The 142,932-nt window shown below is 39.7% G+C and overlaps 5 protein-coding genes across 9 annotated transcripts; 3 read left to right on the top strand and 2 right to left on the bottom strand.

Annotated features, from left to right (window-relative positions):
• Nucleotides 1-3,768: 3,768 nt before the first annotated feature.
• Nucleotides 3,769-23,475, bottom strand: LGI2 (leucine rich repeat LGI family member 2). Its single transcript, XM_059845067.1, has 8 exons — nucleotides 23,288-23,475; nucleotides 23,132-23,203; nucleotides 20,227-20,298; nucleotides 16,999-17,070; nucleotides 16,358-16,429; nucleotides 15,138-15,307; nucleotides 10,303-10,467; nucleotides 3,769-7,782 (listed from the first exon to the last, which is right to left on the bottom strand). Exons 1-8 carry the CDS (start codon nucleotides 23,473-23,475, stop codon nucleotides 6,965-6,967), a joined length of 1,629 nt encoding a protein of 542 aa, XP_059701050.1. The 3' UTR covers nucleotides 3,769-6,964.
• A 19,417-nt stretch (nucleotides 23,476-42,892) lies between these two features.
• On the bottom strand, nucleotides 42,893-70,977 carry SEPSECS (Sep (O-phosphoserine) tRNA:Sec (selenocysteine) tRNA synthase). 2 transcript variants are annotated; one of them, XM_059845066.1, is made up of 12 exons: nucleotides 70,790-70,977; nucleotides 69,274-69,428; nucleotides 66,900-67,018; nucleotides 66,653-66,811; nucleotides 65,962-66,115; nucleotides 62,385-62,487; nucleotides 60,086-60,215; nucleotides 59,871-59,962; nucleotides 52,759-52,852; nucleotides 52,058-52,148; nucleotides 44,460-44,584; nucleotides 42,893-43,016 (listed from the first exon to the last, which is right to left on the bottom strand). In XM_059845066.1, exons 1-11 carry the CDS (start codon nucleotides 70,901-70,903, stop codon nucleotides 44,509-44,511), a joined length of 1,287 nt encoding a protein of 428 aa, XP_059701049.1. In that variant the 5' UTR covers nucleotides 70,904-70,977; the 3' UTR covers nucleotides 42,893-43,016; nucleotides 44,460-44,508. The 2 variants fall into 2 exon arrangements, with proteins under 2 accessions (XP_059701049.1, XP_059701047.1); XM_059845064.1 differs by lacking the exons at nucleotides 42,893-43,016; nucleotides 44,460-44,584 and adding an exon at nucleotides 50,411-50,918 and having other exon boundaries at nucleotides 70,790-70,973.
• Nucleotides 70,978-74,086: 3,109 nt separating this feature from the next.
• On the top strand, nucleotides 74,087-95,355 carry PI4K2B (phosphatidylinositol 4-kinase type 2 beta). The gene is made up of 10 exons (XM_059845063.1): nucleotides 74,087-74,392; nucleotides 78,414-78,571; nucleotides 83,697-83,897; nucleotides 84,392-84,523; nucleotides 85,847-86,000; nucleotides 87,488-87,555; nucleotides 88,054-88,150; nucleotides 90,155-90,288; nucleotides 91,366-91,425; nucleotides 93,922-95,355. Exons 1-10 carry the CDS (start codon nucleotides 74,104-74,106, stop codon nucleotides 94,093-94,095), a joined length of 1,467 nt encoding a protein of 488 aa, XP_059701046.1. The 5' UTR covers nucleotides 74,087-74,103; the 3' UTR covers nucleotides 94,096-95,355.
• Nucleotides 95,356-95,634: 279 nt separating this feature from the next.
• On the top strand, nucleotides 95,635-105,151 carry ZCCHC4 (zinc finger CCHC-type containing 4). 2 transcript variants are annotated; one of them, XM_059845062.1, is made up of 13 exons: nucleotides 95,635-95,723; nucleotides 95,910-96,028; nucleotides 96,628-96,710; nucleotides 97,433-97,708; nucleotides 98,203-98,283; nucleotides 98,601-98,673; nucleotides 99,157-99,307; nucleotides 99,811-99,911; nucleotides 101,064-101,185; nucleotides 101,764-101,839; nucleotides 102,345-102,396; nucleotides 103,086-103,230; nucleotides 104,916-105,151. In XM_059845062.1, exons 1-13 carry the CDS (start codon nucleotides 95,639-95,641, stop codon nucleotides 105,040-105,042), a joined length of 1,491 nt encoding a protein of 496 aa, XP_059701045.1. In that variant the 5' UTR covers nucleotides 95,635-95,638; the 3' UTR covers nucleotides 105,043-105,151. The 2 variants fall into 2 exon arrangements, with proteins under 2 accessions (XP_059701045.1, XP_059701044.1); XM_059845061.1 differs by having other exon boundaries at nucleotides 99,796-99,911.
• A 651-nt stretch (nucleotides 105,152-105,802) lies between these two features.
• ANAPC4 (anaphase promoting complex subunit 4) lies at nucleotides 105,803-123,177 on the top strand. Of its 3 annotated transcripts, XM_059845058.1 has the most exons (28): nucleotides 105,803-105,968; nucleotides 106,569-106,674; nucleotides 107,549-107,681; nucleotides 108,893-108,967; nucleotides 109,095-109,121; nucleotides 109,225-109,269; nucleotides 110,750-110,834; nucleotides 111,194-111,304; nucleotides 111,935-112,018; nucleotides 112,275-112,361; nucleotides 113,066-113,130; nucleotides 113,236-113,278; nucleotides 113,378-113,454; nucleotides 113,890-113,990; nucleotides 114,078-114,129; nucleotides 114,433-114,488; nucleotides 115,649-115,695; nucleotides 116,623-116,679; nucleotides 116,842-116,898; nucleotides 117,445-117,538; nucleotides 118,213-118,310; nucleotides 118,835-118,896; nucleotides 118,988-119,026; nucleotides 119,113-119,214; nucleotides 119,845-119,922; nucleotides 120,639-120,809; nucleotides 121,968-122,091; nucleotides 122,454-123,177. In XM_059845058.1, the coding sequence occupies exons 1-28, from the start codon at nucleotides 105,861-105,863 to the stop codon at nucleotides 122,667-122,669; spliced, it is 2,400 nt and encodes a 799-aa protein (XP_059701041.1). In that variant the 5' UTR covers nucleotides 105,803-105,860; the 3' UTR covers nucleotides 122,670-123,177. The 3 variants fall into 3 exon arrangements, with proteins under 3 accessions (XP_059701041.1, XP_059701042.1, XP_059701043.1); XM_059845059.1 differs by lacking the exons at nucleotides 105,803-105,968; nucleotides 106,569-106,674 and adding an exon at nucleotides 106,686-106,804; XM_059845060.1 differs by lacking the exons at nucleotides 105,803-105,968; nucleotides 106,569-106,674 and adding an exon at nucleotides 106,748-106,766.
• Nucleotides 123,178-142,932: the final 19,755 nt, after the last annotated feature.

The raw sequence follows: 142,932 nt of genomic DNA, 5'->3' as shown, positions 1-142,932 counted from the left end.
GGAACCAGGAGAATATGGGGGTCCAAGGAGACCCCTGGGCTTCAGAGTTTGCAAACAAATAGTAGGCCATTAACCAGGGTTGCTGATTTAACTTCTGTTTCCTCTGCCTATTTCTAGCTTGCTCTCAGAAGCATCCCAAGTAAACCTACACCATCCTGTCCTCATTGTTTTCTGTAAAACTCTGGAAAAAACTTTTTTCCATACAGGCAAGACCAAAAAGAAAGGAACAGAAGAGAGATATTAATCCACATGCAGCTCTCTCCATCTACGTGCCAGCCCAGGCTCCATCCACACTGACCCTGCCAGCTTTAGGGGTGGTGAGTACTTTCTTGACCTCTTGGCCTTTCATTCATGGGACTAAAATGAAGAATTAACTGTCAGGGCACACCTGCAACTGGAGGATGAGTCAGCCCCAAGGGGCTGCTGAGTCAGAAGAACTGAAACATCCACTGAAGTTGGAAAATGAGCATTCTTGTACAATCCAGTGCTAATGTCCAAGCAGGAAATAGAAATGCACTTTGGAATAGAAGTCAACAATTACCAATGAATAAAAATGGGAGGAATGCTACCAGAAGCCCTTCATTCTGGTGATGTCATGGTTCCCAAATGCCCTTCAGAAATGCAAATTGCCTACAATGTAATAAAAAGGGCATTTTCTAGAGTGTGCAGAGCTTGCATAGTTTAATTAAGCATAAACTAGGGTGACTCTTGAAAGGAAAATGATGTGGATTGCATTCTCTGGGTGACCTTGGAAAGGCATTTATAACTTTCTCTACACGGCAATTAAGTAAACTCACACTTCATATGCTATCACTTCCATCCTTTCCTTTATTTAGAAAGATATTTTTTATTCTCTCAGATTCCCTGATCTCACATTGATTTATCTTTGTGCTTAGAAAATGTGATTTGTTTCCCTCAAGGTAACCAAACATTTGTCTACAGCCTCACCATCTCTAGTTTTCTAATCTCTATTTCAATATTACTTATATTAAACTTCTGGCACCTCCTTTCCTTGCTTTCCACCAAATTCAACCTAGTCTACTTCACTGACATGGCAAAAGTGGAATGAGAAGATGCCTATAGAAATTTCTCATCCAGTCTTTCCAAGACCAACCTAGTGGCCTTCCCTGATGGAGTGACTGTGTCAATGCACAAAGGAAGATCCACGGATGCCATCTATCTGGCATTCTGTACAGGCTTTGACATGATTCCCCACTACAACCTTCTCTCTAAACTGGAGGGAGAAAGATTTGATGAGAAGACTGTTTGGTGGATGAAAAACTGGTTGCATGATCACATCCAGAGGGTTGTGGACAGTGGGTCGATGTCTGGATGGAGATCAGTGAGAAGTGGTGTCCCTCAGGAGTCTATACTGGGACAAGTACAGTTTCATCTTCATTAATGACATAGGCAAAGCAATCGAGTACACCCTCTGCAGATTTGCCAACCCCAAGCTGAGTGGTGCAGTTGAAGGACAGAATGTTATGCAGAGGGACCTGGACAAGCTCAAGATGCAGACTAAAGGAAACCCCATGAGGTTCAAGACCAAGTGCAAGGTGCTGTACCTGGTTCATGGCAACCCTCAGAATCAATACAGTCTGGGGGATGAAGGGATTGAGACCAGCCCTACAGAGAAGGACGTGGGGTCACTGGAGGTTGAAAAACTGGACATGAGCCAATAGTGTGTGCTTGAAGCCTAGAAAGCAAACTACATCCTGGGCTGCCCAAAGTAATGTGGCCAGCAGGCTGAGCGAGGGGATTCTCCACCTCCACTCTGCTCTGGTGAGACCCTACCAGCTATGTGCTTCCCAGCATGGGAAGGACATGGACCTATTGGAGCATATCCAAAGGGAGAAGGACATTGACCTATTGGAGCAAATCCAAAGGAGGGCTACAAAATGGTCAGAGGACTGGAGCATGTCTCCTATGAGGACAATGAGAGTCGATGTTGCTGGAGAAGAGAAGGCTCTGGGGAAACCTCATGGTGTCCTTTCAGTACTTAAAGGAGGCCTATAAGAAAGATGGGGACAGTTTTTGGTAGGGCCTGGGTAACCGTCTTAAACTGAAAGAGCATAAATTCAGAGTAGATGGAACAAATTTTTTAAGATAAGGGTGGTGTGACCCTGGAACAGGTTGCCCAGAGATGTGATGCATGCCCTATCCTTGGAAACACTCAAGGTCAGGCTGGACAGGGCTCTGAGCAACTTGCTGTAGTTGAAGATGTCCCTGCTAATGATGGGCATGTTGGACTCCTCATCACACAATTCTGGGGCAAGAATAGCAATGGCTTCTGGGGGAATAGGTACTGTGGCATAGATTAGGTTTTTGTGGTTGCTGTTTGAACTTCTTTCACAGTATCAGTCTCTTATTTTGTGGGGGATCTAACATCATGTGGCCATCTGGTTTTGTCAATTCCAAGGTCAGTTTTGAAGTCCATTTGATCATCAAGCCTGCAGTTTCTCATAAAGGAGGCTGACTATATGGGGAATGCAAGAGTTATCTAGTGCCTGGCTTGCTAGGAAGTAAAAAAAGAAACACAACCAGTGGTATAACAGCTCAGCTCCATTACAACTGAGATAGGGAGTGAAAAAGAAATCTCAGTAATTCCTGGCTGTGAGCAGTGCTGCCAAGAGGGAGCAGTGGTAGCAGCTCATCTCTGTGGGCCAAGAGAGAGTGGGACTGAAGGGATGAAAGGGACTCTTATAGCTGTTCTTGCACATCTGCCTTTAGCTTGACCTTTCAGAAACACTCTGCTCTGTCTTCCCCTAGAAATTTGTAGAGGAGTGACCATCCTGCATTGCTCTTTAGGAATGCTTTTCTCTTGGTATCTTGCTATGACTTTCAAGGAGTAATAGATACTTTCCAAGGAAGATCTGAAGAATGTGGTAATGGGTGGAAAAAAAAATGTTCACCTAGCAAGGGCAAAGAAGGCAGGGGAAGGTAGACAGGAAAACAGTGCTGATTTGCAACTGATGTTTGAGCTATGATGGAGTTTCAGTGAACCACACCACAAGGGCTGCTGACTCATAAAAAGGTGGAATACCCAAAAGGAAAGCAATGATCCCAGCAATTGCATCCCATTATGGTATGTCAGACATGTCTTTGATTGCACAAGGCTATAATTAGTTACAGAGAGTTGTGCTGTTTCTAAAGAACAAAGAGGAAACAAAAGAATTACCCTCTGTCTTAGTGACTAGCAGGGTCAATGGACAACACTCAAGGATTGCTTTAAATAAAGTGTATTCACTGCTGATAGATTTACGATTTTTTCAATTTCAGAGTAAATGTCAATGATTCAGTAAAATTTAACAAACCTTAAGATTTTGTTTTGCCCAGAGCAAATATCTGAAAGTCTTGGAAGTAATTTTAGGGCTTGGTTCCTATTTACTCAGCATGTAAAAAATTCACTTAAGTATCTGAAGTTTTTTTTTTAATTATTTTGAAAATCAAGGTCTCTTTACTTTGTAGTAAGAAAGAACAGCTCATGAACGAAACTCGCTGCAGTAGCTGCGTTACTTACTTGCTAACACTAGATGGGGTGTAAGGAAAGAGTGAAGGGGAAAATCAGGGAACAGCAAAACCTTGGAAGTCCCAACTATCTCAGGCACAGAAGAAAGATTTAACTAATCTGAGCATGGCTTTCTCCACCTTGTCAAAAGCCAAACCCGATCATAAATAGAGAGGGACCCATTTGCCCACCCTGTCCATTCCTCTGGCAGTGTGGATCCTCGCAACGTGGGTATTTTAACATGTGTGACACACCAATACTAGTCACATTAACTACATTTTATTCATATATTGAAAGAGTACATACACATGTCAGTATCATAGATTGCATCAGCTCCTCTTTACTAAAAAAAGCTCCATGTATATACAACCTTAAAATGTTCCTGCTGTAGCTAGTGCATATTAAATCAATGTTTATATAAACTAATGAACTTTACATAGATTTATGTATTTTAGAATACATTAAAAATTATCAGTGGCATGTTCTGTTATCCTTTTTCACTGTCCTGATGGTCTAACATTTTGATGAATTATGGATATGCATATTTTATTTACTATTCAAAACAATTTCTATTACAGAAATATAGGCAATGAAGACAAGCCCATGGTTGCATTTGGAAAGGCAGAAAGGATTTTCAATGATTAGCAATTTCTGTTTTTATGCCTGCATCCTGCAGCTTTTCCATGGGAGTAGGAAGAGCAGAACAAGGCTCTTTTTGAGGTCTCGTCTTTGTTTATTCCTGTGAAAAGTACCATAACCTTTTCTTAATTCAACTGGTGCTTTTTGTCCTCCCTCTTAGCAGCGTTGGTGTCCTGTGCAGGAGCTCAGCAGAACAGGCAGGCCAGTGTTTGGCTCCAGGCTCTTCCTGAGGCTGGGAGGATGCTGAGCTGGGCTTTCTGACCAACCAACACAGCTACTCAAAAGAAGCAGCAGCCTGCCTGCAGAATTAATTTCCCTCACTCTCTTCTTCTGGTCCCATGTGAATGAGCTAGACTCCTGTGGATCACTTTATCCTCTTTATTAAGCCTTTCTCTGCAGATACCATTTTAATTTAATCCAATTTGATAGCCAAGTCTCAAAATCCCCTTGGCTCTTGAAACAGTACAATCTCCTGGTATTCAATACACAGACCTTTTTCCAGCATCCTCTTGCTTCCCTTCAAGGATCCAATTTCTCTAAACTAGCTTTTCACTCTGACTGATGCCCCTTCCTGAGTGACTAGAACTCACAGTTGAGCCCTAAAAAGGAAGTGCTGGTGCACTGAGAAATGCCACCCTCATCAGAATATCTAACTCTAGCAAAACTTGCATGCTTGACAGAAAAGCAATACAAAATGCTTTACCACAACATTGCTTGCCAGCCATATCCACTTTAAAAAGTAAACTGGTAACATAGTGAAGTTGCATTCACTGGCAGACATGAGTATCTTTGTTTTGTCAGATTTGTTAGCTGAATCCTAGGAGAGGTATTGCTAAACCCTATTGCAAAGTGCTGGTTTGCATCTACTGGACTTGATTGAACCCCTGGGACTGACACCACACTGAGATTCAGAGGGCAGCACTCAGTATCTCAGAGGGTGGGATGGGCCAGTGTAGCTAAAAACAAAACCAGGCTAAACAACTCTGTAGGAAAAAAAACCCCTAACACATAATTGAAAATCAGGATGAGTTATGTCTCTGACAGGCCAGTAATACCTTCATTTCATAGCAGAGAGGCAAAAGTTGGAAGACTGTGACATGCCAGGTCACTGGTAGGTTATGACTCCTCATGGGAGTTCTTATACATAATCTTCTTCTGCAGCACACTTCACACGCTGGATATTGCAAAGACTATGAGAACATCTCTGTTTGTGATCATAGGCCATGTTTCACATGTCCAGAGGAAAAATGTCAAACTCACTCAGCAGAAGGATGGTGAGATAGGCCTAGGTATGATGGACTAAAGGACAGTTTGCTTTGCTCCTCCTGCTTTATGCAAAACCTCCCTATTATCCAAGGTAGCAGTGCAACAGCAAGACATGATAAAAAAACCTAGTAGACTAAGTGGTATGGAAACTTAAAGAAATGTTTTGTGTAAGTGAACAAAAGAGAGCTCTGATACACAATTTTGTTGGGTACGGCGGGCAAAGACCCATTCCCAGGAAACAGTCCCTTGCTGTTATCTTGAGAGAGGCTCTGTGTGCCAGGACTGCCCTATTTAGGATAACTGAATGGCTTGGTCTGTAACTACCCAGAACACCAATGAAGCACAGTCTGTCCACATGCTCCTCTTTAACCTTCCATGGACTGGCAACCTGGCAACAGCCTGGACTCACCCAGTGGAAATCCTTCTTGGAGGCAGGATCAGCTCTAGTCTGAAATGGCTGCAACAGCTTGGTTTCAGATGACTGGGTGATACTGAAGTCACAGTTAGACTTTAGCCAGAAGGAGCATTTCCCAAATACAGCTTTGATGTCCTAAACCTGAATTTATTGCTAATGAGCTGTGCTGTGGGGGAAACACTTGACAATAAATCATCTAATTGAGTACAGAGTGGCTACAACATGGAGTGCATCAATGTCAATATGTGTTTCAGGCAAAGCTTAAGCCCTGCCTTCTGGAATGAGAGTGCACAACAGAATAACATGTTAAACACCCAGAATCTACTGGGTATCATCAGGAAAAGTATGAATTGGGGCAAACTGGAATGGATACCTGGAATAGCTATTAAAACAGAGAGTGGGTGCTACTTGTAGTTGATTTGTTCATGGCATTATGCAGGCCTCTGGTAGTTTCTGTCTGTATTAACTTGTTAAGATTTCACAGCCCTGAAGAGACACACTCTTCCTAGCTACCCATTTACTGTGGGCTGGGCTACTTGTTATGCACAATTTATTGCTGAAAAAAGTGAATAATGGTAGAAAAACGGCAACAGATTTTGACTCTCCCTTCAGTCTGCAATGAATTATAATGATGTCTTGGATTTACTGTGAACCAGAAAGAAAGATTTTGAAGAGAGAGCTCAGTGTATTCTGGAATGTTCCTGTTTGCTTTTACAATTCATCTGCAACCACGAAGAACAAGCTCTAGTATTAAAACTTACACTACTAAAATGTTACTTTAGGAGTCAAGATAATTTTTATGCTTTGTATGGCTCAGCCTTCATTTTCTTTATGAGATGCTCAACTCAAGGGAGTTTTCTAGATTAAATTTACATCATTTTCTTAGATGTCAACATTAATTCTAATGCACTGCACTCCTCTTTGAATGACTGCAGATTGCAAAGTGTCTTTGAAAACGGATAAAATGGACATGTCATGCAATAACCAAGTAAATGCAGTCCCTGATTAATATGCGAGTTTGAAAAGTTCATAAAATGTCATCATACTCCATAGGTGCACCCTGTTTTTGGAAAGGTCTCTTTTTGTTTTGCTTTTGTATAAATGTCATTCTACATAAATTTCACTCTAGCAGCTTTTCATAAACTCAAGTCAATGATGATATGTTCAAATATTTGAGTGTTTCCTTTAAAACTAGAGGCAAAGAAAAAATCTCTTCGATCTGTTGACACAGCTGTGAAAGACCGTGGTGCTTGCACATAGATTTCTTTAAATAATCTGAATATCTTCTTTTCACCATCCCACTGGTAAATCTGGGAGAAGGTGTAGTCACTTCCCAAGGCTAGGTAATAATTGTTCTTGAAGGAGAAAGGCTGCAGGGTCATGGCTCCTCGGGACGGAAGAGCCTGTATCTCCACAAACTGTTTGCTATTCCATTTCATAACTCTGGAGTCACCAATGAATCTCGTGAGTGTGATGTAAAGGTCATCTTGTATCCTGAAACTCTTCACAGCCAAGACATCTTCCATGTTGGGGATTTCACCGTGTGGGACAAACTTTTTGGAGGCTTTGTTCCACTGGAGTATAATGGGCACCTGGGAACGGCTGGAGAGGATTAAATGTGATTTCCCGTCTATATCGAGAAATTCAGCATCAGTGTCCCTGAACCACTCGTGAAGAGACTGATACGAATAAAATCCTTTGTTATTCCACTTATACACTGTTGACAAACCTGCTTTAGAGCTATCTGCTATGACAAAAAACATTTCGCTGTCTATCTCAAAAAGCTCTATATCATTTGGCTTGGAAATGCGAGATACTTCAATATCCTGGAATTTGACAAACTTCGTCCAGCTTTCATCAAACTTGTAAATGTGTGAGCCACCAAAGAGCTGTGCCACCACCACAAAGACTTGGTCACCAACAAGAATGGCTTTACATCCCACTATAGACTGACCTATTGCCCAAAGAAAGAAAACAGAACAACACATGTATTAGCTCAGCACAAACCATGCTTTACACCACAGACATTATTACCAAATCACCCCTCTGCTTTTTTTAAACCTGCACCATCTCATAATTTTGTCTTCTGCTACATGCCATCAGAGAATCTTTTCATGCTTTTTGCTTCCCAGTAACTGGAGAGATGACTTATCCCACCCTGCAATGTGTGCAAGTATGATGCACCATAAAATGCTGATTCCTTTTTCTGCAAAATACTTTTTATTTCTCTGTTTGTTCTAACATATGGTCCCTAGTATCCAGAACAATTATTTAAGCTAAATTTTATTATTTGAAAATGACAAGAGTTTTTACCTTGCCATTCATCAGATATCTGAAATTCTCTTATTCTTATCTTTCTATCTTAACTAGAAGAATGAAATATAGTATATTTTTCTTGCTCCAGAAGGGTTAGAGTCAGCTCTTTGCTACTGTACATAGAAATATTGATGCACCTTGTGGATATATCACCTGACAACAGGATGAAAAAGATAAATCTAACTCTGTTGTTTGTGTTAGGTATTCTTGAGATTTTGTTAAACTAGAAATATTTAGCAATATTGCAGTTGCCAGATAGATCAGATGGTCTGAATGAGAATGTCAAGTTACATTAAACAAGAACCACCTCGAAAAAGTAACAGTGAGACTATTAGGATAGTTGTTTTTGGAAGCAGAGAGGAATTCACAGAGGATTTCCTCTGTGAAGCACACAGTTTAAGTAGAACTATAGCTGCACAAGCTCCCCAATGCATCCTTGGTCAGTCACTACAGGAGATTTACCCTGGCTCCTGTGCTGGTCCCCTACCTGTGGCTTTCAGAGCTGGCCTGGGATGATCTGCCACCCTCGCAGTGTGGGAGAGCTGGGAGTACCTTCACCTCAAGAACAGCAAGGGATCTGCAGCACAGGCATGAATGGTCAAGCTGATCATCCAGGCTCCTTCTGATCTAACTCACTCAAAACACAAATTCTAGAAGAGCTTTCACCTGTCTCCTTCTGCAGAGGACAGCAATGCTTTTCTCTTCATGTTCACTGTAAAGGCAACCTTGACAACTAGCTCAGCTCCGTAAGCCCATGTTGTAAAGAGCTAAATTTAGATAACCAAATGCCAAGCATATGGTAAGTAGTGAAATTCTCTGTGGAGCTGGCTCCAGAGCTCTACAAAACACTCTTCAGGCTCTGCAGGAGGCTCTTTATGTGCCTGTGTCCCCTGGCAAAAATCAGGCTCATGTACATTTCAGAGTCCAGAGCTCAAGCTCAGACCTTGCAGGAGCAAGCTCTGGGTGTGAGCTAGGACACAAGTCCCTTGCAGAAGTGTCTCCAAATCATTCAGAGGAAGGTGAAATACACCTGGAAGTGTTTATCTAGTGTTTGCTATTTTTGCAAATGAGTCAAACTCTCGATTTCATTTCCAGAGTTTTCCTAGGGCTCAGCTAGCTCTCTCTGTGCTGTTGACTTCTCAGTTTACATCCCATGTACATATTTTACCCTAATCTACCAAAACACAACGAAACCTAAAAAAGCAACATTTTTCATTTCCAAAATTTCCTGACAGAGGGGTCGCTTTTTGTAAGATTTTGTTGGTGACACACAGAGCTGATCTGAGGAGGTAAGTGCTTGCTGCCTTTGTAAAATTCCACACCAGAGGAGGACACAGCATACTCTATGTCTCCCAAAATATAAGGTAAAAAATAATCAATCACACACAACAAGGACAGGAGGGAAAGATGCTCCTTTGATAATTTAGCTCCTGAGTATTCAAAACCTCTGGCTTTGGAGTATCTGGGAAATCAGGCAGCAGATAACAGCTTTGAAGACTCTGCTGTTGTGGTGTGACTGAGCACCACAAGTGTTGGTTAAGGACAGAACAGTTGTTGGAAAATCAGCATTAGAATGTTACCTGGCATCCACACAGGCTTTTTGTTTGATCAGTAATCTGGCCAAGATGTTAATTGAGCATATTTGTAAATGGAAAGTAAATGCTGAAGCTTTACAGCGCATCTCTTTAGGTAACATTCCCAGTTTAAATATTTCTGTCATTTTCAGCTGTCTTCCTGGTCAGCTCACCCTACAAGCATGCTTCAGACCTGTTTCCTCCTACATGCAATAGATTCTTTTTATATTTTGTTTTGCAGGCACTTTAGCAAGATCAAGTGCTCCTTCAGCTTCTGCTTTAACTTGCTGTGTGACTGAGGCAGTGAATGCTGAGCTGAGCCATGGTATGACATTCGTGGCAAGTGTTTGTGTCTACAGAAAAATTTACAAGACTGGACAAAAAAAGCCTAGTTTGTGTGCCACAGTAAGGTTAAATGTGCATCTATTAAGAAGATGCATTACTCCATGGAGTCACTCATGTCCAAACATCACTCACTTCAATCAGCCAAATTCAACAGAGATTCAGGACAAAACCCAATAAACGGATCCCATCTACAAATCTTATCCAGTTCATCAGTGAGTGGAATCCCAGTGTTCATATACCTGTGATATTGTCGTAACTCCTGAAATTCATTTCAATGTGATCCCACTCCAGCACCATGCAGTTCTCCATGCTGGGCTGTGCAATAGCTACAAACACATCATTCTTTGAGTTGAATGTATCCACTGAAACAGACTGGTAGGGCAAAATCTGGTGGACAACAAAATCTAGAAACATACATTTACAACAGTTAGTATATATCCTTGCTGGAAACACAGAGTAAGTGGTCACTGATTAGAATAATGTACTCTGAAAAATTAGTGAAATACTCTGGATTTTGTATAACACTATCATGGAAGTATCAGTACTCATGCTAGGCACACACCAACAGGGAAAGTGTCTCCTGCTTTAGGTATCATGAACTGTCCTCTGAAAAAGTATTTGTCAAGGAGATCAAATAAGTAAATAGTGAAATAATTCAGATTTTCCAGCCAGGCTGGCTACTGTCAGTGAAATAGAGAAGTCTCTTTCCCCACAGCTGGAAGTTGCTTTCCTGTCAAGTGAAATGGCCTTGCTAGAATCACATTCAAGCTGAGAGACAGCAACTACCAGCTGAAGTCCAATAACTTCTTAAGTCATGCAAATTTAATCACTAGCAATTTGTGTTATGCTAAACCAGGCAGAAAGTGAAATGATATCTGAAGTTTGCCTGGGGATAACCCCATTTTGCCTAGACCATAGACAAAATGGTGTAATCAAAAACTCAGTTAACATAATGTTTTATGGGGCATTATAATGTAGTTTAGGCATAAAATACAACCAACCTGAAAATTACTATCCAGTGGAAAACTTACACTAGACAGTAAGACTGAGAAATTGGAGCAACCTGTAAAGATTAGGAGTGTAACTCCAGAATTAAAGACTTTTTTTCTCAAAAATTAAGTGCCTTTGTAGGCTTAAATTGAAAATTCACCCTGGGGTACATCAGCAGTCACCACAGAGCGAGTCTGGGGCAAAGTGAGGAGACTTGGGTCTCCTCAATTTGACATTTGACCAGAGAGCTGTGCAAGATCTCTATTATCATGGGAAAAAAAATGGTGTAGCAGAGGTGACAAAGCACTCAGGTCTAAAATGTGGTCGGAGGCTTGCACTGGAGTAATGTATGGATATAGATAAGTAGAAAAGGAAAGGCATCTTCCCTATGATGGCATTTCTGTGCAGAACCACACACTGCTCAGTTTTTAGCTCCATTTGCTACACGCCTTCACCATGCACTCCTATGCTGGAAGGGCCTGAGCATCCAGGGATTTTGGTGAAATGGTAATTAAGTCCTCACTCGAGTCCCTTATTTTGGTGCATTATGAAATAATTGCTTCTGAATGAAGAACCCTCTGTTTCTGCATGCTTGAAAGCCTTGCCCTTGAGAAGTTACGCTTGTGGAGAATAAAGATAGATGACTACCATTAAACAAACAGAGCAGATTCCACAGCTGTGAAAGAAATGACAGTCTTCATTCTTCGAGAGACTATTATAAATAGAGCTTGGGCTTGGTTCATAAATGCTGGTAGGCAAACAAGAAAGTTATCTTCATTCTCACTGGGAAACTAAAAGGGCTGGGGAAAACGAACACTGAAGTATGCAAAAAGTAAAAGTAACTGACCAGTTATAAAAGGATGGAGCAGGAGCAGATACAGTCACACAAAATAAAAATATTTTTTAAATCCTGAGGAAACAAAAAAACCAGAAAACTAATCCTGAAACAACAGCTCTTGAAATCTGAACAGTTGTGAAACCCTTTGGGGGAATCTGTGAATTGGAACAAACCAGTCTGTATGTGAAAATGGGTAGGGAAATCATTTGTAATCAGTAAAAAGCAATAAACGGTGGTTTTAGCAGCAGCTGGGAATACCAGACTGTAATTTAGAAGAGGGTTATACAGTGAAAGTTGCTGCCACATCAGGGTTGCAAAAAATTCTAATACAGTAAATACAGGACTGGGGGAGGAGCCCTTTTCCAGTCTCTTTCTCTTTTAAACTGGATGGGAGAGGGCAGAGGACACAGCCCCTGCGTTCCCCCTGTGCTGCTGGCTGCATGAGCTGTCCCTCTCTGCCTCCCACCCAATACACAGCTTTGCTCTCCCTGTCTCAACACACGTGTTTTTCATGCTGTTTTCTGCTGGCTACGAGTGGGGGTGTCCCCCTGTCCTCCAGTCACTTATTCCACCTCTGCTCCCACTGTGGTTGAACTGGCATCACAGTGTCACGGGTGAGGGGCCCAGCACTTTTATTGGGATGATTTTCCTTCTGGCAGGCTTTGCTCAGGCTGATGCCAGCCCACAGGAGCACTGATGCCAGCACAGAAGAGGAGGAGAGTGCAGGGAACATTACAGGACACTAAGGAAAAATGTTCAGTGATGGTCTGTTTGGGCAGCTGCTCCAAAACTGTGTCCTGCCGTTCAGTCCCACTCTCCTCACATCCCTTCTTCTCTGCAGTGGACACTTCTGCTCCAGGTGAGGGTACCCAGGACCTGGGTGTGCCAGCAGAGAGTGTTAACCATCCTTTCCCTTCTCCCAGCACAGGAGCAAGCATGGAGCAGTACCTATTAATTTGCAAACTACCTCCCTTCCAGACAGTAGGGAAAGAGAAGATGACATCCAGAAGACAATCCCAGCTAGGTAAAGAAAGGGGAAAACAAGCTCCCAAAGCTCAGTGAGATGATCCCTGCCAGCAGGTCGGGGCAAAGCAGGTCTCAGGCATGAACATGGCCTGTTTCCAGTGTTTCCAGTGGCTGTGGGAGCCCAAGGCCTGTTTCCAGTCTCCTGAAAGTGAGTTACATGTTCCCCTGTGGTGCTCACAGCCACAGGACAGCCCCCTCACGCACAGTTGAGGAAGAAAGACAAGAAATGAAGTGAAATGGCTTAACCTGCTTTCATGATGCAAGCACTGAGAAATGGAAAAGACAAAAAGAGTCACAAAAAGAGTTAAAATGCAGGCCACAAAAAGAGTTAAAATGCAGGTCACCAATACTGTCAATCACTTTCTCTGTGAAGAAGCAACAGGACCATTTTGTTCTTCGCCTTTTTATTTTAAATTTGGCAGCACCTCTTTCCATCTCTCCTGTTACCATTGTAGCAGTTCAGCTGATGCAATGAGCTGACTGGGCCAACAAGACACACATTTTACCAAGCTTTGTTACTCCATCCTGCATCCAGTCATGCTCGACACAGAGTACTGGAGACCAGAAATGATGGAAAGTCTGATCCCAGCTGGTAAAGGAGGGAAATACTGTACTAAAGACTAACATGAATGAAAGAGTTTTGCAGAGCCCTGCTCACCACTGACTGGGAAAGGAGAATACACCTACAGTCTGTATTCTAAGCCTGTGACTAATCTATCCTCAAGGAAGGAATATGGGCATATTTACACTCCCTTTGGATCTGGGGGAAGCAATAGCAGAGGAGAAAACAGCAGCGGCCTGACACCACAGACCACCAAGGTCAGACAGAACAGAGTATGACAGCTACATGCTGTGCTGTGGGAGCTTCTCTGAGGGCATTTGAGCAAATACTCAGCTGGGAAATCCTTTCCCCATAGAATGCCTTCAGTTCCCAAAAACTCTGCAGCACGTGGAGTTAGATTTATGCTTGGGGTAATTTCACTTATCAGACAAAGGGACAATGGAGCAACTTTTTTTCAACTGCAGCAACTTTACAGTGTCCAGGTACAAAAAAGTGACAGAGGGCTGGTAGGTCAGGATAGGTTTGAGGACTGGGTAAGGCTTTCTCTTATGCACTGTTAGTGCTACACAATGGCTTAAACCAGGTTGCAATGAAATACAGCCTGCTTTTACTTTGCATTGCTGTGTCTCTGTGATTTGGCAGACGTAGGAATGTAACCTTGGTGCTGTTCTAAACTTCATTGCTCTCCTGTGTTTGACATCCTTTTATGCAGCAGGTTATTGCACTTTACCTCTACTGCTCTTCTGACATAATTTTGAATTCTGAGTTCATTCTCGTTTCCTTCACATATTGCCATCAAAGCACCTTTCATACCTTTTCCTGAAATTTCATTTTACATTCCTAGTAATCACCTTTTCTCTTGTCTTTTAATAATAATGACTGACTTGATGACAGATGAGAACTTGCACACCTTTGATATTACTGTCTAGAAAAAAGTCAGAGCGCTGACATCCTATTCCAAGAAGATGAAAAACAATACCTGCGGCTGATATTTTCAGTTATATGATGTGACTACATTTAAAGATCGGTAACTGCAGCAGTTTTGGCATAAAATATAAGCATAACCACATGCAAGTTTCTCTTTGCTCCCTTCAGCATGCTTTACATTACCTTAAAAAATAAAAAATCAAGATCCTAGGCAAGACAGTACTCAGAATATTATTGGACTTTTCTCTTCAACTGAATGGAGTTCCATGAAGAACTTCTGGCACTATTGCCACTGTATTTAATGCTAATAAATAATGATTTATCAAATCAAGATAACAGCTATAGCCACATTTTTGAAGTTATTTTCATTGCTTTCTGTGAAATACAGAGATTTTGGGAAGCTCATCTGCCATAACTACATGGCTTTATTCCAGATAATAGAAAGCATTCTGTGATGAAAATTAAGCCATAAATTGAGTCATAATCAAGTCTTTTGGAACATGAATAGGCAGAGCTCTTCTCTTATTATCACTTAATCCAAATAAAAACTCAGTACGTACTTTGGCATCTAAATGTAATTTTCCCATTTTGTACTTGTTCTAGTACTTGGAAGTGCTTTGTATGTAACCCTTTCCTCCCCCCAGGTCATGCTCATAGAAGCGAAAGGGTATCATCTAAACTTCTGATATTTAACCATTTGTAGTGTGCTTAGAAATATACATTCTGAATACCTGTAGTGGTGCATTCATAATCAAAACTTGTCACATCATTTAACTTCTTATCCTGATATTCTGCTGGACCAATACACAGGACATCAGAAACAGTGGAATTTGTCATCTTTAACCACAAAAACAACCACTTGGCTTTGCAGTCACACTCAAATTTATTTCCCCTTAAATCTCTAAAAAAACACACAGAAATAAACATATTTGAAAAGGTTGATAGCAATATGAGTACTACAGAACTGTCTTAACCTTGACATGCTGAATTTCAAAATATCTGAGTATCCTTGAATTGGTCTGAACTGAAAACAGGGAAGTATCTTAAGTTCTATCTGGACTCCTTTATCATGAGGAGTCTCTCACAGGGTTTTTTGAAAAACTGTTGCATTCTATGGTCATATATAATCATAGTAAAGGAGCACTGTGAGATTCATGTGTAAAGTTACTTTTTTGGTAAGCTTTCATAGGATGAGGACTGTAATGTAATACATCCTGACATTCAGGTTGTCTGCTGCAGGCCTCCTTTGCACCATTTACCACTGACAGAGAGAATTCCCATTCCTTCACTGAACTCTTCCAGTGCTGCTGGTTGACAGAGCAGCCTTGCAGACGTAAAATACAGATGGAAGACTTGTATTTTTTGAGTCGCTGCTGAGATAGAGTCAATTTAGCTTCTTCCTGCTCATGTATGTGCAATTTCAGCACTGTACTTGTTCTTTGATCCTTTGGCAATTTCTGTGGCTTATGATTTTACTTTGCTGTTTGAAAGAGCCAGGCCAAAAATAGGGGAATCCTAGTTACACAGGGAAATGCTTACAGAATGTCAGCAAGGTGCTACAACTGCACAGAAACAAAGAAAAGAAGCTTTTTTTTTTTAACTAATCCCTTGTACTAAAATAATCTCAGGGAATATGCAACAATAATAGAGAAATATGTTCAGAGAAACTGTCATTTTAAAATTCATTGTCTCCCTTTCTCTAAAACACAATTTATAAGACATCAGAAAGAAGTACAATAACACAAGCTACATACAGCATCACAAGAAGCAACAGTGATTTAAGAAATAGCAGTTACTTTAGAAGAGTCTATCAAGCAAACAATTATACAATGAAAAACAGCTAGAACAAAAAAAAAAATTTTTTTTTTCTGTTTAGATACCAGATACACACCCAGAACCTAAAACTGAGAGCAAGAGTGACAGAAGCAGTAGAAAGATTCTCATTACTTACAGTTCAATTAAAGAATCTAAATCGCTGAAGACATCCCTTGGCAAAGCTTTGAGATGGTTATTTGCCAACGAACTAGAAAAGAAAATTAGAGCTTAGTATCATTGCTATCTCTTACCTTGCAATTCTTACCAAGTCTGAGCTCACTTACAGGTTGTTAATTATCTGGTACTGTCCAGCCACTGGCACTGTTAGAAGTTACCAGGAACAGGCATTAATTATTCTCATTCGAGAATGGAGATTGCTTGAAGTTCACATGAAAGTAAAATATTTAAAGCTTTTTTTTTTTTTGCCCAGATGCAAATGTAACCCACAGAGCAATCACTGAGCACACTGGAAAGAAGCAGGAATGTTAATCAAGAGCAGGCAGTGTGGTGGTGCTGGTGGTACCAGTGCAGCACTGGGGGTACCGGGGGCATCCCAGACCCAGCTGTGCCTGCTCACAGGCAGCCCGACATGTGGCAGTGCTGCCCAGGCAAGAATTGCTCTAAGGCTCGTTCTTAATTTATGGAAAGCATGTTGTTGACAGCAGGAGGAAGCTGACACAGAGGGAAGAGAAGCTTTCTGTGTAGCAGGAAAACCAGTGGTCTCCCAGGAGAGTTTTCCCAAGTAGAAATTACTCTGTTGAGTGTTAAATAACTTACAGGTGAGTCAGGTCACGAAGGCCACGAAATGCATTTCTTGAAATGGTTTCAATTTTGTTTCCTTCAATAAATCTAAGGCCAAAAAAAAAAGTATTTTAGAATACTTTAAGTAATATTATTATTAGCATCACCGTGCTTTAAGCTGTGGTTGCCAGATGCAGCATATTTCTGGGCAGCTCCTTCAGACTGAAAGGTGGGAAGTCTCAGTGGAGCTGCTCATGCTCGCTTTTCCCCTTTCCTTGGGCAGACTGCAAGGAACAATGCAAGTACCTGGCATCACAAGGGATGGCACATGACACAAATGCCCAGCAGAAATGGAATAAAGTGAACAATGCAAAAAAAAAAATTCTTCTCTTGGTAATCCGCACAGGATATGTTGTGTGAGGCAAGAGACCTGTGTAGGAGAGCCTCTTGAGGCAGACTTTAGAGGCTAAAGTCCTACCTTCCCCTCTGACAAATCAGCAGCATTTTCAAACCAGCAGGCAGCACAGAGGTGCCAGGGCTGCCCAGGCTGCAGACCTGCTCTGATGGGTCCTGCTCCCGTGGCTGGACACTCACACAGTGCCACCTCCATGCCCACACAGCCCTGACTTCAACTGCACACGTCTGACACCCACACAAACTGCAAGACCACTGCCTTGGCTCAGTTCTGGCTGCCACAGTTCAGCTCTGTCCAGCTGGGACATCTCCTGTGCAGGCTGCCAGCTGCACACTAGTCACAGCCCTGTGCACTGGGGGAATAATGTCAGGCACATATCGATTCCAGCAGCACACTGCTCCTCCTGACTGCACGTCAGCATTTCAAGAAAGAGCTGATATTTGAGCATCTTGACCCCTGAGCACTTGAGGACACATCCCCAAATACACCATGATCCCTGCAAAGTGATTGCAGCCAGGTGGCCATCAAGATATTGCATGGTACAGCTATACCTGCATGAAGACAACAGTATGCTGACTTTATGAAAGGCTTATGAGATGAAAGTGCCTCCCTTATTCCTAAGCTCTGTTTGCCCTGCAGAGAAATTAGAGGAAAAATGCTATGATACAAGGTCTCTTCTCAAGAAAGCGATAATGGGAACTCAGGCGATGACAAGTGCTCTTGGTTCTGCAGTTTAGGTGTAGGACATATCCTTCATGAAGTGACCGGGACCCTGACTGCAGGCAAAGGGTGCAGATGAGAAAGTGTTGTGTCTACATGGGAGATGTCAGAGGCAGGTCAGCCTTTCAGAGCCCTGTGGAGGAGCCACAAATTCAATCCACAAGAGCAGAGAGCCACCCTGCCTCCAGACACCCTCACTGGCAGCTGGCACCCCTGCACAGCACCAGCTCAGTGGTCCATGCAAATAAACAAGGCTACACTGCCACAAGCTGGGAGTCAGGAATTTGCCAGATTCTTGAATCACCAAGCCTGGTCTCCAAGAGATGCTGCTCTGGGAATTCCAGTCTGCTCACAAGCAAAGCTCCCATCTTTATCAGACCTGCCTTACCCAGACTGTACACAGAGTCAGTTTAAGGGTGCACTGAATGCCATTATGAGTGCTGCAAGAGCAGCAGGACACAGCTGGAGATCTGTTATCTATATATAGGTACCAGCTGTGGGTGCTTCCCAGCTGCTCTTTGGCCAGAGGCTTTGGCTTTGTACACACAGACTTGTCATTCCTGTTTGTCAGCCAGCTTTCCTTCTTCTCTACAAAGTCTGGTCCCTGGTAACTAAGAGACATGAGTTATGGAAGCTTTACTGGTTTTCTGGCTGCATGGCCAAAGAAACAAATCACAGAGAAAGGGCACTCACAGCCAGTTCCCAAAAGGTGGAGGGGTGATTTGCTGGGAAGAGGAAAAGCTCTATGGAATTGGCAGAAAAGGCAACCACAACCATTAACTGAGACCACTTGTTCAGCTGCTGAAAGAATTTGAAACTGTAAGGCTTTACCAGTCTTCATCATGCTCCCTGGCTTGCAGCTGGTGGTCAGGGACAGAGATTTGCCCTTTGACCCTCTGAGGAGGGCAGGGTGTTTCATTCAGACAGGGATCTGGTTGCAGTGACCAGTACAACTACCACCATGTATGCTAGGCTGCTGGGACAAGCCCATCAGCACTTGAAAGCAGGCTGCTAATGGTACAACAGAAAATGGTTTTCTTCCTTTTTAAAAACTACTGCAAATAATTTTTTTCGCTGTAGACACAAGGAAAAGAGAATGCTTAGATAACTTGCTATCTCTGAAAAATCCAGATGTAGCTGAATCATGGATTTTAGCATATACCATTTACCATTAGCTGCAAATTCCATTGTTGGCTACTCCACATGTACCAGACTATTAACCCTGAATATACCCCTTCAAGATTTTAGCAAGAGTCAGTTTTATGAGCATTGGTCTTTCTGTAAAAATGACAAATGTTTTCCACAGCTACATTTCAACTGGGAAAGGTGGGTGGAATGATGATTTTTTTTTATAGTTTCAAACACACCAGCTCATACTGAGTAACACAGAGAAATGCTGTCCTTGTCCTTTGGAGTGTGAAGGGAGGACAGCCTTGTACCAGGGCTAAAACTTTTTTTTTTTAAATAAAAAAGGTTGAACTAAAAATTAAAAAAAAAAAAAAGGACCAGAAAAAGAAAGGAATGTAAAAATCACCTGAGTGATATAAACAAAAGGAGAGTTAAATAATTTAAAATAATATTATAAATAATTACAATAATTTATATTATATGAAATGCATGTTTCTATATTTATGTATTTATAATTAATTACATAAAGATAAATTCTATGGACATTAAATAGGGCATCAGAAAAAAGGCAAAGTAGGAGACAAAAGCTGGGAGAAGAGAAGCAGAATCAGGGTTGTTCAGGGCAGTACACCAATATTCTGCAATTCCTGCTCAGGCTGCCCATACATCAGAACAGGCTCCACCTCTTGCCTGAGATTCAAATCCCCTTAACAGGGGTGGCACTGTTCTGGAAAGCCCAGGCAAGCTCTTGCTAAGCAACGCCTTTTTGGTGTGCTGTAATTGCACAGAGCTACCTTGTATTCAAGGCATCTTTTAAAAATGCACTGTAACATCTGAAAAATCGTCAGCCACCATAAGGAATACGTGCACAGGAGTGGAACATAAATCCTTCAGCTCCCCCGCTCTTGGGAATAACAGTAAAGACCAAGAATCTGCAGCAGGAGTCTTGGCAACTCATCAAAACATCTTTATTTATAAAGGACATAAAATACCAAACTTACAGGTATTCTAGATGGAAGAGACCAGCAAAGGCATCATCTCGTATAACAGTGAAGGAGTTGGAGTTCAGCAAGCTGAAAATGGAGAGCAGGCATTAGGAAAGCACATTAAAACTTGACACACTGGATTATGCCTGTTGTGTTTATTGCCCATGACCAAACTAATCTTACTGACCTGAGCTCATATCACCCCACCAATGCAGCACACATAAAATACTGTGGAATGGTCTATTGAAAAAAAATTAAAGGCATTACATGATGGTAGTTAATGTCCACTACTCCCCAGGAAAAATGTGCCATTGACCTTGGCTAAATGTAACCTGGTCCTCGACTCAATGGTCCACTGAGCAGAACAAGCCATCATTGGATGGCAGGTCTGCTGAGTGTGGCCCCATCCTCTCACCACCCCTCCAGCCCCACTGACAACCTTTAAGAGTCCATCTGAGCACCAATCCTCAGCTCCCAAGCACCAGCTCTCATTTATGCAGTCTCACTGGGCCAGAGCTCACTCATTCCACGCTCCCAGGGGGATGGATGCTCCAAGCCTGACCTGCAGGCAGGGTACAGCCTGCAGTGTGGGAGACAGCAGCCAGTTTGTCAGCTGGAAACACAGACATGTCCAAACCACCGAGACACAGAATCCAGCTGCAGTGCTGCCTCCTCCAGGCGCTGCCTTGCCCTGCTCCTGTGTGAACTTCAGGGACAAAACATGTCAGAGCTGCACCAGCGAGGCTGTCACCTGAGCCAGCACAAGAGAGCCAGGGAGAAGGAGGTGATGGAGGCTTTTCCAGCAGAGTTCATTCCTTGCTGTATTAAAGCACAACAGCAGACAATCCCCAAACCTTGATGTTGAAAGGCAGAGAGGGCAATCTCCTTTCAAGAAAACAGCAAAACTTCTACTTTGGTCTAAAATATTAACACTACTCAGATGAAATAATTTTTGGAAAATCTCAGAATTTTCCCTATGAATGAATATGTCTGAACTAATTGCTTTATTAGAGCAACTGATTAATCTTCCTTTTGTATGGTTTTAGGCATTTTACTAAAATTAATTTAGAAGACTAATGAACATGAAATGCAAACTTTCCCTGTGATCCCTAGATATTATGGTAATACTAGACAAATGCTCTTTAAATTATCCCAAAGAAATCTGACAAAGATGAAGACTACCATCAAAAATAAATCCTTGCATTACTATTTTACCATGATTACTGCCACAGAAAACATTGTCCTGAGGTGCCCATGTGCTCAATTATGCGTGCAGCTCTTTGTTATTTAATAGTTTTTTTCTCATGTTTTAAGGAAAAAGTTACAAATTACACTAAAAAACAGAATGTGTTAGTGCCCAAGGTGGTGATGATGGTGACCACCTCTTGCTCCCACATCTGACTTACCATATAAAGTGACATGAGCAACTTCTGCCTTCCTCAACAACACCTCTGCCACATCCCAACATCTCCAGAAAATCTACTGCAGCTAAGGAAAAGGGACAAGCTTCATCTGCTCTTCCTCCCTCTTCCTAGTAGCACCATCCAAACCAAGCCAGATTCCCCCCAGCTCTAATTTTCCACCCACAGTTTCTCACCCATGGATTTCTCCCTTTCCTTCCCAGCTGGCTCAGGTCACTGTTTGCCACCATTTATTGGTGGGCAAGGTCCTCGTGCCCTCTGCTGGGGGCTCAGTGCTGATGCCCAGCTCCCACAGAAACTTGGTTTTGGGAACAGTTTCACACTGAAGAAGGTGAAGGCTTCCACCCCTTGCTTTGCCCACTTCCCCGAAGCATTTTGCATGGAGTGCTGCTCCTCCCAGGCCTTTGAGTCAAAGGAGATGGGGAGCCAAGGAGAGGAGCCTCACCATCAGCTACCAGACACCTTTAGAGACTACCTCTCGCTACGACCAGTTTTAACATCTAGGTATGTGGCAAGCACTCAGCCTGGGTTTCTGGCAGGCTTTGGATCTTTCTGCTGAGTTTTTCTTTGCAGTGTATCTTTGGGGGGGGGTGGTCAGTCAGTCCTTATGGGGTGGAGGTGTGGAGGGCCTGCCCGGTGTCAGGCATTCCGGACAGGCTGCACTGGGCTAGGCAGGACGCAGGCTGCTGCTCAGCCTTGCTGCAGACTGCCAGAAAACGGAGAATCCAGGCTCCCCAGGGAGCTGTACCGCAATCTCTGTATCTTCCCTGCTGCCTCCCTGGACAGCTAAATTAAGCAAGTTTGCTCAAGCTCCTGGAGCAGGAAGCACGCACCTAACTGCAAGATGGGCACGACCAAGCAGCTTGCCGGGGGTCAGGAAGGAGGGATGGCTGCTAAGCGCTGGGAGGTAGAGCGCTGTCTCCTGGGGCAGAGGAGCGCTGGGCCAGAAGGCACCTGAGGGGCCGCCCTCCCAAGTGGCACGCTGAAGCAGAGTTGGGCTGCAGAAAACAGCAGCACTTCACACGCAGAGGATTCCCTCTGAAGTGTGTCCTGGCAGCCTCTGCTCCCCCCTTTGTGCCCACTATGTCACAAAGCCAGTGCAGGGCTCCTGGGTACAAAGTGAGCAGGAGTCAGAGCCACCACAATGTAACTCTGGGGGACGAAACTCAGCCTTAAACTTACTAAAGCTGAAGTTAAAAAAAAAAAAAAAAAAAAAGGAACTTAGGGCATTATAAAACATCTTTCCCCTCCTTTAGTAACTAAATACCCATCTTATGAAGTGGTTTCTGAGCAGAAAATGCATCCCTGAGCAAAATGTTATGAAACAGCAGCTACGCTGGGGGACTGTGCAAGCTGTCTTCTGCTGTTTTCTCCCGTTCTACAAGAGAAAGGGAACTCTATTCAGGAGAAACGGAGAAGCTCTCCGCTTAAAGGGACTCTATTTAGGAGGAAGGGGTGAAGTGCTACTTGGCCGTGCTCCTTCCCAGTGCCATACTTACAGCAGCTGCAGGGAGGGCAGGTGGGAAAACATCCTGTCCTTGACTTCGGAGAAGGTCCCGTTGACCAGGCTCCTGGAAAAAGAGATGCCACCCATCAGGCGGGACCGCCCCGCAGCCCTCCGCCGCCCTCCCGCCCGTCCCGGGCCCCGCACTCACAGGGAGCCCAGGCCAGCGGGCAGGCTGCGCGGCGCCCCCGCCGCCCCCACGCACAGCGCCGACTCCCGCCAGCAGCTGCAGGGCGGCCCGCAGCGCGGCGGGCGGCGCGGGGCGGCGGGCGGCGGCAGCGCCAGCAGGGCGGCGGCGGCGGCGCAGAGAGCGGGCAGGAGCCGCAGCGGGACCCCCATCCCTCCCGGCACGGCCGCTGCCCGCCGGCCGCTCCCGCCGCCCGCCGCGCCCTGACATCAGCGCGGCGCCGCCTCCGCTGCGGCGCCGGGACGCGGAGGGGGGGTCCCGGCGGGCGGGGCGAGGCGAGGCGCGGCCGGAGCACCTCGCCCTCCACCTCCCCGCGGGACAAGGGCCGAAAGCCCCGCGGGAGGCGGAGGGCTTGGGTGGCCCCGCTGGTAGCTCCAGAGTGATGCTACCCCAGGAAAAAATCGGGGGGAGCGCTGAGGCGCTGGAGCGTGTCCAGAGAAGGACAACGAAGCTGCTGAAGGGTTTGGAGCACAAGTCCTACGAGGAGAGGCTGAGGGAGCTGGGGGTGTTTTGCCCGGAAGAAAAAGGAGGCTCGGGGTGGCATTTATTGCTCTTTGCAATTAACGGACAGGAGATTGTAGTGGGATGGATGTAGTCTCTTCCCCCAGGTAATAAGTGATAAGACAAGAGAAAACGGCCTCGAGTTGCACCAGAGAAGGTTTAGTTTGGTATTAGGCAAAGTTTCTTCACTGAAAGGGTGTTCCGGCATTGTAAGAAGCTGTCTGGGGAAGCGGTGGAATCACCTTCCCTGGATGTATTCAAGAAATCACAGAATCATGGAATGGTGTGGGTTGGAAGAGATCTTAAACACCCTCTAGTGCCAAAACCCCTACCATGGACAGCTTTCCCCTGACTAGGTTTCTCAGAGGCCTTCCCAACCTGACCTTAGACACTTCCAGGGATGGGGCACCCAGAACTTCTCTGGGCAACCTAATGTGTAGGTGTGGTGCTTAAGGACATGGTTTAGTGGTGGCCCTGGCAGTACGGGGTTAGTGATTGTACTCGATGATCTTAGAAGTCTCGTCTAACCCTAATGATTCTGTGGTTCTAAGAACAGCTTGAGGCGTCTAGGTCGTGAAAGAAGCAAACGGATGATGACAGCACACAACTCCAGTTGCTTTCCAGTAGTATGTGTGTGTTAAGTATGCATTAATTGAATCACGTTGTGTCTAAAGGCTTGAAAGATTTCAAAACTGCATGTAAAGCCACATTTGTGGGGCCCCAATTTGAATGAGACACATCATGCACATCAATAAAATAATTACTCTTGTAACTTTGTTACAAGTTACTTGTCTTGTAAATCAAATAATTACTTTTTGTAACTCTTATAACCGTCACTATGTTTTGTGTCCAAGCCTCTCTCCTTGGTTTGCATGGGCCAGGTGCAAAATTCCTGTGTCCATTTCCACTGCTGTAGCTTGTGCCTGCTGCTCCTCCCCACTGCCCACATAGTCCAGCAGAGCCTCCTGTTAGGTGCTTGAAGACAGCAGTGAGACTCCTCTTCTTTGTGCTGGGCAGACCCAGGTCTCCATCTCCACCCACACACAATCCCTGCAGCAGGCAAAAATTCAGAAAGCGTGAGCAACACCTGAGCTAGCAATTTAATTAATTTATCATCTGATTAGGCAGAAACAAGAAGAGAAATTGTTTGAGGTCAGTGTTAGTCCAAGTTTTCTTTGCCTCGTTTAATCTTTTCAGTGATTTTAATGATTTGTGTAATACATCTCTTTGCAGAAGCTGTTATGCACCACATCTGCATTTTAATTCTACAGCCACAATAATCTAAGGATGTTTATTTCATTGGCAAGCAGACAGAAATTGTTGTGAACCGTTAAAGCTGCTGGATTTCCTGTCATTCTTTCAGCTGGGCCGCTGGTGCTTTGTCCTGATGTCATTGGAAGTGCCAGAAAAAAGAATAATAAAAATTATAAGAATGCAATCAGAAATCAAAAGGTGTTTTACTGTCTCTCACAGCGTCCTTCTGGACAAAATACCCTGCATGCAGCTAGAAAAGTCCATAATAGACTGGGAGAGCAGCTGCCTGAGAGGTTAGGCTTGAAGGGTTACAGTAGATGGGCTAACATCAGACTGTCAGCCAGTCACCTGTGGGGGTCCATAGGGCTCCATTCTAGGGCCAGAGCTCTGCAAGGCTTTTATAAATTATCTGAACACAGGAAATGAATGTACATTAAATAAGTTTGATAATGATACTGAGCTAGGAGGAGCTGTGGTCTCCCCCCAGGGTGAAGAGGCCCCGCAGAGAGATGTGGGTAACACTAGAGGGCTGGGCACTCACCAAGCACATGAAATTTGACAAGAGCAAGTGACAGATTCTTTACCTGGGACAGGTGATCCTGCTTACACATACAAATCAGAGGATGAGAGCCTGGAGAACAGCCTGTGGGAGCAGATCTGAGGATCCAGGTCAGTGAAAAGTTGGATATGAGCCAGCAGTGCTCTGGCAGCCAGGAGGACCAGCCCTGTCCTGGGGGGCATCAGGCACAGCATGGCCAGCTGGGCAAGGGAGGGGATTGTCCTGCTCTGCTCTGGGCCTCACCTCGAGTGCTGGGGGCAGTTCTGGGCACCACAGTGTAAGAAAGGATATAAAACTGTGAGGCTGTGTCCAGAAGAGGGCAACCAGGATGGTGAAAGATCTTGCGGGCAAGACTTAATGAGGAGTGGCTGTGGTTGCTGGGTTTGTTTGGCTTGCAGAAAAGAAGGCTGAGGGGTGACCTGAGTGGGGCAACAACTTCCTCCAGGTGTCAGCAAGGGGGCAGATGCTGAACTCTCTGAGGTCATCAGTGACAGGACACAAGGAAATGGAAGGAAACTGCATCAAGGGAAGTTCAGGATGTCATTAGAAAAAGGGTGTTAACTGAGAGGCTGGTCAATCTCTTCTCCCAAGGAAGTGGTCGTGCCTCCAAGCCTGACAGAGTTCAAGAAACATGGATCTGGATGCCACTTAGTTGTATGGTTTTGGTTTAGGTAATCCTATGAGAAACAGGGAGTTGGACTTGGTGATCTTATTGATTCCTTCCAACTTGAGTTATTCCATAATTCCATGAAAAAGACACAACAATTACTTCCCAAAACAGCAACAAAGTAATGATGCTCCCATGAACCAGATCAGACATTTGTCCATGAGGTGTGACTGCTGTGGCCATCCAGGGATGCCACTTTAGTAAGCCTTTGATACATTCACCCTTTCCAAGTGCCACTCAGTTTCTGTCTGGAAACACTGACAGAAGCAGGCTTTGGGTTCAGTATTGCTACAGGGTTTTAAATGTCTACCAATGCCACATTGGTATGTAAAGCACTTTTTCTAAAAGACACAAAGCTAAGACCCCAATTCCACGACTCAGTTCTTCAACTTTCATTCATGCTAAGCTATTTCCTGTAGATATCTAAAAATCCCAGGACACTTCAAAAAGAAAACTATTTACCTGCTAGCACTGCCCACAAATAATTTTGCAGACAGGATGTCTTCTGATTTAACTGATTTAAATGCAATTTATTCAGTGATCCTCTCTATCTCCCCATGGAAGAGGAAGAAGAATTTTCTCCTGCTGTCCCCATCTGGGGTGTTCTGTGCAGCCTCATCTGCAGCATCCCTGATGCCCCAGTGAGGGGCTGCCAGGCACAGACCACCCTTGCTGGTGGTCTTGGAAGTGTCAGGGAGTTCCTCGTGAGTTAGAGGAGGATGAGGTGAAATGAGAGGCAGGTGCAGCAGGGCCAGGGTACTGCAAAAGAAGGCACCACTGTGAAGAGAGTGGGCTTTATCACAGACTGAGGAGAGAGCCTGGAGCACCAGCAGGACACAGCAGATGGTCCTGTCCTGCTGAAATTAGAAATGAGCAATTGTTTTGGAAAATTCACATGACAGAAAACAGGTATTTGAGGGGGTTAAAACTACAAATATGCCTATAGATAAGCACATATAAATTTCCTTTAAAGAATCTTAAAAAAATTTCTTTGTTTAAAAAGTGATGCTTATTTTATCCATGCAGAAGTATAAAAATGCAGTAGTATAAAAATGAACTCTTCTCTCTTTATTGAGAAGAAAATAGAAAATTGAATTTGATGTTGAAGTAGAACATCAAAGAATGAGAAATAATACTGAAATGTGCATTTTGTTGCTTTCCTTCAAATGCTAGCTCACAGACACAGGTGATTTTAATGTAGACTTGCAGGAGCATCCATTTAAGTCATGCCACAAATAAATGCAGTTGGCTGCATATGAAAGATTGTGCTATTCAATACCCATAGATAAAATGGCATTTCAGATGGGCAAAGAAGAGCTCAGACAGCATGTCAGCAGGCGCGATATGAAAACTGAACAGACAGAAGAGGTGCAAAGGCTGTGCCATGCCTTTAGAAGAGTCACTGTAACCAAGAGTGCTGGGGAACATGGGGATCCCCTGGGACCCAGCATGAACCCCAGTGCAGACCTGCACAATGGTGCATGGGGTCTTCTAACTGGATGCTGAGTGGAAAGTTCTCTGATTCCCAGGTGAGTATAACTGAGACATCTCAACACTTTGATGTATGACATTATCACTGTCATTTCTTCTAGCACAGCAGCTCTTTTTCTTTTCCAAAATTTTGGATATTTATCTTGAATTGCAAAGAGAAAATAAATCAGAAGAGCATTTAGGAGCACATAGATATTAAAATAAATATTTTGATGTGAAAGTTGTCAGCTTTGTTTCTTCAAGTTCAGGAAGGCATTTCTCACATGTTCTCATTTTCAGTTTTCAATGCCTTTTTTATAAACCCCAGCTTTATTGAGTAAGTATTAACATAGAGGCTTTGACTGTATTTTTTTCTGTAACTTGACAGAAGTGGACAGTTATAGATAGAAGGCTGCTGATCAGGTCACCCCATAGGAAATGAGAGCATGGAAGGAAAAACACATCAACATTTTGACTAAAAAAATTTAATTTCTAGTGTAGTTTGAAAATAAAAATTACTTTTGTTGGATCACAACACACCACCTTTCCAAAGTAAGAAATTAGGGAAAAAAATTGTGGATGAGAGTCAAGTATGTCAGTGGAAGTGTTCCCACTATGAGGACCCTTAATTGCTTGTGACCCTGCTGTGGAGAAGGTATGGAAAAATTAATGCTCTGAGCAATATTCACCTTGCTGAGTCTTTTCCTTTCTTTCTTCACTCATGGTTGATGTGACCTTTTTGGACTCCAACTGCTAGAGGAGATGTATTGCAACATGCAGAGCACGTTATTATTACCTTGAATTTTCTCCAGCTCTCAGACCAAATGTTTAGTCTGCTTGGTCAGGATTAAATGTCCTTTGCTCTTGACTTCTGAAGATTTCTGGTCCAGATTGCACACCTGGTATGTTACTGCAGTTTTCCTTTAAAGAAACACAGGAGCAATTTACTTTGTTGAAATGTAGGGCTACAGGATAGGCTTTTATGAAAACCATTTTAAAAAATATTCTCAGAAAAAAAAGAAAATACAGGTTGCCAAGTTCTATTTTCAGAGAGCTAGTGTGTTCTCTGCACTGGCACTGTGCTCCCCAACCCCAGTCTCTTACACCAGTAGCATGCTGCAGGCCCTGTATGGTGGAGGTGGTTATTCACATTACACCAGAAAAAGAAGACCTGCTTACATGTGCTGCCCTTGTTTTCATGCTTTTTAAAAGGTCCCTAAGCAGTGGCTCCAAACCCCTAGATCAGGAAAGGAATTGCTGTGGAAAGAGGAGCAGGCAGAACAAGTTGGGGTGCCCCAGAGATTTTCACACATAGCCTCACCTACAGCCCTACCCTGTAATGAGAGTTTTTGAGATGAGGTATTATGAATATATTAGCCCCATAGGAAGGAAAGGAATAAAAACCTAATAAGGGTAACAGCCCACACATCTCCCTTTTTCCTTCACTTGTGAATCCCTGAGAGACCAAGGGAGTCACAAATTGTTTCTTGAAGAGCAAAATTAATGAAGCCTGCACGAAGGCTGTGTAGCCACATTCCCATGCACCTTCCCTCCCAACACCCTCACCCACTCGGGATCTGCTTTTCCTTATGCCAGTTTCAGTGACCTCTTGCAGTGCTTGCCCTCCTGCCAGCTGTGCCCCCTCCCTGTGCCTGTCAGGTGGGCAAGAAATTGGAAGCAGCTCTGGCTGGCAGTGCTCAGGTGCTGCCAAGTGCTGGTACTGCAAAGGCTGGGCAGAAGGAGAGGCAGCTGGATGCTCCTTGCCTGCCCCTCATCCCTTCTTCCCACTGGCTCCCAGGGTGGGAGCTCAGGGTATCTGTGCCCTCCACCCTTCTCTCCAAACTGGTTTAAACTCAGTGAGTCCAAAGTTACCAAAGGGTCCTGACAAGCAGGCACAAATGCAAACAGAGGCAGTAAGAGAAGTCTCATTTCTTTAGGACGTGAGGCAAAAGAAAAACCCCATAGAAAGGATGACAATTGTATGAGAAAAAATTTAGTTCTTTGTGGGACAGCTGCATTTCACTGTTTTGCTACATGAAATTTGACATGAAATTTGACCACTTATCTTCCCAGAAAATCAACAAGGGGTTTTAATTGTTGTCTTTCCACTTTAAACTAAAGAAGAAAATATTTCTAATTTACACTTGTAAATGAAAGAAAAATGCATCCTTTATATTTTTCATGGACAGAAAGACTATGGCATTGGCTACAGAAAAAGTGGTCCACTTCTGGGTGAATTATGTCCTTTGAATTCAGTGAAAAAGAGTTCCTGTATTTTTTTCCATGCTTGGACAAAGCTCAGATAATCTGCAGCTCCTCAAAAACATAGGCCCATGAAAATAAATCCTCAGATACCTCATAATTTCAGATAACCCACAGAGACAGGGAGGCCATGGAAGAAGGAAAGCAGGCTTTGTGGGAATCATGGCAAAGGACTATTAAACAAGGGCTGGATTTTGCCTTGTATATATCTGTTTATGGACAAATTGTACAGTCAGATAATAAATTCTATCAATTGCCATTAGATCAGCTGCAGTTCCTTGACCATTTCACCCCAATTCCACTTATTGATTTCATGTGCACTGAACTACTTCCAACCTTGCCACTCAAACCAGGATTGCTGGGTACAGCACCCTTACAGAATAGACAGTCATTGCATTTTGGAAGAGGACAAACCCTCTGCAGTCCCAATTTCCCTGGATATGACCCCATATTGGCTCCTCTTCATTTGAGATGAACCTTCAGATAATATCCATCAAATAACAGCTAACCTCTGTGCTACAGGGGGAAGTATAATTTCCACTAATTATGTTCTGTTTTTAATGATGTTACATTAAGTTAGAGTAGTTTAGAATATTTTATATTTATAAAATAAATTTCTATTTTACTACAACATACAACCTAATCCAGTGCACTGAAAAGCCTATACCAATGTACCAGAGCAAAGAATGCAGGTTTAAACCCCCAGGTATTAAGTAGATAATAGCAGATCTTTAACTGATATGCAGATCTTTAACTTCCAATAATCATAACATCATTGCCCACCTTGGCAAACTACGTCACTGACTACAGTTTAAGCAAAAATTGCCAAGTGCATCTCTATTACATTTGTCAATCAGTTCAACAAGACTCATTTAAATTGCTTTGAGACACTAAAAGCACTCCTATATAACAAGATCTGGCATATTCATATGTGTATTTTAGCAATGAAAGATGTGGCATGCTCATGGGAAGTGCTGAGGACCTCAGTGCTCACACTGCCCTTCCCCTCCCAAGGCAACACAAAGTCCTTGCTCAAGCTTGTGAGTGACAAAATGATGAGACTGACCTGGATGATAACTTCAGGTGTGTAATTCTGAGCGCACTTTTCTATCCCTCCTCTGCCCACGGCTGATTGCCCAACTTGGAGAAAGCTTCCTGATGCTTCCCAAAGTCTTGTGAAAACTATTCATGTTTTTCACCCAAATGTTCTTGACAAAATTTGAATCTTTCCCCTTGGTTCTAGGAGGAGGTCCCCTCCCCAGCGAAGCAAACCCATCATCTTGGTTCACCCCACTGCCAAACTGCATCAGAAGTGCAGAGGGTGGGAGGAGACCAGCAGAGGATGAGGACTCAGTCCTCATTCCTCAGTCAGGAATCTCAAGAGAACTTGGACCATAGGTGTCCATGGCACTTGGTGGGCTACATCCAGGGTTGCTTACTCTGTTGGCTGCTGCCAATAGAGATCACCCTCTGTTACCTTTGAGAGGTCTCGGGGAGAATGAGAGGTCCCTAATCTTTCTCCACACATTCAATCTGAAACAAGAGAGGTTCAGATTGAATGTGTGGAGAAAGATTTTCCCCACAAGGACAATCAGAAAGTGGTGCAGCTGCCCTGAGAGGCTGTGCAGTCTCCATCCTCAGGGGTTTCAAGAAACAGCTGTATCAAGCCTTGAGAAACCTGCTCTAACCTCAGAGCTGGCCCTGCTCTGAGCCAAGGTTGGACCAGTGATCTCCTGAGGATCCTTTCAATGTGGATCATCCTGTGACCACAGGAGTCTGTGGTAATGGAGCCGTGTTTATAGACTCCACAAACAAGGATCCTGGTTGTAGGTATCACTGAGAGTAAGAGATGCACTTTTGAGGTTTTTTGCTTCCCCTAAATTTAAATTGTTATTAAAAATGAAGGATTATTTCAGCATGTTTTTTTTTTTTGCATCACCCAGATATATTCATGTGTATGCACGTCCATATATATAGAAACAGAGATCGTCTGTGCATTTTCCTCTGTGTATTTATCCACTAAATGCATGTTTTATAATCCTCAGTGTTTTGCAAGGCTACAGGGTAATCTGCTTCATTCAGTAGTTACTCTTGCTCAGGAAATGCACAACAGCCACAAATGCTCCACAGCTTGGTTGCTGGGTAAACTGTAGCTCATTTGTATTCAGCACACTGTGTAAAAGTGATAAGAAGCCAAATACTCCTAGGAAACAGCACAAATGAAATACAGCACGCAGGAGGCAAAGTATTTATAGAAACAAAATATCAGCATTTTCCACACATTTACACAAAGCAATTTCAGTCTTTTCATAGGAAAAAAGAACATCTCTGGCACTCATTTACTCATTTCCCTGCAGTCATATATTTCGGCCAAAAAGCACTGACTACATGGAAAACCTTCAGGTCATAGCAAATTAAAGATCAATGACAACCTAAAATAGATGCTGTCATATTTTCACTCCTAACATGTCTTTGCAATAAGAGCATTGTTTTAGCAAGTAAATAACGTGACATTTCTGCTTGAATGGGATTTTCACATTGGGGGTTAACCCTGTCCGCAGATCCCCAGCCTGTTGTGAGAGAAGGAATTTTATCTGTGTTTAACTCCTTGGGACCTCCGGATTGATTCACTGAAGCCCATTAAGTGCAAGACAGAGGCTGCACATCTCCCTTTGTGTGCACTTCTCAGCCACAGGCTGTGTTTGGGGCGGGGAAGCCTGGCTGTGTCCAGCTGTGGTGCCCACTGCAGCCCTTGAGACAAGCCCCCTGTGCCACCAGGGCAGAAAGGATTCAGGTGTGCTCAAGGGAAGCGAGGGAAGGGCTCTCCCCACTCCTGGCTGGCTCCACTGGCAGAGGGAGTAGCAGGTCAGGCCAGGCCCCCACTGTCCCCCAGTGCCTGGTGTTGTGCCACAATCCCCTCAAGCCCCTGAGCACAGCACCCGTGCCACTGCCTCTGGCACCCAGCTGACAGAGTCACTTGTCCTCTGTCTTTGAGTGAATAGGTAGGAAGAGAGAACTGCTTTTAAAGTGCAATTGATTATTCAGTCTACCAGTGATGTTTTGAGACTGATTGTTATGTGCCATCAGCCCTCCTGTCTCTTATACAGCCCTATGAGTACCATTAAGCCTATGCAATAGTTCTTATGGACTGGAGCAAAACCACAGTTGTTTAGTAATTCCACAATAAAGTGATAGAATAGGTAACCTTTCTTTGCATTAAGCTTAGAGAATAAACACCTGTGCAACTAATTTCAAGTTGGCTAACGTGTGAGTGAAGGTTGGGAGACATCACTAGTTGTGCCTTCTCCCAAGATCCCTTGGCTTTAATGATTTCCTATTTGTGGATTTTGGGGGTAGGGCTTTGGAAATTCATGGAAAATATATGAAAAAATTCACATCTGAAGCGTGAATTTAGCTTTTATTGACATTTTATTATTGGAATTTTCATTAGGAAAATTGAGAAACAGGAAAAACCAGAGTAAATGCTGAAACTGTCTAGTACAAAGCAAAGAAATAAAACAGTGGAAAAAAGCATCTGAACTTGGAAACAGAAGAAAGACCTAAAAATGTCTTTTTGTTGCCATAGCGTACAGCTGAGTCAAAAATGTTTTAGACAGAAATTGTCTTATCTATTAGCAGAAAATACACTAAATGTAATGGTACTGAGTAATCATTTGCACGTCTCTATTTTAGCCTCTGTTCTCTTCAATCTTTACCAACATTGAATAAGCAACTAAACACGTAGTCTTCAGTCCAGCCCAGTGATTTATAAAGAGAAAAACAAGGCTTGGACAGCAGTGGAGGCTGTGCAGCAGGAGCCACAAGGTGTTGTTGTGTTCATAGTTCAACAAAGTATTTTCTTGAATTTATACCTACAATGTCTCACAATGTCTGCAGTTAAAACAAAGACATTTACAAAATGTATTTCTGCAGAACAGGTTTTGTGCTCTACACCAGCCTGCAAAACTCCAAATCTGTTCCTACCTGGAAGAGGATTGACAATATGTACCAGTTCTAGACAAGCCTGAAAAATGGAATAAACTGGGGTAAAAAAGGATGCAGTCACGAAATGTATCAAAAGCTGATCCTGAAGCAGCTGCAAAGCAGCAAATCTAAAACTCTTCCTGGCTAAAAATGTGGAGGATTTGCAAGTTATTTGGCTTAGGAGAAATTGGTGGTATGGTGTTTCTAACAGAATTTCTGAGCGCTGTTCCTTTGGGCACTGGAGGGATTAAGAAAACAAAGATAGTTTCTGGGCTTCTAACAAGCCTTTTCTAGGCAGCCTATTTCCCAAACTGCCTTTCTGGTCTTGGGATCATACTTACTTTGGGTAGGTCTGCTCAGTTCTGTGTTTTACTCTTCCCTTACACCTACAGTCGAGGATCAGAAAAGTTTCTCTGCACAGACCATTCTGTTCCTTCAGTGAATATGTCATACATTGTGTCAGGTGCTGATACTAAGTGAAAGATGTTTGTTTCACCAATTTCTGTAAAACAGCTAGGTTTGTATGAAACCTACCAGAGACAATGATGAATATTCATGCTCAGGATATTTGTTCCACCCTTCAAGATGCTTACTGATTTACTGGCATCTTTAAAATTAATGTGTTGGCTCATTATGTTTTGGATCGTGTGGCTGAACCGATCTGGTTTCCCCAGAGCTGTAACAAGGATGTCAATGTTTCTCAGTGTGCACCCAAACAATATCTCTTTTCCTCATATCAGATTTCTATTTCCCATGCCAGGATCCTTTTTATTTTTCAATACTCATAAATCATACTCATGCAACAAAACAAATTCTTTTATTGTGGAATCTCTTACAGGGTCAGCAAGATCTTATCTAGAGCAATGCACACATGTTAGAAGCTGAAGTTTAGAAGCCTTACTTTTCAATTAAACTCAAAAAGACAGGCTGGGAAAGTAAGGTTATACCTCTCTGTACAGGCTGTAGGTGCAGAGCACTGAAACTTCAGTAATGTATCAGATGGACCTTGGAGGGCACAAGACATTTCCTTCACACAGGCAGAAGGATGGATCAGTAACAACAACTAACTCAGGGTAGGCTGGAGGGAAAAAAGGAAACCTGACTTAGAGATGCAAGAATGATGATAGAGGCATCCCTTCTTGTGCCTTGTCTGAAGCCAGGCTGCATAGCTTGGGAATTTGGGCATCATCTACAGAATATGGTTTTCAATAGTGAGATGGCTGCCTGTCAAATAACTTCATTGTTGCCCAGCTCTGGTGAGTCCTGAGGTCAAAATGTGCCCATGTCCAAAAGTGCCCAAAACTAAGGGTTCCAGATCAGGCATGCTTAAATTCAAAGGTGATGCAGAAATGGGGTGTTTGTTTGCCTCTGCCCCCATGGAAGCCTTGAGCCACTCTATTTCCTAAAGCATAACAAGGGATCAAGACCTTCAAGAAATGCAGTTCTGGACACTATTTTTAAAACACTGTGATAACCACCACGTTCCTCTCTCACACAGTGCTTTTCTGATCATCATTCAATGAGGAAATGACAAATCCATTCTCAGTATTTCCCCAAAAGATTCTCTAAGCCTTGGGGAAACAGTCTTACCCTGAGGCTTAGAGTTTCCTCCTCCCTGGAAGGAGGAAAGATGCACTTCATCCTTCCAGGCGTGACAAACAGAAAGGAAAAAAAAATCCCCTCAACATTCATTAAGCTGAGCAGAAGGAAAACATAGCTTGAGAACATTTGGCCCCATAACTCAGGAGGTGAAGAGCAGAGTTCCAAGGATGCCACTGCTCTCCAAGTGCACGGCACAGGTTCCCCAGCTGAGGCCCAGCCAGGCACCTCCAAGTGAAGCACTCCAGCCCTTTGGACATGTCAGAGGGCTCAGAGTATCTATACCTTTAAGGTCAGAAGGACTTCTGGCAGCTACCTTATATATACTCTAGGGGCTACAGATGACATTCAAAATGGTCAGAGAGCACAGGATTGCACAAAAGGCTTGGGGGTGATGGTTGATGAAAATCTTAACGTGAGCCAGCAATGTGCACTTGCAGGCCAGAAGTCCAAGAATCGTGGGCTGTATCAGAAGGAGAGTGGCAGCAGGTCAGAGGAAGTGATTCTCCCCCTCCATTCGGCCCTTGTGAGACCCCACCTGAAGAACTGTGTACAGTTCTGGTGCTGCCAACCTAATGAGAACATGGAACTGCTGGAGCAAGCCCAGAGGAACATGGAGTTGGTAAGAGGACTGGAGCACCTCCCCTGTGACAACAGGCTGTGAAGGTTTGGGCTGTTCATCTTGGAAAAGACTGTGTGGAGACCTCCTAACAACCTTCCAGTATCTGAATGGACCTGCAGGGAAGCCAGAGAGGGACTTTTCATCAGGAGCTGTAGTGAAAGGACAGGGTGTAATGGGCACAAACTGAAAGAGGGGAAGTTTAGGTTAGATACTAGGAAGATATTCTTTACTGTGAGGGTGGTGAGACACTGGAACAGGTTGCCCAGGGAGGTTGTGGATGTCCCAACCCTGTCAGTGTACAAGGCCAGGTTGGATAAGACCTAGAGCCACTTGGTGTAGTGGGAGATATCCCTGCCCCTTGCAGAGGGGGCTTGGGACTAGAAGATCTTTAAGGCCCATTCTAACCCCTTAACATTCCATGATTCTAAAATGCTATGATCTGAAATACTCATTTCTTTTTTTTTTCCCTGGCAATTAGAAATCAAGCCTCTGGGGATGCAGTCTCTTACCAGAAGTGTTCTGGCCTAGATATACCCTCTAAGAGTCAAGAGGGAGCCAAGGGACATGGACAGACCATACTGTACTGCAGGGGTGCTGGAAGTGGCAGCTTTCCTCCTCTTACAGGGTATGCCCTGCTCCAGCCCCAGGCTGGCAGAAGCACCCCAGTCAGCATTTGCTTAGAGTTAAATCTATTGCTTTTTATAGGCAGCACTGGAAAAAAAGGTCTTACCAAAGCTGTTACAAATGCAAACAAGCACCCTGAATATCACAGCTGTGAGAGGAGGTCATAGCTGTGGTCATGTTGGTCTCTGATGTGGAGGCTTGGCTCGTGTGGTCCCACTGGACCTGCTGTCAGTGGCACTTTCTGGCTCCTGGTTGGGACTCAGGAAAACACAAAGTGCATGCTGGCAGCTGGATAGTGATGAACCTTGCTCTCCCCATCAGTGCAAATCTGATGTCATGGCTTCCATCAGGAGAATCATCACTGGAAAACTGCAAGTGGGAGTTACAGGATATTGCCCTGAACCCGTCACTGAAAGCAGAACACACCTATCAGTTTGAATTCTGCATCAACGAGCAAAAGGAATATCCTTGCTTAAGATAAAAGACTGGTGTCACCAGGTCTGCTCTACACCATTTGACAGATTTTGCTTTATGTTTATATGACCTTTTCCTTTCTTTAAGTTTTTGCTTCTGCATTCAAAAGCAGAATTTTGTACAAGTTCTAGTAAAGATGACTTTGAGTGAAAATGATTCATTTGTTTAGGAGTGCTGTTAAGACCCATTTTCAGAAAGAATGGAAAAATACAGTCATGATAAAAAGAACTTTGAATGAGGACAAAGGTAAGCTCTTTGGGAGTGCAGCCAAAGCTCTGGCTGTGGGAATCACGTTCCCAGAAGTTCCCACTTGACAGCTGGCTGCAAAAGACTGGAGCATGGGGAAAAACCAAAGACTAGTGTGCAAGAGCAAGTAAAGGTCAGAGCAGCAAAGAAGGAATATGAAAATATGAGATCATTCTTTTGAGAATTGTGTATTTATCAACAAAAGGCTTTGAGAAAGATCTGTCAGGAAGATGAGCATGCAGGAGAATTTGCTTGAGACAAACCGAAGAGTCTTGCAGTGACTTTGGAAAGAGTAGCACCACCTATTGGTGACCATTTGGGGTGGCAAAATGCTGGCATATTCCCAATTACACTTAAGCAGACATAGGAGAAAAGCTGCTGCTACTATGACGTCTGTTTTTATATTGGCACCTGAAATATTTATACAGATGGGAATTTTAGTTGCTCTTCTTGTGGCATAGTTGATGTCAATCTCAATAATGCCCTAAGTACTCGAAAGATACATAGGTTTGAGCTTAACAAGACATGATTTGGCCAGCATTATATCTGACCTATTTTAAATTAAAATAAGAGAAAATCCATGGAAAAACTTTTCCCCTGTGTCTCACACTTATCAGTATTTAAAAATACAAGCAAAACTCTCCATATGCACTAACAAGCATCAGAGTGGAAAAGACTACAAGACAAATATCTGTAATAAAGAACTTGGTGCTTTCTCTCTAAAGTGTCTAATCAATCAAAATGTATTTTGCTCTGCATATTTGCCTATTATATTTGCTGACTTGTGTGAGTAAAGCTTATAAATATTGACAGTCTTGTGCTTTTTGGGAAAGAAGGTTTCAAGTAAGGAGCCATCCATCATAGCATCAGCGCTCTTAGGAGCTGTTTAGAAATAAACCAGGACTTCTTGGGTTGTTCTAGGGGCCCTCAGCTCTCATTTATCATTGCTATAGGAATGGCTACTGGATGGTTACCCTCAGTAAAGGAGTTTTATATCCCAGCACATGTAGCTTGGATATGGTGCAATTAATTTGTCTATTCCCTGCACCCATCTTCCTTTATTTACTTTTTTTGGTGTTTGAGTTTGTTGTTTTGGTGCTTTTTTTTCTTTTATGGCTAGCCTGTTAAAAACCTCCACTCACAGGAAGCAGGCTTGTGTGCAGTTCACACAGGTTAAACACTAATGGGAAGGGCTCATGTGGAGAGAGTTGATTAAGGTCTGTCAGGAGCTGCAGTTGATGCCCAGGTTGATGCCAAGTACCAGCAAGAGCCTCAGCTTTCCCTGAAGTTCATTTGCTGTTTGTCAGCAGCTGGTAGGATCAGGGCACGTTCCTGCAAGCTCTATTAACGTGTAATTGGATATGTTCAATGGTGCTCCCAAAGAGCACTGTTTCATCTCTTGCCTTAGCTATCTTTCCCTCATTTAACAGCTGGTTAAATGACAGCTCCAGGCAAGAGGGAGCAGTTCAGCTGGGGCCTGCCTGAGCCTGGCCCAGGATCAGCCACCAGAGATCAGAGATCAGCCACCAGTGATAGGCGACCCACCCGTGCTGCTGCCCTGGCACCCACGAGGGCTGGCCTGAGACACAGAGCCCGGGTCTCTGCCCACTGCAGCTGCAGGTTCCTCTGGAGGAAAAACAGCTTAATTTCTTTCTGTTTGACATTTCTGAATGCAGTGGTTCATTCCATCAACTGCTTTATTATATAGCTACAATACGGTTATGTATAAAGCGATCATATAATATAAACTAATATAGCTAAATTATTATCTGGGTTTTGGAAAAACTTGGAAAGGTGCCTATATACTTATATATGCATCTTGGAAAATGTGAAATCTCAGGGGAAATTTTGTGCAGTATGGATGAATTGTGGCTTAGATGACCAAGATTTATGGCACCTATATATTAATGATTCAAACTACTCTCTTAGTGGGATTTTAAAATAAAATATGTCTTAGAAATGACCGGTTTGGATAATGTTTGCCTTAGTTGAGACTTAGCAGTAAAATTGAAAGCCGACCGCAGCAATGATCTAACTTTGGACAAAAATTATAAACTCTTTGTAGAACAACCCAAATCTCTGCATATAGATGGAGCATATGATTCCTCTGTTCTGCACTCTGTGTGTTAAAAATAAAAGATCTATCCTGAGACAGAACCAGAAAGAGAATGAATGTTTCAAACTAACTGGTAGCACTGAAATTTTTCCTGACAAAATCTTATTTTAGACACCTTGTTTTCAGAAAAGCTACAAGTAACAGCTTACAAAAGGATAACATTTTATAATGTTGGTCAGTTATTTGCTTAATTTTCAGCAACTTGTATTAACTTTTCCTAAAACCAAAAATTTCAAAGGTAAGATTGATTGCATGCAAGACACTATGTAACTATAATTGCTGAGATATTATTTTTAATTATTTGAAGTATCTGTTAATTGTCCTGAAAACTGACTTTTTTTTCTGGCAGTGCACGTTCAATAAACTGAGAGCAGCAGAAATGGTGATGGCTCTTTTCACTGCTCCTCTATCCCTCTGGTAGGAAATCAGAGATCTTTTCTAAGCTCCTTTCACCTTAGGCTATTTGAAATTATTGAAGGAGCTACCTAGTCAAACCCAGTAGCTTGCAACTTGGGAGCTGCTGATTTTATACCCTTATATTGCCATAATGTGGCATTCAGTCTTGTGGATCCTATACCAAACATTATTGTATTTATCCTTGTTTAAGTAGGAAACAGTTTAAAGTGGAAGATTTGAAGCAATCTGCATGTGAAAGAGAGAGGGGCAAGGAGAGGGATAGTGTGTGGCCTGAGCTACCCAGGCTTTGACCTGCTGCTTTGGGCTTCTGAGACAGAGCCAAAGGGCACAACCAGCACAGCTACATGAAAGGCAATTGGCCTTCTGAGGAGATCCTGCTGTCTTGTCCTTGCTACCTGTAAAATGGGAAAGATCCTTATTCAGCTCCATCTCACAGACTGATGGAAAAATCCATCCTTTCCATTTCAGGCTTTGGAGACCTCAGGCAAAAATAAAAGATACATGCAAGTGTTGTACAACCAAAATGATAAAATAAAGAATGAAGCTGAATTTTTAAATGAAAACATGTATGGGTTTTTTTTGTACATGTAGAGGCTTCTCTGAGATCAGCTCTCCCCTTTTTGTGCCACTGTGAGTTTCTGTTGGTCTTTTTGGAAGGACTTGAACCAAGTCCCTCATGACATATGTGGTCTTAGTCTGGACCAGTGACATGATCAGCCTTCTGAGTCATCCCTGTGCTTTCATGACACAGGGCTTGCACTGCTGCCTCTTACTGAGACTCACAGATTCCTAAATACAAACACCTGTTACTGTAGAGTGAGGCAGAAAAACAGGAGCAATTACAATCCCTGCCACATAGGACACACCATCAGGACATACTTGAGCATGGGGCCATGCAGCAAGACCCTAAACACAGGATTTCTGCCAAGGAAATCTGTTTCTCTCCAGCCAGCACAGGGGTGAGGAAGAAAGAAAGGAGCTACAGCACTGCCCTGTACATGAAAATAATATCAGCCCTGCAGTGCAGGAACAACAAAACTGGGGCAAACAGTGGGAAGGGGAAAGTTGAAGGCACCTTACAATTTAATAAACTCATGCCTGATTAATAAAGGAGCAAAAGCAAATGCAAGGCCTGCCTACACAAAGGACTAGGGAAAAGCCTAAAGTAAGGCTAATCCCTTCACAAGCCCCTAGAGCTCTTCTACAGCTCACTGAGTTAAAGACCCATTTAAACCTTATCCAAACAATCGCAACCAGCACTTTATGGACATCAGCTGCATCCATGGCACTGACATTAGCCCTGGAGGCAGCACCACCTGCTTGTCCTCCTCTGGCAGACCCCACCTTGATTGAAGGTGGAACACAGCAGAAGGTGGGATGGAATCACAGAAATTCAAAGCAGCAACATGCAAAAAAACAAATTTTTAAGGTAAAAAGCAGAACAACACACAGCCACTACAAAAAAAAAAAAAAAAAAGAAAGGCAGGGGGTGACAGCAGCAGTCTGGTAAACTGAAAAAGGAGGAGGAATCACAGAATTCCAGAATGGGTAAGATTGGAAAGGATCACAGTGAGTCATTTGGTCCAAACTCCCTGCTCAAGCAGGGCCATCCTAGAGCACATGGCACAGGATTGCGTCCAGATGGTTCTTGAGTGTCTCCATGGAAGGAGTCTCCGCAACTTCTTTGGGCAGCCTGTTCCAGCACCTGGTCACTTACACAATAAAGAAGTTCTTCCTCATATTGATGAGCTTCCCTCTCAGTCATCTCATCTTAAGGTTGAACAGGCCCAGCTCCCTCAGCCTTTCCCTGTAACAGAGGTGTTCCCATCCTTTAATTATCCTTATAGCCCTCTGTTGGACCTGTTCCAGGAGCTCCATGTCTCTCTTGTACTGAGAGCCCAGAACTGAACACAGAACTCCAGATGCACCTCGGCAGGGCTGAGTAGAGGGGCAGGATCACCTCCCTCAGCCTGCTGTCACCGCTCTCCCTAAGGCACCCCAGGGTACCACTGGCCCTCCTGGCCACAAGGACACTGCTGGCTCACGGACACTCGGTGTCCCCCAGGTCCTTCTTTGCAGAGCTGCTTTCCAGCAGTTCAGCCCCAAGCATGTGCTGGTCCCTTGGGATTTTGTTCCCCAGATGCAGGATCCTGCATTTGCCTTTGTGGAATTTCAAATGGTCCCTTCCTGCCCATCTCTCCAACCTGCCCAGGTCCTTCTGAAGGGAGTGTGCAGGTCCTTCTGATTCCTTCTGATTGCTGTGCAGAGCACTCAGAGGGATCAGCCCAAAGCTTCTACCCACTTTGTGTCATCCACAAACTTGCTGAGAAGGCATTTGGACCTTTATCCAAGTCACTGGTGAATAAATTAAACAGTACTGAGCCAAGTATTGAACCTTGGGGGACACCACTTGTGACAGGCCTCCAACTAGAGCCCATGCCACTGATTATGACCCTCAGGGATCTGCTGTTCAGCCAGTTCTCAATCCATCAGGAAGGAGGAACTGTTAGAAGAGTGAGAAGATTTATCATTTAAAAAACCCTCTGATCTTCCCCATGTGTTTATTTTGAGAACATGTTCATTGTGCACGTGCAGCTTATCTCTATAGCTCAGAGAAGAGAATAGATCAGCTCTCTGCTGTCACCTCCACTGACAGACAGCTGTTGCTGTGGCAGAGTGACAGCTGAAAAGCCGCGTCGTTGATTCCAACACCGTCTTGCTCGATTGCAGCTAACGAGAGGCTTGTGTTCACTCTGCCTTTATTGAAGTGATTTCTTCTAATTGTCTATTTAACACATTAAAAAATACCGGGAGATACAGGTCAGTGCTCCAGTAAGCTGATGTTCGGGCAACGCTTCCCAGGTACAAATGAAGATTTGCTTATGCTCCACACAAAGGCTGAAGAGAAAAAAATTAATGATCTTATCAGGTAAAGCAGGTGTTGTGGTCACACCACCAAGGTCACTAGCATTAACAAAACACTTTGAAAACAGAGCTGTGGCTGTTCCCAGCAAGGTGCTAGAGTGTTGTAGAGATAATGTACTCAGCCTCGAGGGGAAAAAATATGATGCGCTAACACTCGCTAACAGCTGTTAATGGCAGAGAATTGTGGACAGGAGAAGGATGTTTGACCTACCAGCCCTTTGGAGGAAAATGTAAACAACTGGCTCCATTCCCCACTGTCTTGCCCCTACTATGGCCTTCTATGCTTATGCCAAGTAAATGCAGCATACATGCAAAATGCTCTCACAGCGAAAGAGCTGAGCTTTGCCACCGCTTGCATGGATGTAAAAATCTACAAAAACTGCAAGGAAGAGGAAAACTGGGGCGTGCAAATGCAGGGAGAGGGGTTTATGCAAGAACAAAGCAAATAGAGAGACGCAGAAATGCAGATACATAGCAACTAAATGAAAGGGGCATCTTTTAACTCTGCTAAGTGGTGCCCTAGGAGTCCGGAGCACTGCTGCTACCTTCCATGATAAAAATACATTGTTACTGCCTCTGCTTCCTGAGCCCCCGGCAGGGCCATCCCGTCTAGGAAAAACACCACTCCCTTCCACATCAGCACACCGGACACCCCAAGGGCAGCTGCACACTTCGCTTCTGCCTAGCTGACACTGCAGGAGGGCCACCGCAGCCCTGCCTCACCTGGCAGAGCAATGGCAGGTCAGGATGAGGAGCACAAGTTGTGCCATCATCCCAGCTCAAACACCCTCGCGCGTTCTGCTCCACCCCACTAGCAAATTCACACGTGCCTTACAGCCTTGCTTGAGGCAGCAGCAGTGTTCCACTTGCCATAACTTTAGTGATAAGGGTGTAGAAGCAATGAAGAAGCATTTATACTGCCCATTGCAGTGCAAAGAGAGATGGAAAGCTATTTACTTGTAAACGAGCATATGGGTCCAGAAGTCACGGGGTGAAGCCAGCACAAGACACTGAAGAGCCCACAAAGACCTCCACTTTCTCAGTGACACAGCACCTCCCTTCAAGAGGCTCTGGATTAATGAGGCTGAAATTCCTAAGCATGTCTCCAGAGATGGAAAATGAACTCTGGAGCCCAATGAAAACATGCACTGCTAGGTCAACATGAGGTGCATCTTTTCTGAAACTTGAAGTGCTATCCTTTCACAGATTTAGGCACAGATTTAACATTCAGCAGAAATTTTTAGAAACCAAACCAAAGAGAAAACCAGAGCGTGACAGTTTGTGCCATCTGTATGGGATATGAGCATGAGTTTTAATGACACTAGTTAAAACATTATTAAAAAAAATTAGATTCAAATCCATTTACTGATTATAAACCCTCTAACAAAAAAAAGCTAGTGGCATGTGCACTTGCACCTGCTGCTGTTGTGTGCTCCAGCTGACTTCTTGCATAGGAGGTTCTGCATCAGTGGGGATGGCAATTCACTGGTAGGCATTTTTCCTCCCTTCCCATCTTTTTCTGCTGCACTAGTAAAGAGAGTCTAAAAAAAAACACACCCAAAATCACTCAGTGGGGTGAGGGCCGAACAGAGTACTGGAAATGCATACTATTAGAGAGTAGGCTACCACTGTGATGAAATGAGAGCTACGTTTTGACAGTATTCTCTGGTGCTTGCACTGTGCAGGAGGTCAAGACTTTACTATGCATACTCCGATCCTCCTGGAGACTCAACGCCTCCTCAACTGCATAGCAAGCATTTCAGGCTATTTCTATTTTTATGAACTTTCTAGACACTTTCCTCATCTTCCATTTAAAAATGTGTCTTTACTGTATCCGAAGCCTCTCCACCCACTAAGCTTTTTGCAATTCCTCTACCACTATTGAAATAGATGCTGTATAGAATCAGAAGCCACAAGAAAACAATGAGAGTAGTAAGCAAATTTGTATTTAATAAAGAATTTACACAGTATGTTGCAATTTTTCAAAAGACATTTCTATAGAAAATAACAGACTTATTATTTTCCCTCAACAGCTACATTTCTCAATTTGACATACTGTAGACCAAACTAAGCTCTTTTCTCTTCTGCAGTTCCTCAGACTCCAGGAAGTTGCAGGTTTAACTCCTCAACAGTAGCTGTGTCTGCAAACTAGTTCTACTTCACATGTGCTTGGCAGCCCAATACCAAAGCAAAGCAGGAATGCTTTCCCCTACTGGGCACCAAATTCTCCTGCAGCCGGAGCTCGGGGCTGCACCTGTGACCTGCCAGCTGCAGTGCTGCAGCAGTGCACCTTGCCCCAGCACCTAGAGGTAGCTCAGAAATAGTTCAGGTAAAGCAACAAGAATGGCTGCAAACATTCTTTACATGAATTCCCATAGCAATATGAGCTTTATACGCCGCAAGAGCCAAACACATATAACCAACATAGAAAGCTTCAAAAATGTTGGAGACTGTGGAGGAATAGAATGTAAGAAAATAAAGATAGTGCAGAAGGGAGTCTCACACCTGAGGAGTTGAAGCTGTACTAATCAGCAAAAATTAAGAACAAGCCTACCCTTAACAGGCCACAGCTGTCCAATAAGAAGAGCGCTACAAAAGAGTGGGTTAGCTAGTTGAGAAGAGAGTTGGAGGCTGTGAAGGAGTCAGTGCTGTGAGGAGCTGCCCATGAGAAATCACCAAGAAGGTATGGAACTATTGTAATAAGATGATAACAGGAGACCTTGCTCCTTTTTCCTGTACTTTGGCCATGTGCTCCTCTGGTACACTTCATTCACAAGAAATTTACCTCAGAGTTTTTGGAGAACACAGATCAGGAGTAATGCTATGTGTTCATCCTGAATTCCCAGGTGGTGTGCTCCTACTTTGGGTGCCCAGAAAAAGATCAATAACACACACACAGACCCCTCTGCTGCTGTTGTTGTATGTGTACATGAGCAACACTGCCCTCCAAACAGCACAGGGGTAAGACAGCAGCCTAATATTTGTAGCCCTTTGAGAACAAGCAATAGGAATGGTAGCAGCCCACTGAAACCCCTGTGTTCTTTCTATTCACATTATGTTAAAAATCAAACAGTTATAATTCTACTATAACTGACTTAGCCTGGATTAGAATACAGGATCTAAAGGCAAATTAAACTCCACCATCCACATTAAGAAATCAATTCAGCTTCTGAACTGGATCTGCTTTGAATTTAGTTGAAATGAGGTTTGATGAAAGACTCCTGTTCAGCAGCAGATATAATCATCACACCCATCTTAATTAGACCATGAACTTGACTTTAGGATCCCCAAAGGAATATTGAAAGCTTGGTCCAGTTACACTGAACTTGGTCCAGAACACTGAAGCTTATCCATCAAGATAAATATATTACCACTTCTTTGATACAACAGATGCTTGATGAGTAATGGAGCAAATGCCTTTTTAACTATGGTTTTTTAAAAGGATTATTAAACTGCACTAAAGTGTATGCTGTTATCTTCGAGGGAAAAAAAAATATAATATATGAAAAACAATTATTACAGAGCACATAGAACACAATTTTTCAAGCAATAGTTTCAGAATTAAAAACATTTGAACAAAGGTTCTCTGTGGAGTGTCACTTTGTAACCAATTCAAGACTTTAAATAGCTATTGTTTAAAAAAATTGTCAACTATAGAAATTGTTTTCCCTTCAGATTCCAAATCCTGTCAGACCAGGGTGATTAAAATGTTGCATTAAAAAAAAGCAGGGGGAGGCAATCTAATCTCCCCATATAAAAGTAAAAGCAGCAACTCAGTTTTTAAAATATCATGAACAAAAGGCTGTAGCTCATCTATCATTCACATATGGATCCATGTAATGATTCTTCAATTAGAATTATTATCTGTACAGCAGCTGAAGACTGAGAACTGCTGATACACTGCAGATGAGAACATTTGCTAGTCTCTGGGCTCCAGCCTTTCTTAAAAAATGATGATCACACAATATAGATTGCTTGGTTTATATGTGTATTAAGCTGCAATGCCAGCATTTACATTTGCAACATTACAATTTTGCTTTCTTAGGCTCAAGAGAATTTGCTGCATCTGGTAGATTTTATTTGCTTTGTATCTTAGGCAATTGTTATGAGCAAAGCACAAATAGGCAATATTATTGCTCCAAGTCCTTTGTTTTGTTGATTATCTCAGATACTACCAAAAAAAAAGTAAACTAAGAGTGGGCCTGTGAGATGGGTCATTCAGTGTCAATTCACTTGCACTCTATTATCCCAGTGCTATTTTTATAAGGCAGAACCATCTGCTCCCTCATTTCTTCCACCTGTATAGATCCAGAGAGTCTAAGATGCAACATCAGAGGGAAAGAAAAGCATCTCACACAACAGTTGCAGGCCCTATAAGGGGGAAAGTCACGTTGGTGATTCAGACTGCAGCAGCCTGAGTGGTCCCTGCCTACCCTTGCACCCAAGCTACATGCCGTGACCTAGAAGATGATGGAGAAAGGTAGATACATAAATAGTAGCTGTGAGACAGCCTTACTAAATGAGCATCTCTGCTTGGTGTTTCTATTAAGGATTCCTGCTCTATGAGCCCTGAGTATGTTCTGGAGCCCAGGCAGCCTTCCCAGATGTCTCCCTCATAATGTAGAAGCTGGGGGCAGCAAGTTGGTTCTTACAGATTTTTGAGCCACATGAAAGCCTTTAGCAATGTGTGTATGTAGAGGTTAGGAAAAGGGCTGCAACTTAATTAAGAAGCTTTTCTACTTCACTGTACAATCTTGGAGAGATCTTCATAGCAGGCAAATACTGCTAATGCGTTCGTTATTTGTTTTATGCTGCACAGTTTGGCCACTGCCATCTTTCACAGGACTGCTTTTAGTGGGCAGGAGCTGCCACAGCCATGAAATCTCCCTGTAACTGTTACACAAAGGACATGAAACCTCTGCTCATGGGTACATGCTCCAGAGTTATTTCACTACTTTATTATAGACATTACTGAATAGAGACTAAAAAATTTATACCCTTACTTGAAAAAGACTTTTTATCCTCTACTGAATCTCCTGTTTCAAATATGCTGTAAAGAACCATGTCTTCTCCACTTACTTGGAAGGATATTGCATTTGAATTACTTAAAATTTCCTTACATTTATGCAACATTATAGAATGGTTCTGTCTCTAAAAAATTATTATTAATTAAAACTAAAGACATTTATGGGGATAAAGCAAGCAAACAAAACTGAAAACTGGTACAAAAGCTTACCAAAGCAATATAACATGAATACTTAGTTCAAGAGTTCATACATTGTGGTGGGACACATTTCTCAAAATACTTTAGATTTTCTCACTTCAGGTGGCTTCCCTAAGATCTGTGAAGAACTTGAATGACACAAATTAAATTTTGTATTTGTTTCCAATTAAAGCCATCACATTTTTTTAATAAAAAAGGTTTAAGAAGTAAAACCCAAAAACTATTTAGGTCTATGAACTCTTGTTCAGAGCTTTGCTGAAATTTTCAGCTTTGATTGCAAATGGGAAACATTTCAGACAGAAAAAAACATTAATCAAGGAAGCAGTTCAATCCTGTGTTAGAAGTGACTGAATTACTTTCAGCAGACAATAAATTATGAGACCAAAAAAGGCAGAAATGTCTTCCTCTCAGAGAAGGCAAATGCTATTTTCTTTATTCAGAAACAGGATACTACTCATCAAAATGCTTATTTTAGCTGCTATCACACATCTCCCTAAACTCTTTTATTAATAGTGCTAACATTAACATTCTGTGACTGGTCATCTAAATCAATAACTTATACTCATTCAGGCAATACCAAAAACCAGGAAGAAAGGTATCACTAAGGCCTGGTGGTTTTCACTGGCTGCTCCAATATACAGAATACTGAGGCAGTAAGCTGCAGAGATGTGGCTCCAAAGTTTGTGGAAGTTTTACTGACTGGAAAAACTGAGGTAGAGCATGGTCTCATTAAAAAAAAAAAAAAAAAAAGAAAGCGGGGGGAGGGAGGGAGGGGAAAGAGAGAAAGAAAGAAAAGACAAGCTATTTACTTCTCCTTACAGCCACAAGGGCTCAGTGGCCAAGTTACCTGACATGTCTCCTAGGATGTGTTTGTACAGCAAACAACCATGGTGACTGCAGTCTGGGGAGCTGTACCTGCACAAGCTCTAATCAATCTAATGCGTAACTCCAGCAATAACAATGTGGAAGCAGCAGTTCCACTTAAGCTGAAGATACAAGGGACCTCATTAAGTGAGAGCACCTTCATGATGATTAGCATGTTATTAACTCCCACATACTACCATCACCTCTTGCATGAATTCATTTGAATGTGCTGGACAGACAATCTCTCAAAAGCACAACTATTTTGAGAAAGTGATTTACAGAGGGCTCTGAAGGATGCATGTCTCAGATCCCACTCAACCAAGTAACTAAAACATTTCCTGACACTTAGAACTCATTAATGGTGGTATCCTGAACAACACTACAGACAAAGAAAATGTCTTTGAACATTATGCTTACTTTGAACAGTAAATTACATAGAAGCTATGTACAATGTAGTAACCACATTTAAGAATAACTACACATTTTGCAACCTGCAGCACTGTCACTCCAGTGATATGGAACCTTTGTCTGAGAACAGACTCTGAATCTATTGTTTGCTTAATGAATTCAAATCAGCAACTGCACAGATTCACAGAAGCAACAGTGACAATGGCAAGAGACGCTACAAAAATGGAAGTATATCTCCTTCAACAAGAGTGGACTGAAAATGCCAAAATACTCTCAGGTCTCACTGGCTCTTAAAACAGCGTTTCTCCTACATGGTATTCCTCCTTTCCAGAGAGTTTTTGATCTGATCACCCTATCAAATCAGAAGAACAAAAACAAAAAACACCAAAACCCCCGCAGTAACTGTACCTCTTCACTTCACAACCCCTGACATGCAGTGTTAAAGCTCCTTTGGGCTGCTGAACTATGCAGATGTTTTCAAGAGCTGAGTACTGAAAGGATATGAGGTACTCTAGGTTTCTTCTTTGCCACTGAAGGCTGACTAGTTCTAGGTAGTTCATGACAGATGAGAACACCTGAAAAACATTACTATTCCAACTCCCTCATTTACCCATGCAGTCTGAGCACTGTTAGTAAGTGCTATCCCAACATTTGCATAAATCTTGGAAATGAAATTAAATGTGACACATTTATTGATGAAAAACAAAGTATTCTGAGAGCAGAGAAATGTTGCTTGGATGGTCTACATCTAGGAGGGAATTCGGTCACTGCCACAGAGAATACTGTTAAACAAAAACATGTGAACAAACATACTGTGATTTGGTAAACACTGTCCAAATAGCCACACACAGATTGAAAGGCAAACTGTAAGTCTTTGAATATAAAGCTTTACTTTGGCAGATATTAAGTGCATTTCATACATTGCAAAAAACATGTCTCTGGTCCTTTGTTCTTGGAGAGTATCACCTACTTTCTTGAATTCCATCCAAATTTTTATTACTGTTTTCAGTAAAAAGAACATAAGATCAAGAATAAATTTCTGCATTGCAGATGCATAGTCCTAACCCAATACAAACCTGACATACTTCAGACAAAACCTTATCTTCCTGTGTTACTAAATCTGTATCTCCTACTCTTCAAGTTGTTCTGTAGCTGCGTTAGCATCACTGATTTCATTTATACTTTTCTCTTGCTTTGCTTCTTTTCTAAAAGTCTTCAAACACTTGTCAAGTCTTTTCAGGAATACATCTACATCTTGCTTTTTAATTCCAATTGCTGAGGCAGCATTGAGGTAAGCACAAGGATAGTCATTTGTATGTGACATAAAGCCTTTAAAAGTGTAGTTATTCACAGTTTGTACAGACCCACAGGGAACAACCCTGAAACAAACAAACAAAATCATGATTCAGTTAAAGATGCCTTGACATTTTATGTGGTACCCTAGGTTGAACACAATTACACAAGTTCCTATCGAAGTAGGGAGTTGCTATTCCTACCACTGACGCTCAACACCAGCGTAACTTAAAATCTGTTGAAATGCCAGGTCAAACAGCATATACTACAAAATAATTACTTATGTAACAAAAGGAAAAACCTGAAACCTTCACATCAGGGAAAGATTTAGAAAGTTTTAACTTCAAAAATTGAAACTCTCAAACAATTTCAACCAAAGACTGTTAAAATTACAGGACCAGCCAAGGCTAGGACAGGCAAATTAAAAAGAGCATCTAACCACAGTACATATAGATTTACTGTCATTCATCTGTGCAGGAAGTGGAATAATCCAAGCTAATGAAGCATACCTTCTGATGTGGAAACATTCAGCTCTGCTACAAAAAAATAACATTAAGTCTATGGCAGAAGTTAGCATGGCAGCAGTAATATTCAGATTAAGGAATGCTGCCAAAACAAATTTTAAATCATTCTCTTCTTCTAAAAGGTTTAAACCAAAATCATTAAAGATTATTTGGCTTGCATTTCATTTTAACAGTGTCTCTAAGAATAAATTCAGCTCAGACTGGCTCAGGTTATAGATTTTTAATTTTAATTTTTTTTAAAACACAATTAGTTCCAGAAAGCAGATTTTTTTCCATTTAACAAAAAGCTGTGTAGGATATCAAAAGCTTATTCCCTTGACATCTGGCATAACCATATTTGTGCTGCAATAAACAAAACAAAGATCCTCCATTGTAGCTTACACTTATATTGTAAGATCAGACAACATCTGGAAACTAAATGAAATCAAGGGATACTAGGGAATAATGACACTAAATTAAATGGGCATAGATTATCTATTTAGGATACCAAAGTCGACATAGAAAGCCTCACTGCTAACTCAGGCAGGGAGACATTACTGCTCTGTAACAGTGATGATGAAGGGTGATTACTCTCTAACTTGTTAGACTGCCTTCTGTAATCATGACACAATTTGTATAAAACACTTCACAGGATTTCGGACAATATCTGCTAATACACCCCCCCCCAGTCCCCCAGTCTTTCAAATTCATAATATCCTTACCTTGCTCCAGAAACTTGTCTTGTGAAAAGCATAGATCCAAGCTGGGTAATAGCAGCATCATTGGTTTCATCTAGAGTCTTCAGTGACATGGCTAAAGTAACATAAAGTCAGGTTAAAACTGCTACAAAGCTACTTTTTCTCCAAAGAACCGCCATGAATGACAAGTTGCTTCCCAACAGCAAGAATCTAGTTACATATTTGTGTTCACATCCAAAGAAAAAAAGAAACACTACATGTAATTTTTAATTTTTCCACAACCTGTCATAGATTACTTCCTTGGTTAGACTGTATGCAGATTCTGCACAGGTGGGCATTATTATTTCAGTGTTCAGCAGAATTTTTGCTTAAAACAAATACCCTGAGTAGGAATTCAATAATTTCTTTTACAACTAAGATGATGAGTAATTACACCCTAATTTATTTTTAAATCTAATTTTTATGAAGTATTACTGCATGCTAACATCTTCAGCCTGTCTTGAATTCATTTCTGTCAAATGAATATGGTGGACAGGAGCAAAATTATGAGTCCAAGCTGCTATACTCCTTTTATAGCAGATTACCTTTTTGGTAACCTTATTGAATTATTATTCAATTGAGTAGAGCGTAGAGATGTTTAATATATAGGAATGGTATGTGGAAGTGCATTATGAATCCACAGTATATTAGATTTTTTTTTTTTAAGTTAAAACCCCAACAATTACCTAAGGAAATGGGATTATGTGGTGTGTCTAACAGTCTCTCATTGTGGTTATCTGCCAGCTTCTTCAGCTCACTTGAAAGATATGAAAACATCTCCTGAAAAAAAATGCAATATTTTTGTTATTAACTATCAAACAGAGAAAATAGCACCTATTTCACGAAACTGTTATGTCTCTTTTACATCCTACAGGTGCTCAGCTGATTCTCTTTTCATGTGTACCAAGTAAGCGGATCAGACAATTCTCTGAAATAATTCTATCAAGGAACAGCTCCGTTTCCTGAGCACTGCTCTTATCTCTCAACTGATACAAAAGTCTCTATCTGGTCTAATATATGTGCTTGGGATGTCATTCATTCTCTCTGTGGCCCTGAAACCTAGGGAGGTAAAAAGTCTTGACGAGATTCCCACTGCACAACAGGTCTTACCCCACACTAGTTTTCAAGAGCCTTCCCATGCCCTAGCCCCCTAAGCCACTGACAATGAACTGCTACCATCTCAGATGGCCACGTTTTGGCAAATTGCTCCTTACTTTGTCTTCTCTCCTTTAATACATTGCAGACTAAAAGCAGTATATCTTGCTACCATGTATCACACAATCACATTTCCCCCTAGTGCAGAGATGTCTTTTTCTGTATGAGAATAAAAATCCAGTCTCTAAAAGAGGCTATAAGTACACATTTGACTGTATTTTGTTTCACACAATATATACTCTCCTGAATACTCAGCTCAGTTGAGCAGTCTGTCATTTTCCTAGGACCTCACTCCTGTTCAAGCTGACTATAAGAATGGAAATATCTGAATTTCTGCTATCACTTAATTGGATTGTACCTTTACTGTGAAAGTGTCATAAGACTGAGATTCATAAATACTTTGGCACAGATACAAGCCACACTGCACATAAAAGGCTGCTTCTCTTACTTCATCTGTATTTTATATCCTCCTTCTTCCCCTGTAGTAAGCTATGATAATTGCTCACGCTCTTCCTCAGTTTAATATATTCCTCTTCAGATATCAGCTCAAAACACTTATGGACAGAGTGAGAATAAACGCCATTCTTATTGTAAGCTTTAGCATTTTTTCCATCCTTTTTAATGCTTAGTATCTCATAAAAAACTAGCAAAACCATACAGACACTGGGTAGCCTTTGTAAAAGATATTAAACACCAGGCTTCTCCTCTTTGAGGCCATAAAAATTGTCCTGCTTTATCTGCTTCAGTGTGACTGCCTGTTTAAGCATCCTCATCAATTTCTGGACCTGACAAGTGATTTTTCATTCTTTAAATAGAATTACCTCTTCTGTTTGTAGAGCAGTATCCTGCTTTGACCTATGGACTCTGACAGATATAAATTACAGCTTGTGATCAAAATTATGCTTTTGAACAGAACCTCCCCAAGGTCTTCTGAAACCAAATGAGGTTTGTGGTACCTAAGTTAGAAGAACGTTACAGCTGCTTTTCTTGAACCACTGCAGGAAACCTCGCCTCCCTTCATGAGCAACTAAATGAACACAGCTCCCCACCTGTACTTCCTAATATCTCAGAACAAATACAGATGGAGAGAAAAAAGTACCTTCTTACTGTATAAATGAATTAGGCTATTGCTACAACTATCTACAAAAACATAAAGCTTCTGTAATACTTGAAAAAACCCATAAAAATTGGGAGGTATCTATGTTTAATTATCAGAACTTGAAATCTGTGAAAAATCATTCTTATTTCTCATAAACCAAGTGATTTTATGGTTTTAGTTCAGAGTTTATTTACAGTTCACTCACAGAAGCTGAAAAATATTTATGTTTCAAATGTTCAGACACTTCTGCCTTTCCTCAGATCCCTCACTGTATATAAGCACATTATTAATTTGTTACTTTCCATAATAAGCATCACTAATATACTAGTCTTTTATTAGTATTTATTTTGGAATACAAATCATAAATTAATTTGTGCTCCCTCTGCTGGCTATTTACTTCTAAAACTGAAGCAAAATATTGTAGAAATACACATAAATTGTGAGATAAATTCACATATAAATTCTATGGAGATATAATTGCTGAAATTAGTACTGAGAAAAAATATACTGGAACAAGACCAATTTCCAAATAATTTTTACGTGATGCATCCAGGAAATTCTCTGATACATTTCTTATAGTATTACTGAAAGGACTGCTGAAAGGAATACTGGAAGTATTACTGAAAGTTGGTATAAAAAGTTACCCACTACATAAATATATTAAATTTAATTAAATCTATTCAATGAAATTAGGGTACTAGATGAGCCCTTACATACACAGGAATTCATTAAAACAAAGGAGAATGGAAAGGTGGCAAAAAAACCCCAAGTATGTATTTTTATCAGCTTGACTAAAGCTACATGAACAAATTCAAAGTTTCCTGTTTTTATGAACAACACTATTTTGCATCTTTCCATTGGAAGCCCTCTAGACATTTTATAGTTTCAGAAGTTTGTTGCAAAATAGATTAACTGCCTTTCCAAAAAAATGGATTAAAGCAATATTTTTGTGAGGTCAAATCTATAACCAACCTCCATTATAAAATATTTCTCATATATGGAAAATTTATAAACACCCTAAGCAATTATATATAATTGAGCTCCTACATAATAGATTTTTTGTAGCAGGCACTCAAGTTTTTTCCAAGGAAGCCAACTATTATGCTGAAGTTATACTGAACAACTCAAGCACTAAATGTCAGTTAAGTTTCATTATTAAGTCACTCCTTTACCTTAAAAACTTATCACAAAACCTCATTAGGCTAGACAAATGAATGCTAAACTATGTGAAAGTGTCTTTCTCTTCTGGTTCTTTGAGCACCTAAGCCAACAAAACGCCTTAAAAAACAACAAACAAGTCAACAACACTGTCTGCATCAAAGAGGCCAAATAACTCAATTGTTTGGATGAAACAGTCTATTTTCACATATATATACAAAAATCTTTTCAAGAAGTATTGCAACAATCATTAAAAATATTTGAATCATACTATATTTACACTATAAGACTATTTTTAATAGAACCTACAGTAGTATAGGTGACTCTTCACTTGTTGCTCCATTGTGATAGGCACTGTTCTTGCAAATGAAAATAACAAGAAGGAAACAGGTAAGGAAAAAAGCCAGTAACTCCAGAGAAGAAGACAGAGGTACTGAATAAGCCATCAGTCCTATACCAGCTGACAAAGAGGCAATTGATGAAGGTCAGGAAAGTTTTTGTGCAGAGTTGAAACAATCCTAGCTGGCTCTAGCCACCCAGCTTGCTTACACTCTGAGTCTGTAACACTCTGCCTTCCTCCCTGTGTCACTCTCATCTGAAAAGATGAGCTGTCCTAAGGGAATGGATGGTGGAGCTGTGGATGGTGCAGAAGAGGACACTGCACAGGAGTCATTTTACAGCCTCTTCACCCTCCACACAGACTGCCAGCTCTCCTACAATTGCCTGAGACTGATCTGGTCCCACCTCACTTTGCAGCAGCAGCTGTTTTATAATGCAACCATCATATCTCTCCTGCTTCATGCCTCAGGAGGACCAGCTGCTTCTGAGCTGTGATCTGACCAGAGCACTTGGGACACCCAGCAGAGGAGCTGCAGCGCTGAGCATGAAGACCTGTCAGCAGATGAGAATCCAGAAAGAGGCTCAGTTTCTTGAAATGCAGCCAAACACATGACAAACTCTATGTGCATGTGTGTGACACCTGCATATACTACACACCATCCTAGGCAGATTGTCTTGCACTGCAAGAATTTTGTTAGGGATTTACACTAGAAAGTTTTAAAAACATTAAATTAATTACAGAACCTTGAAATCTTTTTATCATCAATGTCTAACAGAAAGTGCCCAGTAAGCCTTGCCAATCTGATTTGGTAACACTAACAGTCACATTTTTTAAAGGTCTGTCCTAACAACAGCAATCAACACATTTTCTCTTCAGCACTTGTGAGACACTTGAGTTCAGACTCTGTGACCCACACTTCAACACAGGTTTTAGGTATGGAGGCCTCTCGGAAATTTCCATTCATGCTTGGCACTTGTTTAATTACACACAATTTAAAACACTTCATTTAAACTAATTTGCCTCCAGCTACTCTATAGCTTGAATATGGTTATATATATATTTTCCTCACATGAGAAAAATCCTCCAATATTCTCATATTTGACATGCTACAGTGTAAGAAGCTGACTAGGAAAAAAAAAAAAAAGGAGTAACAAACGTTTATCTTGCTTTGAGAATAGCTGGTTTTTTTACATTTTTAATATCCCTCTTTAAATGTCTTTCCTCTTCTTCCATTGTAAGTAGAGCAGCAATACAAACTCACACTGAACTGTGCAAATAATTTATTCCAATCAGAACAACTACATCGATGATAACTCATGAAACATAAACCCAACATTACACTGAATTGTAAAACCCAAACAATTTCCTCCCACTCTGTATGGTTTTAAATATTTTAGATACATACTCCATAAGGACATAAAAATAACTCCAGTTTTACTCTCAAAGTAGGCAGACAGATGGATACCAATATAAAAAGCTCTATCACATCCCACAGTAACACAGAAATGCATTTAAGAAAATGAGAATTATCTTGATTGTTAAGTCTAATGAGAAAATCCATAACTGCTGTAAACAAAACCATCACCTCTTCAATAATACCGGTATAATAATTAGTTAAGTGGATTAGAAGGACCATATTGGATAATAGCAGGTATTAAACCTGGCCTGTAGGGTTCTGAATGCAAACCCTGAACGCAGGGCTCTTGTTCTCCATGAAATTTGAGATGATAACTAAGCCTGCTTATGCCATTACACAGTGCAACAACTATATTTACTTCACATGGCCTGGTTTAGACCCACACATACATATATGAAAATAGCAACTTTTATGACCTAGAAATGTAAAATACAGGACACAACATAACCTGTACTGAGGCATCAAAAGCTGCTATAAAAATACAACCTTTACATAAAGTTCTTTAAGAGCAAAGATATTAACAAATTTGACTATGGACCAGCTGTTTTCTGCACTGCAAAAGAACCTAGAATTGCCTACTGAGATCAGAAAATCACTGTTATAATCATCACAAACATATAAAAAGGAATTCTGAAAAGTCAGTACTTCATATCACTACATATAATCTCATACTCCTGGACAACTGCACACTCCGCAACTCCTAACTTGTCAAAAAAATCTCACTCCATGTACATCCCTTCCTGTATTAAATAGCTAATCTGTGTAAAATAAAAACTGGGCAGATTATTTTGTTGTTTGTGTGAGACTAATCTCTTCTCAGTAATATTCTGGTCTTTCTGGCCTAAGCTCAAATAACCTGAAGTAACACCCACACGAATCAGGATCAGGTAAAAAGAGAAAGAAAAAAAAATAAACCTGAAGTTTTTTATAGCTGATTTTTTTTTTTTGTGTGAGTAGGTACAGCTGCACCAATATAGAAAGGAGTACTCAATGTCAAGCTATAAATAGTTCCTGCTGGAAACTTAATAGCTCTGCCTTTGCCTCCTCAGAGCACAAGCAATAAACTACCACTATTGCACTTTTACAATTCAGGAACAAACAGATTTAAGCAAAAATGTTTCTCTTTCTACAGCAAATCCAATAAAAGAAACATATTTATGCCGTATATAAGGCTCTGTTTATAGAGTATATTCACATTTGAAATAAAAAGACCTGAAGTTGTAAAAATATAATACTGTATTCACTTTAGAATTCTACTTCCAAGAAAATTAGATGACTCAAAGTGTACAGCTATTCATTAAGACATTTATGAAAGAATTATTATTTATGACTTGGACAATATTTCTCATGCCCTTTATACATCAGCTACTGCTAGAAATCTAACAACAAAATCATCTTCACAGAAAACAATAAATTCATTTGAGATTCTTCTGGACATAAGAGTAAAGGGGAAAAAAATACAATTTACTTTTAATGAAGACACAAAACCCAATACATACAACAGTCCAGAACAAAATGCTGCAGTAGAGGCAAAAGTAACTGCTTTCAGTGTTTCACAAGCTGGTTTCACTTTAGTTTAGTTGCACAGATCACTTCTTAGCCATTGTAAGGCTGCTAAGCTGGTTTGGTTTTCTACAGTCTAGCTATTCCTATGGGACCTCAGTTACAGTACAGAGTTTATGGATGCCTCTATAAGCAGCTGGAAATAAGTCACAGCACCCAAAACTACTGCTCTGTCACATAATCAAAGACAGCAGCAAACTGTCAGCAGGAAACAACTGGAACATATTTTTCAAATAAAATAATGAAACAGATAATACATAGCTTAAAATTATTCATTTAGTAGTACTTAATTCACAGCATTTCCTTATATGAAGACTCTATAAAAAAGAATCTTCTGCATTACTATATCAAGAGAGAAAAAAATCAAAATTATTAATTCCAGAATTAAGGATAACTCAAGATATACAATTTCCAACCTGACATGCACTGGATTTTTGTGCAGTGCAATTATACCCAACCTAAAACCCATAGTCTATGAAAAGCAGAGAAGAAACTAAGCTGTGTATCTAGATGAATAAGTAAAACAATATTCTTCTCTTTTTGTGGCAATGCACAGTATTTATAACCCAATCAGAAGCTGTGATTCTCCAGAGAATGTGGCACACAAACATTTAATTAAGCACTGTCATAGCACAAAAGCACAATAGGGACAAAAGAGGAAGAGCACAGACCCAGGGTTACTCTGGGTGTCTAATCTCCTGTCCTGGAAGCAGTGTGACCATGGAAAAACAGTACAGTATTTCTCCATTTAAGTTTTTGTGGACAGAATCCTACTACATCAGTCCCATTTAGGAACAACAAACATGAATACTGTACAAGGTAGTACAGGCCCTCCGTTTAGCCTCCCGGTTTGAACAAACAACAACATGGAAATCATGCTCACTCATGAGCACCATTTAAACAAGAAGGAATTGTATCATACTGACTTTCCACATTCAGAGCTCTGAGCTCAGAATAAGTTCAATGACTTTCTAGACAGAAACTGGCTTTACTACAGAAAGCAGTTTTGCAATAAGACCTTGTTAACAGCTGACTTCAAGAAAATACTGCTTGCCAAAAAGCTTACCTTTCTCTCTTTCAGTAATTTTTTGTAGCCACTGGTTCCCAGAGACAGAAGTGTAATGAGGACATCTAAAGAAGGAGATGCAGATGCTCTCCCTGAAAAAAAAAAAAAATATACAGATTAAAGTGGCAAAAAAAAATTTTTATGTGAAAGAAAGCTGATAATCAAGTTTTCCACAGCAAATCTGTATTGCTGAAATCAGCCCATGAACAAGTTACCTGGATACATTTTGCTGATCTCCTGAATGAAGGACTCGTTGAAGCCAGCAATGATAGCACCACCTACTGGAACCATAAAATTTTTGTCCAAGCTCTGAACAAAAGCATCTATTCTGCCAACCCGAGCACCCTTTATCAAAAAAGACAAAAAAATAAAATCCACAGCATACATTAGAACAAAGGGAAATGTGATAGCATAATAATTATATAAAAGTGAAGCTAAAATAAATATAATTCCTGAAACTTTCAGGTACTGCATTTGTGATCAAAACATAAAAATCATGGTATTACCTCTTTTAGCACTGCTTACTATCAGTACCATTGTCTGCCTAACATAGAACCTTACAAATTCCCATTTTGCTGTGATTTAAAATACCAATTTTAGTTCCTGCAAGTCTAAGTGTGGCTCCATTTCAGCAACAATCAAAAAGAAACCCCTCAAAATTTAATGGAATTATACAGTTAAAGCTGTTCAATCCTAAACACTTTTTACAATTCTCACAATAAAGGCTACAAGTTAATGCTTCATTAGCAAAGCTTTTTTTCAATACATATATAAATTTGCATTAAACAAACAGGCTTATTACAGCACTCCTCCTACTAAGGCTGCTTTCAAAATCAAGATTCAAGTACCTTCTTATAGTAGACATCCCCCACGTCCTTATACCAAACCACTCATATTTTCAAAGGAAAAAATGTAGATTCTGCAGTACCCCTTCAAATTGAATAGCAGAAAACTGTGAACTGTACAATTAAAAAGTATGAAGCATAAGAGAACCTGAAAAGTAGGTTAAACTCCATACTTATCAAAGCACATACAAATATACATATTTTTAAAACTACATACTACATGTAAGAAGTAGAAACAGAGTTAATACCTCTGGCAAACAGACGGAAAAAAAGCAGAGCCAACTAAACCTCATTTATTTGTTCTGTGTTTTGATAGCTTAATGCACAGAAGACAGGAAGAACACTCCCAAGTTTGTCAGCTTTTTGTTGGGAGCATGAATGCCAGCAGCTACCATTTGATTTAATTGACAGGAGAATGCCAGAGGAAAAGCACAACATGAAATGGTCTCAAAAGCTTTTTCCTGTGGTACTCTTGCAAGTTCTATTCACACTGTGCTCAGCATATACATATCCTAAGTATTCATTAATAACTACTTTGTCAGAAACAGAAAATTTTCTAGCACAAATAATAAGTTTTGTAATAAAATGTAAAACAAATCAGAGCTGAAATATATACATTTGTATAAGCAAGGAACAAACAACCTATTGAGTCTAGAAAAAACATTAAAACAAACACAGTAAAAATTATATTTGTAGCATTATAGTCTGAAATGTTTATCATTAGAACATTTCATGCAGCAAAACCCAGCACTTCCTCAGCCTCATTCATGTTAGTTTCTCACTAAACTTGAGCAAGGTAAATACAATAAACCTGTACTAAGTACATTACAAATAAAGCACATACCATTTTCTATTTTATAAATTCCCTCAGCCTTACAAGATTTAGAAATGCCAACATGATGTTCTTTCACAATTGTACATTAAGCTGGTCTGTGTCCTGTTAGTAATGTCTTAGCAATCAGAAAAAAAAAAAAACAAACCAGCATATTTTACATTACTAATAGTTCAGGATCCTCTGGATCCTATTCAAATATAACCCCCTATTCTTTTGAACAGGTAACAGAAAAGAGAATATTGAAGAACAATGCACATACAATACAATGAGGAAAAATGCAAGAATTCTGTTTCATGACTGATCTTAGATATCAAGCAACATCCTCTTCAAACTAATCAGCAACAGAAATTAAACTTTTTTGAGCATAACATTGAACTTAACCAGTTTCCTGAGCCATTCTCTGTGCCAACAATATTTTAACAGTGACAACGTCTATCAAGTGCTGCTGTTCAATTCTGTACCTTCAATTAAAAATCTGTAACTCATTCTGTTGAAGGCTTAATCTCTATTCAAGTATAATCCATTATGTCACTTTTAGTCAAAAACCTCAGGAAATATTTTTAGAAAGCTTATTAAGGATATTTTTCCATTATAAAGACATATGAACATACCAAAAACTAAATAAAGTTAGGGTTACATAAAAAGCACATAAGAGAAGTAACTATTATGCTTAAATTCTATTTCAGTCTGTTGTGCTTTTTCCCAGAAAATTGTTCAAATATCAGACACGCATGGGATTACTCTCAAAGCTATGAAGCATCTGATAAAATTTGCTACAATCACAAATTTACTTACACTTGCTAAAAAATATTATTGGAAACACACAGCTCCTACCTGCTGGATAAGATGCATACATTTTGAAGACTGAACTCCATATGCATTGTTGACAATATGTGGAATGTCATAATTAGCACAAATTACAGCCAGCTCCTCCAGCCTGTGAGCATAAAATCGTAATTTAGAGAAGCATTGATTACTGTAGCTCAACTTACAAGTCAGACCATTAAAACACTGGAAAGTCTACAAGGAAGTCAGAATGAGAAAAGTAACTCTTTTGATTAGTACCTCGAGGCAGTATTTGTCATTTTAAGCTATAAAGTTAAGATGAAAATTCTATTGGCTTTTACATATATTGCAAACTGTTGATCTAGTCTGACATTTTTCTTGCTTCACTCTAAGTTTTGTCTGGACACCAGTTAATATATTCCAAACTGTGAAGCTTTAGATACAAGCTTTTTTTGTTTGTTTGTTGCTTTACTATTAACTTACATAGCTTTAGCTAGTCACGTTCTTTTTACTTTTCTCTGATATTCAACATGAAAACAGTCTATAGTAGTTTCAACAGTGTCTTGGGAATCAAAAGCATCCTGTAACAGGAAGTTTTTACATGTTTCTGATTATCTCAAAGACCTAGTATTTTCATCCTTTGGCTGGAATCTCACTTGCATGTTTCATATAAACTGATTAAGAAAAAATAAATTCTTTAAAGGAATGGAAAGCCCTAAAATGTCTGAATATGGACGTCAACAAATTGAAAATTTGTTCAGCTGTTTACTCTTCACCTGCCTTTAGAACCCCCTGAAATCACAGTGAGCTCAACCTGGATTGATTAATCAGTCAAATTAAGATTTATATGAGCACACTGATCATTTTAAGTAAGATCCTTTAGCATTTTAAACATACTTATATGCAGTACCCTTTTCTGAAACACTCCAATCATGCTATATTTAAAAAAAAAAAATTACTCATGATTTTCCCCAAACTTTTGAATCTATTTTAGAAATATAATCTGTTTGAAAAAATTAGGCAATATAACATAATTTAGAGTGATGATAAAGGTAATGTTACCTTAAAAAAAAACAAAAAAAACCAGGAAACTCTACTTCCAATGCATTTTTACTCTATCTCCTCCTGTCCAGCCTCTCACTGTAATTTACTGACATACATATAAAATGTGACAGAGTATGAAAACATTTTCCAAGAGGTGACATTCCTTTGCATTCTATTTCTATTACATTTTCTAGTGTCGCTCTGCAATGCAAAATTCTGCTGCAAGTGTCATATTAATTTTTCCAAACAAATTCTTAAGAAATCATCATCACCATATTATCCTTAAAAAAACCAAAAGTACTTTATAATTAGGAAACACCAGCAATATAATGTACTTATTGATCTTCTATAGTCAAGATATTTGTGAGGAGCTGCATTTCCATTAATTTTATCACATTTATCAACACAGAATTACAAAATATTCCGAGATGGAAGGAACCCACAAGGATCATCAAGGCCAACACCTGGCCCTGCACAGCACAATCCCCAAGAGTCACACCAGGCACCTGAGAACATTGTCCAAATGCTTCTTGAACTCTCCGAGGCTTGCTGCTGTGACCACTTCCCTGGGGAGCCTGTTCCAGTGCCCAACCAGCCTCTGGGTGAGGAACCTTTTCCTGATATCCAACCTAACCCTCCCCCAGCTCAGCTTCTGCCCATTCCCTTGGGTCCTGTCCCTGGTCACCATGCAGAACAAATCAGTGCCTGCCCCTCCTCTTTCCCTCATGAGGAAGCTGTAACTGCAATGAGGCCTCCACTCAGTCTCCTCCAGAGTGAACAGACCAAGGGACCTCAGCTGCTCCTCATGTGGCTTCCCCTCATTAATAGAATACTTGAGGGAAATATATTTTGCAGGGCAAAGTTTTTGCCTTCTGATCTGCTGGTTCTCAATCAGACACATTCCTCACCCTCTGGAGAGACTCAAAGGAACACAGGTTCCCTCTTACAGGCTTATTGTCAAGTGCAGGCACAGAAGTTGACCAAACTAGAAACACAGAGGGTGTACACCTATGTATGCTCATCTTTCTCACCTTCTGAAAATTAAAGGAGCAGTAACCTATCTTCTACAAGTATTGAAAACAGAAAAGTCTTTTTTCCCTAAAAATATTCTATTGAACAATTAGCTACATTTTGCAATACAGAATGAGAATGCTACATTTTGAAGAGAATGTGTTAGTGTGCAAGGGCAGCAAACGATGCACAGCACCTGTATGTACCTGCACCTGCTTCCAAGGCCTAGAATGCAGCACTGAAAATGCTACTAATAATTTCATAAAAATAAAGCATTAACGTAAGTTGACTACTGAAGTTCTTAATAGTCACAAATACAGAAGTATTTCCCACTTTATTCTTCCTGTCTTTCTCTCCTGTTTGTTAAAGTTCACGAAAAGAAAGCTTTGTTCTTTTGTTCTACTACTGAAAATAAAAAGATACAGAATTCTGCTAAGTACACAGACCAACTGAAAGGAACACTTTGGTTCTCCCAAATACAGCAGTTTTACAAACACCTTACAGCAACAGCAGGTAGGATACTGAGAAAGAGGGTTTATGCACTAGAGAATTACTCCCATAGAGTTAAACAGTTCTTCAAAGGAAAGCCATAGGTATGGCAGCCATAAAGCTACTAAAAATTTTAAAATACAGCCACCACAACTAAATAAAGCCTTATAAATGCAGATATTTAAAAATGGACATTTAAAATTGCACCTTCCAGAAATTATGTCAGGGCTTTCCTTCCCACAGGAAGATGAAGGTTATGGCCTTCAATAGTTGACAGTTTCTTTTAAACAGAAAGTACAGTCAAATCTTTCTATATCTGTGGTATATTATAACATAGTGCCACTACCTAATAATTCATCTCTTAGTTGTAGAGGACAAAACAATAGCAGCATGTCAAAAAGAGGAAGCAGATAAGGAGAAGATTCATTTACCCAAGCTATAAAACAACCATTCAGTTTTGATAGCTGTGATTTAAGTTAGCCAATAAATCTGCAAGTCAACTTCAAGCAATGTTCATAGTATTCTGACAGAATTATATGGTTTTAACTCCCATCTTTCCCTCTAGCAACTAAGTTAACCTATGATAAATACTGGAGGATTTTTTAAGGTAGGAGAGAAGAGTGAAATATATTTTTACTTGCCACATTTTAGAGTCAATAACATTTCTTTCCTATGCTTGTGGAGAAGAGTAGAAAAGGCAACAGTAACATCAAAAAAATGGCATTAGCTATGGAGCAACATTTCCTGGATTAAGTTTCCATGAGAATCTACTTTTACTACTTCCATTAAATTTTATGAAAACCACCAGCAAAACGACATGAATTTCACCACAAGAGAGCAACATTAACCTCACTTACATAACAGAAGAAAAATCTTCTGTGTAATTCTCACTTTTTAAATATACTTTTCTGGAAGGGGATTAAAGAACCTTTACAAATTGCTGGCAGAAGCAATTTTAGGAAGATGGATAGTAAAAACATGGAGGGGTTGTTTGGGTTTTGTTGTTGTTGTTGGGGGGCAGGGAGGATGTTTATTTGTTTTAACAGTAAAAAATAACACACTTCTTACAAAGACTGCTTACCTGTCAGGTACCCTTGGAGCAAAGCAAGATGTTGTAGAATGCACACAAAGAATATTTTCAGCACCAAGAGCCTTGATTTTGGCCTCCACTGCTTTGAGGTCTGTCCGTAGCTCATCACCTTCTAATACATTTTCTATCACCACAGGCTCAAAACCTGACCAAAAAAAGCAAGAACTTAATACAACTCAACAAATCTGACTAATTGCGGGGTTTCGTTCCAGTACACATTTGAAAAATACACCATGCTACTATTTTTTAATAGATTCTAACAGAAAAGACTGTGCAAATCAGACAGAATGTCACCTTCTGATCACAATTCCTAGGACACAAGTTTTGGAATAAATTTCAGAGAGAGATTTGAACCATGAGCTTTGGTTTTACATAACTAAGGACAGCAGATTAGCATCTTACTCTGAGGGCAAACTGCAACTTCCTTAGTTTGTTCTCACTTGATTCCTTTATACACCCCTGTACCACTGCACACACCTGCATTTTGCAAGGCATTAGGAAGACAGCATGCACATTTCAATTACATGCTAGAAATCAGGAGTGCACAAGTAAAGCAGAACTACCAGGCACTAGGCCTTTTTCATATCTTACTACAAGGATATGAATTGATCACTCTGATAGAGGGAAGTTTCATATCTGTTGGAAGAACACACACTGTGTCATCAATCAGTTACCTTCTTACCTGCAGTTATCATTGATTTAAAGCAAGATTTCTGGTCTATACGTGGCCAGATAATGTACTTTGCCTTTGGTCTCCTGTGCCTCAATGTTAAAAAACACAGAGTTAGACTCATGCCTGTTGCCATAGGAACCACAAAGCAACTGGTCACTGTCCGGACACCTGCATGTAAAAAGCAAGTCAGAAATTAACATGAAGAATCCATGATGTAACCTCACCAACAAGTGAGATTTTTCAAATTTACACCTACCAGCCAGTTTTATAACATCCAGAACTACTGAATTCGTAAGTTTGTTCAAAAGGCTGGAACCTGCAGCTTTGGGCTGTACTGCAGAAATATCACCTGACCTTCCAATTCCATGGATCAACCTAGAGAAAAGAAGTTGAAAACACACATCAAGAGTTCCATGTTTCAAAGCCATAAAGCTTGCTGACTGAAGAGAATTTACCTTGATACATAATTGTGGAAAACTGTGTACGCACTGCAAGATCAGTATCTGCCACAATCAATTCCATTTTAACAAACGACACATATTTGTATGAAATTTGGGGGTTTTTTTAACAGTAGATAACCAATGTTCCTGCATGCAAGTAAAAACTTTGAGAGGATATAGAGCAGCAACACCTTTAGCCTCTGGCAGGTTTCTTTTTAAGTTTCCTTTTTTTTTCCTTTTTTCCTTTTCCCTTTAAGTTTCCTTTTAACACCTCAGCACTTCTTGATGTTTGTCAAAACAGCATTATAAATGCTGACATGTTCAGACACACAACCAAGGAAAACAAAAATTAGTTGTCTATAGTGTAGTGTAGCATAGGCATAGTGGTATTATAGATACTCCCTGACAAATGCTTCATCTCCATAAGGCAAGGAAATAATATATACAAAGTGATATACATGGATATATGTATTGCTTTGCCCATCTTATACATCCTCACTTCATCTATCATTTTGCTATTCAATGTTATCCATCATGAAATACTATGTCTTTCTGTATTCTGTTTATAAATTATCGTTATAAACTGTGTTTGTAAATATTGAACATTATTTAGTTCAGGAGTGGAGGATCCTGGAGTAATTTATAGAATACAAGCTTGCAGAATGAATTTACCCATGGCTGAAATGCAGCAGCTGCTCAAGTAAGCTAGTAACAGTATATACCTACTTATGACTTTAATTCCTTTTTTGTCCTGGCAACAGAATAAAATGCAGACCAATGAGTATATGATATTCAGAACTTCTTGGAGCATGGTTTTACAGCTTAAATTTATTTTCCTGTTTCAAGTGCTAAGCTGAAATCAACAAACACTTGAAAATTAATTGAAACTTATAAATAATACCCACTCCACCTAAAATATTTTCTTCCTTCATTCCTTCATATGTTCTTCATAGCTGTCTCATATCAGTACTTTTTATTTTGTGCACTTATGTACCGCTTCCTAAGAAGTAATCCTCCCTAAGATTGCCCCTTTATTAAGCTAAAATGAGAGACAGCTTGAAACCATTTCCCTCTACCTCCATCACTCCCAAAGTCACCTGTAAAACTTATTGCAGAAATAAGTGGAGGGGAGGACACCTTGCTATTGCTGACACTCACAGGAGAAGCGAGATGCCAGGTGACAGAGCTGCATTGGAACAACAGTAGAGAACACCAGTGCAGGCTCTCTCTGGTCAGAAGCCAGGCACACTTTCTCCAGCACTTCCCCAGATATCCTCCCATCCCCTACCATGCATATTCTAGTCTAGAGAGCTGTACACAAAACTAAAAAAGCCAAACTGATCTATCACTGGATTTTGACATGAATTTATCGTGGTACTGCAGGGCTTGTGAAAGCCATCAAGCCTAAGTAACTCAACCTCTGTACAGTAAAGCTCACTAAATTTCTGGCCTCTAATATGCTTTTGTGTTTATCTTTCAAGGAGAAACATCCTGGAACTTCCCCTCTGTTTCACTCCTGTTGGATAAAACATCACAGCAAGGTACTCAGCACAGCACTCAACACACACATACAAAGAAGTACATTCATAAGGAAATTACTGCAGAGCCTCTAAAATTATAGCATCCAACATACCCATTAAGTAAGTGTCAGAAGGGCTACAAGCTAATAAAAGCTCTTTTTTTCTTTAAAGATCTCCTTACTTCATATAAAATCTATTATAGATGGTCTGGGGTTTCATCTACTTATCAACTAATCACATTATAAAGCTATTAACAAATATAAAAAATACAAATACACTGTCAACACTCAATAATGTGCAACTACAATGTACAGTAGTTTTTAATACTATACAGATGTAAAGCTGCACCTTGTTATAAAAGGCATGTAATGCATAGATCATTTTAAAACTGTAAGATCTCTGCTTCCCTTGTAGAGGACAACTCAACAACCTCAGCTACTACAAATTCAGTGTACAGGACATAATCCTGACAAAACATTTTTGCTTCATTCAAGACTTTAGTCTATAGAGTTATTAATGAAAATTTAATATAGAAAGCTGTATCAATTCAATTATCACATTATATTATTTTTCTCAAATGATATCAAGGTCTTAGATAAACAAAACCACAATAAAATTGGAAAGCATTAATAATAAACCTGAGTAATTCAAAACAGTCAATAATTTGTACCTGTAATGCCTTCGGGCAACAAGACCTGACGCCACTCTTCCTTCCCTCTCACCAACGCCACAGTTGCCCAGGAAGTTATTGCTATCCATTATAGCAAGTTCATGAAGAAACAATTCAATGGTGCTTTCATCCCATCCATCTTCAGGACACTTCCCCTTAATAATAACAACAATATTATAAATATTAAATTTGGAAATTAAAAATTAACAAAACTTTATACAACTTGTTTGATTATTGTTACCCTTCTTTCTCATGCTAAGCAGCAGTTTGTATTTTCAGTACTCCCTTTTATACTATCTAATGTTATGAAGCTGTATTCAGAGAAAAGTTAAAGAATGTTTTTTCCATGTGTTAAATACAATTACATTAGCACATCCCGACATTAAAATAATCAGGATATCTTTTACCTTCAAGTGTTCTCTATGGTAAACACAAAACCACTGCAGGGCATACATGTTAATTATCCCCTAAAAGACCACAGATTATTTGATGTATTCTCTAGACATGATGTACAAGAACTCAACAGCAAAAAGTGCACAAAAGGGAAGATAGTCAGATATTAGAGAACCAAAACCATGAGCAGAAGGGAAATACAGTTTTAATGTAACACATCTTCCTATCTACACATTTTCCTTTCCAGTTATTATCTAACAGGGAAGGAAACCATTTCCAAAATATGTGAAAACCTGCAATCAGAAACATGCTCTTTCTTGTGCTCTTTACTGAATTAACAACCACACCCATCTTTGCAAATTGCAGACAAGATTTTCAAAGCAGAGACCCATAAAACCATGAAGATTTTTTATAGGTCCAGAGGCTTTTTCACATGCCCCAGTAGCAAAACAGCCAGTTCAGTAAATTTCTGAAGTGTGGCATCAAAGTTAAGCTGGAAACAGTAGATGACATGACTGAGGATGCTCTAGAACTGAAACATTTGCTAATTCGTTGACAATCATTTTTAGACGCTGGAGGCAATGAAATACATCGTTTTGGCACCTTACAAGTATCGCTTTTTACCTCATGCAAGAATGCCCTAGTATCTCACTGTTTTTAAACATTTATTTAACTGTTCGCTGGGCCTTTCTCGGCAAATGCACAACCAAGGGCAGTAATTTTCTCTTCCTCTCAAACGCGGCCTTTTACTCTGGAGCTCCGTCAGCTCCCTGCCGGGACGGCAGCGGCTCTCCCGAGCCTCCGGCCGGACACGGCGGTGGCGCCGTGCCAGAGGGCAGAGTCCGAGAGCCCCGGCCGGCCTGCGCGCTCACGGGGCTGCGCGGGACCGCCGCGACCAGCCCGGCCCGGGGGGGCTTCCCCGCCCAACCCGGCTGCTCGGAGGGCCGGCGGGCGGCTCGGGGCCGCTCTGCCCTCTCGAACCCCGGTGCGCGGAGGGCGGGGGGGTCAGCTCTGCCCCACAGCGGGCGGTGGTGGCAGAGACCGGGCTGCTCGATGGAGCTCGGGGCGGCGGTGCCCCGCTCGGCCCCGGGTGCGCAGGGGCGGGGGGCGGCGGCCCCATTACCTGCTCCAGCAGCGCCCGCAGGCGCAGCTCGTGCGCGCGGCGGCCCTGCGCCCCCTGGCGCACATAGGCCGCCGTCACCAGCCGCTCGCTGCAGCCCTGGTTCTCCGCGTTCATGGCCGCGGCGCTCCCGGCGCCGCCGCCGCCGCCGCCGCTCTCCCTCCGCGCCGAGCGGGCCTGTGCGAGCCGGGCACTTCCCGCCGGGAAGGGGCGGGCGGGGGCGGTGCGGCGCACGCCGCGCCGTGGAGCTCCGAGGCCCGGCCCCGCCCCGCCGCCAGATCCGGGCTGCGGGCCGCGCTCCGCGGGGCCGCCCCTGCCCGGCCCTTCCCGGCCGCTGGGAGGGGCTGGGCCGCCCTCGGTGCAGGTGCGGGGCCGAGCTTGGGGTCTGTCACAGGCGGCGTTCCGCTGTGAGAGGCAGCTCGCCAGAACGCTGACTGCTGGGCTGGGAAGAGCTTGTTGGTGGGCTGGTTTTCCCTGCCTCGCAGAGTTTAGCATTAGGCTGTTGAGACCAGCCACGTACCTCCCCGCTGCTCCGCCAGGGCCAGGGCGTCCTCTGCTCCTCGGGACTTGTCTGGGGGCACAGGTGCTTGTGGGACGATCCTCAGGGAATAGCAGCAGCCTGCTAGGGCTGCGGGCTTAGCCCAAGACTGCATCACAAGGACAAGGACATGTTACCCAGCGAGACTTTTTTTTTTTTTTTTTTAACACAACTTGGGGAAAAACAATTACACCAGCAGGCCGGGCTTTGCACCCTTGCTAGGAACTGCCAATAAGGCCTCAGCAGGTGGAAGTTTCCCTGGAGCACGGGCAGCCGGCCGCCGTCGCTGTCCTTTGCCCCGCGGCGGCCACGGGCACCGGCAGGTTCCTATTTGCCTCCTTGAAATAACTAGTAGGGAGCGTAAAAAATTTAAGAGACGCGTTAAGTACGTGGTGTGTTTGTTCCAATGTTTAATTATAACCAGCCTGTATCTGGTCGACTGAATCTGTTTATGAAATCTCATCTGATTCTTCTATTTTGCAGTTCTAAGCTCAGACGGCTAATTGGCGTGTGAAGTGTACGTAGCGACCATCCCAATTCTGTAAGTTTATTTAGCCTGATTAGGATATTTTGAGCGTTTTGACCGAGTAATCTTACCCACCTGTTTGAATTGTTGGCTCATACTATAATTAACACAGTTTGATAGCCCTTAGAACAGAAGAGAGCTCCACAAGTTGAACTGTCCCCCTCCGCGGTGCCCGCAGTCCCCGGCGCTGCTGGATGTGTCGCGGAGCTGCTGCTCCTCCCGGCCTGTACCACAAGAGAGCGCTCACCTGAAGCGATAAGCGCACGATTGTGCGGGTATTCCTCCTTTTCCTTCTTTTTCTTCCGCTCCAGTGTTTCGACATAGTGCTCAAATACATATGAGCAGATGACAAAGTTTGCTCTGTTGGTTAGAAAGATAGGGACAAAAGCTTTAGCATGAGGAAAATGACTCAGCTTATTTACGTGATGTAATTCTTAGGAATTTTAATCCAGGTGGCTAATTGAAAAGTATTAGCTATTTGGAATTAAAATTAATGGTTTGTTAATTACTATGAAGGTAGTGTGTATTTTTTTAAATTACGAGTTCTCGTGGTGTTTGAACTCTGCGCTACTGAAGAGTGAGGCAATGTAAAGGTTTTGTTAGATCAAGACCTGTGAGCAAGTTGCAGAATTCTTATTGAAGCAGAAGATGAAAACTACCAGTTAATTGCATTTAAAAATACAGTAGTATGTGTAGATGAACGCATAAACCAGAAAAAAATAAGGGTTTTTAAACTTTTTTTTTGCTGTGAGGCTGACGAGACACTGGAACAGAGTGCTCACAGAAGTTGTGCATGCCACATCTCTGCAAGTGTATAAGGCCAGGTTCAGTGGAGGTCTGAGCAATTAGGTTTAGTGGAAGGTAGCCTTGTCCATAACAGGCACAAAGCAGGGACAAATATCATTAAGGTCTTTAAGGAAAATCGTTAAGGTTCCTTCCAATCCAGGCCTTTCTATGAAATAACTAACGAGTGTTTTTTTTTTCAAAAGCATTAACTCTCAATCTTTTTAGAAGCTAATGAATTGACTGTTCAATGGAACATTATTAAAACAGATGCAACTCACTTGTAGCTAAAGGGAGGTGCAGTATTACTTAACAGTATGCTGGAGAAAATGTCAGACTTCTCCCTTTTAGTTTGATCTTTTTATTTGCTTCACGCAGAAATTAACATCTGTTTAATTTTCTGTATGGAAAATTACATCCAGTTGCTGTAACCTTCATATTTGTGTTTACTAGGCAACAAATGGCTATTAATCTGGAGTCATAGCTGACTGAGTTCACTTTTAATAGAAAGGAATAGGAACAGAAATGCAAGTGTGAACAGATTTTATCAAATATTACAGATATTAATAGTTACACAGGTAAATGACACTCAGCTTAACTCCAAAGTCCACTGGCTGGCAGGCAACCCTAGACAAAACAAACACAAGTCCAGCATTTCAGTAAGGTTATATTTTGTCAGTAAATAAGAAAAGTGATTTTTTTTTTCTCAGCAATCCAGATTAGGCACATGTTAAATGCTTATACCATGCTCTTAACTATGAGAATAATGAATAATTAATATATACAATTACTATTTTTAGCTGAGAACAGTATAACCCATAATCTCAATTCTATGCAAGTATTTAATGCATGTATCTTTCTCCCATATTTCACCAAAACTTGAGGAAAACATCTCTTCAATAGGCAGGATTGGGAGAACGCATCCAGGCTGAAATCTGATGCAGTATTTTGGGGTTATAGTTGTATTCACTTTCTTCCAGTCAATAACGCACGGGTAGTGGGGGTACGTGGAAATAATGCCAATGTATTCATACTGTTTTCTCTCGTGCTGTTTTTAGGCTTCGTTTTGTAAGTTACCGTGATGATGGTATAGAACAATGCTGTGCAAAGTTTGGGGAGGGAGAGCAGCTGGCTATGGCAAGTGGGGACCAGGAGGAAACCGTGTTCCAGGTGTAGAACTAAGGCGAGTGTCAGGGATGTTTTTGTTAAACGTCCGGCGCTGAAAGCCGCCGTCCGAGCTGCTGACCGGCGGCAGGCCCGGAGAAGCCTCTGGAGCTGCCGCCGGCCGCCCCCGCTGGCGGCGCTGGCGCGGCCGCCGCCCCTTTAAGGCAGGTGGCGGGGCGGGCGCGGGGCCGCGCGCACGCGCGGGGCGCCGGAGCCGGAGCCGGAGCGGCGGGAGCGCCCCGAGCCCGCCCGCTCGGCCGCGCCGCCGCCTCCTCCCGCCGCGCTCGGCCCCGGCCCCGGCCGCCCATGGCGGAGCCGGGCGCGGAGGAGCCCGACGAGCGGCTGCTGCTCCTCGTGGAGCCGCCGCCGTCGCTGCCTCAGGCGGAGCTGCCCCGACGGGGGCCGCCGAGTGCGAGAGCCGCCCCCGGCGGGGCCGTGCGGCAGTGCGTGGAGCCGGGGCTCGAGGAGGTGGAGGACTCGGAGGAGTCGGGGCCCGAAGGGGATGGAGAGGACGAGCCTCTCCTGCGGGCGTCGGGGAGCGGCCGCGGGCGGCGAGCGGACGCCGCCTGGGACAAGGAGCGCCGCGGCGCCGCAGGTACGGCCCGGGGCCGCCGCTCGGCGGGACGCGCGGGGAGCGGCAGCGCGGGTCGGGCCGCGGCTCTGGGGGCAGAGGCAGCCCCTGCCTTGCCCTGTCCTTCCAGCCAGGCTACAGAAATACCTGTCGGGACTGAAGTGTGTTCGCTGTGCCGTGTCCGATGGCACAGCATCGGTGAGGGACAGAGCTGTGTCGTCCCCTCTAGACGTAAGGGCTCGCTGACTGATAACGAAGATGCTGCAAAAGGGTAGAAATTCCACTGCTTTGTCCCTATGTGCAGGGCTGCACGAGCTCGTTTACATCTTCATGAGTGTCTCCACTGTTGCTTCTCCCCGCTCTCTGCTGCTTTGTTGGGCCTTGTTTGTTTCTGTCATGTTGTTTGAAACTTGTGGCTTTGCCTGTTCGAAAGACTGTTTTGTGGTGGGACTGGCTGCTACTTCCTGAACACCTAGAGAAGTGTCAAGTTTTCAGTTTGACTTGCATATCCCACTAACTACTTTTTTTTGTGACCCCCCATCGTTTCATCTTGAAAAACAAGTTAGTGTGTGTTTGTTCTTTGTTTTACTCATATGCTCACTTTGTAACCATCACATGCTTTAAGAGTTTTAGATGTGGGCTCTACTGTCATGTTTTTGGTTTTCATAAAAATGCATCATCTTTTTGTATTTTCAAATCAGTTCTTAAAGAGAGAAATACAATGTGAAAGTCCAGAAATGCAAGAACTTAGTTATTAATTTGAAAGTAGATGTAAAGGTGCCCATTATCTAATTCTAAATACACTGGCAAAGTGATAAATTACATGATATTTAATGATATTTATTGCTTACTTTCTTTTCTTTAGGCTTTCAAGCTTTCTGATTTTGTGCAAGTTTCTATAAAAGTTTACATCTAGGATGGGTTTGCTGACAGAACTATGTGGAGTTCTATCACTTCTTTGTTTTTGCTGTTGTAATTATACTGTAGGATTTCTTACCAGAGACTGGTAACACTTGATTCTTTTGCAGCAATAGAGTACTTGAAAAAAATCAAAACATCCACCCCCCCATCAAGTTTAACAAAAGAAGTTGTGCTAATAATTCTATTTTAGTAACTACAGAGAACTTTTACTTGTTTGGCCATAAAGACAGAATAATCTTGTCTTTTAAGTACTGGTCTCGAGTGTAGTGCATACCTGTAATGTAAACATGCCATTAAATGTTAGAGTTTTCCTGTCTTTTTCCTACAAGATTTAAGATCTTCTAAAGAGATAGTGCTTCTAGCAATGTATTTCTAGAAACTTTAGAAAGAAGCTGATGCTTCAGAGTGGAGGCTGGAGTCACATCTTACACTACTGAAGCAATTAGGATGGTGAATGTAGTGTACTACTTGGAATCTGCCCCAAAAGTGTGTAAGAAAATCTCAGAACTGATATTGATTACAGCATCTCGTCCTTTGTTTCCTTGTCCTTACCTTTTCTGTATGTGTAACCCTTGAAGGTGCAGGATTGTTTCAGGTGTCAGGTGGAACCAACGTGCCCCAGATGTTATTCATGTATGTTATTGCAATGCACAATGTTTCCTTAATGGAGTTATGGTCAGAATAGGAGAAGATGGAATTGGTTAAAATGGGTACCTTTAATCATGTTAATGTTTAAAAAGTGTAAATCTAGCTTAGTGCTGAAGGAGTTCATACCTGTTACTCTTGCAAAGTGTATTAGTTTAGCTTAGCTCATGTCATGCTGATTTGATGTAAGAACAGGTTGAGGCACATACATGGATGATAGCATTTCTATCTTCTTTGGCAAGTCTTCATCATTCCAATACAGAGGCTTCACAAGCTTGGGCCTTGTCCAAATTAATGTGAAAAAAGTTCTCAAGCTTGATATTTTGACTGTGTGTGTGAGCCCTGTCTCCTTAGTGGGAGTTTAATGAGAAGAGTCATTTTCAAGAGTAATTGCTAGAGAAACCTTAATTATAGTTGTAAGTCTAGAGACTTACTGGGAATAAGTTGTGACATAACATGCTTTCTCAGTGGAAAACTTGATTAAAATAATTTTTGAATAAGAAATTAACTCAAAAAAACCCAAAGCTTGCCACATTCAGCAAATACTATCTTCAATTAATATGGCTTATTTTCATATGGAGAGGGTTGATAAACTCTTTAAAAGTGCTAGTTTCCTTGTCAGCCTAAATGATTTTGTACAGCCACATCACTGTTGTAACATGCTTCCTAGCAGCACAGTAGCAATATTGAGCAAATAATGAACTTCAAAAATTATTTATCTTTTCTTCTTTCAGCATGAAGTATAATGGGTTTTTTTTGTTTTATTTTTTTTTTCTGAACTTATCTTTTATATTAGAAAAGACATGGTTGAAGAATTTTCTCAGACAGTGAGACTACTTAGTGGTTCTAGATTCTAGAATAAATGCACAGAAATTAAAAACTGACCTCTGAGTCTTCCACACAGTCAACTGCAATTCATGTGATACAAAGTTCATCTGTAGGTTTTCTTCATCTGGAAGATAATTGTGCAGAATGACTTAGCACGGATGTTGCACTTCATTTGGTAACAGTCTAATGCACAACCCTGATTTTGCTTTCTCTGACAAAAATATGTACTAGTTGGAGCTCAGCTATGTGAGGTAATGTAGATGTGTGGAGATAGTTAAGCCTTGACTGTGAAATAAGAACCACTGATTTAAAATTACTTTTTCCATAAAAATAAGTTTGGTTTATTTCCCTAACTAATCTGAGTACTTTGTGGCAGGAAAACCTTTGAACCTCTTCCCTCCCTCTTGTTGTCCTACTCTAAAGTCTTAAAGTGTAGTATATCACAACAGTGTTGGCCAAATAATTAAACAGACTCTGATCTCATGGGCTGTATCTGTGCTTTAAGATTTCTATTCCTTGTTGCAAACTTATACTAAGATTTTCCTATTTTTTCATGCTTTTTGACTGGTTTTGTGTGGAGTCCATGTTACTATTTTAGGTGGTGCATGCAAGCAAGTGCTAATGTTCTAAAAAGCTTTGAAAACTGTCCTGAGCTATAAAAGAAAAAGTTGGGGTTTTTTCCTTTTTTATTTGACTCTCCACAAACTGTTAAGGAGTATATTTTTTGAATGGATCCTGTGTTGGTTGTCATTCCAGAAGGATGTATATTAAATTTCTTCAATTGCTGAAATGGGAACAAAGCAACTTTATCTGTAAATGTTTAATTTAGAATAATGTAGCTGTTTGTTAATGGAGAAATGAGCCCTAATGCACAGGCCCTTGAGAATGCACTCAGTGAACATGTAAAGCAATCCTAGCCTTAAAAGAAGGTAAAATAATCTACAGTATCAAAACTTGTGAAGAAATATTTAAATTTAAATATATTTGAATTTAAAAAATTGAAAACTCAGTAGTATTCTGGCACCTTCTTTTCTACTTGTCTTTATAAATGTTTGCATAGAGTCCTAATTTGCACCAATGTCTGCACAGACCTGACTTCTGTTCTGCAGGCAAAGAAATGCTACAAGTTGCTTACAGTGTTTTAAGGCTGGAATGGTGCCACTTGTGAGTGCTACATGTAGCAGATTATTCAATGGATTAACTTCCTTGCGTTTTAGCAGATAATAAACATGTTAGCCAAGCTCTTAAATGAATGGTACCATACTATTCTAATAGTGGATAATGGGCAGGGTACAAAAAAAATATGTAAAATCTGTCATGCTTTTTTTACTGTTGTGACTTTGAAACTTTTTTTTCTTAGATTTGTTTAATAAATAAATATTAAAAAGATAAGTCCTTGAAAATTGTAAACACTTAGCAGTGGCAGTCTCAAATTTGTTGTTGCAGATTTGGCTGATTTACTTGAAAGAAAAAGTTGATTAGACATGGATAAATCAGTGGAAAAAACTTGCACCGATTAAATGGACCAGATTTTTCAGCCTGGTGTTGGATGGGTCTCAGCAGGGAAGGCTGTTGGCTTATCAGTGTGTTTGCTAATGCTTAATTTGTAGTACAAGTTGTGCTTAAGACTGGTTGTTTTCTTGTTTTTCAGGGCATACAAGACATACTGCAGATATGAATATTATTTTAGATGATCCAGAATTTGCAGAAATTGTTCTGAGGACAGAACAAGCTATAGAGTGTGGAGTTTTTCCAGAAAGAATCTCTCAAGGATCCAGCGGGAGTTACTTTGCAAAGGATCCAAAAGGGGTGAGCATATTACTGCAAAGTCAGACACACCATCAGCAGCAAGCTGAAAATGGAAATTAAAAAATTCTATCTGTATGCAAATTAATTTAAATAAGTTACTTAATAATTTATTGTATGCCAAAATTTATTTTGGAAAAGTTAAGGCAAGTAATACTTAGATTTCTAATTATATCTTGCGGCATAAGCTAAGGCAAAATAACTATTTTTTCTGCTGCAGCTTTATCACATTTTTAATGATCTGCACCAAAGGAAAACTGAGAGAAAAAAAGGGCCTCTAATGTCTGAAAACAATTCAGGAATTCCCTTGTGCAGAATCTTGTTCTCTGTATGTTTTAACTTTGCCCAGCCAAGCTCCTGATTTCAGTATGGTTTAAGTTTCTTTAGCTAAGCCTCTTATATTTTTCTCTCTTTTCTTGTTAGCCAGCCCTTTATTTAGGTCACGTCTCCTTTCTCATATATGATTGACACATGGGCAAGAAGAGTGATATCATCAGATCTACCTTTTAACTTGTACTTGTCTGTTGAATCTTAGCTGCAAGATTTGGTTTCTTCTCTGCAGGATTTGGTTTTCCCTTCTCTACTTGGTAAATGGTACCTTGAATAGTGATCATCAGTGAGGTATCCTAAGGTTACTTTGAGACAGAGAAGTAATAGTTACCTGAATCTCTCTCTTGAAAAGTAACATGTGGTTTTAGTAAGAGGAAATGATGTCTCAGACATACTTTCACATTGTTTTCTTTAAATTAGAATTACTTTGCTACTGACCTGTTTCACAAAATAAGATCTCTAACTGCTCAACTTTTGTTAATTTGCCACATATGATTTTATTTTAAGCTCAATCAACAGCTTTTAGCTCTTAGATAGATGTAGGTGTTCATTAATCCTGAAGATCCCAGTTGTGCTGGAAATGGAAGTTGGAACACTTTGAATGCCTAGGTTTTCAGGGCATGTTCAAGATTTTTGTCATTCCCATAACAGTAATTTCCCTTTCATTTAGAAGGTAGTATGGTTTTTGTTTAGGTTTTAGTCATATTATTGGTCATTAGAAAATATATTCCTGTTTTGCCAGTTAATTTTCATAGTTGTTTAGTTTGTTGTAATGGCAATTTTCTGATGATAGTTTTTACACTATATTGAATAAGTGTTTTTTTTTTAAGTATAGCTACCTAACATTAATATGAATAAATATGTCAATTTATGGTTTTATTTTTATGGAAAGTGGCAGAACCACCCCTTCAAAATCTTCTGAAAACTACAGTTCAAATGCCTGTGTTCCAGGAATGTTTGTTAGTAATGATCCCCTTCATTCTGGTGGAGAAAATGAAAAGGAGGGTCTCTCTCTTTTTAAAACCTGAAGGAAAACAAATCTTTCTGTAATGGCTTTGTGGGATTCTTGCTATCACATGCAATGCTGTAAATATAAAAACTTCTTCAGAGTTCCAGCTTCAGGTCACTCTCTTTTATAGTAGCTTAGATCTTTGAAGATTTTCTGGTTGTGTGCTTATATACACATATTCAAGCTTTATGCTCTTTCTAAAGTACTATTTTAAAGTAGGTTTATGTCTTATTTAATATGCAATAGGAAAAAAAATGTAAGTAGACAAATACTGGTTTGAATCAATAGTTTTTCAAAATTTCTGTGCATGATGTATCTAAACAATATTCTAGAGTGTCAAGTAAAAATACAACTGTTTAAGTTTTTTGAGTTTTTCTCAAATGCTGTGCAATCAAGATTTTTTTCATTCTTAGAAAGTTAGTAGACAAATCACTAGGGAAAGGAAATCATACCTTTACACATACCATATGTGTAAATCTGTTTTGTCTGGAGCTTATCTAGGTTGATTTTGCTGGGTTTTGGTCACTAGCAAATGCCTGAGGTACTCATTGAGCCCTGGCAATGGACAGAGAGTATTTGTCCATCATTTTAGTGTAAACATAACCATAGTATTTTGGATGGGCCATATTATTCCTTGTTTCTTATGTGGTGATTTTCTTACTGGTTTTACTTTTCATTTGCTGTGTTGTTTTTGTTCCTAATTAAGTTTCCAGTAGTGACTTGCCCTCCTCCCTTATGCAGGTCATTGATTTGAACATAAGTATTTAGGAGAAACAAAGATTGAGAGAAGAAGACTGTTTATTTTATATGGTTCAGAAAATATTCATTGCAAAATATTTGCCATGTACTTGGGATATGGGACTGTGAGAATAATGATACTGAGTGCTTAGCGGACTTTAAATTTTGCCTTTATTCTTTGCTTTTGTTCTAGAGCTTATCTATGTTTGCTGTCTATATTAAAGGTCTGATAAAACTTCATTTTGTCAATAGTGCAACTTTCATGTGTAGAGTAGATTTCAGATCCTGTTTGAGTATTGCATCATTCCACTTCAGACCGGTTCTGTCACTTGCTTTCTCCCATTCCTCTTGAGTAATCTCTTCCTTATTCTGGGAAGGAGCTCATTAAAGATGTGCTAAGCCTTTTTACTGGTCACCTTCTGAAGTGCCCAAAATGAATACCAAATTACAGATAAAATAAGCTATTTCCATTAGGTCACCTTATATGCTTGTTTGGTTCTATCAGCAAGATAAACTTCAAATTGCACAATTAAATTTCTTTTTGCATTTCTTGGCTAAAGTTATGTATTTGCATACTGAAATGGAGTTCAGTACTTAAGCAGTACTATTACAGAAGGCTTGAATATGTCTGTGTTTGTTGTTCATTGTGTAAGCAATAAATAAAAGACATTGTGTCTGTTACAAATTGTTCTGCAGCATGTTCCTGACAGTTTTAAGTAATTGCTAGTGTTAATAGAGTTAGTCTATAAATGCATTTTGACTGACAAAATTAAGACTGGCCTTCGTAGCTTGTTCTATAGATTGAACATTTTTGTTCCATTCTGGTCCTCAACAGCAGTGGCTCTGCAAAGTTTAGCAAAAGTTCTAACTTCAGCAAAATCTTAAAAACCATATCTATATTTGACTGTATAGCACAGTACAGTCCAGGCTGGTAACAGAATGAGCTAAGCTCTTTTTTTTAATAGGCACTTACTAGGAAGTATTAGCCAGAGAGAGATTCAGAAGAGATAATTAAAGGTTTGGCATGTACTTCTAAATACGCCACAATGATTCCAAGAAAAGCAAAGCTGCTTGCTTTGTTTTAAGCAGGCAGATACATGTGATTCAGTAGGAAAAAATTAAATAACTTTTTAACAATTCTAAACCTAACAGTAAGATTTTGACTAAAGTAGTATTCCAAATGCTGTGATTTAAAAATAAAAAAAAACCAAAAAAATTTAAGTATGCAAAAAACATGCTGGCCTCTCACATTGCATAGAATATTTATTGCATTTGTATAGGTCTAAGTCAGTTTTGTCTGTGCAGTTGTATTCAAGGTTTTGAATGCAACCTTAGAATTGCTGATAACAGCATACCAAACCCAAGAGAATTTTTGTCAATTTGTTGCTTGATTCTGTTGATAGGACACTAATTTTATAGTATGAATGCAAATAATAGCATTTTGTAACTTAGTTTTCCTTTAGTTAATGGGAATTAATCAAAAAAGGTGGATGAGACATACAATGCTACTAATGCCTGGTGTCTTGTGTATTTGTTTACAAACTGAATGAATTAAATTTTCTGTAGCTACTTAGTCTTGGGCAATCTTAGACAAAGCAAGATTGTCTTGGAAAAATTGGTTGAAAAATCTCTAGAAGCTAAACCAGCTGGTCAGATCCTCTCCCAAATGCAGCTGAATCAGCAGCTACTGGAGAATACTGCTGGTTTCTGACTGCCAGCAAACATGTTCATGACCTGAGTGTGAATCAGCTTTGAGTGTTGGTGCAACAACAGGTAGTGTTTAGCTTATTGAGATACTCACTTTATTCATATGGATTTAATAAAGTACTAATATGTGAAAATGCTTCTTAGACAGTTGTCCTTAAGTATTTATGAGAAATAATTTTATTTACTTGCCGTTGTCCAGCGAGAAGGGATGAATATGCAGAATTTCTATGGCATTCCACTTAAGCTCCTGAAGAGTCATTATGAGAACTTTAGGTACTAGGCCAAAGTTTATCACAGAAAATTGAAAGGTTATATATTTTAATGTGGTAATTACCCTGTGGACTGAGGTTAACAAATATAGAACCCTATGTAGAAGGCACCTTGAGAAATTGCCAATTTAATGCTTGTGCTGTGGAGCAGCATTGTTTTAACATAACTCTTGAGGCATTTCTAACTAACCTTTTGTTAGTTTCACCCTGTTTAGGAGACTGCAGAACCTGGCTGTCTGTTCCAGTCTCGGGCTGCACTTAAGTTTCTAAAGGATTTCTTTTATTGCAGCTTATCTGCTGGGTTTTAACCCTGTCATTTTTTTGCTTGTTAACAGTAAATGTGTTGTTCCTTTTTTTTCTATAGCAACCTATTCTGTAGTTCATCTGCCTCAGTTTGCTCTTAGCTTAAGCATTCACTATTCCTACTGTCCTTCATTATTCACATATTTTGTGCTTATTCCTTTTTTTTTCCCCAGCTTTCTCCAGTTTGTTAAAAGATTTCTTGAAGCATAGTCTCAAAAATTGGACACAGGGCTCTGACTCATTTTAAGATTTACTGTGTGTCTCTAATGTAAATGATGGCTGATGGTCATTTTGATCTATTCAAACTCAGGGTAATAAAGTAGATTTAAAAGAATCAGTTGATTTTTAATGTTCTATATGATTGTCACTTTCCTGGGGCCATTACATCTCTGCAATAACTGGTCGGGGTGTTGTTGGTGGGCTGAAAATTGTTTTTAAAGGTACTTTTAAAACCATCCTTTTTAAGAACTTAAGATAAATATTTTTAAAAGGCAATTCTTTTGAATTTTGACAGAATGTTTTGAAAAAGTAAATGTTGGTTTGGATTTTCTCTTATGAAGAGCTTACTTTGAATTTGTACTAATCCTAAAGAAGCACTTAGTGATAAGTTTATTTGAAATTCTGTTTTGTTAGTTTCATCATCTAAAAAGAACAACTATAAAACACACTGGATAGGATTTAACCAATATTTTCAAATAACTGCTTTTAAAACTAATTTTAATATTTTGCAGCTGAAAGTGCTCATATTTTAATTTTATATTATTTACCTTAGAAAATTATTGGAGTGTTCAAACCAAAATCTGAAGAGCCTTATGGACATCTAAATCCAAAATGGACCAAATATTTTCACAAAATATGTTGTCCTTGCTGCTTTGGCAGAGGCTGCCTCGTTCCAAATCAGGGATATCTCTCTGAAGCTGGTGCCTATCTTGTGGATGAGAAGCTGGGGCTTGGAGTTGTACCTAAAACTAAGGTAAAAGTTAAAACACATAAATCACTGAATTAAAAAAAAAAGTGCCGACATATTTGTCAGTCTGTGAACTGTGGTTGTATAGATAGCCTTGTATATCATGTGTTATTTATAAGTCATTTATAAACTATAGCAGGTACAAAGGCACAGTGGGTTGATGTAGAAAAAATGACTGTGATTTTGGATTTAATGGATAATTTTGAGATCTGAATTGAATCTCTTCTTTGGAACCACTTTCTAGCATCTTCCAATACCTTTTATGCCTCATGTTTGATGAGATTCAAATTGCAAAAATCAGCATATAAAATTCCCATTTTTGTTTGGGATATGTAAAATAGAGAACATTCACCTTTTCATATAAAATTTATCTGTTGAAAATGCCTAATGCTTGCTTCTTATTTTTAATTTTTTTTATAATTGAACATAACATGAATTGTAAATTTACAGTTGAAATAATGAGGAGTTCTGAGCTGTGTTTAACTTTGTTTAATTTGAAGGTTGTCTGGCTTGTCAGCGAGACCTTTAATTACAGTGCAATAGATCGTGCAAAGTCAAGGGGAAAAAGATATGCTTTAGAGAAAGTGCCAAAAGTTGCTAAAAAATTTAATAGAATTGGACTACCTCCTAAGGTAAGATCAAAAATAAGTCATTTGTGCACGTCCTGATTCTTACATAAAACTTCTTCTTAAAAAAAGGAGTATTTATAAGTAACTTCTAGATAGAAGAAAAAAAACTTGCTGCTTGTTGAGAACTGACTGGAATTTGATACAACTGTTTCCATGCAACATGTATCCACTCTTACATCATTCCTTCTTATGAACTGTTTTAATAATCTTTTCACTTTTTGTTTCAGTTAACAGTCCAGTTTTCTGCTGGAGTAGTAACATATTAATTGTTATATATCTCACTTTTGCTCTATTGATTGCTTACTACCTGTCCTTTCAGTGTCATGTTTTGATATTGTCAGTCTGTTTTTTTTCCCTGCAGCTTATATAATTTTAAATTTTTTAATTTTTTTTTTTTTTGCCTGCTTTTGTTTTTATCCTTTTGGGTACCCTGCTGTTGTATTCTTCCTGCCTTCCTTTTGTCTTATGTGAAGATTACACTGACTAAAAACCTCACATCTTTCTTGCCTAATGAGCCTTATTGTTTCCCCAGAATATCATTACAGTGTTCTAATCCTAAGATTTTAAAACACAGGTTACATACAGTTGGGTAATCCACTTGTGGCAGTTCCCAGCAGTTTAGATCCATGTGACATGGGTTGTGCAAGCTTGTATGGGCATGGTTATTCCACATGCTGTGTGTTTATCTATCTGCATTATAGTTCTCAAATATAAGTTCTTGAATTTCAATCTTGAGTGCTTTCACATATATATGGAGCCTATGCCAGCGCTCATGTTCTTCCTTGGACTCTTTTGGGAAATGTATTTCAGTCATTTTTTTGCAAAAAACATCTGTCTTGAAGAAAGTGATTAATGCTGCTGTTCTTAAAGTGAAGTTTTAAGGCTATTCAGAGAGGAAGATTTTTCTCTTGTAATTTTTAGTGAGTGTTCTCTGAACTAATGAAATAAGTTTTCCAATGAAGAAGAGGTCTGGTGTTACTTTTTTCTCTCTGTTTCATATACTTCTTGCTTGTAATACTAACTGTTCATTTACGCTGAGCTGCCTGGCTGTATTTTATTCCTGGTAAACTCACTGAGTATTTAAACAAATATTTTAAAAAAACCACCACCAGAACCCCCAGAAGCCCGCCCTCACATGATTTGACACTTAGCTTTTTTTAAGAATATAGGAATGAAAAAGAAATTTATTATTTAATTTAATTTTTTTTTAGTGTCATACTTCCTGTGCTCTGAACTTTGAAAGTATATAATGAATTTTCCTGTTAATGTTGAGATTACTTATGTGACCTACCCATGTGCATTTTCCATGTGCATTTAATATTTCAGGTTGGCTCCTTTCAGCTGTTTGTTGAAGGATATAAGGAAGCCGACTACTGGCTCAGGAAGTTTGAAGCTGATCCTTTACCTGAGAACACAAGGAAAGAATTTCAGTCGCAGTTTGAAAGATTGGTTGTCTTGGATTATGTCATCAGAAATACAGGTATTTGTTAGTATCTCTTGGTATCTATCTGTTCTTGTGAGGCAGAAAGCAATGCTGCCTGAAAGCTGGTGCTTAAGGCTTTTAATGCATTTCAAATGCTTCTGTCATGATTGAAGGCCATAAAGCTGTAATTTAAAATTTAAAAGAATTACTTTGGATTAATACATTAAATATTGCAGTATGAAAACAGTCCAAACAACTCTTTGATTGTTGATCACTATTTTTGAGCAATGTGAGAAGTCAAAAACAAATGCTTTCATTGGGCTTTAATTCTGTGCATAGTCTATTAACTGTTTCCCCCAATTAGGATAAAGGATGGTGAGGTTTCAGGACCCATAAGAAAACCCATTACTACAATTGCTTTTCTTCTAAACTGGAGCTGATAATAGCAGTTTCACCAGCTCACAATAGTTCATATTCATTGTGTAGGCACTGTGGCACCACTGCAATGTGTACCTGTCTTTTCTCCTGCACTCTGGTTTTTATCACTTAGGAGCTGGGATTCTTCTGTTACCTATATCGGTGAATTACTTCTTGAGAAATTCAAAGGGAATTTTATTTTTAAAATATTTACTTTGCTGTTTTGGCAGAGGTGGGCATCTTTGCTTTTCTTCAGACATACCAGGTCTAACTCATTTTCCTTTTCTCAAAAATCTCTTTTTAGAAGCAAACTAGAAGAAAGTTTCATAAGAACATAATACTTGCTAGCTGTTGCCATGGTCTGTCAGCTGTACCAAATAAGCCTCAGTGTTTCCAAACAGTGTTTTTTGACATTCTTAAAGTTGTGAGGAAAATACTCAAAAGGCAAAACTTCATTACATGGATGATTTTACCTTCATCTAATATATCTAATCATAATAGAACGTGAAAATCTGATGATTAAACTGAAGGGAGCACCTTAAAATGACAGAAGGTCCTACAAATCCATGCAGTCATCCTCTGTCTGAAAGACCTTCTCAGAGTGTTTAATCTCATAATTTTGTCTGAACAATGCAGGCATTTTCAGCTTCTTGCCTTTTTGTTCAGTTTTGCCCCTTCTCTATCTCTGTAGAGTCTGTTTTCTCCATGTAGTCAAAGGTCACATTATCTACAATTTTGGAGGCCTTCTCCATTTTCTTTAAAACAAGCTTAAAAGTTAGTAGTGTTTTCCTCAGGAAAAATGCACACCACAACCAATCTTTCTCCATAAAATGTATGAAGATAGTTTCTTTTTGCCTTCTTGATATTTTGCTGCATATTCAGCCAGTTGGGGAACCTAAAGAAGTAACACATACCTAGGAACACATGGTGAATTTGGTCTTTCCCCTGAATTCGTTGTCTGTACATTTCAGTAAAATTAAACCACATGTGATGGGAAAACCCCTTTTTGAACAGTTTTGCCTAACTCCATGGGTGAAGTGTCAGCTTACAATACTGTTGTATGTCACTTTAGATGATGATTTTTTTTTATAAATGACATGTTGTGACATGCATTTTCCTGTTTAAAGACAGAGGTAACGACAACTGGTTAGTCAGGTACGAAAAACAAGATGATGGACTTGATCTGTCAGATAAGGTAAGAAAATTGTACTTTGAAACTTATATTCTTTAAATTGTTTCGTTTTGTAACTTTGGTCTTTCTGGAGATTAAGGGCATATCCTTAATCATGGTGCATGGTCTCAAGAAATATGATAACTACAAATTATTGTAGGCAAAATGAGTGGAAAAGCTCTTATGATTAGACTAGGTAAAACAGTGCTAGAAATTATTTTTTTGTTCTGTATTTTTGCTGTACTAGCTTGGGCTATAATAACAGTAACAAAATCCACTGTTGCTCAGGTACGTTTCTTCATCCCTTTGTGTTCTGCTTATTTTGTGTTTGAGGAAGGGCTTCTCTTTAATGGTGGTAGAGTAAGAAATTATTCATGGTGAAGTTTTTTGGATACTGTTTATATTGTTTAAGTTGAATTTAACCAGTGAAGCTACCAAGTATATTATTTAATGTTTTTAATGAGTTTTGCTGTTTGTGTAAGCATGTGAGTATCACTTACTATTTGAATATTCTTTCTGTAGGATAGCCAATGGACTATAACTAAAGAATCTATTAAAATTGCTGCAATTGACAACGGTTTAGCATTTCCTTTTAAGCATCCTGATGAGTGGAGGGCATGTAAGTACTGCATTCTTCAATCATTTTCCTTTTGGGAGTGTAACTTCCAAAGAAGTAATTTTTATTTGTGTTGTTGTAGTAAGGAGCTAAGAAATCATCACTGTAGCTATCTATTGAATTTTCAAATAATGTATTCTTCTTCAGAAAGTTAGCAACAAATGCCATTTTTGCAATGGTATTTGGTTCTTGTTCATATTTTTTACCTTTAAACAATATTAATACATGGACACTCATAAACGTAGTACTGTATGTTCTGGTGAAATTGGAAGAATTTAGCATCATGTTTCTCACACAGGTTTTCTTGAAAAACATAGTGGAAAATAACTTGATTGCAAAGATTTGCAAGTCGTCCCTCTCTTGGCCAAATTTCTGTTTCAAAATGAAGGGTATTGTACGTGGACAAGTAGGCAGGAAGTTTTTTCTTGTTTTCAGCTTTAGCTTACTTTGTAGAAGTTAATACTTATTCAGTTTTCCATCTGCTTGAAAATACTATTACTGTTAAAATGAGATTGCTTTTGACCACATCTCTGACTACTTATCACTAGGAGGGAAGCACCCAACAGGGCTTGCAGTGAACTATTATCTTGGGACTATTATCCAGTCAGGTAATTCTGGCAGTTAGGTGTGGGCTAGTTATGCTGTCAAAAGCCTGGTTAAGTACTCCACCCAGAGCTCTGTGCAGTCTCTGTCTTGATACTAAATAGATGCTGTTCTATATATCTCTTGGCTACAGTCACTTCTGTACCTGTTCTAAAGACACAGCAATTACTGCTTATTTTATACCATCTTAACTTCAGCATCAAAAAGAATAAACTTGCATGATCCTTTAGAATTGTTTTGCAGATGGACAGGTGTGTGATAGTTTTGTCAAAGTAAACTTGTCGCATTATTTTTACAAATTGCAGTCTCTTACCCCCTGGAGTGTGGTTTTGATGCCTAGAGCTACTGGGTCACTGAGGATTAACTTTCTCCAAGTGAGAGAGCAGAATTTGCAAAGGGCATGAAGTTGGTCCAGCAGGGATGAACAGGGAAATCCTGACTGAATTGGCATTCAAAATTTAAGTACATTTTTTAAAGAAAGGAAAGATATAGAGACTTCCCTGAGAAAATAGAGAATTTTTTCAAAAGCGCAAGAATGGAGTTTGGAATGTTGAAGGTTGGCTGGAGTGCAGAAGACATAAAGACCAACAAGAAAGGGCTGGGTAAATTAGAAGTGAGAGTGGCACTGAAGAAAAGTGCAGCAAAGATATAAAGGCATAAGAAAGAACAAGTTACTCAATGCTGACTTAGCCTCAGTTTTCACTTGTAAGATTTGCTCTCTGTCTCTTGGATCTCAAAGCTCAGAAGTAGAGCCCCCGGGAATGAATCCCCAAGGCAGAAGAAAGGGAGCACTTAAGGTGGTCATACAGAAGTTCATAGGAGTTGATGGAATGCAGTGGAAACAGTGGCAGCTGGCTGATGCTGTTTGTAATGCAGTTTCCTCATCCCTCTTGAAAGACTCTAGTAATGTGAGAGCTTGCTTCAGTCTCTCTGAAGACTGTGGAATGAATCATCCTGGAAGCCACGTTCAGGCACATGAAGAACAAGGTGGTGATGGGGAAGCTAGCATGGATTTACCAAGGACAGACTGTGCTTGATAGCTAGGCAGCTTTTAATGATGACTGCTTCAGTGGCCGAGGGGAGGGCAGTGAACACTGATTTTAGTCCAAAGGAAAACTGCCTTACTAAACTAGGGGGAGGCCTTGACTGTTGCTTACCATGTTTAATTTATATACCTTTTATTTCCTTTTGCTTTAACTAAATATTTATTGCTTAATATATTTCACTGTTTGAAAAAATGGCTTAGCAGTTGTAAAGCTGCTCTGGTAACTGTAGCCAAAAGCAATGTGTGGGGTAACAATGTTGGGAAAAAGGGGTGTTACCCAAGGTGAGAACTTGCAATAGGTAGTACTGGACTCAGAATTTTATTTTTGCTTGTTTAAGTGCACTGTTTTTCTGCATTAGATCCCTTTCACTGGGCTTGGCTTCCTCAAGCAAAAGTTCCCTTCTCTCAGGAGACCAGAGACCTGGTTCTTCCTCGCCTTTCTGATATGAACTTTGTACAGGACCTTTGTGAAGACCTTTATGAGCTATTTAAGGTGAATCAAGTGCTTCTTTGAATTGACTATTACTGAAGTAGCTGATACTTGTCATGAGACAGTTTACATTCAAAAAAGGAATAACCATCTAACTGCTGAATACCAAGATACTATGCTATTTTACCTTTAACATTGGCATGGTAGAAAGGGTTTATGTAATTATAAGGAAACTGTCACTAATATGGTTAATTGATAGTAATTAGCTCATCTGAAAACATAAATTAATTATTCTATATCTAAGTTTCACATGATTAATTAAAGCTAGTTTACACTTACATCACAGATCTGTGTAAAAACAGCATTTAACATACCTATGTGATGTGTATACACTTTAAGTCTAGCAGTGAGGAAATCATGTATTTAACATAACTTAAAGTACCTCCATACCTTTCATAAACTTAATTTTATATGCCTATATTGTGCTAAGCTGCTGCTGAAATCCTGATCATATTGAAAGTCAAACTCACTTTAAAGATACTGAGACCGTCTACAGTATTGACATGTAAAGAGTGTTCTTCTCTAAAACATTTTGTAAACATTTGTGTCAGATGTTCAAGTGAAATAATCCAATTAAGGATTGAAAGAATTGGAAATTTTAAACTTTGAGTGAAAATGCAGCTGTAATGTCAAAACTAGATCCTGAAACACATTTTTGCTATATTTGCATCTTTGTCTCATTTGTGTTCAAAATGCCTCTGGGCTTGTTAGTAAAGTATTGTTAAATCTGAAGGAAGAAGTATTTTTCTGCTGGAGTCATCATGAAAGAGCACTGTAACGTGTGATAATATTAAGCCTGGTATCTACCACCTGTTGGTATTTACCAATGCCCATAAGTGGTATCCACTGATGTATTTTGTGTTATGATGTGGAACAGTCTTCATTTTCACATATGTAAACTTGATGCAATAAATTGACCTTTCTGTGGTTCATATTGGCATTCAATTTGAAGCTTTCAAAAATTAGTTTGTGTGGGTAAATATGAATATGTATATTATGATATTGATGAATTTGCATGCTAAATATATAACTAAAAATAAATGGGTTATTTACTATAAACTGTTTGTTTTCTAAATAAAGACTGACAAAGGATTTGACAAGGCTACTTTTGAAAACCAGATGTCTGTTATGAGGGGGCAGGTAAGACTGCTTTTTTACATTTTTATTTATGTATTTAATTTGTCATCACTCCTCAGCTGCTTTCTTTAGAGCTACAAAAACTAACTCCTATGAACGACATTTGAAGGTATTTTCATCTGAGAAGACTATATTTCTTTCTAGAGTTTGTTCTTATTTGTGGATAGATAAAACAGCAGAAAGTGTATGCTGATTTTTTTTTTTAATTTTTACAGAAAATGCTTTTATTCTAATTCTGTTTTATTGTTTTTGTGGGGGATGGGAGGACATAACTGTATATTTTTATTAGGTATTTTAAAAATTAAAAAGAGTCATACATTTGGAAGGAAGATTTGATGTCTGATTTCATTATGCTATTAAAATAAATGTGACTTTATTTTAGAGGGTCGACATGATTATTAGAAGCAATATTAGGTAATGAAATTTCTTCATCCTATCAAATGTTGAAACTATACTTCAAAACAGTCCAGCCATTTTCAGTTTAGAAATTTGATCATATATAAGTGCTGGGCTTGTTTTGTTTTGTGTTCTGGGTTGTATTTTTTTTTTTAAACCCTCAAGTAAGTGAGAAGGGGGTTTCTCCATTTCCTCCTATTTTAGAAATTGACTGATGTGAAATACTAGAGAAAAAGCTTTAGCTAAGAACAAATTTAGTTCATTGTAGGTATAAAAGAGTGATTTCTGCAAGAGTAAGGCAGTTGAACTAGGCAAATTAATAGTCCCAATTGCCCTGAATTTATTGAAACTTAGTCCTTGTGTTCATGAGGTCAACGTGGATAGTTTTAAGACAGTTCCTAGAGTGTCTTAACTCAGTGTTTTCTCTGTAGAATTTCCTATATCAAGATGTATCTTGCATGAGACTGCAGCTCTGCTTAGTCAAACATAATCCCAGATAACATCTTTTGTGTGGTAGCTAAATGACAGCAAACCTTACTAAATTGAATTATAGGGATTGTTTCTGAAAAAACTCTTCTGAGAAGTTTGTGTAGTTACTGGAAGGTGGGTACTCCTGCATCCTAAACTGTATTAAGTAGCGTTTTTCTGATGAGACAGTAGGCTTCAAGGAATCTGTTATTTAAGAAAACACTTGAGGAAAAACATGATTGATATAATTGAGAGTGATATAGCTGAGGTTGTCAAAATTAATTTTCCACTATAAAGGCTGCATCTGGACCCTTTCTTCACACACTGTCCCTCAGGTGGATTTTAGCAGATACGTGTTTTAGTTTTGGGGTTTTTTTTAGCTCTCTCTAACTATATAAAAGTGTGTTTCACTGTGGGAAATGTCAGGTTTTCTGGCATGGAAGAAATGCAGATAACGAGTAATCCTTGGATGCTTTTGGAAATACTTTGGGAGACAATGCCTTTTAGCACTGATTTTAAACTTGTTTTTGGTGTAAAACCAAGGTATGTTATGAGGGCATTATAGAAGACTTGGCTGTCTAGATCACGTGCTAAGGGATTCATTCACTTGGGATGAATTTGCAGTATATCCAAAACATCCAAATACATCCTTAAAAATGAGAATTTAAGAATTAGAAAATGAATAATCTAGGTAGAGAAACTGTAGGGAAACATACCTTGTATGGAAGAGTCATGAGTCTTTAAACTATCAAACATAGTTAGAAGCCTGTTTCTGTGAAGTGTAGGAAAAATTTTGGGGAGGATTTCAAACTCAAAAGAAACAGTTCTCTCAAGAATGTAGAGTATAAGCAACGGGTAACACATCTACAAAAGGTTGCCTTAGAACTTTGAGAATGTAAATGTCAAGTGGAGGTGCTGGCAGAACCAAATTGTAGTAAATCATGCAAAAGACTTTGTTGGGGTTCTGTGGCCATGCAAGAGCAGAAGAAGCAGAGGATCAGTCTTACAGGGAAGAAAGGGGCATTGTGCATGGGGAAAAAGGCTTGATATTAAGGATAATGCAAATGTGTCACTAGAGCTAAATTGAATGCTTGCCTCAGTTTTCAGCAGGATAACATTGAACATGGAGTAAGTTATAAGGGCAGTGCATGAGCACTGAAGTTTTGGAAGAAAGATAACAGACTCCTGGGAGCTGAGGGCTGAATTTGGGTCTTAGCACTGAGTTTGGTAGGAGCTAATTATATGGCTTCATATCTTCTGAAAATAATTTGTAGCTAAACTGCTGGTACATCCTATGTTAAATCATGTTGATGACTTTCTCAGAGGTATTTTTTTCACTAAAGGTGCAATGCTTTTAAGAGATGTGATAAATTAAAAATAGTCTTAGAATTTTCTGAAATTTTGAAGAGGAATGCATGAAATAGGAAAAGAATGGAAGGGCAGACAGCAGTAGGATGTATTCATGTTACCAAATCAATAAAATATTTCTACTTGCAATAGCTATCTTTTGAAATGAATTTATTCAGCAGTACAGTCCTCTACAGAATTGAACGAAGAGTGGCATCTAAAATGATAAGCTTGATAGCCACGGTTTTATTTCTGCACCCTAACCTCACCTGCTTTTACTCTTTTTAGATACTAAACCTTACTCAGGCATTAAAGGATGAAAAGAGTCCCATTCAGCTTGTTCAGATGCCACGTGTGATTGTAGAGCGAAGTAGCACTGGAAGTCAGGGCCGAATTGTTCATCTGAGTAATGCTTTCACACAGACCTTTCATAGCAGGAAGCCTTTCTTTTCCTCCTGGTAGCAACAAAAATACATGGGAAGAGTAAGTTTCTCTTAACTTCAGAAAGCTACTTCTGTGTAAAGGCTCTGCAATAATGTACTTCTGCTGTATACCAAGAGCTCTGACTGCCAACACCTCAGAACCTAGATTCTAAAGACTTAAGAAATGTATTTTGAATGTAATAAAAGTTTACAATTTTTGTGTCAAAATTGTGAATTCTTATGTCAGGGAATGAAAAGAATTTGTCCATACTGTATTTTTATAGGCTAAATTAATGTATTCTGAATAATATTCTGGATAAGGGAAAACAATTTGCATATGCTGAGAAACTAACTTTGAGTACAATAGGAATTTTTTGTTTAATATAAATGTGAGAATCCATACACTATAAATTTCTTTTTATATGGCCTTTTAAAAAAACGTTTAGAATGTTATCTTTGATTGTGAAAATGCTTTTTCTTGGAATTTCTTCCTGGCATTTTGAACTGGTTATAGATTTTTTGTAGACTAGTTACTTGAAAAGTCATGCACTTAAAAAAAATTCAATCTGTCCTTGAAATACAAGTTAAAGAAATGGAGAAGGGAGAAAAATGCTCCAAGTAGGCTTTTTTTGCACGCAGGGACCAAAAATAGTTAAATAGTTGAATTACAGCAAAATTCAACCCAAGTAAGTACACAGTTTCTACTGTGACAAAATACACTAAGTGTATGTTTCAGAGGCTGAAAATTGACTGTAGTGTTTGGCACTTGTATATTTAAGCACATGTATGGAGATCTGTGACATTTCTTTGGAGATGCATCACCATGAAGGAATTGAATTGCACCATGTTCATCTCTTGTCACCAGGGTGGTTCTTTTGCTAATGACAGAGGCACTTATGTGTTCATCACAAACCCAGTCTGCCTTCTAAATTTCTAGCTGAACACAGTTTCTTTGGGTTTTTTTTGACTGGAAAAAAAAAAAACCAAAAAACCTGGAATACCTACAGCACAGAGAATTTCTTTTGTGCCCTGAATAATGTTGTGCTCACCTGCCAATTGCCATTTGCATTTATGTTTAAGTTACCTGGTTTAAGACTTGACAGTCATGTTTCTAGGTCTGTGACTTATGTAATGTAGGAAATATTTTTCTTTTTAATAATTTTCTGGACACTTAAGACTGGGAAGGGGAGAAATATTGCTGCTTTTATGAAACTTTCAGTATTTCAGACATTGCTGTATTTTGTAATTCTAAGCAATATTGTTGAACTCAGAAATAATAAAATGCTTGTATTTTATATAATTTTGAGTGGATGTGAATGTTAATGTAGTATGTCAGCAACTTCAACAACCTGAAATGTGTAAACCTTAAATGTAAAACACGGTACAGGGCAGTTGAAAAGGGAGGGAAATGGCTGGATAAGCTCGCCACGGTAGTTTCTGTCCGAGCAGTTCATTCAGACAGGAGCGCTGCTGTGTCTGGGGCTGCCCCCCGGGCCTGCTCGGGGCTCTCCGCGGGGCCGCCGTGCCGCTGGGGGGCGCCGCCCGCCCGCCCGCGCGGCGCCCGCCGGGAAGGAGGCGGTGCCATGGCGGCGGCGGGCCCGGAGCGGCCGGGGTCCGCGGCGCTCGCCCTGCTCGGGCCGGCGCCCGGCGCGCCCTGCTGCCCTCACGGTGAGCCGGGCCCGGGGCTCACCTCCCGAGCGTCTCTGTGCTCGGCTCCCGCTGCGCTCCCGGCGCGGGCTGATTTGCAGCAGCCCTTGCGAAGGCCGTCTTCTGGAAGCTCGGCTCTTGCAGTGGAGCAGTGAAACAGGTCTGGAGGTGTTCCCTGTGTTATCCTATCCTCGCGTTTGTCCCTAGGTCCTGCACTTCTGTTTGTGAAGACCGGCCAAGGCAAAGAGGATGGAAGAAGATTCTATGCTTGTTCGGCTTGTAGGGATAGAAAGGACTGTAACTTTTTTCAGTGGGAAGATGAGAAGGTAAGAGAGCACTGCTTAAGGCTATGCTGAAGACTCAGGGCTGCAAAGGTGATCAGAGGTGTGGAGCACCTCTCCTGTGAGGAAAGGCTGGGGGAGTTTGGGTTATTCAGCGTGGAGAAGGGAAGGCTCCGGGGAGAGCTTATAGCAGCCTCCCAGTACCTGAAGGGGGCCTCCAGGAAATCTGGAGAGGGACTTTTTGCAAGGGCGTGTAGTGGAAGGACAAGAGGTGATGGCTTTGAGCATTAAGAGGAGAGGTTTAGATGTGATATTAGGAGGAAATTCTTTACTGTGAGGGTGGCAAGGGACTGGAAAACCTGCCCAGAGAAGCTGTGGATGCCCCATCCCAGGAAGTGTTGAAGGCCAAGTTGGGAGGGGTTTTGAGTAACTTCTTGTAGTGGGAGGTGCCCCTACCCATGGCAGGAGGGTTGGAACTAGATGATCTTTATGTCCCTTCCAATCCATGTCATTCTATGGTTTTATAAAACATTGGCAATTTTTTTTTCTATTTAGCAATTTTAAAAGTATATTTTATTGTGGTAATCTCTCGCAAGTGCTATTTTTGTTAGTTTTGTAACTTTTCATGTATGCAAATTTTACAGGTGTCAGAAACTAGGCTTGCAGCACGTGAAGAATATAATAGAAGTCATCAGCCTTTATTTACACACAGACAGAATGTGGACAGGTATTGTTAATGTATATTTTCTGCAGTAAAGATGTAGTAATACAAGTTTAAGTACTCTGAATTAGAGATAACATTTTGGGATTCTTTAAAATATAAAAAGATTAATTTGGGAAAATAAGAATTGTTGTATGGTAATGGAAAGGAAATATTATGAAACATTAAACTAGAGCATGGTGTTTTCACCCCAGAAACTGGGGGAAGGGGTGGGGGTGGGGTTTTGGGGGTATATATAGTCATTCCTATGTTAGTGCTGATAGTGTGTTTACTAGAGGTCAGTAGCAATTTCTGTTAAAAAAAGATTTATTCCTGACTTTAGTCTGCAAAAGTAACAGGCTTAACATTAGGAAAAGAAGCAAAGGTAACATAGTAACGAGGGATGTCTGAAACTTCTTGTACAAACCTACAGGACTTTGCTGATAGCTGATGGAGTCTTTACTCTGTAAATTATTATCTCCAGTTATTTTACTGGGAATCTCCAGTTATTTTATGGAGATTCCCAGTATATTTGTTGGCAATATTTTCTGCATTTCAAAGTGTCCTTTGAATATTTTATTTTTATAAATAATCATTCTTGTGGAGTTTTGTGAGAGCAGTGTAAACTGCATTGTCTGTTTAAATGTCTGAACTCCTAAAATATAAAAAAACCCCTCCATAGCTTCCCTTCCTATTTTTGGTAGAGGCTTTTGCCAAACTTTGTTCCCTATTGTCTTTTGTATTTAAAGGTACAAAAATTTTGTGTTGTTGCCATTATCAAAGAGGAGGTTTTGCCAGGAATGCCAGCAATTGCTATTGCCAGCAGAATGGAAAAAACACTCAGATCACCAGTTCCTCTGTGAAATCACCACTGCTCAGCTGAAAAGTCCAAGTCAACTTCTCTATCCACTGGAGAATAAAAAAACAAATGCACAGTATTTATTTGCAGACAGAAGTTGCCAGTTCCTGCTGAATCTCCTTATAGATTTAGGATTCAGACGAGTCCTCTCTGTTGGAACACCCAGGTACATCACTGAGAATTGTTACACTTTCAAATAATATTTCTCTCTCAAAGCTGTACAACTTACTAATGATTATAGTCAATGATTCTCCCACAATAAGAGGTTCACTACTGGTGAACCTCTATTGGTTGGGATTATCCAAGCATCTAGTGGGGTCTAGCTGTGAACTTATAAGATACCAGAGAAGACTGTGGCATTGCTGCCAATAACACACATACACACTTCAGATCTCTATGGTAGTTATGGAAGTGACATGGAGTTTCTTACCTTGTGTTTTTTTGTGTGCAGCGATCCAGGAGACTCCACTGACTAGTCATCTTTCAAGGCTAACATCTTTTTCTAACTTGGAGTACAGGCCAAATGGAATCACCTAGCTTTAGACTCTGTTTTCTCTATCTGTTTGGTTTATGATTAGTAAAGTACCTGGCATTCTTGTCTTGCAAGATCATTTCTGAAGTCAGTCATTATGTGTTAAATTTCTTCCAATTATACTTCAGGCTTCATGAAATGATCCAGTCAAAAGCATCACATGAAGAAGGATTCAATGTTAGAAGCCTTCTGCTAGATATTGATTTCAGGTAGGTTTTAATAAATGTTTATGTATCTGAAGAACATATATAAAGATGGGTGTTCTTACTGCTTTAAGAGATAAATTGGTGGTTGTTTTCCCTTTCCTGTCTCTGCATCTCTGTTCCTGTATGCATATACAAATGACATCCAATTGATGAGAAAAGTAAGTATACTTAATAATTTCTCAGTATTGGTATGTGTTATCAGTAATCAGAACCCAAAGATTATGTTTTTCCTGAGGCCTGTTTTCACTTTAAATATCCTATCTTAGGATAGACAAAAAGTTATTTATATTTTTCTACCCCTATCAAAACTTATTTTACAGGTATTCACAATTTTACACAGAGGATGAGTTTTGCCACTACAACATGTTTAATCATCATTTTTTTGGTGGAGAGGTAAGGCCAAGTATTTATTGAGTGCTTTGGTAAAAAAGTGCATGTTATTGATGCAGAATTTTGTAAGAAACTCATGACTACTCTAGTAGAAAACATCATGGGAAAACATGAATTAAGAACATTTTAATAGACACAGCAATTAAGGTGTGTAAGCAACATTAGTTAGCATAAATTTAATAGTCAACTTTGAATTGAATGGAAGAGAACTACTGAAAAGGAGGCAGTTTCATTCTTTGATTTTCAGTAATGTTTTTATATGTTAGCTGAACAGGGGACTTGTTTTCAGTCCTTCAAATCTAGGTGCATTTTTTGTGGTTTTTTTTTTTTTTTAATGCTACCCAAGAGGAAATTCACCTCCACAAGAGGGGAGCAAAGTTCCGTCTTCAAAGTTGAAACTTCTGCAGTGATTGGTTTATTACCAGAGACAATATGTTTACAGTTCTTGAATCATGATTTCTGGAAATTAACCTCTGTTTCTTACAGGCTGCACGTGAAACTTGCAGGAAATTCTTGTGTGAAGAGCATGGTGAAAGAGTCATTATGGTAACTGATCCCCCATTTGGAGGTTTAGTGGAAGCACTGGCTTCTAGTTTTAAAAAACTGATGGCAATGTGGAGGGAGACAGAAAAAGAAGGTATGTATTACAGCCAGAGGGGTGGCTTGTGCTGTAACATCACTTTAAGGGAAAAGTACCTATTTATAAGTGTGTGATTCTTGTTACCCAGGTGAATGTGAGCACCCTCATGTTATAATTTCTAAAGATGAACTATCATGTACCTGATTTATTCTCCTGATATTTTTAGTTCAATAATGCCCAATTCTGAAAGTCTGTCTTAAAAACTTTTCTCTTTTTTTTTCAAATCTACTTTGCAATTAAAATGGACTTAAAGGTAGAGAAAAATAAGCTTTCAAACCAGTACATTTTCTTAGCAACCTAAGTGGATGTCAAGAGTTTAGTTACATGGCACTTACATCTCCACATGTACAATATGCCAAAACTTTCTGTTGCCTAAGAGAACTAGTTATTCTGCCCAACATGATGTACATATCCATGTTTATGTGTTTGGAATGTTCACTGTAAATTTCTCATGCTACATGTACTATGTTTTTCTCCTACCAAAGTTTTTTCATTACTAGGTCATGACAATAGAGAGATGCCCATGTTCTGGATATTTCCATACTTCTTTGAGTCCCGCATTCTTGACTTTTTCCCAAGCTTCAGTATGATGGATTACCAGGTATGGCTGAACCCAATGAATCTGCTAATTACCAGTTGTGTGCAATGTGAAGAGGAAGATAAGTGAAAGCAGGTGCAGTGGCAGTGCTTCTCTGTAGCTGGGCCTTGTTCATGTGAAGACTGGATTCTGTATTTCTATTAGTTGTATCTGTGATAACTTGATCATGTTCCTGTTATGTATCTTTAACTCATCTGTCATTTATCCATGAAATCATTTCTTCTGGCAGGCTTTCAGTATAACAGATTTGCACTAATTCTGACAGGTGCTTGTTGCAGAGGTGAGAGGTAACTTGATGAAGAGTATTTCATTCTTCACTGATGTTAAATGTCAGTGGGTAGTGCCCAGCCCTAGAAAAAAAAAAAATACATATATATTACAAAATTAAGGTCTTTCATCTCCAAAACTACTGGGATCAGAATACAATTACAATGATGGAAATGTTCGGAATTACTTGATAAGTAAACTTGTCAGTGATAAAGCAATAATGTGGCATCAGCTTCTTCAGTATTGTATCCATTCTGTGCATAGTTTAGGCACACCTACTTCAGTGTGTTTTGAGAGCTCAGTCATGGGTATTCACGATACTAAAGGTTTTTTCATGTAACAACTCTTCATGAATTTTGGCATTAATGTTCTGAACAGTGTATCTTGTGGAATGAAAATTGTTGAAGAAAATGGAAAACTCATGCTAGGCTAGACTCTGCATTCCTGCCAGTGTTCAGAGCTGAGAGTTTTTGTGACAAGTCTCTGAAGGCAGTGCTGGAAAAAGCAGGCTGATTAGATTTGCAACTTTGTCATTTTTCTGAGATGGGTTAAGATGTCATCTCTTGTACTGACAAACCAAGCTGTATAGATCCTTTTTTTATAGCAGGCTGCTCTGTAATCAACTGCAATGTTATCTTACATATCCCATGCAAACAAGCAAAAAGGAATAAGTACAATATGATTATTGAAGTGTAGTGAGTCTAGCCTGATACTATGTTTGCACAAATTTACGGGTAAATTAGACAAAAAACTTGATGTAGAATTTGTAATCTGATTTGGGGTTAGAAACATTTCATAAGGCACTTATAAAGATAATAAATACGTAAATAGCTCTGCCTGTGCTTGGCATTCATTTTATGAATCTTTTTTATGGTTTTATTTTTCTAGGTAGACTATGATAATCATGCACTGTATAAACATGGCAAGACAGGTCGTAGACAGTCTCCTGTCCGTATTTTCACGAACCTTACCCCAAGTATGATTGTGCTTCCTGAAGAAGAGGGATATAGGTAAGATGTATTAATGCTCAGGTGACTTTTGAAAGAGTGTGTTTGTTCTTAACTAGGGCATAAAGTCTCCAAAGGAGTTGGGGATGGTGCTGTTCTATAGTGTCTTGCCTAACATGGATGCCAGGCTTAAGACCACATTTTTCTGTCTCATTCGAAAGTTGCATATTATATAAACAATGTGTAGGAGAGCTGAAATGTCTAAAAGGACATTTAAATTTTTCAGTGTGGAATTATGAGATTCCTTATTTTGTCGGCAGGAAATACTGTTTTACATCTACAAGACAATTTTACAGCTATGTCTGATAATCAGCTGTTAATACAGTACTAAAAAAATGAACTTGTATGAGAAGCATCAAGGAGAGAGGCATTTAGTTTCATTTACTACTGATACTGTTGATAATTTGACCTAAATTTTACTGTGTGGCTGTACTGTGTGAAAATGGCCTAAGTGGTCATTTATGCAGCAAAGACAGAATTTTTAATTCAACAAAATGATTTTGCAGTCCTTACATTAGTTAAGGTTATATAAAATTAATGTTTTGTGAGCAAATAGTGGACCAGTACATCTTTTTCCCCAGGTTTTGCACTGTATGTCAGCGATATGTTAGTTCTGGTAACCAGCACTGTGAGATATGCAATTCATGTACATCAAAAGTAAGTTTTTCTCTTCTTTCTAAATGAAGTTTTAGCCGTAGTCAGAAAACAACCTCTGTAAAACTTGCTTTGTTAAAAACCTGTTCTGATAATTGAGTTCCATGGGAAACCCACAGCAGTTCAGTTTCATAGACTTATTACCTTCACAGTCCATCTTCCATAACCCACTGGGAATTAATTTCTCTTTCCCTAATTCCTTTGTGTTGCAAAGAGGACAAGACAAGTTTGCTGCTTGCCACTTAGACCAGAACTTACCCAGCTGTGGTCTGTTGACACATGCATTTTTGCTTATGCTTTAAAGTTGTAGAACTTGCTAATTTCAAAATTTCGTCTGAGGTTTTCACAGATTCTCAGGACTGCTGTTTCTGAGTTACAGTCCTTCCTACAGAGGAGTTCTTTCCCTAAACAGTGGGGGCCTGTAAAACAGGACTGCATGAGTAGTTCTGTTTTAAGAGAGAATCAGTGGGGGGTTCAATAAACAAAATAATTTATTTGCCTTTTGTAGGATGGCAGACGATGGAAACATTGTGCTCTTTGCAAAAAATGTGTAAAGCCCTGTAAGTACAGAAAAATATTTTCTAAATAAAAGTGCATTTAGTCCAAAGAAACTGAAATTCCGAACCAGAAGAGAAAATATTCTGTGAAAGAAGTAAAATGTAATTCAGAAGACATAGAATAAACAAAAAGTCTGAATTTCACACAAGTTACTATTCTTTAGTTTAGCTGTACTTGCATTGTGTGGAAGTGGAATAAATTCTTTCCAGGGTGCACTAAATCCCATTTATATTTATCACCGCAAAACACGCAAAACAGAAATATTTCCATTTGTCATATAAGTATTTCCTAATTTTCTAAACCTTGAATTTCCTAAAAAAGTAGACAAGTACTAAAATGTTTGAGAGATCATGATAAAATTATGTTTCATGCACAAATTTAGTTGTACCTTTGTATAAATTGCTGAAGGTGTTATCTTTGTTACTGTTACAACAATCAAAATCTGTAAGTACATTGTAACATCGACACTGTTTTGAAGATGACACAGGATAAAAGTTCTAATGGCAAAATAGTTCACACAAATCAACAGTATGTCTAGTAATGTGATAAGGGACCAGAAAGTGACTACATCTATCTTTGTAAAGCTAATCCAGAATTAAAAACCTGGAAATGTGGCCTATATTTAAAGCTTAGATTCAGAATGTTCCTTTTAACTTTTCCAAGCTCATAAATCATGTTATGTATTTTGCAGCTTGGTTTCACTGTAACAATTGCAGCTGCTGCACTCTTCAGAAGCACAGCTGTGAGAAGACTGACACTGGCTGTTTCGTTTGTGGCAAGGCAGGTCACAAGCGCAGTGCCTGTCCCAATCTCTCCCGCAGCAGAGCAGCTTGTCAGTAAGTGTGATATTGCTTTAATACAGTAAAATACAGCATTCAGATGAGATGAGATCTTATGGCATGGAATCAATGCAGAAAGAGATGATTTTCCACTTAAGGTGCTGATGTCAGCTTTCCTGATTGCCCACTTGCTGCGTTGCTGGGGAGTATATACTGAAGGGAGGGTGGGATAAAGGCAGGTCACTTACTGGGGCTCCCAATTCCCTCTCTGTGGGTTTTCTTTCAAAACTGATTTATATGGATTGCAAACTTGGTGACTGGTGCATGGAACTCTGTCAAGATGACTGAAAATTGAAGTAATGGAACACTTTTATCCCCTTTGAATTCCTCATGAAAGGGCAGAGAGAAGAGTCACTATAATAAGAGACACTAAGAGTCACTGTTGCTTCTGGTCTCTTTTGCTTTGTTGTAGCATATTTTGTTTTTTTTTCTTTCTGGTATTTCAGCTGCTTTTTGTAGTATGATCTAAATCTCCACCATTAATGAGGATCACATTGAGTACTGTAATTCTTCCATGGTTTTCCTTTAGTTGCATACAGAAGAACACTGTACATACACCTGTATGTATCAGAGAGCCAAGTAAATGGTGTGTAGTTTTCTTCAGATGGAACTAACTGAAAAGAGGAAAGGGGATTTGCCAAGAGATGGTCCTGCAGATGGCTCAGTCTTTCCAATTCAGGATAATTGATTGCACTTGTATTAATTCCTCTCCAGAGAAATGGGTTTTTCTGTAATTTTGGACTTGAATGGCTGTGGCAGTGGAAGGCAAATTTTCCCTCCCAAAAGCTGTACCTATGTTACACAGTGAGATTCAGACCATTACCCTCTTGGATCAGTATCCAGAGACTCATCAGATGCCTGCTGGATGGCAGATGGGTACAGGTGTATTGCTTCATGTCCTACTGATACTAAACCAGGTTTTGCTTAGGGAGTATTAGACACAAAAGGCAGCAGTGTTTCATTTTATATATCTCTCATAAAAACTTCATCTCTTAATGTTTCTTTTTCCTTGACCAATAAAAAATAAAAAGGATGCTAAAAGAATTTCATGAAACCTCATCTGTTTTTTCTGTCAAGGAAGATACTGTTCTGTCAGTTGTGCCCGAGTGGTTTTAGTACTTTCAGGCCATCAGTTAGTTCTTTTGCTGATTCATTGCAGAAGATAACTTAGATCTCTTTTTCTAACAAAAATTTTGTGTGTTTTGTTATAATTATTCAGTGTTTTGCATTATGACATCTTTTGTCAGAGGCAGAAAACAATCCACTTGCTAGTTGTATTTAGGTCCTGTACTAATTGCAAGATGCTTCCTAATGGTGTTAAACTTCACATACTTTCTTCTAAGTCTTTCTATTATATATTCATGCATTTTATATTCAGTATGAAACTCTGTGTGTGCTTTTTTTTGTACTCAGTGAGTGAGTTTCTTGTTTTCAATCTGTGTAAATTTAAGTGCTGAATAAATACATAAAATGAATGTATAATGGCAATAAAATGGACAGTTTTGTGAAGTTGAAAGACCATAACATTTTGAAATGTAATGTTCATTGCACTTTTTGTGACAGTACTTCACATACTGTCACATAATTCATATACTTATTTAGAGTACCAGCAAATGTATTTGTACAGAGAAGTGTATTTTTCATTTTATTCTAATCTCTATGTTCCTTTTTTTGCTTTACAGACCTGACAAAAAGAAAGGGCAGAAAACTCGAAAGAGAAGAAAAATGGGGATCTGTAAAAGATTAGCTATGAAACATGCCATGTTCCCCAAGAGGAAAGTAAAGAATAAGAAAAAAAAAAAGACATGACCTTTCTTGCTGCTATATAGTTGCTAATTTATTTTTTTATTGTCAGCCTTTTGTTCCATTTTCTAAAAATGTAAGTGCTAACATTCAGAATAAAACCTGATTGAATTAAGTGACAGTTTCTTTATTATGCATCATTACTGGTACCAAAAAAAAAAAAAAAGCAACCCCAAAACAACTAAGAGAACTACCACAGCCCTTACCATGTATTTGTGTAATGTGATAATTTTGTAGTTAGGATTAGCTATTTGTCTAATTTGGTGAGTGTTGAATGTTAAGGGTCTTACTGCTGAGAGGTGAGGTACTAGCGGATGCTCTGATTTTATGTTGATATTGGAGGACGTGGGGCGAGGGAGGAAGTAAGGGTAGGTGATGGGAAGGCACGAGTTCTAGGAATTCAGTCTCTGTTAATTACAGTCGTCTCACAGGATGGCTTGTGAATTTTTAAAAATTTCTCTCCAAATGGAAAAGGGGCTTAAAAAAAAACCCATTTAGTACTAAGTGAGCGTAGCGGGAAGAGCCTGACCCCCCTCCCCGCGCCCGCCCTGGCTCGGCGCTGCGGCGAGGCCGCGCCCCCCCCACCCCCGCTGGTGGGGGTCTCCACACGGTTCCCGAGGCCCGCCCCGCTGCCGGGATCTCCCGCACGGCACCGCCCCGCTGCCAGAATCCCCCGCCCCGCTGCCGGGATCTCCCGCACGGCTCCCGAGGCCCGCCCGCCGCCGAGGCCCGCCCCGCTCCTTGCCGCTCCTTGCCGCGGCGGGAAGCGCCGCCCCCGGAAGCGGGAGCAGAGGCCCGGCGCGACCCGGCGGAGCCCCGCAGCCATGCCCGCCTTCAGGCAGGTGGGCGAGAAGCAGCTGCCGCAGGAGGTCGTGTTCATGTCCTGGTCCCCCAAAAGGGACCTTATCGCCCTGGCCAACCGGGCGGGGGAGGTGAGTGCGGTTGCCGGGTGAGGAGCACGGGAGGAACGGGCGCTGCCTCTCCCTGCAGGCCCCGATGCCTTTGCTATTACTTGAGGCATGTTTCTCGTAAGCCTGGCCAGGCATTTAAGGATAGCAATTTTGTAAATCAAACGTTTTAATAATGCTCCTTCGTTTTTTGCATTCTGATTTCTGAACAAATTCACGTATGATGCACTCCTCGTTTGTTTGTGGGATTTTAAAGTACATGGAAGTTCCTATTTAAATCCAGTCTAATTTTAAGTACTTTTCCCCCTGGAACTGTAGTATGTGATCGTGCATGAAGACAAGACTGGTGCTTTTGGGCTGTCTGCTAGAGAGCTGATGGGTAACCTCTGTTGGTTAAGAGCTTGTATCCCTATGGAAGGCTGAGCTTATTTCTGTGCACTGCTGTAAACTGTGTGCTGCCCTCTAAAAGAGCATAGGAGTGAATTATCTGCCAGAGGAGCAGGTGTTTAAAAACACAGGAGTTAAAAAACTGATAAAAAACTCTGTGCATCTTTAACTGATTTGAAAACTTTTATTAATGGGAGAATGTGGTTTAAGTTTGTCTTTAATGCATTTGCTTTGTAGGTTTTACTTCATCGACTTGCAAACTTTCAACGTGTGTGGAGTTTGCCTCCAAATGAAAATACAGGAAAAGAAGTGACTGCTCTTGCTTGGAGACCAGATGGCAAAAGTAACGTCAAGTATATGAGATGATATGGTGTGATAAAACCCCATGGGAAATCATGAATGATGATGCCTCTCATCTGTGAAGGAAATTTTCAAGTAAACTGTGTTTGAAGAGAAGGGTGGCTTAATTTTATGTAGGTTCATCCACAGCAATAGAGAGATTAGCGCTGTTGAATGCAATTGCCAGAAAGATTTGTAAGTCAGATTTATGTGCCAAATGCTGCTTTTCAGGGTATAGCAAAATTCCAACCTCTTAACTATGCAGGATATTTTGTATGAACTACAAAGTTTATTGGGGGAGAAAGAAGCTGTCTGATCAGGATTGATTGAAGAGCTTAGCTTACTTAGCATAGGCAAAACTTCATAGACTAAAATTACTCTAATTATAGACCAGAGAAGAAAAAAGTAGCCTTTTCCTTATTAACAGAAATAATGTTGAAATTAGTAGCTAAATAAACTTATGCCAGAAATCAGTTAATTTTTACTTCATTGGAGGTGGGAGAATGGAAACAATCTTCTTCCATGACATGTGGATGAAAACTACCTATATTGTTTCATGATGGCATCTGAAGAGTTAAACTTCTTTTTAAGCTGATTACCTGTGTTTATAAGCAAGTAAATACAGAAACCTCTTCCTGCTATTTGCTATTATGGATGAAGAAAGTGGTGCAAAAGTTGCTTGGCAACTCCTAAGTTGTGTTTTTTGTCCACCAAACCTTTCTGGTGGATAATGTTTTATATAATATTGGACTCAAGTTTGCAAAATTGGAAGCTTCTACTTTATCAGAACTATTGTTAGAAGCATGTTCAGTTCTAGTCGGTGTAAGATACACATTTTGCATATTGGTTATTTATACATTTTACTTGTCTTTCTCTAGTTTTGGCTTTTGGCCTTGCTGATACCAAGCGGATTATTCTGTGTGATGTAGAAAAGCCTGAAAGCTTGCACTCCTTCTCTGTGGAGTTATCTATTACATACATGCATTGGATGGAAGTAACTGAGGAAAGCAGGTGAGTCTGGAAAGAAATAAATCACCAGCCGTGTAATGCCACTTTACTGATAATTTGTACTTGGAATGTTACAAGCAGTCACATAAAGGAATACAGTATTCCACAGCTATGGGGTTTTTTCACCACTTGGCTAAAATTTTCCTTTTTTTAGAACAGACATTTTTCGTATGCTTATTTTTAGTGCTGATACCTTAGTCTTGTGGTTCTTTGGATAATATTTTACATTTCAGCATGATCTTGTGCTTCTCCTTCTTAAGAACTGCTTAATCTAGTGTTAGCCTGTACAGTCTGTCTTCTGATCCAGTTTGCTTCAATACCAATCAATTTATTAAACTAATTTTAAGAATGTTCATCTATTTTGGTAGTCAGAATAAGTATTATATTTAAATCTTTCTTCTGTGTTTTCAAGATTTTTGTTTTGGTGTTTACGTTATTCATATTTTGTCTTTGGTGTTTCATCCAATTTCATTGGCAATCCTGTTCAGGAAGTCACATTATCCCTAGTGACCATGAACTCTGTGTGATTGAACAATTCTCAGCGACACTTGTGACCTGGAGGACATCATGGTCCCTATTTCTGTTGCCTTAAGGAAACCTTTGATATGCACCTTATAGCAGTGCAAGAACATGGTTAAATAAAACATTTATTTAAAGGAGGCAGGTGGTGTAAGCTCCTAACTTGAGAATTTCCCCTCTCACCTCCAGTAAGCATCAGTCTTAAAATAGCTGTGTCTTAAACCACGGTGACTTTCTTCTCCTGGTGGGGATAGGCTTAGGCTTCTTATGGGGAATCTCATCCTTCTGACATATCTAAGAGGTGATCTTAAGTATTGTGCTTTGATCTTCCTTTCACTGCAATGTGTCTTTTGATGTTTTGAGGTGTGGGTAGGTTGTACTGCAGGTTTGTAGAGAGTTTAAACAGAAAGCCTCTGACAGTAGCTGCTCTACAGGTAATGAAGGATTTGGTGACAAGCCTCTGACCCAGCAGATACAAACTTTATTCACTGGAAATAAAAAAAAGATTTTCAGTTCTTTTAATAATTTGATCACTTGATAAATTAATAAAGGTCCCATAAAGGATTATCCGCTGACATTTGTAATTTTGATATACATAATGCATTGAATATATACTCTTAACTCTGGAGCTGAAAAGAAAGTGTCTTCTCATTTTTACAGCTTGGGTAATAAAGACAGTATTATGTCTTTTTCAGTGTTCTCACTTCCTTTTACAATGCTGAAGATGAATCAAACCTCCTTTTACCTAAATTACCAGCACTTCCAAAAAAGTAAGTGTTACACTAGTAAGCTTGAGGAAAGACCGATTGTCATTTGTTGTCATTATTTCGGTTATTCATCTTTAATGCTCTGCAGATGTCTGATCATTGTTACTGTGAGTAATTATTTTGTTTTCAGTTACAGTACCACTGCAAAAATTTTCAGGTAAGAAATTGTCGTATTATACCTTGCTATTTTTTAGCTTTATTTTGTTTTCTGGTATTGAGACAAACTACATAAGCCCTAATCATGTGTTTTGTATTTTCAGTGAAGAAAAATCAGATGAGATTATGAAGCTTCTGGGTGATGTCAGGTAAATTCTGTGGGTTTTTGGTTGAGGTTTTTTGTGTAGTTGTTTTTTTAAAGGGATAAAATAATGGATAATTGAGTTTACTCTTAGGTTATTCATAATTGTTTCTAAAGTCTCAGAGGAATTATTTGGAATATCTTTTTTTTATGTACAAATATAAAGTTCAAATATTGTATTAAAGTTTCCATCAGTCACCTTTTCTCCTTAGTTTAGAGAGATTATAAGGCAGCTGTTCTGTAACTGCTGCTGGTGTTGTATCTTAGCAGATTTCTTGGGGTGCATTTGAAGGCTGATTTATGTGTTACTTAAGCTGGTCTTGGAGACATTTTTGAATGCTTGTTCTATACAGAGAATTCCTGAGGGTTTGTATGAGTGTGACAAATCTAAACTTAAAAGTAGCTCTGAAACTAGCTGTGTCAGTTTTACTTTAAAATAAACATCTATTATTAGGGAACGCATGAAGGGCAGCTAGTGGAAGTGTAGTCTAGCAGACTGAGACTGGCTTTGTGCTGCTTTTTTGAGGGGGGCACTTAATATCTGTGCCTTGTATTTTCCATTTCACTGTTCCTTACAGTCTCACCACACAGAACCACCCTCCTTAGTTAAAATCTGCATCTCTGTCTATAACCAGTTACTCCTTTTTAAAACTCAATAGCTCTTCTTACAGTAGGATTTCCTTATTTGAGAGAGAGAGGGCTGTCTGTGGTGTAGGAGCTTTGTGAATTCTCTCTGCTCTCTTCATCTGCTCAATTAAAAAAACCAAAAGTTTTCAAGATACTGGTTTCCTAAGTTCTGTGTTGGCTTTAAGAGAAATATTCTGTTTCAATGTATATTTATTAAGATATGTAACAGGCAGAAGTTGCAGTTAATTTTCTTGTATTTGTAGGCTTTCTCCCAAGCCAGTGTAGCACATTGGTGTTAATAAGTGAGAAAACATAGATGTGTATGTCCCAGACAGTATTCTTTGAACTGGGTTTCTGTTTCTGATGCTAGTGTTACTCCTGTGGCTGCTATTGCTGCTGCATCCTGTTTCAAATGTTCATTGCCTTTGAGGTGCTGAGGGATGCCACTGAGTGAGTGTGACAAACTCACTCTGCATATAATCAGGGTAATTCAAAGTAGCTTTGTAATAATGCTTTGCAGCCTGCATTGGTAAGGGGAAGGTTGCTAGAAACTTGTTACTTTTAGTGGAAAAGGACTCTGTGACTAAACTGTGCTATTTTTCCCTATTCTCTCAGTTCATGTAGTAATTAATATTCTTAATATAAATGTTAGAGGCTGGTTTTATCAATAAAATCCAAGCTAATTTGTTAAGTTTGTTTTTAAATTTTTTGGCTCGTGGAAGGTAACGCAATGTTTCCTTTTGTGCAGTGATTCTTTAGAGGAACATTATTAAAGAGATGGAATTTAAGTACTTAATTAAATCTGTGTGCATTCAAATTTTTTTCAGTATGCTTATCAACACATTCTTCTGTTTTTATAGACTTAATGCTCTTGTCCTTGGTGGCAACTCAGGATTTATTGAGATATATGCTTATGGAATGTTCAAGATTGCTACAGTAAATGGGGTATGTTTCATTCCATATTTTTTTCTTCATTATATACCAAACTGCAGCTGAATTGAGTGAAAATATACATGTGCTTACACGTAAGTGAATCTGGGCTGCTGAATTTGAAGAAACTAATTGATTAGGTTGTTGGTTATTGATGGAAAGACCTTGTAACTGGGAAATTTAACTCTTGTTTCAAAATTCACTGTTAATACATGATAAAAAGAGTGGATTTGCTCCTGAACAGTAGCTAAAATTACACTTTGTTTTTACCTGCCATTGAACACTGTCATCTTTGTATGTCAGTGTGTTAGAGCAGTAAATATGTCTTAGAGGAAATGATATGTTTTAGTAACTTGTAAACTGGAATCCTTCAGGTGGCAGGTTCATGTCGTGGACTATGTTTGTCTAGTGATTTGAAATCACTGTCAGTTATTACAGAGATACAAAGCTCTCCAGACAGCGAAGCAGAGATAACGTATTTTCAGGTAAGTAAATGAATTTAAAAACTTTTTAAAAAGTAAAACTGCTTTTTAAATTGCATTCTGGTAGCTTTATTGCTTTCCCATGATAACAAAAACTACCAGTTCCAGCCATTCTGAAATTAACTCCAGTTTAGCTTTTGAATTTATGATGTTAACATGCAGTTTCACTGACTGACAGTGGTGATCTCAGCCATTCTTGCAAAATACTTCTTTTAGAATAATGTGAATTTATTCAACTACAGTGGTGATCTCAGCCATTCTTGCAAAATACTTCTTTTAGAATAATGTGAATTTATTCAACTACAGTGATAATTATTCAGATTTTCTCCATTCTGCACACAAGGACATAACAGCAATGCTTTTGATTATCCTATCTTTCCAGAACAGTCATCCTTAAAATTATTACTGTTAGAGCTCCAAAATGTGGAACCTTATCAGGGGTTTTTATAGATGTATTAAAAATAGTTATTGCGTCTTTGAATTAAATGTATTTTCCTTTTATAATCAACCTTAAGGAGTTGAGAACTAAGAGATTTTCTGTGGGTCCTTCCAATCTGTCTTTTAATTTCTGTAATCTATATATTGTTAAAAGATAAATCATCTGTTAACTGTTGCTTTTTTCATTTGTTATAGTTGGACACTAGTCTATTATCAAGTTACTTACCTGAGGTAACTCGAATGGCCCGGAAGTTTACTCACATTTCAACTCTGTTACAGGTACAGTTGTGTTACACCATCCTTTTAGTCTTGTGATTTTGTAGGCTTTGACATTCTAATGCAAGTGAAATAAATGCTTTCTTGTAAGAAGCTTCAGTTGGTTTTAAGTAAATGTAGAGCTCCAACTTGGAATTTGATAATAAATTTTATATAAGATCTACAGGTTATATTTCCTTTATATTGTAGCATCCATTTGTTGAATGTGTTGTTGAAAGGGAGAAAGGAAATAATACTAATGCCAGTTTCTGTATTGCAGTATATAAAGCTGTCATTGACATGCATGTGTGAAGCATGGGAAGAAATACTGATGCAGATGGACTCACGGCTAACAAAGTTTGTACAGGTACTGTAGCATTAACCATCCTTTTGAAAAAACACTTTTTGCAGTAGTTCTGTTGTTCTTGTTAGTCTATTGCATATCTTAATGTTTGAGCATAATGCCTCCAGATAAGAGTCTCTAAGTTCAGAGACAGCCTGGAGGCTATTGTGTGTCAAGTGCTCTGATGCTGAAGGTACCTGTGTACAATCAAGCGTAATTGTATTGTGATACTTTTATTTATTCTGAATTTTCTAAAAATAATACTTTTCAGCTTGTCTGGCTGTTGATCAGTTGTTTTCTATTTAAGGCTGTGCTCTTTGTACTTAAGTCATCCATAAACTGATCACTGTAAATGTTCAGTAACAACACAGCCTAGTTCAGTAGAGCACATGTAATTATCTGTGTTTAAGATGCTATTGGATTTGCTTAAATTTTGTATTCATTGACCATGCTCAGAAGTTAATGAATCTTGTAATTTGCTTATTTTTTAGAATAGATTCTTGGTGGCAAGCTGCTTAGAATTTTTATTGAGTAATGCAGTTGAAAATAACTTGAAATACTAGAGAAATTTCAGTGATCAGAAAATTTTCAGTGATCAGTAGTCTGATTTCAACATTCAAAGATATGGGTGGATTCTTTGAAATACTTTATATAGAGTGTTTGTGAGATAATTTGGTAGGCTGGATTTAATCTCTTCACCAATCTATTTCAATCATTTTGACTGACAGGAAAAGAATACAACCACTTCTGTTCAGGATGAGTTTATGCAGCTGTTGTTATGGGGCAAAGCAAGGTAGTTACTGTTGTTTTATCTGAGTATGCCTTTGCACTTGATGTTGAAACATGAAATGAAACATAAAATGAAATGGGTTTTTGGTTCTCTCCCTACCCTCTTCAGTCTGGAACTTCAGGCATTACTAATGAACCAACTGACAGTAAAGGTATGTTAACATTTTTTTAAACTTACCAAATTAATCTGTTTCAATATCTTTTAATCATTTTTATGTTAACAGATCATTATTGTATTTCTTTGCTAACAGGGTTTAAAAAAACTTGGTCAGTCCATAGAGTCTTCCTATTCTAGTATACAAAAGTTGGTTATAAGTCATTTGCAGAGGTGAGTCACAGAATTTCCAATGAATTTTAGATTAAATGGCATATTATATGCTTTGATAGAAGACAATATGCTGTCTTGGTGCTTTCTGTGTAGGTGGGCTGGTATGGAAACTGTGATCGTGGCAAAACATTTTACTTTTGTGTAGTAGAGAACTAGTGAAGTATTTTGAACAATCTTCATGGTGCATAATCTGTAAATTGCTGCCTTAAATTAGGTGTGTTTTATAGGATCTGTGCAAAATATTCACACTAAATTTATGTTTCATTGAGACAATATCTGCCTTTCTCGGAAGTGATACCATGCCTTTTGTTCATGTCAGACCACCTTATAAAGGTTGCACTTTGTGCATCAAATAATACAAAGGTAGCATGCAGCACAGCACTGAATTTCCAGAGTGTGAATAAAAAATTATGCTTCTTTCCTCTGCCTTCCTAGTGGCTCTGAGGCACTTTTATACCACTTGAGTGAATTGAAAGGAATGGCTTTATGGAAACAAAAATATGAGTCTCTGGGATTAGATGCATCTGGAATTGACGGTACAGTAGTGTGTGTGCTGCCTCCCTGCTCTGATTTCACTTTTGAAAGCTTAATAATAATGGTTAGCTTTTTTTTTTTTTTTTCAGAGGCTATTACTGCTGTTGGTTCTTTCATCCTGAAGGCAAATGAGCTGCTTCAGTAAGTATAAAGTCTGGAGAGTTCAAAAAGCATTCCTATTTGGTCTTGTATTGGAGGAGATTGATGGACTGGGAATAGAGGAGGTTGGGAGAGCAAGACTCTTCTGTTGGTGGCGAGCTTTCTTCTTGTCTCACTGCATGTCAGACTCATACCACAAGAATAGTCTTACTTGAAATATTGCATTGGGGATTTTGAAAAAAACTGACAGAGCTTGTAGGCCTTTCTTTGGTAAAGATGGGACTTCAGCATGAAGCAGCTTGTGACAGTCAGATTTTGTAATTTCTTTTTTTGTTTCTTGTTTAGAGTGATTGACAGTAGTATGAAAAACTTCAAGGCATTTTTTCGATGGCTCTATGTTGGTAAGATTGGTCACACAGTAATCATCCAGTATCTGTTTTATATTGTAAGCATTGAAATGCAGACAAGTAACTAGGCCAGTCTTAGTTATAACTATCTATTTCTGGATATATAAAGGGATATAGTTGATGAGGCAAGAGTAATTATAATATTAAACCCAGATTATAAATTTGGCTGTTCTCAATTACATTTAGTATATGCAGAGTGGGTATTGCATATACTTGACCTGTAATACTGCTCCAAACTGTTTTCTGCTTCATGAGCAATTTGCTTTTCTTCATTTGGAGAAAAATAAAGGCCTTTTCTTAGTCTAGACAAAATTTGAAATGTTGCCTTATTTTCTTTTACTCTGTTACTTGCTGTTTTCTCCTGTGAAAGCTAGTTACTTGTAAGGTTCTGCACAGATGTAAACAGTTTCTGAATGTCCACTTGCACTCAGTAGCCACCTTCAGTTGTGTCTGGGTAGCTGCAGAGAAGATGGTAGAAGGAAGTGAAGTGCTCTGTATTTTAGCCTGCTTGTTTTTATAAAGTGTTTATGAAAAAGTTTATAACTTCTATTTGGTCTTTTTAGAACTACTTTACAAAAACTAAGTGTTATTACCAGATGTTGTAAAAGCAGCAGATATGCAGTGTTAGCACTTACTAGCAGGAATATAATAGTACTAATTTAAAAATTGCAGAAAGCAGAACTACCTAAGTTCTCTGTCATAATGTTATGTTCACTGTTTGTTTCATTTCAGACTAAACAGAGAACTTTATCCAAACCTTGCAGATTTAAAATTAATCCCATGCCATTCTCTTAAAACACATTTTTCTGAGCATGACAGTTTTCATGTATTTTACATATATCTATTTTAGTACTCTTAGTCTGGACATGAACAAATTCTTATGAGCTCTTTTCATAATAATTTTGTTTCAGTCTCATACAGAGTAGAATGCAGTTGGAGAAGGTTAAAGATAAAAATTCTTGAAGATTTGTAATGTAAGCCAGTGAGACTAGAGAGACTTAATTTCAGTCTTGATTTGTAATTCTTCATCCCAGGCTCTTTTGTTTCTAATGAATTAATCCTTTTTAACAGCAATGTCTTATTACATACAGGTGAAAAATTAGGAATAGTAGGAAAACAGTATTAATGCAATAAGAATATAATTTTTCCCTCAGCCATGTTGAGGATGTCAGAAGATCATGTGCTTCCAGAGCTGAACAAGGTAATAGTAACATTTTCTGATAAATGGTAATATCCTCGATATTCTGCTCATCTCGAAAGCAGAATAAAGGTTCCTTTTTGTTCCAGAACTTAAAGGGTAGTGTCAGTGTCATTGTTTTGAGAAAGTTGATGCCTGCACATTGACACTAATATGCTGTTGTGCTTTTAAGAAAAAGAACAATTTCTTTTTATGTTTTCTTTGTTAACACTGCTGTATTTAGTACATTGGGTATGCAAGGTCTCTGTATAGCAGCTCTTTATGCGCCCTAAATGCTGGAGTTAACCAGAATGAGATCCTAATATCTTTATCAATGCCCCCATAGAGGAGAGGGAATATGTAACAACACAGTGATATAATAATACCATAACACCTGCATCGAATTTGCAGCCACCATCACACTGCCCTCACTTGAGGGCAGAGGTGCCTTCCAGAAATAGATAGGCTGGAGGAATGGACAAATAGGAGCCCCCTGCTGTTCATGAAGGACAAAATGCAGGGTTCTGTTGTGGGGTGGGTTAACCCCCTGTGAGTGCACTGCTGGAGCCTGTGTGGCTGGGAAGATGTCAGCTCTGCCAAGATGATGTGGGAATCACTGGATGCAGACTGGCCATGAGCCAGCGGTGTGCCCTGGCAAAGGTGGGCAGGGGTGACCAGGACTGTAGTAAATGAGAGCATGGCCAGGAGGTCAGGGGAAGCAGTTATTGTCCTTACTGGTTGTATCTCCAGTTTGGAACCATAGTGTACAAGACAAGAATGGTCTGGGATGAGTTCAGCAGAGTACTCCCAAGCAGGTTGAAGGCTGGAACATTTGCCCTGTGAGCACAGGCTGAGGGAGCTGTGCTTGTGCAGCCTATAGATTGTGTGTTCTGTGCTCATTGAAATGTGTTTCTTACCACTTGATTTTCTCACTGTTTTTTTCCCTTTTAGATGACTCAAAAAGATATCACATTTGTTGCTGATTTTCTTACTGAGCACTTCAATGAGGTCAGTGAAACTCGTTTTCCAAGTACATGATTTGACTGTTTTTTTGCTGACAATAGCAGAGTCTGAAAAATCCTAGAGTGAAATAATTTCATAATCTTTTTGCTCACTACTTCTCATTATTTTTGTGTAAAAATAATGGGTTTGTTTGTATTATTTTTTTAGGCACCAGAACTTTACAATCGTAAAGGAAAATACTTCAATGTGGAGAGAGTTGGCCAGGTAAAGGACTAAGGAATAAATGCAAAAAGAATAAATGAGAAAATCCTTAGATAGAGAAGCTTTTAAAATTGTGTCCACTTTGCTTCCCTGGCCTTTTTGCTCTGTGTTGCACATACCAGTAATGATAAAAAAGAGTAAATTGTTTCACCTTATTATTAGGAAAATGAGAGTTTAAAACTTCGTTGTTTCACTTTACACATGCTGTATTTTTAGGAAAAGACAAAAATATTTTGCAGCAGTAGTAAAACTCTAAAAGCCAGCTTCAGTAAAACCGATATGTTGGTTATCTGTATGGCATTAATCACTGCATTTCAAAGCATTTGTATTCAGACTTGATTTGAAAATCAGTTTCCTAGGGAAATATCATCACGTGATGTTAAACAATAGTGATTTTTCTTATTGTTTCTAGATGGGGTGGAATATTTAGTTTTAATCTGGCATGTTTATTTACCAAAAATGTTTACTACCCTCGCTAGGGGCAATAATGGTGAATTCTAATGTTCCCTATTCTTAAATTACAGTCTTAAAAATGTGTTTGTTTTCTAGTACTTGAAAGATGAAGATGATGACCTTGTATCACCCCCTAATACAGAGGGAAACCAGTGGTTTAACTTTCTTAAAGATAGTACTCATCTTAAAGGTAATGTGCTTTCATAAAAAAGAAATGAATGCAAGATATATGCAGAATGTAACCAATGTAGAAGAGTTATCTTTTTTCATGCTTGTGAGTTACTTCTGTAGTATTACTCATTGGTCTTCATCTGAGTGGAATAAAATAAATGGGCCTTGTTATTTTGCACAGGGTTTATGTAGCTGCTTGCCCAGTCAACTACCATTTTCTGTATATTGGGAGTTCCCCATCTTTTCTGTACCAGTCTCAGAAGTGTTGGCTTGGAAGGAATCTCAGAAGAGGTCTATTTTAGGATATCTTAATTCCAGTTCAAGAAAGTAATAGTTATGCTTAGGTTGTACCCATGGGAAATGTCCTAATTTGTTCTCTTTCACTGGAGTCTGAGACTATTTTGTTAATTAGTGGTGAAAAGGAAGTAAGAGACTATAATGAGCAGATGGTGACAATTATTCTAGTTTAACTTTAGAAACTAAAGACTGTAAAACCTTGACTGCATAAGCTGCGTATAATAGAATTTGCTGCAGTTGCTTTTTCTACCTTTTTAATTTGATAAAAAGGGGGAAAATGGTAGCATTTTTGTTTGGAAAATAGTCTTTAGAAAATTTGGTTTTAGAGCTAATAATGGTGTAATATGTTTTTATAGAGATACAAGCATTTTTAAAATTAACTTTGTCTGTTTACAGAAAGCCCACTTCTGTTTCCCTACTATCCTGAGAAATCGTTGCATTTTGTCAAAAGGCAAATGGAAGGGGTCATTGATCAGTGTTTACAAAAGCCAGCAGTAAGTTCTGTTTTTGCAGATGTTAACTTTCTTTTAGGGTTAGTGGTCAGCTGAAGGAAACAGTCGTGCTTAGCAAGGCCTGAAGCTTTAATCTTTGCCTTTGAGTGCCTATGACTTGGGTAGAATTCAGCTTCACTGCTGGGATATCTCAAGCCTTTGGCCAGGGAAAGTACAGTGCAGGATTTTTTTATTTAACATATTCTGTTCACATGATTTTGGGACCTGGTTTTAATGTTAATTATATGTATGTGTGTGCTGTGTACCAGGTAACTGTGTTAGTTGGCAGTACATTAGTCTAATATGGAGAAACATGAAACAAATGTATGAAGTGACACAGTGTATGTAGTGTTTGCATTAGGGATGTTTATTCCAGGATAAATATTGGTGGAGTTTTCTTTCAGATGTACGCAGGGGTTGTTGGTAGGTTGGTTAGTTGGGGTTTGTTTTTTTTTTTTTTCTTAAAAACATGTATAATTATGAATAACTGCCCATATTTTATGGCCTATTTTTGTTATATTTATTAGGATGTAATTGGAAAGTCAGTGCATCAAGCAGTCTGCATGTCTCTCTACAAAGTTTCTCAAAGGTATTTCTTTACTAAAAGCAGCTAAAGAAATGTGCAACTAAAACTCATCCATGAGTAGCATTTTATAAACTCTTTTGTCTTTCCTTTGCAGTCAAGATTCCACACCTGAGTTATTTAAGTTACCATTTCTGTAAGTATGCTGCTATTCCTTGTTTCATGTAGTTTACAGGTTATTAAAACTTGATCTAAATTTTCGTTTCTTCCCCCACACTGCAGGTGGAATGACAAAACATCTAACTTACATTATGTTCTCTTCACCATGTTAGAAAATTCTATTTCTAAAATACACATTTTGAGGAGACATACTGATACTTCAAGGTAAGACAAAAAGAGGGAAAAAGTGGTGTGTGAGTTTTGCCACATTTGTACAGAAACACTTAAAATTTAAATCTATTTGTAAAAATAAGGAATGAGCACCATGAATACAATCTCTCTTGAATGCTAGAGAAAATGAGGAGTACATTAAGTGCAGCAGAAAACTGCAGCAGAAGTTTTTGTTGTATTAGACTCAGAAAATCTCATCTCAAGACCCAAGATGGTTCTGGGATAAGGAAAAAATATGACTCCATTAGATTGCTGCTAACAGAATTACTTATTTGTGCAAACTTCTGAAAAATTACAAAGAATCCTGTTTCTTCTGTTGCTTTGTCTTACTGTAAATAGCATTCTTTGATTAATGTCTTGCAGTCTGTAATTTAATGATGGCTTTCTCTTCTCTGCATAAGCCAGATGTAGTTTTCCATTTGACTCCATTAGTTATGTTTTTCTAAGGAGCAGAAGAATTTAAAAGATTCCCATCCACCAATTACATAATTTTGGCACGTAACCATGTATTGTGCTAAGCTTAGGCTTTTACACCATCTTGTACCACAATTGCCATTAGAGATTTTGCATTCTCAGTGAAGAGAAAGGTTTTTGTCACTGAGACATTTAGCTCTGTTTTTCTAGGTCTGTCAGTAATGGGATTCTTGCAGTAGAGTTTGGAAACTTCTTGAACAACAGTATAAATGAGAGCTCAGACTCCAGGTCAGTATATTTGATTTTTCTTGCAGATTGCTGAATTAAAAATCGTATTTCCTGTTGGTTTTCTTGCATTGTTACCTTTGAAGTTAACTCACCTGGGTGAATCAGGGTGTAAGAAATGACACAGGTGCATGAAGCTGCAGAATAGTGCAAATCTTACTTTGCACTTCATCTCAAGGGCAAGTAAATTTCAGTTTTCCAGTTGAAAACTAAATCTTTAACACATGTGTAAGAAATAAATCTTGCTGGAAACAAGTATTGTTTACCTCTGTGATGTTCTTTAGGTAAGTAAAACCTGGTATGCCTGAATGTAGCCATCTTACAAGGCATATGGTAGAGTAAACTCATCCTTTTCATGTAGAAAAGCCAGATGTGATTTGCCCTCAGATTCTTCAGCTATATTTCTAAATTTTCTTTGGTATTTATGTTTGCTATTTCTTATGTTTCACCTGAAATGTGAAGGTTTCTAGTAAGGGTTTTTTGCTTTTTTTCCCCCCTTCAGAATAACTTTTCCTGCATGATGCAGGAGTCTTCCAGGTTATGGCTATCATTCAGTCATAGCTGCACAACTGATCTCTTTTATTATTTTATTATTATTTACAATGAAGCTCGTTGCTAAGTACTGAATACCTGTTAACATGAGTACTGGTCAACTTAAAAATATTTTAATTCTGCATTCTCTTATATTACTTGATGCTTTCTAAATTATTTTCCCATAGATGCTACAGTTGTTTGGATGCTCACTTCTATGATGATGAAACTGTAACTGTAGTTCTGAAAGAGAGTGTGCAACAAGAGGGGAAGGAGAGAGTCTTGGCTCAGCTGCCTTTATCTTCAGTATATACGGATGAGGACCAAGATAGGAAATTCATTTGGGATTCTATGGAAAGGTATTGAAAAACCTTGAGCAAATCTGAAAATGTAGAACTGAAAAGCAAATGAAGCAAATATTGTGATTGTGTACAGTTACTCATACTTTGAGCATGTATAAATGTTTTGAAGACAGAAACTCTTTTTGTGCCAGGAGAGTAGGATGGGGGCGATGGAAGCTTCCTAAACAGTTTATTTTGTGGTTTTTGAGTTTTTTTATACTGATACTACTTCTGTACCTGGCTATCATGAAATGGAAGGATCAGCTGAAGACACATTGCAGAATCAGAAATCTTCCTTAGAAGATGCTAACTTTGCTAGTCAGAACACTTCAATTTTGGATGTTTTCAGCATATGTGCTCATATACCTCTGCCTTGGAATAAGAATACACAGGTATTTCTTGATCTTTCCCTGGTAGCCACCCTGACAAATATTGTCATCTTGACCTTAAAACATCAGAACTGGTACTGCTGTGGCACCTGCACTGGCACAGGTAAAGGAGAGCATCAGGTGAAAGTGAACGCACACACAAAGGCCAACGTAGTTCAGTTAGTGAATCCAATCCTTTAGTTGCTGTGTGTTCCTTGCTTTTACTTTTCTCCCATTCTTCTCTGATGGTTTGCTTAAGATGCATTTTTATTTCAAAATACTGAACTGTAAATTAACTTTATTGCCACAAAGATACTGTGTATTGAAGAATGAACAGAAAATATTAAGAGCAAGTTGAAACTAATCCTGGCTGCTGTAATAGGTAGGGAGTGTCTTCACGCAATCTCTATGAATGGGGTAGTGATGCATATTTGAAAGGTTATGGAGGCCAGACTTCTGTGTAAGGGGAGGCACTGCATCCAGGACTGTGTTTGGAAACTCCTCTTTGTGCAGAGGAGAAGTTTGAAGAAAGCCACTCACATCCTGCTACAGCTGTTTCTTGTGGGAAGATCAGACTTTACAACTCCCTTCTCACCTACCGTAATGTTTTTAACTCAGTTGGAACGTGCTGTGTCTCTGCAGTTGGATCTCCTGCTCTAGAGTATCGTAGCAGCATTTTGATGGTTTCAGAGGCTTATCTGTTTGTTGCATATGATGAAATTTAGACATAAGAAACTGGAGGTTTTTTCTTAGAACTGCAGTTGTTTCTTGTGAAGCAGCTTTGTGCTTTTTCCCTTGCTGTGTGCAGGCTGGATGAGCGAAGCAGTGAGATACCCACACGTACTGTCTTCTTGGAGAGTCAGTGGAGAGTGCTGGAGAACATGAAAGCTCAGTATGTTTCTGTAAATGGCATCAGAAAAGTTTCTTGTGTGGTAAGTGCAGTATCTCTGGAAAAGCCTGTCTATTAAAGGAAGTGTACTGACCAAAGTGGTAACCTAAGAGTTACCAGTTTTTATTTTTTTTTATCAAACAGATTCTTTTTTTCATAATCTGCTATTAGTGTGTCAGGATACAGTCATACCATAATAGCACAGGATGGAAAAACTTTAACAGAAAGTAATAGATCTGCTTGCTTTACTTCTCAACCTGTAGAGCAATAAAAAAGTTGCCAATTCCCTTGAAACCTCCATTTCAAAGATTAAGGTTATTTTCAAAGCTATTGGCTGACAATTAAAATGCTGGTGGTGTTTTTACTTATTTGGTCATTAACAGGAAGTTCTTACTTTCTCTATAGCTAAGTTCAAACCTCCGCCACATCAGGGTGTTTGAGATGGATGTAGAGGATGATGGGGAAGTTGAGGAAGAAGAGGAAGAAGAAACAACTCAGATTGCAGCTGGGGAATCTGATGAGCCAAATCAGCCTGCAGATGGCCAGGACAATGTGTGTGATGCATCTGCTGAAGAACTACCTGATGAAACTGAAGAACATGGGACGAGTCTGGATCCTTGAAATGGGCTTTGGTAATAGTAAAGGGACAGGACTGAACTGTAAATACTGTTTTTAATGGCACAAAGAAATTGTGTATTGAAGAATGAACAGAAAATACTAAAAGCAAGTTCAAACTCATCCTAGCTGCTACAGTAAGCAGGGACACTATCAGTACTGTCCCTGGGACTGAGAGTGATGTGGAGTGATACATTTGAAAGGTCATCTGACTAGTTAAAAAGTAATCTGACTTCAGGCTGCTGAGATGATGGATCCCATACTTCCTCAAGCAGCTGAATCAAGCTGGAATTCTGTATTGCTTCTCAGCTAAGGTTGTGTTCTAGAGTACCTTTATTGACTCTTTTCTGTCTGGCACGGTTTGGTACCAGCTAAAGCTTTGAAAGCTTTTCTATTTGCCATTTTTAAAAGATGAAGAGAAAAAGAAATAACAGCTGAAGTTTTTGTAGCTAGTCTGTTCAGTCCTGGATACTGTTAGAAAGATAAAATAAAGTTGTATATAAAACCAACAAAACTTGGGGCCTAATTTGTTGCTTCTCAGACTTTGTCTTCTAGTAATGGGTTTGAAAGTTTCCTGTAGAACCAAAATGTAAGATTGCAAATCACTGTAGGGCTAGTTACACAACAAAATTTAGCAACTATTAATGAAATGCATAGTTTTAAAAGCTCTTTGGGTAACATCTGTCCTTGGTAACATAGCATTTCAATCTATGCAGTTCTTTAGTCCTCAGTGCAATGTGTGTGTGCAGTGCATGATTTGTCAAATGTTTGCATGTCTCAGCCTGTCTAGTTTCTGTGAATTTGTTCCTGAAAGCCTGTTTTTTCAATCTGGAACTTTTTGTAATGAAAAATTTCAACAGAGAATGTATTTTATTCTGATTTAGCACTGGGAGCTGTGCATAGCACTCAGCATAATCATGTTACTTGCAGTTTATATATTACTGTAGGCATGATGTAGTGCTAAGCAGTAGAAACTAGAAAACAGCATTTAGAAATCTAAAATGTTTTCTTTTTCCCTACTAGCTGCCATTCTGAACTGACATAAAACTCAGCTCTTTGAATGAACAATGCTGCTTAATGCATGATCTTCCTTCAGAATAGTGAGTGTACCTTGTATTTTTGAAGAGGACCTAGTTTCCATTCTGTGCTTTAAAAATAAATCTTTTGAAATTGCTATTTGGCATTGCAAAATTCAAATACTAAACTTACCCTCTGATTTTGAAATATACTATTTTAAACTAACTTTTAAAAAGTGGACTTGTGAAGGTTTTGATCTCTTTGGGGGAGACCCTGGTAAAACAGGCTTTCAGTTTTGAAAGAGACTAAGTTTTTTCCTTTCCTAACAACCTCCTTGAAAGCTTCTTGTTCATCATTCTCATCCAGCAGATGGTCATGTTTCAGGGCTCAGTGAAGCTGTAGGACAGGAGGGGCAGAAATGCCCATCCAGAAGTGCTGTGATTTTCTGTAGAGCAGGTAACTCTTACTAAAAAATTGCTGCTGCAACAGAGCCCACTCAGCTTAAAGCTGGCCTTTTGTTTTTTCAGGAAACTTTTACTTCTGATCTAACTTAGAGTTGTCACATCAAAGGCTTAGAAGTAATTGTTCTGCTGTATTTTGTGCTATATAGTTTTAGTCCATGTGCATATGGAAATCTGATCTGTCCTGCCCCAGGAGTTGTTAATAGCAGATGCCCCATGTCACAGGGCCATGTCTTTCAGACATCTCCCTCAGGTTATTCTGTGCACTTTTCTAGTCCAGACTTGGATAAACTTGAGTCAGTGGGAGCTTTGTGTCTGGCTTGGGTAAATCCATGTGCACATTGTACATTTCACAGTGACACAGTACAGACACACCAGTGGTCAGTGCTGCTGAATGCATTGTTGATTCCTTCTGGCAAGCTTTTTAAAAATTTGATTTGCTGACAGATTTTTGTAGTAATAAATATGTCAGTAATGTGTATATGCAACTGTTTTCAAAAGGGTGTTAAGAAGCATTTGATCTAGAAGTATTTTAGGATTTTGGTGGTGTCTGGGTGTGGTGGTTTCTCATTTACCATTTTGATCTCTTAACTCTTATGCTAACTGAAGGCTCAGTCAGCCTTTTTCTTTGGGGAGTTATAATTTACTGATAGTTTTGTAGACAAAAAAAAATTATATTCTCAGCAAGCATGCACACAATCCACTCTGTAATACAAATCTTTATCTCTCTTAAGGAACATTTACTGCTGCCTCTTTTTTTAATATCTGTTTGTTTTGCATTTGGCATTACTATTTTTTAATAAAAGATCTTAACTTTTATTTCTTTTGTCTTTACCTGTGTAATCCTTTTTCCAGACCTTTTGCCCATGCCTGTTCTGCCTGAGCTCTTCAAAGTTTGCCTCATTGCCAAGTGTGTGCTTCGGTCTCTCCCCAGCTGGTGCTGTTTTGCTCCACAACCTGAACATGCTGTGGTACCATTGCCTTCCACTTACATGGATTTTGTGGCACATTTGCCCCTTCCTTCATAAACAGCCAGTTGAGCTGCTCAAAAAGACAGGAGATGGCTGTAGAGCAGTAGTGAACAAAAGCTTGCTTTATTACAGGTTTATGTTTGCAGAGGGGACAAGGTATGTGTAGCTTTATCACAAAGGCTATAGCTGGTCCTAATGCTCCTTGACTTTGGAAAAGCTATCTAAAAAATGCCTTAGATCCCATTTGTTAACCTTGACAAAATGGGAAAGCCATCTCTTTAGGCATGTAAATTCCTTAGTATGTGGCCTGTATTTAATATCTGTAGTCAGAGTTGGTTCATGTGTCTTGTTACTGCAGCAGTAACATCTGAGGTCTCATGCTACCTGGAACTAGCTGTTACTCTTGAAGTTAGGGCTATAATCTGAATTTCTTGCTTCACAAGGTGCTTTAGGAGAAGAACTGTCTTAGTTTGTGCAATGGAGCAATGGTAGCAGTCTAAGAAGCCCATATGGGAGAGGGGAAGGAAGACTTCACCATGGATCACATTATAAAGCAGTAAGATAAGCAAGAGAGAGGCAGAATGCCATAGGGATCTCTAGGGAGAATGCCCCATTGAGGAGTTCCAAGAAAAAAGCTAAAACTACATATCACCTCTAAGCTGAAGAGAAGAAATGCTATTTGTAGGTGAATAAAATACATTTATCTATTCCATTAGGTTAAGTAATGTTGCTGCAAGGAAACGAGCAGCTGTAGACCATTGGTGCCAGTGAAGTCCAGAGTTGAAGGGGCTTACAATGGGCTGTAAGTGTCCTGTGGTGTTCAGCCTTCTGCCCACAGGGGGTATTATGGCTTCTGCTCCCAGCTGTCAGCATCCCAGCTCTGTGATTATGTAATCGTGTCTGCTCCTACTTTTATGTAGTTCTCACACTTACCCTACAGGGTAAAGTAAAGAATCCTTTCAGGTTTAATTCTGACAGCTCCCCCAGGGGCCCTGCCTCCCAGAGCAAGCATGTTCTTGCTGACAACACTATAGCTGGTGTCCCTTTTTCTCTGTGCGGTCACAAGGAGTCCTCCTGGACAGACATCCTGGATTCAGGAGTCTACCACCTGAATTTTGTGCAGACTGCTTGGGCATGCGCATTGAGGTGCTTATGAGTATGTGGCTATGAGGGTGTGAGTGGATGAAATTGGTTTTATATTAAAATGAAACTGGCTTCCCTTATGCTGCCTGAATTTATAGTTTGCTATGTTGCTGTTGTTGCTTATGTAAGAAACAGAAGCAAAGAGATAGAGCCAGTGCCTTTTAAAGTTTGAAAGGATGGACCCAGTATTAAGAACTCTCTTATTAAGGGTATTAAGGTGGAGAGAAGGAACTAGATGCAAATATTTTTAGCAATGCATCTGATGCCTACTCCCAGGAGCTGTTCAAGACCAAGCTAGATGGTACCCTGAGCAACCTCATTTAGGAAGTGGCATCTCCGCCCACGGCAGGGGTGTTGGAGCTAAATGATCCTTGAAAGTCCCTTCCAACCCAGACCATTTGATGAGTCTATGATTCTGGAAGACTTAAAATACCAGTCCAGGTTTTAGGGTCATGTTGATTTATCTGTGGTCTCTATTAAGGATTTTTATGCTTAATATAAATTGAGGGATCTGATGGCTTGCTCAGGAGCAAGAGCAAACCCACTGAAAGTGAGTTTGGCTCAAAATTGCAAACCAGAAAGAAATTGTAGTAGAAATTGCAGCCAGAAGAGAATGAAGAGACATTCTGTTCCAACTTTCCTGTCTCTCCAGTGCATTTTATCTTTGTAGATTACTGATATTTCCGTGACCTGAACAATGATTGGTCAGTACTGAGTGAAGGAGCAGCCTTATCTGTCGTGATTGAGTATATTGACATTTGATGGGCACTATCTCAGCTCCAGCCAAAGTCCTGTGCCACCCTGTCCTTAACCCAGCAAAGCCATTTGGGGTTAGCCTTTGGTTCTAAAGTCCTGGTTGAAGGAGTTCCCTCAGGAAGTGAGTCTGCTTCCCTCCTTTCCTTCCTCCTAGCTTAATACTGAGCTACTAATAAAAGCAGCTTGGAAGATGCCAGTAAAAATGCTCATCTGATTCCTTCATAGCATTAGCAGGAGAAATATGTTTGTCTTTACAGTCAAAGAGGAGTGGTAAACAAAATAAAGGAAAATGTTCACAATTTGTTGAAATGAAGTGCATCAGCAGAAGTGCCAATTACATACTTTGCAGAACAAATCCAGCAGGAACTCTTAATTGCAAAGGCTGTCTCTTAAAGTTTTGCCAAAATCTCTGTAGCCGTGTTGGAATTGGGTTGCGTCAAAGAGAACCAAGGCAGAACTTGACAGCAAGTGTATCCCTGCTAGTTATAGGTGCAGGGAACGGAGGGTGTCCCAAAAAAAGAAAGTAAAATTTACACTTTCCATTTTCCCTCAGTGTTTGTTGACTGTGTTTTTCTTTTCCTGTGTCACAACTAGAGACTTTCAGAGTTAAGGTCCTATAATAGACCCAAACTTTCCTTTCAGTTTCTCAGCTTGCATTAGAGATTGCATTGCTTTTTTTCCCATAATGTCTCTCAGATGTGCTAACATGCATGTACTCATGGCAACAGCACCTGCAGCACAGCTGTTGCTGTGTTGACTTTATAGTCTGAGTTGAATTTGGCTTCCTAGATTGGGATTGTCCAATCTTTGATGAGCCACTTTCAGTAAAACACTGAAACAACTGGTGTCACTAATTCAGTTTGTTGTGACTGCCTCTCCTTTCTGCTGCACAAAGTATATACAGGGAGTATTGCAGAGGGGAAGAATGGTTCTGAGTGCAGTCAGATCTGGCTGGAAGTGACACTGCTGGCTTGCCAAGTCATATTCAAGTTGGGCAAGGTGAAGTCTGTTTTAATTGAACAGCATCCTTCAATGTTTCTCTTGTTCATCTGTTGTTCAGGTTCATGGGTGGGACTTTGCTGTGTCTTTGCTGTGCTCTGCCCTGCAGCTCCAAAGCTGTGCTAGTGACAGGCTGAACTCACAAGGGTGCTCCTATATCCTCCGGCTATTTCTGAGTGTAATTTGTTCAAGTGAAAAGCTGCAGGTGACTTAGTGAACAAAGTAGCCCACCTGCATACATCTGCAAATGCTTTTAACAGAAACCTGTCTCCTGTGTTCCCAATTCTCTCAGACTGGGATCCTTCAACAGCATGAGACTGGACTGGACTCTGTGCACACTTTGTGCCTTGGGGAGATAACCAAAGTTTATAATAAAGTGACAATATTTTGAAAGAAGCTATTGAGAAAGGTTTAAGGTTTTTTTTCTTGCTTCCCTTCCAAAGGGCTCCAAGGAAAAAATGTAAATTCAGACCAAATCAGCTTGATTTTTGCAAAATCAGCTCTTGATGGGTGTTCAGCAAGGTCCAAATTTGTACCCTATTTTGAGTATTACCAGATAAGACAGTATTTTTTCTTACATTTTGATGTCATGTTGTTTTGAACATCTTAGGATGCTTGAAGTACAGAATCATAGACTCATGGAAGGCTTGGGTTGGAAGGGACCTCAAAGATCATTTAGTTCCAGCCCCCTGCCATGGGCAAGGACACCTTCCACTAGACCAGAGCAACTTAACTTTATGGAGGTTTTCTGGGAGGGGTATTTTTAGTGTGTAATTTGTGGTTTACTGGTTTGGTTTCTTGTTTTAAATCCAAATGACTTTTTACTGGCCGTTATAGTTTTAGTTGTGATCTAGTTTTATGGATTTATAGCATATGTGTTTTATGGTAGGTAAAAAAGGTAGTTTTGTTTTCACTTTTCAAATGTGCTGTAAAGGAAGTGATAGCTTTAACAATCCTTAAAATATATTTTAAGGAGGGAATTTTATAGCAAACTGCTGAGATCTTTTGAGTCAAGTATGACTGGACTGAGGGAGTTGAACCAGAGACTTCTAGGTGCTACACAGAACAGCACTGGTGTTCTAAGGGGATAGCATTTTTCCCTGAGTCCTCACTGAAAACTCCTTACTTTCGTTTGATGATTACATTATTTTTCTTAGTCCTTCATTATTGCCTCCTTTTTTGTTACCATCTCTTCTGGAATGATTTTTCTTACTGTTCCTTAGCTGATTTTTTGCAAAATCAGTATTGCTTGCATTGCTTTCTATCCAGCATAAGTTGCTCCAGGTATCTTTGCTCACCAAAACCTTTCTGTTGCCTTTTCTCTAAAAGTAGTAATAAACAATTGCTCAATTTAGAGTCTCAAGAAGGTGCCAGACTAGGCAGTAAACTAAAGCTTCAGGACAGTATCCTGTCACTAAGATGTCAGCACTGGGAAGTGGTGCCTGTTGTGGTGGTTTCCTGAAGCTCTATCTTTAATGAGTGTTTTCTTTTATCAGTCTCTTTGATCAATCTCTTTTAGTAACTAGCCTTGTGTAGCACTTCAACAACGTTGGAAAATCCCATCACTCTGCAACAGGGTGAGGTCAGAAAGTACAATTATAAGTTTTGCAGGATGAGAAACAACTGGCAGGCTGTGGCTCCTGCCACACATTACCCGCCTTGTCTTTTATTCTTCCAGCTGCTGATTTAATATAGCAGATTTTCTACAGTGAAAGACTGCTTCTCAAACCAGCCCTTAATATGAGGTGGGAATTTGCCTTCTCTAACATCCTGGGAACTTGCCCATAGGGAAACAGCAGTGGTGGAAATCCTGTACTGGTTTCTGCAATCAGAGTGCTGGATTGCTGTTGTCTATCAAATCTTTGGAGACTGCCTCCACTGCGTAAATCTTAATCTTATTTTGGCCTATGTCAAACTTCATAGTTATTTACAACAGCCATAGAATCACAGGATGGTTTGGGTTGGAAGGAACTTTAAAAATTATCTAGTTCCAATCCCTGTCATAAGCAGGGACACCTTCCACTAGAGCAGGTAGCTCAGAGCTCCATTCAACCTGGCCTTGAACTGTGCCAGGGATGGGGCATCCACAGCTTCTCTGGGCAGCCTGTGCCAGTGCCTCACCACCCTCACAGTAAAGAACTTAGCAATATTTCCAAGTACCACATATCATGATTGTTAATGTGTTACATCATGGACTGTGATTTTTTTGTTTGTTTTTTGTTTAAATTCTCAGACTCCTCCTACGTATTTAAAAGCCCACGGAAAATGTGGGGCTGATGCAAGGTGCTGTAGCTTCATGGTAGCCAGAGATCTCTTTTGAGATGTGAAGGAATGTATTACTCATAGGTAGCCAGCAAAAATTTCAGACTCTGACTTCAAAAAGTACTCTTGCAGATGGCTTGTAAGCTGCATGGGTAACACTCTTCTTTCAATGCTGCTCACTAATTCTTTAGAAAATGATGAAAATATTATATGACAAAAATAACTATACAGTATTTTTTGAATCTAATAGGTTCCTTAATTAAACTTTTGGTTACAGGCAAAACTCAGTTCTGATTTTTTTTTTCTGCATACTACATATTCATGTTCTACAGTTTTAACCCATGTAATAGTAAGGACATGCTTGTATAATTGCATCATCGACAAAGCTCTTAAACTGATGTTTAATTTTAAATCCTTGCTGTTCTACAATAGATAATTTTGAAAGTGCTGGTCATTTCTGTGATCAAGACTGCATTTTTGTTTTCAAAGAACATCCTATTAGATCAGAACTGTAGCTTACTTTAGGTATGATCATTTGCAGGATCTTGTTTTCTCAGTTTATGGAAGTGTATTCAATAAAATGGGAAATATTTGATAGTGTCAGTTAGACTAAGCAGTGGGGGACAAAAAGACATTTTCATTCTAGTAGGCTTTCCAAGTGTTATTTAAAAATATTTATCCAGCATTCAGAAATTCTCTAAAAATAGTTTTGTTTTTCTAAAGCAAGAAATAATTTGGAAGCTTTAACAAGAATGGATAAGTGAGAACATCCTTGAGAAATGAAACTGGATACAGTCTATCTTCCTACACATATGTTATCTACATTACAGTAAAAGAGTTTTTGTTCCAAGTGTTGCCATCCTCCCAGTGTCTTTCATTTCTCCTTGTGATTCCTGATTATGGGATCACTTTTAGACATTTACTGAAGTAAAAATGTAAGGGAGGCACTATTTTTGTTACACATTGCTGGAAGTTGCTTCATTGTTTGGATGGAATTTACCTAAAATTTCTTAGTCGTGTAAACATTTGGACAAATATTTATAGTTTCAAATAACTCAGATTCATTTGGCTAATAAAAGAAGAACTTCTTACCAGAAAAAGTTGATTATTTCCCAGAAGCTTGCAGCAAGGAATGTTACAGATTCCTGAAACACACATTTGAGTTGCACGATCATCACTCGTGCTGCAGAGGCCTTATGGAGACTGGAATTAGTAAATTAAGTCCTTTTTGTCTGGGTTTCCACACTTTGGATTGTAAGTTTTTTTCGTTTCAAGAGGAGTAGTAAATGCACATTCCTCTCATTATGTATCCATTTTTTTGAAGTTGTCATTTTTTCATAAAGTATAAACTACAGACCATCACAAAGACAAGATAAATAGAAAAAAAACTGCTTTTCTAATCAAGGAATTTCTGTTTGACTTGATATTTTGATAAGGAAGGGAAGAAAAAAGAAACATGTATGTATCAAATATGTACCAAGTTTTCACTTCTGTTGAAAAACAAACCCCAGTTTTGTTACTTGGGGAAAAGAATGTACTGAAATAGTTTTTGTTTTTCCTTTAGCTAACAAAGTATTTTTCTGTATTGTATGTAACCAAACACATGCCAGACAAAGGATCAGACACAAAGGTAGGTACCTATCACTTTCTGTTTTCTACATATTTCCATAATTTTTAACAGTGGAGTGTTTTTCAGAACAGAAGTTTTCTGAGTGCCCTTGATGAAGGGGAAATATTTGGCTAAGAGGTTGTTTCTCTTAGTGTAGGTGGGATGTAAGAAAGTTGGCATTTGGGAGTGGATAAAAAAATCCCAAAGGGCCAGTCATCAGTAATTTGGGCAGAGAGTGGAGATGGGGAGGTGAGTGTGAGAGGAAATGGAGAGACAGGTGGAGACAATGTTGGGTGAAGCTGATGAGATGAGATGAGATCTTGTGCCTTGGCAGTGTGAGCCAGTGAAGGCTTCTGGAGCAGCCCCAGCTTGAAGGATTCAGGAAGACATTTTGTGTCAGAGCATTGTGGTTCCAGTATGGAGTGTAGCCAGGGGCCTCCTTCTGTTTTCCGTTTTTTTTCCACATTAATAAGCTACAATAAAAAAAAAAAAAGAAAGACAAGGAAAAAATCCCTAGTAATTTCCTGTAGCAGACTTCCATCAAGTAGGAGGTCCAAACACCTTGCTGTTCTTGTCAATGTTGATACAATTGTGTCAGCAATTTTGCAGGATTTTATCTAAGAGAATGTTAGATAAACTTGCTAAGGTGGATCCTTTGCTGTGTTGGAGCTGTAGGCACATTAAAGGAGTATAAAGCTGACCTGCATCTAAAAATAGAAGTACCTGGCAGAATGCAAATGGAAATCTGCGTCATACATTTTTATTTGAACAAAACTAACTGTAAATCAGATATGGGCATAAGAATGATTTGTCCTAAAATTAACACAGGGTTCCTATTTGAAGGACTGTATCAGTAAATCATGTCTGGACATAATGAAAGGTTTATTTTCAAACTGTTGAAGGCAAATGCTGATAATACTAATGCAGTGCCAAGTATGTGATGCCTTTGACAAAAAAATGTGCCTGAAGTTTTTTATCTGTCTGAAAAAAAAATGAATTAAAATAAAGCCCACCTTGTTGGTTAATCCCAACACCTGCCCAATACTGTTTCTACATGCTAATAAGGCCATCTGTTCTTAGCATAGCTCAAAAGTTTTACATAGGCAGATGGAGTTGTGCTTTAAAAGTCCTGTACTGTATCACTTAATTAAAAAAGAAAATCTAGACAGTCATCCTTGTGATATAAGCAGTGCCTTGACATAATTTTGTCAATCCATTCAGTGTCTATCAGCTAAGCTAGAGGCCTAAGTTCCTTGAGAAGTCTGGATGGATGGAGACATGGACCCACAAACAAAATATGGCATAATGGTGTAAGTGTTTGGATTTATAAAAATGAGCTCCTGAGTGCCTTCCCATGGGACTCACAGCGCTGGACCAGCAGCCACCCTGCAGTGAGAGCACCACAGCACCATGTGAGGAGGGCACATTCAAGGGCAGCTTCTGTGAAATGCTGGGTGTGAGCTGAAAATCAGCACACACCCTGCCTCAGCTACAGCAACCCATTTAGTGTCATGGCTTCACATCTTTCTATCAAGTAGAATTGGTTTTGGTGAAAGAGCAACCTGAACCTTCTTTTTTAACATAATTATGATGAGCACAGTGGGAATAAGTGCAGAAAAAGACCATCCAGGACTAACTGGATGGTTCATGTGATTGTGAGAGGTTCTGCACACCAGGAAGGTACTTCTGGAAAAATCTGGGCTTCAGTCAGGAAAAGTTTCCTGAGGATGGGACTGAAGCATCTGGGCATATGCTGCTGTTGTTATGAGCAAATCTGAAATATGGATCTGATGCATCCTCACAACAGGTTGGTGAGAGGCTTGATGTTTGTGTTTACTGCCTCTGGATAAAGAATTTGCTGGCCCTCAACGTGCTTGCAGTGACACATTGTAAGGCTGGCCTGGAAAGGCAGCGTGGCCATTTGTCAAGGGCTCTTAGGTACCCGACAGCCCCACTGGGGCAGCAGCTACCTCACAGCCAGAAAACAGGGAGAAATGGAAGGGGAAAAAAAGGGGCTGTGTGGGCAGAAAGCCTCAAAGTTTGGTGACTACTTCCTGACTGCTGGATGATTTGCCCATTTTAGTACATAAAGCATTGTAATTATTTTAAAGGTCCGGGTGGTTGGCCTATTCATTACTTTCTCAAAGTCAAACTTTAACTCTGTACCAGGGGACAGAAATCATGGAAGGTTTTTGATGCTGTTGCTGTTTTTTTTTCCTTTATGTCCTTTCTGTTTCAGATGAAAACAATATCTATGACTTAAGATTTCTGATTAGACCTATGCTTTCCCATTTCCATGTCTGTGATGTGTCACTACAGGACTATTACCATGCCTTCTTGACTGATCCTCCAGTCATTAGACCCACCTAGGAGTGGTTAGGTCTGGGATGGTTAAGAGTGTTAGAGCCCATCTGGAGAAGAAATACAGAAGCATTTTTCTCTTTGAGTAATTGAAGTTGTTTAAGAGGAAGCCAGAGATCCACTATCTGTTTTTAAACAGGAAAGGTGGGGAAAAGAGGAATTATGTTGTGAAGCCTGATTTCAGAAATTTTCTGTGGGTTTCCTGTACTTTCTGGGGAGACTAGGAGCTGGTGGAGCATGTGACTGAAGTGAATATGGACCTTTAAGAAGGCAGCTTTACCCATTAGTCTTATTACTTATACATTTTGACTACACAGAATGGCTTTTCCTTTTTTTTTACCCTTTGTTTTTTTAGGTTACACCTGTTCAGCCTGCCTCAGTTTGTGTATATCCTACTCTACATATGAAGTGACCTCTTCCTAGTAATTGTTTAAAAGTCAGTTTCTAAGAATATTCCACCTATTTAAATTGTTTTCAATAGTGAGAACAGAGAGCAAATGCAGAAAATGAGAACAGAGATCAAGTGGATTTGTTTTTAAATTAAATGAGTGGAAAATATTTACAGGATTCATTGTTCTCCAACTGTAAAAGCTGCTATTGAATTCCTGTTTGTCTTAAGTAAACACTTATTCCTGGAGCCCTCAAGCAATGTTTTGCTTTATATCAGGTGCAGACTCCAAATGCCAATGTCTTCTGTTTAATGACCTGCCAGAGGCCTCGTTACACTTTCTCTATTGTGCTAATCATCGTGTTGGGGAATCTTCTGGTACCAGGCTCTGCAGGTCAGCCAGTGTCAGGAATCTTGCTTTGACCATTTGGGGTTCATCCTCACAGTGCTTTGGGGAACTGTGCTTTGCTCACTTAGAACTTGATTTGGCCTGTTAAAATTTGTACTTTCTTTGTGCAGTCTGAAATGCCGTGGCTGTATTATTGGCACTTCAGAACTACAAGTTTAATGCTCCCTCAGAGTTCAACCTAAAATGATTTCTTAGTATCAAACTCATTCATTTGTTGTAGTGGTAGTTTTGATATATTGGTGTTCTGAAAGGCAGTATTCATAGAAAGAGATCATTACAGTTTATCAGATCAACACAATTAGCTGGAAAAAAGCCCAGAGTTGCATTAAAAAACAGAGTTGCTTCTTCAGCCTTCAAAAGTTTGTTGTTGCAACAGATTAGTTGAAAAGACCCAAAATATTCTTTCTCTCTTTAAATCCATTTAGCTTTTGCTTTGAAAAAGGTTAGTGACCTGCTTCTGGCTAATGACCTGAGAATATTATAACCTGCTACTCCACAAAATAATAACTCCAACTGGAAGTGAGGCTTGTCTGAATTACCTGGATCAAGAGGGGATAATGAATTTACTGCTATAAGGATTCAGGTGAAATAGCAGAATTGTTGTAAATTTTCATTAGCATCAGGCTCTCTAAATTTGTGTCTGATTCAGTGGTTTAGTTGCTGTCTCACAGTGCTTTTCAGAAGAAGCCTGAAAGAACTTGGCTAGTGTGCTGCCTGCCAGCCCAGGTGGTGGACTGTGGGGGTCCAGAGATGAGAACAGAGATGGGAACACAGACCATACTCCTTTCCTTTCTTTCACTTGCACAGGGATTTACCTTCTAAGCCTTGGCACGAAGGCCACTCCTTTTTTTACTCTTTGCTGTATTTCTATAGTCTGTGTAAGCAGTGCTGCCTCGGAGATGAGCACCAGACAGGTGCAAAGGAAGAGAAACAAGCCAGTTTTCCTGTTGCAGAAATCCTTCTATGATGCAGCTCACACTTTCTTCTCATCTCTTTCACCTTTTGTTGCTGTAGCTGGGAGAATAAAGCACCCTCCAGCTGCATCTCTTTGCAGCCTCCAAAAAAGAAAGATTGAGAAAATAGTGCTGTACTCATTCTGCCATCCTTTCTGCCAAGATTAGTGGGCAGCATGTGCTGAAAGAGAGTTTGGACCAAAGTGAAGGAAAAACTTGCATAAAAACCTAAATATTAGTTAAACACTCATCGCTTGGTACCAGAATACAGCTGAATATTGAACTTAATACTGAAAGCCATCCAATACAAATCTCTGCTGAATATGGTGTTTGGGGTGGATTAATGATTCCCTCTGTTAGAAGTTCCTAAATTAAAAAGATGAGCAGCCTTTCAATAATCAGGAAACCAGGAAATGCAGGACAGTTGCTAGAATTGTTTCAAAGCAAGGAATTTGATTACCCATAACTGTAAAAACTTTGGCTGTTTTAAATAATTTCAAAATCTCCCTTAATTGCTTTCTAAACTTTTTTAGGTTACCGTGTTTATTAATTTAGTCAAGTTCAATATGAAATAATTTCCAAATAAGATGATTAGGGAAGCCTTTTCTTCCTTTCCTGATAGAAACAATAGGGGATCTCAGCCTTGTTATAAGGCTTGCTTTGAAAATATCTAATAATTATAAGATTAGTGAACAACTTCTAATTGCACATTTATGATGTCTCATCTGAATTTGCTTTTTCCTCTGAAGCCTCATTTGGACCTAAATTAATTAGATGACTAATTAAAGGAAGGCCTTTGATTTGAGATCTGGACAACACGTTTGAATGAAGGCTACACCCTCTGCTTTATCTGGCAGCATCCTTGAATATTAGCAGCATGTAATAATTGGGTGTGTCAAGTTAGGAGTTGATTCATCTTCTTTAAGTGGTCCCAGAGGAAGAGGTGGAGGACAGTCATTCTTCAGAGGAGGCTGAAGAGAGTGAGATGTATAATGTATCCTCAGTTCCTGATGCTTCCTCAGAATATGGAGCTGTTAATATTTAAGTTCTTGAGCTCTACAACATCCCTGGAGTGCAGACGTGAAGTAAAAGGTAGGAGTGAGAGCAGAAACACAGCATGTGAATGAAAATAATGCTACCTCTGTTGGTGAATAGTCCAAAATTAGTTCATTTTATAGAGGTAAAACCAAAATCTTTGGCAGGCCAGTTGGTGAAGCACTTGCCTCCCTTCCACCCGTTTTGTACAGTTGTTTCAGTGAGGGTAAACTATCAGTCCCTCCTGTGACTGACAAAAATAATCTGTGTACTTTTTGTATATGGAGATCCAAACACCACAAGCTTTCTGAATTATTTATTCCAGGAGGGTATTTTCCAGAGCTACTAACCACTGTTGATCCAATGTTGAATTCATGATTGAAGCTAACAATGTTCTACAAGTCTGATTTTGGATTGCAACCTACCTATGTGCAGGTGCCAGTGCATCTTGAAAAGAAGTGCTGTTAAATATAGAGCAGACCCGAAATACAAAGTCATGGCCTTGGTTCCCTATATTCTGTAGGCTATTCCCTATATTCTGCACAGGCTATTTTAGCAACAGTCAGAGAGCCCAAGCACAAAACTTAGTCTGGAGCCCTGTGCCTGGGCCAGCCCTTCATGGTGATCTTCATACACCTGATGTGATGTTAGCAGCCCTGATACTAGAGAAGGAGAAGGAGCTCCAAGTGTGTAGGAGGGATGATGGCAAGCTCCTACCTACCATAAATAAATAAAGGCTCAAACACTTCGTCATGGTAAGAAGATGGTTAAACATAGAAAAAAATCACAGCTAATTTTACTCAAATTTTGAACCTGTAACTATTGTGAAATGAACAAATGATGTAGGATGAGGGCATATGTCTAGGATATCAGATCTGTTGCTATTAAATGAAGACCTCAGAAGCAAAGCTAAGTCCAATAATACCTGTATATGAGGTCAGGGTTCAGTTTTCAGATGATTCAAGATGACAGTAAGGTGTAGGCCCTGCTTAACAGTCATAAAGCAGAGACAGAGAAGGAGTCTTCTAGCGAGTTTCTTCCTGCTCCCAAAGCAAAACTAGCAACTTCTTCTTCTTATTTTTAAGTTGTTAACTTCAAACACAGTAAGGGAACTCTGAAAGCTGACTTAGAAATAATTGCCAAGAAGCTTTATCAATATTAATTCCATTTGTACTGAGAAAGTGGCACTAAGTGGAAATTGCAATTCTAATGCTGATTGTAAAATTGATGGAGGGAGAAGATAGGACCCAACCTTCTCTCCTCCTCCAACTTGCCTTACAAAATTTCAGAACTCGGCCCACACCTGGCTGACACATTGGTGCTGTAAAACTTGTGTTCCCAGCTCCAGCTAATGGGCTGTCTGGGAACTCTCAGGTAGGGGAGGCAAAAGCAACTCTTCCTTGAGGGGACTGCATGATCCTTATCTGGTTTTGGCAAAAACATATCAGTACAGCTTAGTAAGGAAATAATTTTTTATGGTTGCTGTTAATTTGGTTTTTTCTTTCCTGAAATATAACAATCTGGACATGCAGCTATCAAGCAGTCTTTTCCAAAGAATACTTGTGCATGTGTATATAAACATTCGTGTAGTAAAAAAAAACTTATTCACGTCCAAAACACCCAATTGTTTTGTTGTGAGCATTGTTTCTATTTACTTAGCAGATAAAAGTTGTATATCCCAAGAATAACAGGGAAACTGGGTCCTCAAATTGTAATTTTGTAGTCTTGAAAATTACTAATTTTTCTTTCCTAAATGCCAATGAAATATTGGGGATATTGTTCTGCAAATGAAACAATTCAATGTAATACCCAAGTTCTCAAGCACAAGCAGGAGTGATTGGAATGCAGGGATGCAGGTCTACAGTTGATGAAGAAAGTGATTGTTAAATTCAGGAAGATGATCCTTGTATTCAATGGGGTCAGTCTTCACTTCTAATGTACACTGATCTGAGAACATGTTATCACTGCAGTGTTGCCCTGTCCTCTTCCCACTGCACTGGCTGTGTGTTCTTACCCTGTAGCTAGGTGCTGGCAGCATAATGGCCAGACCAGAAAAAGACAATCAACAAATTCATCAAGCTAATGTGTAATTGTCCAGTTTCAGATGGCCTCTTCTGAGCTCAACTTCATCTTTGTTAAAAAGCAGTGATTTAGAAGTGCTATCCTACTCTGATAGCAGTATTTGTTACTCTACTAATGAAATTAGTAATCACATTTGATTAATTATACTTTTCTGTAATTTAATATTTGTCTAAGCTTGAAATTATGTGAAAAAGTCTCCTTGCACAAGTCAACTGTCTGGAATTATCTGTCATGGCCAACCTATTGACTGCTGAAATATACTTAATGAGTTTTACAACTTCCTAAACCAGGTTAGGTGAATCATTAGATAATATTGATGGTCCTTGTTTACAGTTTCTCAAGCTCTGTGTTCTTGTTTCCTGTAATGAGTGTTAGTATAATAAACAACATTATACTTGGGTTAAGCCTCACTGCTCGAACTCAAAGATCAGAAAGGGATGTGCAAAAAGATACAACTTTCTTGTAACAGACTGTAGCTGCTTCTGGGCTAGAAGGGGGTTAATAACATGGTAGTAACTCTCATTCCTGCAGGTACTCCCCTTCAAAGCAAGTGTGCTGCTTTGAAGTAGAAAGTAGTGCTGTAATTTGGACATGGGAAAAGGCTGAAAAGGGTCCTGAGTGCTGGATTGTATCCCAGGAGATGAGGAAAACTCTGTACTTGGTGGCACAGACACAATTATTCCTTCATTTCCCCCCTCTCCCCAAGCTGCTCATGTTCTCTCTACCATCTGAGCTGGACCCAGCCCTGTCCCTTGTGCACCTGATGGATCCCAGCCCTGTCCCTTGTGCACCTGATGGATTTGCTATCTCTTCTGCTCTCTTTAGGAATCTTCTGCCAGTCTCCTTCAGACAAGCCCAGATGTCACCCTGAGCTCACTATGGAAATCACAACCCAAGCTCTTTGGGATTGCTACCTGTAAATCTCCCTGCTCCTCACATACCACTCTCCTTTCTGGGCCTCTACAGGTGGCCTTGTTCTGTTTCCCATCTGTGCCCCAATACCTTTTTATCATTTTATTTGTTTAGCTGGTACCTTTGGAAGTCTGGATAGCAACTGTGAAATAAAATGCCTTTTCCCCTAGTCTTTCCCTCCCTCTCAATTGTAATTTCTTACCCCAATCTACCCTTCCAGTCAAAGCTTTCATGTTTTCTGCCTCACACTCTTTACCAACCTTACCAATACTTCTCTTCAGGTTTGTCTCTCTCCTTTGTCATTCTAGACAATTCATCAGTTTCTAAACCCTAATCTCCTTATCTAGCCAGCCCTGATGACCAGCTATGGCAGCAACTCCTCAGTCTTAGATGATTAATTCATGCCAGATTCTGAATCTGTTTCCTCTCCCAGTCTTGTGTGTCTACAGATGTTTTTTCAGGTGGAATGGCACTCCTGGTGGTGGGCAGTGTCACTGAGACCATCACAAATACAGGAGACCAGGCTTCCCCATTCCTGTCTCCTGTGCTGTTTCCACCTGCTGCTGCCCCTGCCGCTTTGGGCTGATGCAGACTTTGCAAGGATGGAGCACCAAGTCTAAGAGCAGTGCTGAAATAAAGCCAGCTCAGATGACTTCATGTGTAAAATCAACCATTGCTTTTTATTGCTGATGTTTTTAAGAGCTCTTATGTTGTTCTGCTCTTTTTGGAAGTGCTTGTGGTTACTCTAAGCACAGAAATAATCCCATTTAGTGCAGACTGTACAAAGGCTATCAAGCTTCAAAAATAGGCTCCACTTGGTTTAAACGTGATGACGAAAGGCCAGCTGGAGTTGTCAGCAGGGATGTTGAGACTTACTTCAGAAGGGCCAAGAGTTGTCTCATGATGGGTGTAGCTTCTCATTTCCATGCTCATAATGCCCAGAGCAGGGCACTTGACAGCTACCTCAGTAGGCAACATGTGGATGTGCTTCTCAAGGAAATACGTGGAAACATGAAAAGCTTCATAAGCCAAAGTACAGCCATGTTAAGCCTGCATGTGTAGAAGTTATGCTGCTTCTTGTTTACTTGCAAGTCTTTGTTATATACCAGATAATTTCTTAAATAATATGCTACCAGGTCATGTTTTGTTCCCCTGCATTTTGAAGCAGGACTCAATGATCCTTATGGGTCCCTCCCAACCTGAGATATTCTTTGATTCTAGGAAATTGAAGTGCATATTTTATGAACACAGCTCAGCAGTAGCTCTGGCTTGGTTAATTTTTTATACTGTATATAGAATTTTAGGGAAGTCATATACAAAACCTGTCATCAAAACATGGGAGATGCTCTCTAATACAAGATGCTATTTTTATTTTTTTAATGAGTTTAACTTTAAAAAAAAAGTAAGACTTTCTCTACCTCTAACACTTCAGTGCTATGAACATTGTAGCTATAATTTGTTTGCACTTGGGATTCTGGGAGAAATTATTGAAGGTGAAGAGAAAGAAATGAAGGTCAGAGATCTGTAGGATGCTAATAGAAAGCGGAGGAGAGTTGCAGAGGACCTGAAAAGGCAAGCCCCTTCTATGAGAACTGTAGGAGAGTTAAAGAAAAAGCAGAAGGCTGGCAGTGAAGGGAAGGGAAGGCAACACTACTCAGCAGAAGAGCTGGTGTCTGTGTCAAAGGAAGGTGGGAACACAGCACCTTGACTGAGGTCATTACAAATTTTGGCAAGACAGGTTTCATGAAATTAGCTGTTGCATTACATCTGAGTGTCACCCAGTATGAGGGAGGGTGTGGCCCAATAGCTTTTGTTTAGTGAGTGTAGACGTAGCAGAAACAAGTTTGAGAAATCCTGTTTCTGGAATAGCCAGCCTTCCACAAACCTGGGGCTGCAGCCCTGCCACTGGTGTGGGACCACCCCTTACAAATCCATTCCCTGCTCACCCATCACAGGATTTAATGTGGATGGCTGCTGTGCTGCAGGTGGTGGGGCCTTTTGGTCTCTCCCACTGCAGTTTCTGGAGGTGCAGAGTGCTTGGCAGGTGCTGTGCAGGGCAGGCTGGGTGCCTGCTGCCAGCTGCGCTGGTGGGTGCAGAACTGCAGCACCCACTGCTCCAGCCCCTCCCCTCTCCTGCATGGGGCAGGGGCACCTTCCACACCCTTGGTCTCCTCGGGGGAATCCGTGCATAACTTGGCTCTCCTTATTACTGAGCACCCTTTGGATTTATGTATGGAAACATTTTCTGGAAAGAGCAAAGCAAAAAAGCAAACACAATAAAAGAAAAGGTGCTTGGCTGTTATTTATTGTTATACAGAAATTCATGGTTAGGCAAAGGGGTTGTATTATTTCTCTGGCAACACAATTGATTTGGTCTTTCTGGTAGGAATATGTAGTGTTTCAGTGGATCCCTGGTGATGTTATAACCCAGGTATGGTGAACAGAGATGAGTGTGAGCAAGGCTTGTGTGATCCAGTGGTTTGCCTGTGAGGAAGTAAATCTTTGACTATCAGCCAGCATAGGTGATATCAGATGGTCACAGGTGATGCAGTTTCAAATGTAAATACATGGTGGAGATGAACTAAAACTTTACCAGCTATGGGAAATGGGTGTTGGTACACACAGCTATTGTCAGCCACTGCTGTCATATTCTTTAATGTAAACACCTTTGCTTGACGTGGGAAAGGTCTGGTAGTAGGAATGTGTAAGATAAATAATGGAGGAGAAACCACAGGACAAAACAAATAGACATGGAAACCATTCTTTAATTTTTGCAATGCTTTTTCTTCCACATTATAACAAGATTTGTATTTCTTACCTGTGAATGTGAATATATATTTACAATTTAAAAGCCATTAAAATTTATCTTCTAATGATAATCATAGTAGAATGAATACAGAAAATGAAAAAT

Source organism: Haemorhous mexicanus, chromosome 4 (genome assembly GCF_027477595.1).
Source record: "Haemorhous mexicanus isolate bHaeMex1 chromosome 4, bHaeMex1.pri, whole genome shotgun sequence".
NCBI classification, from domain to species: Eukaryota; Metazoa; Chordata; class Aves; order Passeriformes; family Fringillidae; genus Haemorhous; species Haemorhous mexicanus.
Note: the sequence above shows the minus strand (reverse complement) of the source record. Positions and strands in the feature narration are given on the sequence as shown.

Coding starts and splice junctions, on each gene's coding strand:
- ZCCHC4 (XM_059845061.1), top strand. CDS start 95,639: ATGGCGGCGGCGGGCCCGGAGCGGCCGGGGTCCGCGGCGCTCGCCCTG. Junction 95,724..95,909: donor CGCGCCCTGCTGCCCTCACG/GTGAGCCGGGCC, acceptor GTTTGTCCCTAG/GTCCTGCACTTCTGTTTGTG. Junction 99,912..101,063: donor TCAGTATGATGGATTACCAG/GTATGGCTGAAC, acceptor TTATTTTTCTAG/GTAGACTATGATAATCATGC.
- LGI2 (XM_059845067.1), bottom strand. CDS start 23,475: ATGGGGGTCCCGCTGCGGCTCCTGCCCGCTCTCTGCGCCGCCGCCGCC. Junction 20,299..23,131: donor CTGCCCTCCCTGCAGCTGCT/GTAAGTATGGCA, acceptor CTCCATTTTCAG/CTTGCTGAACTCCAACTCCT. Junction 17,071..20,226: donor CTCTTCCATCTAGAATACCT/GTAAGTTTGGTA, acceptor TTTTGGCCTTAG/ATTTATTGAAGGAAACAAAA.
- PI4K2B (XM_059845063.1), top strand. CDS start 74,104: ATGGCGGAGCCGGGCGCGGAGGAGCCCGACGAGCGGCTGCTGCTCCTC. Junction 78,572..83,696: donor TTGCAAAGGATCCAAAAGGG/GTGAGCATATTA, acceptor TATTTACCTTAG/AAAATTATTGGAGTGTTCAA. Junction 90,289..91,365: donor ACCTTTATGAGCTATTTAAG/GTGAATCAAGTG, acceptor TTCTAAATAAAG/ACTGACAAAGGATTTGACAA.
- ANAPC4 (XM_059845058.1), top strand. CDS start 105,861: ATGCCCGCCTTCAGGCAGGTGGGCGAGAAGCAGCTGCCGCAGGAGGTC. Junction 116,680..116,841: donor TTACTGAGCACTTCAATGAG/GTCAGTGAAACT, acceptor TTATTTTTTTAG/GCACCAGAACTTTACAATCG. Junction 117,539..118,212: donor AGATAGTACTCATCTTAAAG/GTAATGTGCTTT, acceptor GTCTGTTTACAG/AAAGCCCACTTCTGTTTCCC.
- SEPSECS (XM_059845064.1), bottom strand. CDS start 70,903: ATGAACGCGGAGAACCAGGGCTGCAGCGAGCGGCTGGTGACGGCGGCC. Junction 66,812..66,899: donor GGATGTTATAAAACTGGCTG/GTAGGTGTAAAT, acceptor TTTTACATGCAG/GTGTCCGGACAGTGACCAGT. Junction 62,488..65,961: donor GCTCCAAGGGTACCTGACAG/GTAAGCAGTCTT, acceptor TTATGCTCACAG/GCTGGAGGAGCTGGCTGTAA.